This window comes from Ictidomys tridecemlineatus, chromosome 2 (assembly GCF_052094955.1).
Source record: "Ictidomys tridecemlineatus isolate mIctTri1 chromosome 2, mIctTri1.hap1, whole genome shotgun sequence".
Classification (NCBI taxonomy): Eukaryota; Metazoa; Chordata; class Mammalia; order Rodentia; family Sciuridae; genus Ictidomys; species Ictidomys tridecemlineatus.
In genome coordinates, this window is record NC_135478.1 from 122,849,305 (window position 1) to 122,993,483 (window position 144,179).

The window sequence follows — 144,179 nt, forward strand, 5'->3', positions numbered from 1 at the left end:
CAGAAAAATTAGAAATTATACCCCATCTATATATGGTATTTCAAAGTGCATAAGTGCATTCAACTGTCATGTATAACTAAAACAAATACAAAATAAAGAAATACCACTTTGATCTTGAGTGAGCTCCTTTTTTTAAAATTTTCTGCTTGACAGCATGCTATTCTCAAGGGTACATTTTAAAACATCAGCGAATATGCATCTAATCATGTATTTCACAAATTTTAGAAATACTTTGGCACGAGATGCTTGTGGCATAGCTCATACTGTGCCACATAGATATTTTTGTTGTTTCTCTCCTTTTCATGTAAATTAGTGTAAAAGATTCTTCTCATATCTTAAAGGTAATTTTTGTAATAGTAATTATTGAGTTGACATCATACAATGCTTTGTGTATTTCTGGATTCAGTTTCTTTGCAAAAATACTTTGCTTCTAAGACAGCAATGAATGAATTTCACAAGTGATAATATTTGTACAATCTTATTCCATGATCCATATTTAGTCTATTAGAAGCAGCTAATATTAATTTATACTTCTATCATTTTTCCACAAAATATTGCTTTTAGTTAGAATTAGTATAATTAGTATAATTTCTTTTTCTTTTTTAGTCATCTTTATGACTTAAACAACATGAATCCCAAATGTATTGTATGTTTTAAAATCCAGTAAATACCACAATTAAATACATGTTAAAACATTTGCACTGTCATTTACTTGCACAACAAAATTCTTGAAACACATTTGTTCCAATAGTTGGTATTTCATATTTTCAATCTTCCACATACATTTGCTGATGAAGACGAGCTTTTGGTTTATGGGATTATTGCCACTTACTGTTTAACTCTTTTTTGCTACAGCATTAACCCAGGCATATGTGACATTCTTCTTTCATTACTAATAAGTAACCTTAAGAAAGACCTTCTCAACATTTATCAGAGTTTAATACAATTTTTAATCTACTGGATTAAATTATTTTTGGATTAAATTTTGTTGAAAAATAAGATTTACCTTTATTCTGGATACTTAGTTTCAAATGTCCTTTAAAATTGATGGATACTGCCTTGAAAGCACTTCAGGTAAAATCACTAAGTGCGTATTACATTGCCAATAAGCTGGATGAAAATTTGTCCTAGGAATAGCAATCTTGTCTTTTAGAACCTATTTGTGTTCTTTATTACTTAAAAATATGAATAATTAATGAAGACAATATATTCTTAAAAATGCAAATTGGTACATAGGAAGAAGTTCCCTTTACGTTTCTGGGAGTAGCCATACTGTTAAAGATGACTCTAGCTATCCTAACTTGTAACTGTGAGGGATTACAGCCCCAGAACCACAGGAGAAAGATGGTATGTGCCTTGATCCATAATCACTGAGGATTAAGTGCCTCGATAAACCCTAGAACTGGCCTGTAAACAACCTTTCATATTGCTAGTAATACATACATTTACTTCCATCATGAAGTCTTTTGTCGTAAAAAGGGAATGTGCTAGGGAAAGCAGCTTCACTGCATCAAGCCACACTTGTCATGGAGAGGAAATAAGACAAAAAGCATTAATGGAGACAGGCAACAAAACTGTGTGGCACATGAATGTGCAAAAGTATCAACTAAACTAAATTAATATGTACATTAATACGTGCTAATAAAAAAAGATAAGAAAATCAGCACAAATATTTCCTCTTGTCATTATTTGCATTTTGAAATAAGCTTTTACATAGCTTCTTAAAGTGTCATTTTATTGATTGGTAATATGTTCTGTATCATTGGATACTTACATTTCTTCCAAATATTCATTATTATAAACAGTGCTATAAGAAAGATCTTGGGATGGAGATTTTGCCACATTCTTGCTATTAGGATTTAAATGTGAAGATTCCTCATCTAACCACTTTGGACTAAGGAAAAGTCCCTCTGTTCTCTACAGAACCTTACCAACCCTAAAATGCGTTTTCTGGCTTAATTTTCCTTTATCTTAATGAAGAAGGTGAAAAGCAATAATTTTTAACTTACTTATTTGAAAAGTTGTCCACCTTAAAAGAAGTTTGAGTCCTGTGGTATTGGTAAGTTCTAATAGAATTGTGAAAGAATTACATTATCATACTTTCAAGGAATATTCAAACACATATACACACACACACACACACAAATTCTAAACTTAAATTGCACAATAATATATTTATTAATAATATTGTTTCAGCTTACAAAGAATAGTCCTAATTGGTATGCAAACTATGATTACAACCATATAAAATATATATTTATGGAAAAATTGAAATACACAAATGACTATTTTCTTAGGGTAGCAATATCTTAAGACATTAAAATGGAATCTAACCATATGAATTATAATAAATATTTAAGTGCTATTGTTTTTTCCTTAAAAGGAAGCAATGTAATATTCTCTTTTTTCTGCTACAACTACCATTTGATGAATATCTCTGTTATCTATCTGGGAACAGCCTCTTAGTTTAAAGGAAACCACATATTAACTTTTAATGATACATGGCTTGTGTTAACAATGTGTCCAGCCTTGTCTGCATGCATTGGTTCCAGCAGCTGTGTGTACAGAATCAATTAGTCATTTGTCAGCAATAGGACAGTTAGGTCAACGCAGCTTCTAATTCAGTCCCTTTCCTGCTGTCAGAGCTTCTCTGTCCTCAAAATATTTGAAGTAGGTCTTGAAATATACCATAGTTTACTTAAATACTGAAACCTAATATGCCTGAAATTGTCAGTAAATAAAAAATAAATTTCCACTTGTGACTAGAAATAAGTCCTTGATCCATGTTTGATGATACAATTGAAGAATGCATTGCATTTTGACCTAAACATTAGAAAAAAATGAGCAGCACACTTATCAATATAACTGTCAGAGTTTATTATGGAAACTCCATCTGCCCTAATCACTGAGGGAAGCCAGGAGGTATAACAGATGGTCAAAGCCATCAATTAAGAATCAGTGAGAAGGTCTGATTCTTGGTCTGTGAAGAGGAAGCTGTGAGATCCTGGGGAAAGACCTTACTCTGTGGAAAATAATTCCACTTAGGAAACATGCTAGTTACATTAAACAGCCTCTTAGGAGCAGAGCTCTTTTAGGCTGGCTGCCTTATTAGAAAAAAAAAAAATGACACTACTGAAGCCAACATGTGGTCCCCAATAGAAGATCTCTCTCCATATCACCCATCACCTCAGTCATCTCTGTCAAAAATGATGAAGAGGGAATGACAGGTGCACAATGGTACTATTGAAAAACAGCCCAAAGTGCAAGACCTGACAACACTGGATTAATAGATGTGTCCTTATAGACAAAGAAAAATGATGTGTATTTGTTTCTTTGAAACATTACCTTAAAGAAATCTCTGAGTTCCTGTTTTATTAAAGATGAAAGAGACCAAGCACAGAGATCAACTCAGAAGAAAGTTACTTCCTAAAACACAGAAGGAAGAAGAGGGATTTGTTCTACTAGATATTGACATAGTATTAAAACTCTGAAGTATTGGCACAAGAACAAACAAGTGGACCAATGGAATTTAGTAGAGTCATAGGAGAGTGTCTACATGGGAACTTAATACACCATCAGTCAAATGAGGAAGAATGGACTGTTTCATAAATTCCATTGGGAAACTGGCTCAGTATATGGATAAAAACTAAATGAATTCATTCCCTGACTGCATATCAAAAGACAGATTCTAGATGAATAAAAGTTGTGAAGTAAAATTACAAAGTTAATTTTCAAAGAACAGTATATTTCCAACTAGAGAAAAGAAAAAAAATATTGAACAAAATTTTAAAAGAACAATCCAAAGACATTGCTACTTTTGTTACACAAATAAAAGATTTGTCTTCAATGAATGTTTCACAAATAAAAGGTTTATCTTCAATGAAAAGTAAATATGGGTAAATGAAATATAGAAGAAGAAAAAATTGTGATGTCATGTATCCAGTCCAATATATACAGATATTGTAAGTCTTTATTTACTTCTGTCCTCAGAACCAAGAAAAAAAAGCTGACCAAACTGAAAATCAACAACTTTTCTTAGTTCTATTAGTATTAAGTTCAAAGGGTAAACTCACTGTGAAAACTGGAGTGACAACCAGGCAGATCCAGAAAGTCACAGCTTCCTGGAAGTGGAAGTCACCACTGGAGTCCACAACTAGTGTTTTGAGTTTGAGTGTGGACTAGCTCTTCCAGTTTATCATGATGAACAGAAAAATTATCTACTTGTTCTAAAAGAAAAAGGAAAAGGTAACCACTTAGAAACATACCCAGAACTTTTTGTGCTCCTAAACAAAGACCTGCCTCCAAGAAAGATTATTTTGATCAAGCCTAAACAATTTGGTGTTATCCAGATCCTAGCCCAAGTGGGATAAGGTAAAATTAAATTCTAGCCCTGTCTTGTCTTCAAAATAGGAAAAGAAAAACACTCAACACTATTGTCCTCTAGTTTTTCCATATTACTTACGGGGTGTGGGAAGAACTGACAAAGCACTTGTGAAGGACACTGTGCAGGGCCATTGGATCACTAAAAGATGGGACCTAAATATCTGTCTTTCCAGCCACACCTTGCTATCATATCAGTAGATCTCCTATATAACATAACTGAATGGACTTCAAAACTCAGAATCTCCAGTGAAATGTAAAGGCAACAGGGGAGATCAAAATAAGAACACAAGAAGAAATTTGACTTCTAGCACCTATAGCTACATGAAAGAATAAACATAACCTAACTCCTAGCCAAGTAGATAAAAACTTTTTTTAAAACCTCATACTAAAGGCTTTTATGTACTTCAATTCCTTTTACCTAATAGATCATATTCAGCTTGTAATAACAAACAAAAATTAAAAAAGAAAAGAGAACACCATCTGGAAAGACAAAGCAAGTGTTAGATTCATAATCAGATATGACAGTGTCTTGGGAATTATAGACCAGTGATTTAAAATAACTACAATAAGCATGCTAAGGGCTCTAATAGAAGAAGTGTACAACATACTCAGATGATGGCTAATTTTAGAGGTAAGATGGAAATGCAAAGAAAAGATAAAAAAGATGTGATAGAAATAATAATAGGATAACAAAAATGATGGTAATCAATAGATTGGACACAGCTAATGAAAGAATCAATCAGCATGAAGATATGTCAAAAGAAACTTCTAAACTGAAAAACAAAGACAATAAAAACTTAAAAAGAAAACAGGAGAAAGGAACAGAATATTTAAGCATTGTGGGGCAATTAAAAGTGCATAAATGATATGAATATTGTTTCTATTCTAGAAAAGAAACAAACACCTGAAAATCAATAATAACAATAAAAATGCTACATCAATGTTTATCTTTAAGAAGTTGGCAAGTTATAGCATCTGGAAGTAAAGGATGAGGAAGACAACACAAATGGGTGCACAAACTGATGCTCAAACCCATTAATAATCACTAAAATTGACATTTAAAAATAAGATATCATTTAATGCTTACTGAATTGGCAAAAATTAGAAAGCTGCATGAAGCCAAGTGTTGACAGAGATGTGGACAAACAAGAAGATTCATGCAAGGAAAAATGGAAGGTAGATTGGTGCAGCCTTTCAGGGAAAAATCTGATAGTGCTAAGTCAGACAAAGAATATGTGTATTGTGTATACTATTTTTTACTTATACATTCTAAACAAATTTTTGAAAAGGGTATAGGGTAATTTTATATTCAATTCAGCATCATTATATTGACAGAAAGTGGGAAATAACCTGGATGTAATCACTGAAAATTACAGACTCTATATGTCATAGATACTCAAGAATGAAAATCATTGAAATATGTAGTGCCTCAACACTAGTAACCTAAATTAAAAAACACTAGCCCTCCACTCCCACCAAGTATGCACTTTTTGAAATACACAAATAAAAATGTACACATTCAACAAATAAGGATGACTGATAAGGGAAAAGTGAGAGTTGGCTTTGGAGAATTAAAACAAAAGACAAAAAGCAAATAAACAAAAAAATCTGAAGAGGGTTTTCAAGGAACTAAGATGATGATGTGGAGTAAGATTAACTAACCACTTTGAAGAATTGTTAAATTTAAATAAAGCTAACAAATGTTCATAAACGAGGCCAGCACATGTAGGCCTCATTGATTCTTACATGTTGAGCCCCATTCAGCCTAATTTTGTGTGTATCAATTCATATTTTCATCTGCAAAATCTTTAAATGTTCCAGACATAAAGTGACCATATAGGAAAAATAAAAGACTAAAAGTCCCCAAAATTTAATTGTTAAAGTGATTTAAAGATGGGAAAATGGATGAATAGAGGCACTAGCACTCATCTGTTCTGCCACAAAGAAGAACCCAAGCAACAGGTGTATAACTGCATATTGAGGTGAGAACACTAAAAATCAACAGGAGAAAAATGGAAACCTTGTAAAATCCAGAGTCTTTGAACAATAGCAAAAGAAGAAAACAAAATATGCTGGTGCCCATCCCACCTTCACAGCCAGGGCAGGTATATGCCCCCCAACACACATACAGGGGCAAAGGTTTAACAGAGTCTCAGGAAACTATCAGTTGGATAATGGCAATCCTAGATATTAGAATATTTTGCAACCCTTATAGGCATGTAGCCTAAATAGATCAGAAATTTGATATCTTCACTGTCACCTGATTTTGGAAAGGAATTCACATCTTCTCCCAGGGAACTCCCAAGGTGCTATAACCAGAAACCATCTTAGGAAGGGATTTTTTGTCTGAATTGGACTGCTGTTGGGATCAGAAACCCCTGCATGTTCCCATCTCTGGGGCCCTACAGCATTCCCCTGCATTAGCTCTGAAGTTAGCTGCCTCATGAACCAAATGTGGGTCAGTGCAATGACTGAAAGAAACCATTTGAGAGCGCTACACTTTAGGGGAAGGGAGTTGCAAACACAGAGGAATGGAGAGTACCACAACCAAGAATAGGGAGACCAGGGAACATGGTCCCCAGGGGCATGACAAGTAGTGTGTGGTTTCACATAGGTGACAAGGCTGAAGTTAATTACTCATGTAATTACCACCAACAACCAGCACTGCATATGTGTACCTGTCACAGGGCAGGGAAAGAACTCTGGTTCCACTTCTTTCCCATTCATGGGCCATGCTGTAGTTGTCTTGAGCAACTAAGCAGCTCTGCCTGTCACGCTACCCTCAGAGTGTACAGCATAATATGAGAGGAATTTTGCCTTGCACTTGCCATATTCTGTTTTTTCTCATTCCCATGAGCATCTCAACTAAAGGGAACTTGGTCTGGCACCAGACACAACCCATTTCTTTTTGGTTCTTGAAAGTCTCTGTAGTCAAAAGAATCAAGAGACAAAAAGGCCCTGGTTGTAACCTTGACCTCAGGTATGCACAGCTAGAATGGTTCTAATATCCCAATCCTGGGTAGAAATGCCCACAGCAGTAGCCCCAGAGTGGAATACTACAAAACTTCTACTGTAACCAAACCTATGTGGGTTCTACCAGTGATTGCCCCCATAACTTGTCTGATCATGCACTGTTGACAAGGCTGGGTGTAAGTGCCACAAAAGAGGAACCATGATTCCTGTCCTTCCCTTTCCCCATTAAACACTTGGGCTCACACAAGTTTCTAACCAGAGGACAAGTGTTTCATATCCCTCACTACTACTGATGCATTCAATAAGAGAAAACCTAATAAGAAATAGAGTTAATAGCAATATGCCTAAGGAATCTCCCACCACTCAACAGAGACCACCACTCCCATTGTAAGAATAACCATATAGAATGCACCCCACACAGTTTGCTGTCTTTGACACACCTGCCTAAACTGATTATTTCCCCATTCTTATATAACCTGTAGAAACAGTGAGTGTCTCCAATTCCTATTTAGTATGTAATGTGCCAAAACACACTAATTACAGTCAAAGAAGCTACAAAGAGATTACATGACAGTGATCATTTGGAAATAAACTCAACATTGCAAAACAAACCTATAGCTTAAGATACATCTTCAGGTGAAAGCTTTTTACTAAGAACACAATCCCATAAAAATGAAGATATTCATTTTAACAGATGTACAAATCTCAATTTAGGAACATAACAAATAAGAAAAACACAAGGAAATATGACACCTCCTAAAGATCATAATTATTTAGTAACAGATTCCACAGGTATCAAAATAGATGAAATGCCTCAAAAGAATTGGCTCAAAAGAAGAATTTTTTAAAAAGCTCAATGACATCCAGAAGATTACAGAAATAGGTAAGTGAAATTAGGAAGACTATGCAGGATATTATAGGAAATTGATAAGATAGATTTTGAAAAAGAATCAAGCAAAAATCATGGAAATGAAGAACTCAATAAGTCAAATAAAAACTCAGTGCAAAGCCTTAAAAACAACTATATCAAGCAGAATAAAGAATACAGAGGTTGAAGATAGGTCCAGGAAAAAAAGGAATAATAAAAGTGCATTCGAAATCTATTGAGTGCCAGAAAATGGTCAAATATCCATCAAATATCCATCATGAGGATACCTGAAGGGGAAGAAATAAAGGTCAAGTACACAGAAAACCTTCAATGAATATCTTCAATGAAATAACTTCCTTAATCTAAGAAAGACATGATTATCCATGTGCAGGAGCCCCCAAATAGATATGACCAGTAAAAATACTCAACATGACCACCATGACATATACTAGTCAAATTGTCCAAAGTACAGAAAAAAAGAAAGATTGTTTTTTAATTTTAATTTGTTATATATGACAATAGGATGCATTATAATTCATATTATACATATTGAGCAAACTTTTTCATATTTCTGGTTGTACACAAAGTGGAGTCACATCCTTCGTGTCTTCATACATGTAGTTAGGGTAATGATGACCATCACATTCTACCATCTTTCATACCCCTATGCCCCTCCCTAACTCTTCCTCCCCTTTGCCCTATCTAGAGTTCATTTAATCCTCCCATTCCATCCCCCCTCACAGCATATTATGAATCAGCATCCTTAAATCAGAGAAATCATTTGGCATTTGGATTTGGGGGATTAGCTAATTCACTTAGCATTATATTCTCCAGCTCCATCCATTTACCTGCAATGCCATCATTTTATTCTATTTTAATGCTGAATAATATTCCATTGTGTATATATGTGACATTTGCTTTATCTATTTATCTACTGAAAGGCATCTAGGTTGGTTTCACAGTTTACCTATTGTGAGTTGTGCTGCTATAAACAATGATGTGGCTGTGTCCTTGTAGTATGCTGTTTTTAAGTCCTTTGGGTATAGACCAAGGAAAGGGATAGGTGGGTCAAATGGTGGTTCCATTCCCAGTTTCTAAGGATTCTCCATACTGCTTTCCATATTGGCTGCACCAATTTACAGTCCCACCAGCAATGTTTGAGTGTGCCTTTTCCCCCCACATCCTCACCTACACTTCCTGTTGTTTGTTTTCTTAAAAGCTGCCATTCTGACTGGAGTGAGATAAAATCTTAAGAATAGTTTTGATTTGCATTTCTCTAATTGCTAGAGATATTGAACATTTTTTTAAGAGAGAGTGAGAGAGGAGAGAGAGAGAGAATTTTTAATATTTACTTTTTAGTTCTTGGCAGACACAACATCTTTGTTGGTATGTGGTGCTGAGGATCGAACCCGGGCCGCACGCATGCCAGGCGAGCGTGCTACCGCTTGAGCCACATCTTCAGCCCTGAACATTTTTTTCATAGAGTTTGGAAGTGCTGCCTCTTTTTCTATTTCCTGAAATAAATTGGAGAGTATTGGCAGTAGTTCTTCTTTAAAAGTCTTGTAGAGCTTGGCTATGTATCCATCTGGTCCTGGGCTTTTCTTGGTTGGTAGATTTTTTGATGGTGTCTGCTATCTTGTCACTTGAAATTGATCTGTTTAAATTGTGTATATCATCCTGATTCAATTTGGGCAAATTATATGACTCTAGAAATTTGTCAATGCCTTCAATATTTTCTATTTTATTGAAGTACAGGCTTTTAAAATAATTTCTAATTATCTTCTGTATTTCTGTAGTGTCTGTTGTGATATTTCCTTTTTTATCACATATGTTAGTGATTTGAGTTTTCTCTCTCCTCTTCATTAGCATGGCTAAGGGTCTGTCAATTTTATTTACTTTTTCAAAGAACCAACTTTTTGTTCTGTCAGTTTCAATTGTTTCTTTTGTTTCATTGATTTCAGCTCTGATTTTAATTATTTCCTGTCTTCTGATGCTTTTGGTGTTGATTTGTTCTTTTTCTAGTGCTTTGGGATGTAATGTCACGTCATTTACTTGTTGACTTTTTCTTCTTTTAAGGAATGAACTCCAATCAATGAACTTTCCTCTTAGAACTGCTTTCATACTGTCCCAGAGATTTCGATATGTTGTATCTGTGTTCTCATTCACCTCTAATTTTTTTAAATCTCCTTGATGTCTTCTGTAACCCATTGTTCATTTAGTAACATATTATTTAGTCTCCATGTGTTAGAGTATATTTTATTTCTTATTTTATCATTGATTTTAAATTTCATTCCATTATGACCTGATAGAATGCAGGGAAGTATCTCTACTTTTTTATATATGCTAAGAGTTGCTTTGTGGCATAGTATAGGATCTATTTTAGAGAAGGATCCATGTGCTGCTGAGAAGAAAATATTCTATATATGCCAGTTAAGTCTAAGTTATTGATTGTATTATTGAGTTCTATAGTTTCTTTGTTCAACTTTTGTTTGGAAGATCTATCTAGTGATGAAAGAGGTATGTTAAAGTCACCCAAAATTATTGTGATGTATTCCATTTGACTCTTGAACTTGAGAAGAGTTTGTTTGATGAATGTAGATTCTTCATTGTTTGGAGCATATATATTTATAATTGTTAAGTCTTGTTGTTGTATGGTTCCCTTGAGCAGTATGTAGTGTCCTTCTTTATCCTTTTTGATTGACTTTAGTTTGAAGTCTACTTTATTTGATGTAAGGATAGAAACTCCTGCTTGCTTCTGCAGTCCATGTGAGTGGTATAATTTTTCCCAACTCTTCATTTTCAGTCTGTGAATGTCTTTTTCTATGAGATGTGTCTCTTGGAGGCAGCATATTGTTGGATCTTTTTTTTTTTTTTTTTTGATCCAATCTGCTAGTCTATATCTTTTGATTGGTGAATTTAGGCCATTAACATTCAGGGTAATTATTGAGACATGATTTGTATTCCCAGCCATTTTTGTTTATTTTTGGTATTTAACATGACTTGGTTCTCCTCTGATTAGATTTTGCTTTAGTGTAATTCCCCCCTCTGCTGATTTTCATCATTGTTTTTCATTTTCTTTTTTTTTTTTTTTTGGAATATTTTGCTGAGGATGTTCTGTAGTGCAGGCTTTCTCTCTTTTTTTAATATTTATTTATTTATTTTTAGTTTTTGGCAGACACAACAACTGGTGCTGAGGATTGAACCTGGGCCGCACACATGCCAGGCGAGCACGATACCACTTGAGCCACATCCCCAGCCCCATGTAGTGCAGGCTTTCTCATTGTAAATTCTTTTAACTTTTGTTTATCATGGAAGGTTTTTATTTCATCATCAAATCTGAAGCTTTGTTTTGCTGGATATAAGATTCTTGATTGGCATCCATTTTCTTTCAGAGCTTAGTATAATTTGTTCCACTATCTCCTGGCTTTGAGGGTCTGTGTTGAAAACTGTGCTGAGATACAAATTGGTGTCCCCCTATATGTGATCTGATTCCTCTCTCTTGCAGCTTTTAAGATTCTATCCTTATAGTGTATGTTATTATCTCATTGAACAGATTGTGCATTCCTTTGGTTTGAAACTCTGCCTTCCTCTATCACAATAAATCTTAGATTTGGTCTTTTGATGCTGTCCCATAATTCTTGGATGTTCTGTTTATGGTTTCTTACTATCTTCACTATGTGATCAATTTTATTTTCCAGGTTGTAGACTTTGTCTTTATTATCTGACATTCTTTCTTCCAAGTGATCTAGTCTGTTAGTTATGCTTTCTGCTGAGTTTTTACTTCGATTTATTGTATCCTTCATTTCAAGGATTTTTGACTGTTTTTTTTTTCTGAGTCTCTCTCTCTCTCTCGAAGTAATCTTTTGCTACCTGTATTTGTTCTCTTATCTCATTATCGGAGGGATCAATTTTTGCCTGTATTTGCTCATTTAGGTCATTCTTTAATTCACAGATCATTTGAATTATGAACCTTCTGAACTCTTTCTCTAACATTTCATCAACTTCTCTGTCCATGGGCTCTGTTATTATAGTGTCCTGTTTTGTTTGGGTCACTTCCCTCCCTTGTTTTTTCATGCTGTCTATATGTCTTCCTTTCTTGCAGTGTGGATTTGTGATATTACAGTTTCTTCTCTATATTCGTGCAATACACATGAAGATTGTCTGTACCTCACCTTGATGTTGGGCTTCCATATCCTGCTGGCGTCCCTCAATGAATGCTACTGCATCCTGGATCTGGGTCCTGTGCAAGTTGATATGGGTGGATCTGGGCCACTGGGCTTGACCTCCTTTGGTGGTTTGCTGGTTGAAAGGGGCAGTCCTTCACCAGAGGTTAGGCTCTGGTGGATGTCTTCCCTACCGAAGGAGGGGTGGACCAAGCCTGCTATGCACCTGGGACCTGCACAGGCTGGTGTGGCTGGATCTGAACCACAGGACTTAACCTCCCACAGTAGTTAGCTGGTGGGAAGGGGCAGTCCTACACCAGAGGCTAGATCTGGGAAAGGGTTGACTGGGCCTGCTGTGTGCCTGGCACCTGCATAGGCTTGTGTGGATGGATCTGGATACTGGGCTTGACCTCCCACGGAGGTCTGTACCACACTTTCTTTATTCACTCATCTATTGATGGACCCCTAGGTTGGTTCCATAGTTTAGCTATTGTGAATTGAGTTGCTATAAACAATGGCTGTCTCACTGTAGTATACTGTTTTTAAGTCCTTTCAGTATAAATTGAGGAGTGGGATAGCTGGGTCAAATGATGGTTCCATTCCAAGTTTTCTGAGGTACCTTCATACTGCTTTCTATAGTGGTTGCACCAATTTGCAGTGCCACCAGCAATGTATGAGTGTATCTTTTCCCCCACATCCTCACCAACACTTATTATTGCTTGTAATTTTTTAAACGTGCATTTTTTTATTTGTAAGTGGACACAATACCTTTGTTTCATTCTTATGTGATGCTAAGGATGGAACCCAGTGCCTCATGTATGCCAGAGAAGTGCTCTACCACTGAGCCACAGCCCCAGCCCTGCTTTTTTTTTATAATTGCCATTCCAACTTGAATGAGATGAAATCACAGAGTAATTTTGCTTTGCATTTCTCTATTTGCTAGAGGTGATAAACATTTTTAATATGTTTCTTGATTGATTGTATTTCTTCTTCTGTGAAGTGTCTGTTCGGTTCCTTAGCCCTTTTATTTACTGGGTTATTTGTTTCTTTGGTGTTAAGTTTTTTGAGTTCTTTATATCCTGGAGATTAATGCTCTATCTGATGTTCATGTGGTAAAGATTTTTTTCCCATTCTCTAGGCTCTCTCACCACATTGTTGATTGCTTCCTTTGCTGAGAAGAAGCTTTTTAGTTTGATATACTCCCATTTATTGATTCTTGATTTTACTTCTTGCACTTTATGAGCTTTGTTAAAGAAGTCAGGTCTTAAGTCAACATGTTGAAGATTTGGGCCTACTTTTTCTTTTATTAAGCACAGGATCTCTGTTCTAGTGTCTAAGTCTTTGATCTGCTTTGAGTTGATTTTTGTGCAGAGTGATTTTTGTGCAGAGAGAGAGAGAGAGAAGTTTCCAGGTTTTTTTAGCACCATTTGTTGGAGGTTTTCTTTTCTCCAATGTATGTTTTTGGCATCTTTGTTTAGTATGGGATAACTGTATTTATGTGGGTTTGTTTCTGTGTCTTCTGTTTTGTACCATTGGTCTACATATCTATGTTGGTACCAATACCATGATGTTTTTGTTACTATTGGTTAAACTATAGTTTAAGGTCTGGTATTGTGATGCCTCCTGCTTCACTTTTCTTGCTGAGGATTGCTTTGCCTATTCTGGGACTCTTATTTTTTCCAAATGAATTTCATGATTGCTTTCTCTAATTCTATGAAGAATGTCATTGGGATTTTAATAGGAAGTGCATTCAATCTGTATAATAGTTTTGGAAGTATGACCATTTTGACAGTATTAATTCTGCCTAACCAAGAGCATGGGAGATCTTTTCATCTTCTAACATCTTCTTCAATTTCTTTCTTTAATATTCTATAGTTTTTATTGTAGAGGTCTTTCACCTCTTTTGTTATATTGATTCCCAATCTAATTGATCCCAATAGTATTTTATTTTATTTGAGGCTATTGTGAATGGGGTGGTTTTCCTAATTTCTCTTGCAGTGGATTCATCACTTATGTATAGAAATGCATTTGATTTATGGGTATTGATTTTATATCCTGCTACTTTGCTGAATTCATTTATTAGTTCTAGAAGTTTTCAGAATAATTCTTCATTCTTCCTTGCCACATGCAATCTATCTGCTAGAGGTCATGAAATCTATCCCTTTTATCTCTCACTGCCTTTCTGTTTCATCCTTCATAGCTGATTTGGACAGATATCCAAATAAGATGCTGTATCTGGACACAACATTTATATAGGCTTTCTAATTACCTTCATAAAGCAGATTTTCTCCTGTCCTCTTTCTACCTAAAACTCTCAGTGAAGCTTCATCACCTGTGAATTACTCACCACATCTTTTACACATCAAAAGAGATGATTTGCTACAGGAATCTATCTTACCCCCACAAACTTACTTCATCACTATCCCTCATACAGCCTATACTCTGACCATAGTGTGGGGAGGAGCAGGGGAGTTCCCTGAAAAAATCATGTGATTCCACATCTTTGTGCCTTCTGTCTACATGGAGTGAAGGTTTTTCATGGTAATAAATTTTCATGGGTTACCAAACAAAGGTTTATTGCTCACTCTTGTTACATTTCTCTAATGGTTCAGCTGTCAACCTGACTCATGTCACTTGTACCCTGGAACAAGGACTAATGGGCTTCTCTGGACCCTTTCTACGAAGAGAAAATAAAGAGCATGGCAAATCACAACCTAGCTACCAAAGCTCCCCCAGCAGTGCTGCATGCTGTTTCTCACATTCCATACGGTCAATTCTAACATTAGTGTGACAGGGAAGTTTAAGCCACTCCTCACCTTGGGAATGACAGCAAATATATGAGGTAAGCAGTTGTAGCCTTCTACACAAAGCTTATTTCTCTATGATAGGAATACCCTTCCATGTCAATCTATGCTGGTGAATACCTAGAGTGCATATCTAACCACTATTTTCTCTGCTTCTCTGTCTTCTACTTGATCAGGTAGAGCTATTTTATTTTTCTGTGTTCCTGAAGCATTTGGGACATACTCCTATGCTTTCAATTACACTTTCTGTGCTAATTCCATATCCTCCATCTATCTTCCCCATTTAGAGTCTGGCCTATGCAAATGGAAGGATACCATTTTAGTGTTGCAAGTGAAGATACATATGTGCTGAGCATGATGCTTGGTGCTCAGGTGCTCAATAGCTGATTGTTGTATTTATCATTATTAAAAACTGTAGTACCAGGAGAATGTGATTGACAACATCCATTTACAGACAGTATAACCCACGCAAGGACTTTTGAGTTCTATATTCAGCAATTCATCACTGAGGAACATTGAGGCATACTTCCCATGGACTTCCCAGTTAACAATCAAGTGCAGTCAGTATTCTAAAGCTGTCTCATTCTCTGGGGGTGCAAGACTCCTTTACTAATCACCTTTGGCTCTAGGACTTCACAGTAGGTTTATGGAAATTCCCAAGTGCTACACAGCATGGAAGGATGCTTAATACCCCACCTCCCTTCTCTTTTTCACTTGGGGAAATAAATGCATCAGGAACTGTCCACACCCAGCCTTCCCAACATTCTCCCTAGCTTGTTTCACAGATGTTTTATCCACTCTTGGAATTTGTATCTTAGACAACTCCACCTAATATAAGGAGCTGTAATGATTAAATCAAAATTTTCAGAATGTGATAAAATTTTATTAAAGTTTAGAAGAGACAAATTTAATTGTCAAAGAAAATCAGAAAATTTCTTCATGACAAAGTGGATTTGAATCAGGCTTTGTAACATGGATATGTTACTATGTTGGTGGAAGGATTTTGGAAGGACCAAAAGGGAACACTAGTAAGAAATGGGAAAAAGAATTCTTTTAGTTCTATGTCTCCTTTCATTCACATAGAACATGAATATGAGTCAGCTTTTTGCTGCTTCGACAAAATACCTAAGACAATCAAATTAAGGGAGGAAAATTTATTTTGATTCTTGGTTTCAGAGCTTACAGTCTTTGATTTTTCTATTTCCATTGCTTTGAGCTTTGTGGTGTAGCACAACATGGGGGGCAGAATGGGTATTGTGGAGCAGAGATGCTTGCTTGGCACTGGGAAGCAAATACAGGAAGAGAGAGAGAGAAAGAGGGAGAGAGAAAGAGAAATAGAGATAGAGAAAGGAAGGAAGGGAGAGGGGTGAGTGACATGCTCCTGATGACCTACTTTTTCCAACTAGGATCTACCTCTGAAGTTTCTACCAACTCCTTGTGATTCATTAAGCTATGACTCTTTTAGTGGATTGATCCATTGATGACGTTAGTGTCTTCATAATCCCATCATTTTTCCAAGGTCCATCCCCTGGACACTACTACATGGGGGACCAAATCTTTAACACATGAGCCTTTGGAGAACATTCCAGATTCAAATTGTAATATGGTAATATTAAATCTCCAGACTCAGATTTTTTTAATATTGGAGAAAGATTCATTTTTATATTTTAAAATTCATTTTTCCTGAATTATTTATTCAGTTTCTTTGCTTTGGGAAAACTAACTATTCACAGTTTGAGTTTGTATAAACTTTATTCTTTTTCTACTATCCTTCTCTACCCTCATTTCCATTCATTCACTCCCTGTTCTGAGATTACTTCTCCAGTTTCCTATACCAAAAATATGACAATTCTCTCTTTCCAATAAACATTTTAATTTGGTTCTTACCTCAGCTCAGTTTTTTTTTAATGACTTGGAAAAATGATATTTTTTCTGTTTCTTGCAACAAATGTATTTTATTTTTTATATCAGGGATTGAATTTAGGGGTGCTTAAACACTGAGCTACATCCCCACTTCTTTTTAGTTTTGATTTTCAGACAAGTTCTCAACTTGCTAAATTGTTGAGGCTTTGAACTTGTGATCCTCCTGACTCACCCTCCTGAGTCACTGAGATTACAGGCATTCCCCACTGCACTAGGCCACAAATCTATTTTAAAGAGTTTTTCCTCAAGTGCTTAGATATTACTTACATTTTAATGGGTTGAAATTTTTTGTTTGTTTATTTTTGTTTTTAGCCTGCTCTACATTATCCTGACCCTGTGTTACCTATAATTGGGATGTATAGGTTTTGACCTGGTTTGAGATTCAGACAGGAATCCATGAGGGGCCCCAGGATAAAGCCCCTCCAGTGCATAAAGTCAGAGGAAATCCTCTTTAGGAAAAAAAAAAACATGTGAGAGGTCAAATGATGAAACGGATCACACATGCCATGGGTAAGATAGATAAGTGGTTATGAGCCTATGGGACAAAAAACAGAGAAATCAGATGAAAGAGCACCAAGAGTGGGAGGCAGGGCCTGAGGAGTTCTCCTGAGCCAGAATTTGTCAACGGTAAATTTTAATAAAGGGCCTGCAGGCTTGGTCTGGGCAGGAAGGAAGCTATTAACAACACCAGTCTGGTCTGGATGTGCATGTTGATTATTTAGGCTTATTTATCCTAGAGTGAAGAGAAACTCTTCCAGGCCAACATTTTTATTATTTTCTTTTGAACAGTCATCACATAAACTGCTCCTTTACAGACCACTGAGTGTGGCTGAGGCCCTGGCAAGCATTCTTCAAGCCATGCAGACAGACGCCCTGAGTTCTAAGCTGGAGAGAGGGACAGCTCCTTGCATTTGAACTGAGATTGAGAAAGGAAGGCAAAAGAATGTACTATTCAGCCTATATCCAGGTTTTAGAACTTGTTAAAATAGGAATCCCACTTCCACCACACCAGCTCATCCTTAGTCCGTGCCTCCTTGGATGTGCAAAGGCAGGGGTGAGCTCTACAAGATTCTCCTGTGTCCTTTACATTACCCTCATCTTCCACCTCCTGTGTTGGTTCAGAGCTAATAATCAAACTTGGGTTTCTCTTTGCAATCACTGACTAGTACTCAGATTGCTTCAGCTTTTTCTGTTTTAAGGGAGCTTCAAAAATTTGGCCTTTCAAAAACTTTGCTGTTTAGATTGATGTCAAGATTTTCATGACACTGGTTTGCAAAGACAACAAAAGTCACGGAAGGCTGTGGAATAGACCCCTTTGCAAGTCCATGGTGCCTGCTTTCCAGGCTAGAGCTGAGGTCCAGGAGCAATGGGGGTTAGTCCAGACTCAGCTGACTTCCTGCTTTTACTGCTTTGGCTCAGGAAGCAAAGCACATGTTGTCCATTAATCGAGTTTTAAAATCTGGTCCAACAGATGATTTATTTAGTAAAATGTCCTCCGATTTTTGTTGTGTATTGACTATTATCTTTGTGTCCAATGCTGACTCATGGGAATTTTAACAAAAATTTTGTTTTCATGGGTATTGTGGTTAAAAACTCAGTGACACTTTTTATTTTTGTTTTCTGGAATTTTTAAAAAAGTGACAACTAAGGAAAGAATCCACTGCTTTGAATATATTTGTTTGTTTGTTTCCCCCAAAGCACATGTTTTTCAAAGAAGTCTTGGTGCTTCATGCAATTATACTACAATTCATTAGAAGGTGAGGCATGTGTTGGGTAAGAGGTCTGCTCACTAACCTAAGAACGCTAATTCTAATCTTTCTTCTAGGTCTGTTAGAATCATTGTGATAAAACTTAGTTTTCTCAGTTGAGGACTAAAAAGACAGGGATAAAGTGCCTACTCTCCATCTTTTCAGTTTTTCAATCAGATGGGTTGTCAAAGCAACAAAGTTGGAAAAGATAAATGAAAATCAGAGAGTTTTCTATTTTTATCATTCCTCAAGGAAAAAAAGACCAGAAAAAATACTTTGAGAACCACTAACCCAGCCTAGTGGTTCTCAAAGTATTTTCATAAAGTTGGGGTTGGGAGGGTTTTTAGAATTACTTCAGAGTCTATGAGGTAAAAATCTTTTTATAATAATACTGAAATATTGTTTGTGTTTTTCATTGTTATTCTCTAACGAGCTTTGGAAAGTGGTAAGATATGTGATATCACAACAGTCCAAATCCAAAAGCAGATTAAAGAATCCACCTTTCTTTTATTAAGCCAGACATTAAAGAAATTTATAAAACTGTGAAACAATGTTTCACTTCCCACTAATTTTTTTTTTTGGTTAGAAATCTAGGCCTTTTAAAATAAAGTTATTTATTTTAACATATAATAGGCTTACTATTGATATTTTTAAATCAATTAATATACACTTTTAATTTTGAATATGGAAAACATCTATAGGTACAATCCACATAAATAAAGACTTCCTGGGGATCCTTCATATTTTTAACCTGTATAAAAAACTGATTAAATTGAATGTCCTAACATCATGTTCAACTGTAAAAGTAAGCTGGGGTTTTGATTAAGGGATTGATATGCTATCACTTGCATTTTATAAGGATGTCTCTGGTTGCCATTTTGAGAATGATGTGGACAAAGGTGGAAATCCAGGAGTCAGTTTGGATTACTGCTGCCAAAATCCAAGCAAGACATGATGATGGCTTGCAGGAGGATTTAAATTCAGAGTCAGGTTTTTGTGTTCAGACGTGATAAGAAAGGAAGTGGTAAGAAAATGTTGAATACTGAATTTGTTTTCATAGTAGAAGCTCTGACACCAGGTTTCACTATGGGAAAACTCCCAGCATCACAGAGGTACTGTTGTTACTAAAGTCATCCTTGCATTATGTCATTACCCTAAAATTAAAGTGAAATGTCTTTTTTCTATTTGTGTTGTTCTGGTTTTAGCAGTACTCTTCTTAGAATAACTGAAAAGTAGCAAATCTGAAAATTATAGGAACTGGTTAATACCTGTCAATGAGTAATCACTCCATTATTTATAGATTAAAATGAGTATGTGGCTTAGGGCAATCAAGCTGCATGGTAAATGACTGAATAACTATAGAGAAGCGATTGCCAAATGATTTAGGAGACACTTCAATCTGATAAACACTTTTCCTAGGATTTTAAATTAAGTTATTAGCAATTCTTGCATCTACTGAAATCTAAGTACAGTTTTATTCCCATCTAGGGAAAGGTTGATTGCTCAATGTCAGAGGCATACTATACACAGTTTACTTGTTCATCTTTGCTTTGAGTATTTTTAAAAATATCAGGAACACCTGATATATATTTAGATTAATTTAATGAATACTGTTGCTTTATGAGAGGATCTATGCAGTTAAAGATTGTGACTAAAATCCCAGGGAGTTAAACCATCATGATTTGAATGCTTACAGCATTATCTGATCTTTAGCACATTACTTAACCTCTAAGTTTCTTCTAAGAAATGGAAATAATAACAGCATGTACTTATCCTTGTACCAAACATGCCATATACACAATAAAGTACTACTAATTATTATGCAGCCTAGATATTAATTAAAATTATTAATGTCAATAATTTTATGATAAAATCTTTACAAATTTAAATAATTTTTATAAATAGAAATAGAATATTTACTAATTTAATTAAAATTAATAATTAATAAGATAAAATTAATATTAATGCATAACATTATTATGTTAATGCAGTAATGGGTCATTTACTTCTTTCAATTACTATTAATACCATAAGCCAAAAAATCATGGCTTTATGATTTTTGTCTAAAGCAAGAAAAAGAACATTCTTATATTAAAATTTATTTATTAATATCTGAAAAATTTCCCGGAGACTATTTCATACTTATATTGGAGGAAAAGTATTATTTCAGACATGAATAAGTGAATGTAAAGGAAAGTATTCCTTCCATAGGAAGAAAAAATTATGAGAACTGGTTAGAAAAAATTTCAGGAAAAGTTTCCATATGCCTCATAATTTCCTAATTCATTCTTTTCTACTAGTTTCATATTTGCCGTCTCTTTGAAAACAATCTTCCCTCCAGCTCTTGACAGCTTAGAGTTAAGGGAAGTTGTAACTTTATAAAACAAAAACGAAGTCTTCTTCATATTGTGGTTGGTTGTAATTTTTTAAAAGTTTACTTTTCCAGTTGCATAAATATTGCTCACCTAAAACAACAGAGAAAACTCTTATGAGACCACATATTTACATCTGTTTGAAACTCTTAAATTCCTGGGAATTTTCTAAGTGTATATTTATGATTTGTGTTTGTGCTATAAATTACCTAGATATATCTTCTATATATTATATTCACATGTTTATATATGTAGCATGCTATTTATGGACATAACAATATTAATAAAATTATTTTAGAAAAAAAGAGCTCAAACATAGGAAAAAAATATTGATTATAAATAATAAACAAGCTCACATACGACCAAAGACAATTGTGGCATCATAAAATCATGATCAGAAAAGGAAACACACCCCCCATTGAGGAGACCCGCTAATGCAGAACATGATGGTAGGTATCTTATTTCAATTACCACTTGTGCCATGAGCCAAAAGATTCCAAGTTTGTTTGAACAAAGCCACAGAGGAACTGCTGTTGGGAATCAATTTCAGGCTCTGGAGAATACCCTCCAAAAGCCAAAGAATTTGGTCTCATGCAGGGTATGGGATTTTGAAGGCATATTTTGTACTGTGGGAATGACTTTATACTGACATGCAGGAAACGGCAAGTAAAGGAGAAAGTATTTTTCCTGTGAACTGACTAAAACTTCAGTAACCTGATGCTTTCACAAATCAATCAGATACAGCATCCTGTTTCTTCATATGACTGTTTTTCTTAGATGATTAGGCCCCTTACCAAATGGATTTGAGTTGCAAAACTCGGTAAAAGCTAAGTCAACTTGGTTGCAACAACCAGACTTTTGTGTCTGCCTGTGCTTTTAGTGAGCCTTGGTTTACTTTGTTGAGGTCAAGCTCTTCTCATTATGAAAGATTAACAATCTGGAGGAGAGAAGTTTAAACAGTATTTTCTTTCACCTAGGAGTTATCCTTTGAAAATGTAAGTCTTATTTCCAAGAATAATCATTCCCTCTGGGTAGAGGAAAGCCTATAATTTTTGAGACCCTCCTGGCTCTCTAAGTTTGGCAGATGTCCTGGCTGACTTTCAGTACATTTAAGAAATGAAGCAAGTAGAGAATAAAGCATTGCTGCTAAAGCCACAGCAAACTGAGGTCATTGACTTACTAGACTTGGCCCTGTAGCCCTCCAGGGGATGTGATAGGTACATTTCAGTATTATGATTGATTTGCAATGGTTATAATCTAAAATCACCTAAACGTGTTATACATTGCTCTTTATGTGCAAATGACAGGTATAAAAAACACTTTTAAACAGAATAAAAACGAATTAAGACATTCAAAGCCACAAAAGTTATGATACAAGTGACTTCAAGTGTTTTTTCTATGTAGAAGTTCTCAGATCTTGAATATAACCAGTAGAGGATTTGCGGTGTTTCCCTAAACTTATGGCCACAGAGACCTTCCTTTTGGGAACACCAGGAACTCATGTCCTGGAGATATTTTTCAGAAAACACCATTATCTGAATGCATGTAATTAAACACAATTGAGTAGCAATGCAAAAATATTTCTCTAAATTAATCCTTCAGCAAGTTAGAGAAAAATCTCTATGATCAATGGTCAAAGCAAAACATAAAGCATATAAAAAAACTTAGTGATTCTCTTGAGAAATTAACAACTCATGTATTTATTAATTTCATGTTAGATCCTTCCTCTAATATTATAAACTCTTTGTGTTTTTTCCTAAATTAAGATGAAAAGAAAATCACTGAATTAGGATGATTGAGTCTCTTCTCAGGGTGTGTCCGCTACTCTAAGTCCATTAAAAAAAACAAACTGAAATATCTAAAGGTACATCTTGAATGATAATACAAAAAAGCAAAATAGCAATGTCAATATAAAGGAACAAATCTAGAATTCAGTGAAAATCACAGTGTGTTTCTCTTCTTATTATCTTGCATCTACACAAACACTCTTGAATGTCCATTTAATTCTTATAATTTTTTTTCAGTTTCTAATCTACAAAGTATTGAATTTTTATTTTTTTCTAATTCATTACAATTATTTTCAATGATCATGCATTTTATATAATTATATGTAGATTGTATTTCTAAGCACCATTATATAACATCTATATTACAATTTTCTAGATCTCAATTAGGTACCATATCTTTGTAGTATAAAGATATAAAACAAAAAAATGATATTATGAATGGTAAATGATATTTCCCTGTGAATTTTTTAAAAAATTGTCACTTTTCTATTTCAATTTTTTTTTGTGTGTGTGTGTACCACAGATTGAACTCAGAGGCACTTGATCACTGAGCCACATCCCCAGCCCTATTTTGTATTTTATTTAGAGACAGGATCTCACTGAGTTGCTTAGCACCTCATCATTGCTGAGGCTGCCTTTGGATTTGCAATCCTCCTATATCAGCCTCTTGAACCACTGGGATTACAAGCATGTGCCATGGTGCCTGGCTAATTTCAAATTCTATACAATTGTTTATAGTATTTTAACAACAACAAAAACAAAAAAAAATCCTCATATCTTAGTTTTAAATATATAATGAGTATTATGTAGATTGACTGTGAAGCCCAGAAATGTTAGGGTGTGAATCTTAGCTTGTATACTTCTTATCTGTGTGATTTTGGCAAATTACCTTAACATTTCTGTATCTGTTTTAAACATCTGTAAACTGGGAGAAAATACTAGCATGTACTATTCATAGGCTTTTGTGTGAAATAAATGAATCATTATGTTGTAAGTACCTGAAACATGGTCAGTAGTCTGAAAATTTCAGCTATGATGGGGATTATTACCTCTAAAGTTGCTAAAGTATTTTGGTGGTAGATTTGGGTGTATACCATGCTTGGAGGACTTTTCCGGTGTGAACACAATTTTATCTTGGATGGGCCTATCTCCTCAAAAATACCACCAGAAGCTTGGATTACTATATCTGCTTAAACTTCACCCTTTTGTCTTTTTTATTTTTACCTTGTGAGGTCTCACGAAGCATTTTGTGACTCTTGTTTCCGCTCTGTGCACCCAACATTTTGTACACAATAATCATTTGCTAAATTCATGAGTACTATTAACATCACCTTTGGAAATTCCTATACTTCTTAATCAAATTCTGAGGACATAAGGGCTTAGTCTCTGTTAGGATCTAATATTTAACTAACTATTTAAGTATTTTAAATAGTTCTTAAATATTCACACGTCTCATCCATGTTTCGTTTAGTAGTGGGTCTGCAGCAATTTTTTTTTTCCTTCTGTGTGGAAAGAGCAGCCTCAGCTAAAAATTCTTGCTAGAAATGCAGATTCTGAGGCTACAACACAGAATGATCTAATCAGAAGCTCTGGGGGCAGGGCCTAGCAATTTACATTTCATAAGCTTCCTAGGTGATTCTGACTCATCAGTCAGCTGTGACCTAGCCCCACTGCTAGGGATCCACTGCTGTGCCCGCCAGAGGGAAGCAAAGGGCAACAGAGCAGAGGACGGTCCTGGCCAAGGGACTATCCCAAGCCAAGTGCAGATACAACTTATAGCTGGGAAGTAATCCCCAGGGTGGAGTCTGAATTACTCATGGAAGCTGGGTCAAGCTGGGGACACAGGGTGTGATTGGACCAGAGGAAGCAGAGGCCTAAATGAAGGATTAGGAGTTGAAGAGTAAACCAAATTTGATGTAGATGTTAGCTACTAATGCAAAACATGACGACAATGACTGAATGATGCCTGAGGATCCCAGTCAGATGTACCAGAGTTTTCTCTTAAGGGATCACCTTAAGAAGTTCACAAGCCCGGCTGTAGGACTTGTATTCCTAAATCTAAAATTTATAGGCCATAATACACATTTTGGCAGTACTTTTCTGTCTTCTGTTTTCTCTCACTGATTCTTTAGGCTTCCAGCTCTGGGAGGGTAGTGAAGAATAGAGGACTGGTAGGTAATAAAAAAATTCTTCATTCCATGTCTTAACAATTCACTTCGCTAAAGTCAAAGCCATCATGCTTTTTTTAAATTTTTGTGCTTTACAAAAGGTGTGATGGGTATGAAAGTCCTCTGTACACTATCGATATTATGTGAATGTTATCTATATGATATTTTCTCTAGGGCTTTCAGTGATTGAATTTGTGTCCCTTTGTCCCAAGATTGGATGACCAATTTTTCTGAGCAGATCATTTTATTTTGTGAAAGATGGTGGGATATGTAGCATGGAACATAAAAGATTTTATTTAACCCTAACTTGGTCAGTTAATACATAGATGACTCTGGGCTAATTATTCATCCTTGTTAGCCTCCAGAATAAAATTGAAATTGTATAATCCATTACCAGGATTAAGTGGGATGATGTTCATGTTAGACCTGTTACTTTTCTTTCAAAGACAACTGAGGCTGAGAAAGGGTTAAAAAAAAAGAAAACAAAGATAGAAATAAAATTAATGCCACTTCTCTGTTCAGAATCCTACGGTGATCTCCATGTCACTCACAGTGAGAGCAAAAGTCATTGAAATGATCTCTGAGGCCATACACTCAGATGACTTGGCCTCTGTTACACCTCTACCCTCATCTACTTCTTCCCCTTCCTTTACTTATTGCAGCCACATTGGCCTTCTCAACTTCACTCAAATGTCACCCTTGGGAGAGGACTTCTCTGTTGTTATCTAAAATTCCAACCTTCTCCACATTTTCCACTCCCTTCTTTCTTAATTTTTCCCTTTAAACTTCCTGTTAGCTAATGTACAATTTTTTTACTCATTCATTCTTGTTTATTTTCTTGATCTTTTACTGTAAGTTCCACCAGGTTGGCAAATTTGTCTTTGTTGCTCATTGCTTAATTCCCAGGATTCAGAGGGTTGCTTGGTATGTGGGGAGGCATTATAAATTAGTTGTTGATTCAAGATTAGCGTTCTACCAATTTCACTATAACAATAACTAACATTTAAATAACTCTTTGCATTCACAAGTGTTGTTGTAGTTTGGATCTATAATGTTGCCCAAAGGCTCATGTGTTGAATGTTTTTTCCCCGGCCTGTCATGCCATTGGGAGGTGGTGGAACCTTTAGGAGGTAGGGCCTCTTAGATGGAAGTTAGGTCATTGAGTGGGGTGGGCCTTGAAGGGGATATTGAGACTCTGGACCCTTCCATTCCTCTCTCTTTACAGATATCAAGAGATGAGCAGCTTCCTCTGTCCAGTGCTCCTGCAATGATGTACTGCTTCACTAGAGGCCCAGAAGCAATGAGGCCAATCAACCATGGAATTTTCATTCCTCCAAAAAATGTAATTCAAAAGAAACTTTTTCTTTTTTTAAAGTTGATTTTCTTGGGTATTTTGTTACAGTAATGTAACTTTATTCCGAATCTCTAACTCAGTATAACATCACAAATACAGTGAAGTGTGAGGTAACTCAGGGGCATCCTCACCTAAAATTCTTCTTGTAACTCATGGAACTCTACTTGATGCCAACCATTTAATTTGTTGTTGGAAACTTCAAGCTCACCTTGGCCCTGATGCATGAAAGTGGGGAGTAATACAGGGACATTCTGCTGAAAGCAGTTTTTAGGATACACAGCTCACACTCTCCACTGGTAAAAAGTATAATATATTGTTTTTGTTTTGAAACATAGAGGTTTGTTGAATTATCCCAAAATATCTGACTGACTTTAATATTTAGAATTATGAAAAGGCAAAGAAAACAATTCAAGCAAGCCAAGCCTCATAACTCTGAACCATTTGGCACATATGATGTTAGAAACTCAAAATTCATCATGAGCTGGGAAAAGTTGTGCAAGATTTCTAAATTAGGACTCCCTTGCCAGAGGTTGTTTCCTGAGAAATATTTTCAAAATTTCCATTGCTTGCTACCATTGTGAAGTCCCACACTGATACTCATCTGACAGGTTACCATGAATCCTTCCTCTGTTATCTCTAATGTAGCAGCTAGTGCCAAACTGTTCTTCCAGAGCAAGTTTGAGAAGCCAGCTGATTCAATCAGAGCATGTATGTGAGTAGTACTGTGTTCCAGCCCACTCTAGGAACAAGGAGTGTGTGAAGACACTAAATTTTGCTAAATGAGGCCATTTAGTCACTTTTCCTCAGTTTTAAGTGCAGGAAAGGGCATGCGTGCATGCATGTGAAAGACAAGAAAGAGAGAGACTTTGCATATTAAAGGAACAAAAATCTATTTCCAGTGTGAACAGGGAGACATAGCATAAGGCTTCCAAATACTTGTTTATCTTTTACTTATCTTTGCCCCCCAGAAGTCTTATCTATGAATAGACATGTTTCCTACAAAGAGGTCCCAAGTAGTTTGCTCTGCCTTCATGTTGGCCACCATTCCTGTCTCTTCACCACACTCTACCCATGAATTTCTCAGAAGAAATAGGGAATAAAGGAAGACTCCTCAATATACCCAAGAATAACCTACTTCTAATGTCACAAGCTAGGACATAATTTAAGAGTTCATATTTTTCTTTCTGTCCACCCTGTACTTAAGAATAGCAGTGTTTTGTATATACATGGCTTCCAATAGGGTATATAGATAGCTTCCTTTTTTTTTCTGAAAATAATAAGTTTCAAAACTAAGTAATCATCAGGCCTTCTGGAAGAGTGCACACCCTCACTTGTTCACATCCCAACCTGAACAAGATCTCAGCACAACTAGTGTTTTTTAATGTTCAAAATTGTGTCAGTGACTTGATTAGCATATAGTACTTATTGGATATTTTCATTTGTTATAATTTTTCTCCCTACCAGTATGAGATAGTTATCCAAGCCTTATATAAAATTCTTTAACTTAAAGAATTTTATGTAAGGTTTATCATGTGAGATATGGGTAAAATTTGGAAAACACAAGAGATAAAAGAAAGAAAAACATAGTCCAACTACCTAATCTCATCCATTATTGACTTTCTTCAGTCTTTTTCTATGTATTTTTGCAGAGCTGAAGCATTTAACATGTGCCATATTATAATTTCTCTTTATGTTCATACATAAAATGTTTGCAAAATAAAGAAAAACTCGTAAATACATGGAATCATCATATTCCATCACAAGGTAGTTGATGGCTATTTAATTATTCTCTTAACATAGGATATATATAGATGGCTTTCAACTTTTCTCCTGTGAATAATGTTTATATTTAACCTCTATTTTTTGATTACTTTCCCATAATACCTTGTTAGAAAAGGAGTTATTGGAAATAACTTCAAGTCCCCTCTTACACACTGTTAAATTATTTTATGAAAATTTTATTTTACAGAAATTTTATTTTACTTTCTACCCAATAATCAGGGTATGAGGTAGCTTTTCTCATCCAACTGTCCTTGCACTACTATAATTTAAAAACATTTCCTAGTCTGATTGGTGGGAACACGTTTCTCCTTGCAGTTCCTATATGCATTTCTTTAATTATCAGGAGAATAAAATGTGTTGCCTAAGTTGGTTGATTATGGCTATTTCTTCATATACAAATAACCTATTCATTTTTCATTTGCCTAGGAAGAGATCATCATTAAAAAATTTGTCTTGTTTGTGTCAGAGGGATGATCCATATTTAGGAGTCTGGAGGTAAGACAAAAAGTCAAAAAGCTGAGTCATCTGCTTAAAGATCTTAGATAAAAAGAATAAGAGAAAATATTTGGTCACATGCAATAAGTTGACAAAGCAAAGATTAAGCCAAAAAAGTCAGGAAGGTTAAGGACTAAGATAATGAATAAAGATGCTATTTCCTTGGGGAATTTTGTTACCCAGCCTAAAGGCAGAGGAAAGAGCCTCCAAGTACTAGTCATAAACTCTGGCCTGCAGGGAAGGGAGCAAGAGGTGAAAGTGTACTGCTTACACAGTTTTCTTTTCTTTTTGGTACTGGGGATTGAACCTTGGGAATCTCTACCACTGAACTACATCCCCAGCCTTTTTTGTTGTTGTTGCACTTTTTATTTTGAAATGGAATCTCACTAAGTTGTTCAGGGCCTTATTAAGTTGTTGAGGTTGACCTTGAACTTGTGAGTCTCCTTGCCTCAAACTCCTGATTTCCTAGGTTTACAGGCATATGGCACTGTGCCTGGCTCTACACAAGCCCTACATAGTTTACTCTCTTATGTTTTTAATATGTTATGAAGGTTAAAAAACACTAGATTGAAATCAGAGATGTCTCATTCCCAATAATCTAATTATTGACCAGAGGAAAGTAGCTCTTCTCGGGTGCCAACTCCAGCTGCTTTGTTCAGATCCATTTAGTAATTATTAACTGAGTGGTTGGTTAGCTTTCTGTCACTATAATAAATAACTTGAGATAATCAACTTATAAAGAGAAAAAGTTACTTGAGGTCATAGTTTCAAAGGTTTCAGTCCATGGGGTCCATTGCTTTTGGGCCTGTAGCAAGGAACAATATTATTGTGGGAGCAAATGGTGGCGAAAAGCTGCTCACCTCATGGACTGGATGTGAAAGTATGAGGAAGGGGCTAGGGTCCTACTGTCCACTTCAAAGGTATACCCTCAGTGACCTAAAGACCTCTCACTAGGCCCCGCTTCCTAAAGGTTCCAGCGTCTTCCAATAGCACCAAGCTGGGAACCAAGCCTTTAACACATGGACCTCTGGGAGACATTCCAGATCCAATCTATAACTGAGCATTGATTCTGTGGAAGCTGGTACTAAGGGTACTTGTGTTGCACCAGTGAACAAAACAGGCAAAGATTCTATTTTTAATATTTTATTTTATTTTGGTTGTAGTTGCACACAATACCTTTATTTTATTTATTTTTATGTGGTGCTGAGGATTGAAGCCAGGGTCTCACACATGCTAGGAAAGCACTCCACTGCTGAGCCACATCCCCAGCCCCAGGCAAAGATTCTTAGCCTGTGGACAGTATCTTGCAACTAGGCGGAAACTCTAAATGTGATTTAAAAAAATTATATCAGGAATCTTGGTACATTGTGCCAGATTTATTGAACACATACTTGTGCCAAAGGGTCAGATGCTGGGATGTAGGAGGCAAGCAAAGAGAGTCCGTTTATTCCCAGGGTGTTTATAGTCTAACACATGAGACAACCAAAAGAATCTGACAAACAAGTAAACTTCTGTGATAAATAGTATGAAGAATTGCTGCATGGTATTATAAGACTGTAAAATTGAAGAGTTGGCCTTAAATTGGTCAGAGGAAGTGAGAATGGAAATGGGATCTAAAGGAAGAGTAGGGATAGAAAGAGATAACTGTGAACAAAGGTGAGGGAAGAGGCAGAGTTGCAAACAGAAAGTCCCTTTGGCTGAAGACAGCATGGTGAACATGAAGACAAAAAGGAAGTCCACTCTGCTGTGCACACAGTGCAGCAGGGAACACAGGAGCAAAACACAGGGCCTGCGGAGAAAGTTCTGAATTTCTTTCTAATATGATGGTGGAAATGGGTGGGTGGAAATACATGGCCAGATTTGGATTTCTGAAATGACTAAGGGACACTGGTACAAGTAAATAAGACATGAGTCTCTGCTGCTATTAAACTATTTTTCTCTGCTCCGAAGTCAGTGTCTGTGCTCTGCACTTGTGATATTTAACTTCTCCTTTGATGGTTGGTCCCTCTCAGGTTTTGCCACTGGGTGTTAGAAGGCAGGAAGAGGACAGCAGGGATGGCTGGGACTCCTGGCTGTAAGACTCCTTTCCCTTCCCAACTCATGGTCCTAGCAACAGTAGCAATTGCTTCCAATCTTTTTCTTCCAGCATTACTAGAAGTGGCCTCTTGTGGTCCCTTGGAAGAAATGAGGAATGTTCGAGGAAACAGATATGTTTAACCCGATGTAAACACTGCAGAGTATATGTGTACTGAACACCACATGGTACCCCATTAACATGTACAAGTTTTGTTTTTATGTATCAGTTAAAAATCCTTTAAAAGAAAAAGGAAAGCCTGAGTCCCCAGCTCCCTGGTTGCTGAGAGAAACAGGGAGCTCAGTAGTATTTAAGCATAACTTCAGCACCAAAGGACCAAATTGGGGAGGATGAAAGGTCATGGTCAAACCAAGATCCTAACTTTTGTTCAGCTAGAATCCTGGAGAACTTTGAACAATTTCAAAGTCCTGGCTACCCACATCCCAGAAATCAGAATCTCTGGGGTAGGATTGAGGTTCTTGAAATCCTACAGCTCCTTGAGGCCATTCTGTCATACAGGCAGGCTGAGAATCCAGGTTACCCAGCTATTACAGCCACAATAAATGATAATAAAAATAAATTTTTGAACAAATTTCTAAGAAGTGCCCAGTTTCACCTTCTCTAGGTCTGTATGTCTAGAAATCTACATGGGTTCAAACCAGGAGTGGAGAAGAAATGAAGAGCCCATCAGTCTGAGCAGAAGGATTTTGGGGGCCAGTCAGCATCACCATATCTGGAGTTTTCAGAAAAAAAAAAAAAGAAAAGAAAAGAAAAAAAAAAAACAGATGCTTTTGGTGATGACTGATGACCTTAATCTTGACATAAAGCTACAAAAGACTGAAAAATAGTAGGTTTTAACAAATGAACATGTAATGAAAGCTTAGCAGTAGAGCTAGGTGTCCTGACCACCAAACCTACAAGGTTTCTGCTGTATTGTGCCAGCTCCACGCAAAATCGATATTGTTTTTAGGCAAGAAACGTGTCCTTTACTCACTCTGGCTGAGAAAAAAGCAACATAGTGATAACACTCTGCTGTCCTTTGGCTGCATAACCCTGGTTCTGTGCTTGAAACACACTCTGGCAGCGCCTGGCCACCACACACACCACGTGCCTTGCATTCCTCACAGGGCTTGACAAAGGTCTTCCTCCTGCTCTCCACACCAGCTGTCGGGGGCCATGGAAACTGCTCCGGATGAACGCATTGAGTCTGGCCTGCTGCTGACTCACTCCTGTACTGTGGGCAAGTCACTCAACGTTGCTGCATGCCTCAATGCCCCTATTTATAAACCTGTAGTAGCAACCCTGGCCTTCCTTACCCAGATGCAGTGGGCAGCGCTCCAGGATGCTCTCTGAATGCCTCCTAGCCCTGAGCTAATCCCCAAGCCCAGAGAGGTGGAGTCCTGACTCTCAAGAGGATAATTAGTTATGATCATCTTTCTCCACTGACTCCCCTGAAAGAAATGTGATTGGAAGAGGGAAGTATTACTACTTTAAAATAACATTCCAGCTTTTTTGATGATAAAAGTAATGTATTTTAAAAAATGGTATCATTTAGGTTCCAAAAGAAAAAAAAAGTAATGTATTATCATTGTCAAAAAAAACACTATTAGGGGCTGGGGATGTCGCTCAAGCGGTAGCGCGCTCGCCTGGCACGTGTGCGGCCGGGGTTCGAACCTCAGCACCACAAACAAAGATGTTGTGTCTGCCGAAAACTAAAAAATAAATATTAAAATTCTCTCTCTCTCAAAAGAAAAAAAAAACACTATTAAAGAATGTATAAAGATGAAAATAATCTCTGTAATCTCAATACTTACAGATAATTCTGATAATATTTTATTTTCAGTTTTGTATATGTATATATGTATAGATATGTGATATATGTGTATGTGAGTGTGTGTATATACACACACACATATGCAAATAGAGAAGAGAGAGGGGAGAGTTATATTTTTAAGACAATGATGGTTTCATCTTTTTTCATGATATTAAATTACATTACTTTATTGCAATTATGTTTAATTGCTTAATTTATTTTCATATGCTACAATCTTTTAAATCTTGACTTGCAAAATTCCTAAAATAACTACTAACATCTTTTTACCTCTATGCTTTTTTTAAAAAAACTGTTTTTTAATCTTTGAAAGTTTTGTGATTTATTTGGGTAGATATGAAGTTTTTTTTAAGATAGGTTATTCAATTTGTTCACAAATAATTTTCTTATGTTTCTTCTTGTATTGTTTGCAGATCAAGTGGTTTTCTTTTTTGTTCTCTTCAATACATTCCATCTTCTACATAAATAAATTAAATTGAGGCCACCAAGGCAATCTTTTTCTCAAGTTAGTGATCTGAGTGTTTTCTTTTTATTTCTTCTGCTTGTTGTTTCCCATCCTGAGAGCTAATTAAACTGTGTTTAATTTTCTGAATTATCTGTGACTTTTACTTCCCTCAATCAGAAGAATAAAGAGTAAAAGGAGTTAACAGGGTCAGGAGACACTCCAGTACTAAATAAGCTTATCACCCAGGTTCCCCTCTACTGCAACTTTTTTTCTTTTCTTTTTTTTAAATTAAAATTTATCTTAACCATTTCTGAGTGTCCAGTTGACTATTAATTACATTCACATTTCTGGACAACCATTATCAACATGTCTCCAGACTTTATTTTCCTAAACTAAAACTCTGTACCCATTAAATGATGACTTCCCAGGCCCCCAAGCTTCTAGCCCCTGACAATCACCACTTATTTTTTATCAAAGCATCTGAGTGCTCTGGTTACTTCATAAGTGGTATTATATAGTATTTGTCTCTTTGTGGTTGACATTTCATTTATCATATTTCTTCAAGGTTTGTTCATTTTTGTAGCAATATGTCAGAATTTCTTAAAATTTCCTTTTTAAGGCAGTAAACTACTCCAATGTATGTATATAACACTTTTATTCCCCCAGATGGCAGTAAACATTTTTGTTTTAATTAGTATTATTTTATTTTTAAAATTACAGATAAAATTATATATTTCTCATTTTCAACATGATTTTTGAAGCATCTATATATCACAGAATAACTAAATACAGATAATTAGCTTATATATTAACTCACATAGTTATAACTTTGTGAGGAAAATGCTTCATATCCACTATCTTAGCATTTTTTCAAGAATACAGCATATTGTTATTAAGTATAGCATGATTATTCTACCATGTTGTAAAATAGCTCTCTTGAACTTACTTATCCCTACTGAAATTTTAAATATTTTGGCAAGTAGCTTCCCAACCTCCCTCTCCCCCAACTGTTTCTTCCCTGGTATTCACCATTCTACTTTCAACTTCTGTGTGATCAACTATTTTAGCTTCTCTATGTAGAGTAGATCAGGTAATACTTGTCTTTCTGTGCCTGACTTATTTCACTTAATATGATTCATCCATATTGTTAAAAACAACAGGATGTCATGGTCTTTAATAACTGAATAGCATTTTATTCCATTTTCCTTATCTATTCATTCATTCATGGTCTCTTAGGTTGATTCTTTTACTTGGTTATTGTGAATAGTGCAGCAAAGATCACAGAAGTGCAGGTAGCTTCTTGACTTTTATGGATTTCATATATTTTGGATATACATCTGGTGAAATATTTCTTTATACATTAATTTAGTGATGGACACTTAGGTTGCTTCTACCCTTTTGACAACTATGAATAATGCTGATATGGATATGGGTATACAAATTACTGATTGAAACTCTGCTTTCACTTTTATGAGGAATATACTCAGAAGTTCAATTTTATAACTTAGGGTAATTTTAGTTTTAATTTTGGGGGGAACCTCCACCCTATTTTCCATGGCAGCAGCACTATTTTACATCCTCATTAACAGACCACAAGTGTTCCAATTTTCCATATTTTTGCCAAAACATTTGACACTTGTTATTTTCTTTCCCTTCCCTTATTTATTTATTTATTTATTTTTACAATTGCCATCTTCCTGGGTATAAGGTGGTTAGAAGGTGTTTTTGAACAGGATTGGCCTTATTTGTAGGTGGAGTGAGCAGAACATAGTAGCTATTTGAAGCTGTGTTTAAGGCTCCCAACTCCATCATGTCATCTTCCTGACACTTGTAGGTATCGACTTGGCTAAACTAAAGCTGTCTTTGTAGTTTTCCCTTCTCTGTGTGTTGCTCCAGGTTAGAATGGGCCAAAAGAGAAATTTATGTGAGATGTGGAGGCTGAAGAGATCATCAGCCACGATTGCAGGGTTTTATGCAGGGTTTTACCATCAGAGGTGTGAAAGACAGATTGTCCTTCCCTACCTCTCCTTCCCAGTCAGATTCCTGCTGAACCACAGTCCTGACCACCAACAGGCACACTTCTCTACCATCTTCCCTTTGCAGTCCCTCTCCACAGCTGGAGGAGCCTGGCTTCCCAGACTGTCAACTTCACCACTCACACAGAGCTTCAGAAGGGCTGGTGGGTAAATTTTCTCTTGATTCCCTAGCTTCCCTTCTCCCGTCTTTATTTTTCTAGTTCTTCTCACAATGTATAAAGTCTAATACCCTATAATAAATATTTTATTCCTTAAAAGTCATCGTGAACTTATTTCTCTTAGTAGAACCTGACTGATATAATATTCTCTTCTCAGTTTTGTGAGAAGATACCTTGATAGGAGACCAAGTTATCTCTAGAGATAGATTAGGCAGTTTTCAATCCTGAACAAAAAAAATCTCCCAAAATATCACACAAAATGTTATAAAAATTACCATTGCCAAGCTCCATCACTTAGGGTGTTAAGGAAAAACTTATTCATGACACTTGTTGAAGATGGTAAGGAAGACTTAAATCAAGGAATCTGCAACAGGTACAGGGAACCCCCTCCATGAGGTCTTCAAGTGGGAGAGAGTGGTAGACTCAACCCCAACTCCAACTCCAATAAGAACTAGTGGAGATCTGTAATCGAGGAAGGGTCAGGGTAATGGAGTGGATATTACTAAAAGGAAGCATCAAGAACAAGGGGATTCTGGCTAAACTGACCTGACAGGATTATGTTATTACCCTGAAGATAGGCCAGGGGGTTGAGGTATCTAGGGTAATCAGATACCTCATCACAAGGATGAGGAAGATTGCTAAACTGGTTTATCAGGATTCCTGCTCCTGCTGGTTTCCACAGATACAGAGAGGTAAGCCCCAGATGGACCTACTCAAGTAAGAACTGCTTCTTTTTTAGGACAGGATAAACATTGCAAGATATTGTAGACATTAAAAACAACAACAACAAAAAAAAAACCCACCTTCAATCATTTCATTACTTGACAATTTTATATTGGGTTAGATCTATTCCATGAATGAAGAATTATGTAAATGAAAATGGTAAATCAGAAGAAAAGAAATCTATTAGGTCAAATGAAAGGGGAGTCAAAGAATTTAGTGGATGCAATATTCAACATATATCAAATTGTTATATAGCTGTTCATCAAACAACTAACAGTTGACACTGGACCAAAGATTTAGTTCCAAAGACTGATCTCTCTCATGTGACAAAAAAAGATTTTCCTAAGGCTCTCAAGGTATGTATGTCACTTCATCAATACTTCTATCTTGGAAAACTGTAATCTGGAAACAAATCTGACTTTGGGGGAGAAAATTTACCATGAGAAAGATAAATTGTCTTGAGAAGTAAGCCCTGAGCATGGTTACTATTTGTCTACTCAGTCACTCTTCTCCTTCCCAGAGGTTTAGCATCTAAAATTAACCTGCTCTTCCCACAGTCAGCAGAGTCCAACTAAATTGGAAATATATTGCTGATAGATACAGGCAATTCAAACGTGTAATTAATAAACTATTCTCCCCAATGAGGTATTAAAAACTACTTTTCTAAATATTATTTACTAAAAGTAATAACTTCCCAATTTACCCAGAAGAATGCTATTTCTTTCTTAACAATCTTCTTTTATGTTTCTCTATATTGTACCTTAGTTTGGCTTCATGTCTACAATCACAAACACCTTCTGAATTTACTTCTGATTATCCTCTTGCTCTGTTATTTCTGGTTTTAGTCATTATTTAAGTCATTCAGTCAACATCCATAAACATTTATAGAGTGTCTATTATGTAACAAATCCAGGTAAGGTGCTGGGAACCTAATATAGAACATGTCATGCCAAGTTCCTAAGCTCCTTGCAGCCAGGAGAAATAATGAATATATAAACAAAGAACTGAATGAGACAATTTCCACCTCTTGTAATAGGAGGTTTAGGAACAAGATGATGTAATGAACAATTAGGTAAGGGATGGGAGAAGGTAATTTAGGTAGAATGATCTGGGAAGATCTCCACAGGGATGAAATTTGAACTAAAAGCTGAAGGATAAAAAATACTCAGATACAGAAGGTATTTGAAATACTATTTGAATGTAAAGGAAGCTAGATTGTCCACAGTGGGGTGTGAGTGTATGTGTACATGTGTATGTGGTGACTGTAGACACTGACAGAGGCAAAAGGGGCCTTTTATTCAAGGTAAAACACTATGTTTGAAGATTTTTAAGCTTAAGAATGACACAACACCACTATTAGATTTTACATAGTCCTGGATGTTTGTTATGTAAAGTTTCAGAGTTCACAATATATGTTTGCATTCATATTCTCATATGGTTCTCACTTCAGACTTGTGAAACAGTCCTTTTCATTATTTTTTAATTTTTTTTATTGTAGTGAGAACACCTAACATGAGATTGACCCTCTTAAAAGAGGTTTATGTGTATAATACAGTATTTTAAGTATAGGTAAAATGTTGTACAGCAGATGCCTTGATCTGATTTATCCTTCATAACTGAAACTTTATATGCATGGAATAGCAACCCTCTGTTCCCTTCTCCTCCAGCCCTCGGCAACCACCATTTACTCTCTGCTTCTGTGAATTTAACTGTTATAGATACTTCATATAAGTAGAATCATGCGATATTGACAGCATAATATTCTCAAGGTTAATTCGTATTATCACATATAACAGAATTTTCTTCCTTCTTAAGGTTGAATAGTATTCCATTGCATGTATATAACACATTTTTTTGTTTGTTTTTGTTTCAGTACCAGGGATTAATCCCAGGGGTGCTTAATCATTGAGCCATATCCCAAGCCCATTTTATTTTTAATTTTCAGACAGGGTCTCCCTAAATTGCTTAGTGCCTTGCTATATTCCTGAGGCTGGCTTTGAACTTGCAATCCTCCTACCTCAATCTCCTGCACCAGCTGTACCACGTTTTCTTTTTCTATTTACCTTGTAATGGAGAATGAATGTGGCTAATTTACCTCTATTTATCTCAAAATGGAGAATGAATGTGGCTAATTTACATGACAAAGGTCACATGCTAGAACAAAACCTAGGTGTTCCACTCAAAAGTGTCAGGGAATTTTTGGTTTCATCATCACTTTCTTAGAAACACGTAATATTTTTTTTTGTTTCTACAACAATTTTAATTATCTAAATGAATTAATAGAAACTATATCTCAAATGTCTACTACTATACTAAAACAATATTTGATATGTCAATGCAAAGTTATTTTTCTTGCTCATTGTAGCTGTAGCTATAGTCTTCTTGCAAAAAAAAACTAAATATGTTTATAAGCATTATTGATGATATGGGCTAAGACAAAAAAGCACTAAGAAAGTTTCCATAAAGTTTTAAAGTAATTTGTAAGGAGTTAGGACCTGGGTTGACTTTGGAAAATGAGTAGATATTAGGTAAGTAATGCCAAAGGAATGCATTTTGGGAGGCAAAAACAGACAAGCAAAACAACAACAAACAACCAGTAGTCACACCAAAGAATGCCTACAAGAAATTTTAACATCTCTATCCCTACACTCCCTAATCATAATACCCATGATTTCTCCACTAATCCTTGACAAATGGAGATGCAACATAAATAAAACCAATGTGCTAATTTTCAGATAAGTCTCCAACTTTTGCAACCCTCAATCAGTACAATCAAATGGCTGTCCCAGATTCCCCTTTTTTATAGAAGTTTTGGAACTGCTAATGAACAAGTAGGAATATGTGAAAACAAAGGCACTAAGTTTGGAATTTGAAAAATGCACTTGAGGATGGTGAGGCTGATGACATTGGTAAAGGAGATGAAGAGTCTTGAAATTTGAGAGGGACAAGCTGGGCTATGCTTTGGGAATTTTCAGTGTGTAGTTGGGAGAATTTGGAATGCAACAGAGACTGAAATCACTTAAAGATCCACTGGTTAGGATGCAATCAACGGTGTAAAAAGGACCAATCAGAAGCATGTTATGGTTATATAGAGATTTTGGGAAGGACAGCCAGCTAACTATGCTGCTATTGGACATTCAGTTTTTCTGCAAGAAAAAAAAAAAAGCTGTGCTTATTCATACTTTATGGTGGTGATGGTAGACAGAGCTTAGAACTTGTTCCTTCACAACAGGCTCATTTTTAGAAGGATTTTCTTTTAGACTTTAAAGGAACATTTTGCACCACAATAGATAGTCCTTTATAATGTTTCTTAACCCAACTGGTATAAAAATAATTCGTTTGCTTCAGGAGCACTGTGAATTCATTGCTTAGATTATAACCAAGTCTTATCAAGTTTTTCACTTCTTGCCAAAGTTTAAGAAGGAATTTTGCCTTTGAATTCAATGATGGACATTTGTTTTTCAAGACCCCTTGTCCAAACACTATTAGGGTTTTTAAAATAAACGTTTTGTCTGTTTATTCTTTTATTTTAAAACTGTGCCTCATCATGCCCATACTGACCTTCATTTTTTAACTTGCAAAAAAACATGGTTCATGGTGGTGTGAGGTGAAGCAAGTGGACACAGCTGTGGAAGCCATGTGAGAAGCAGCTATCTGTGCTAAAATCACCTGGGGAGCTTTAGAAAACAGATTTCCAGAACTGGACCTCAGAAACCCCATCTCAGGAGGAGGTCTTGTGTGAATTCTAGAAATCTGTATTTACAAGAGCTTTGTAGACAATTTGTTGTGCTGATAGTCTTACAAAGTGGGGATGGCCAGCTATGAATTCTCATGTTGATGGTGCCCTACAGAAGAAGCTGTTTCAAAGGTCTGGTTTTGGTTATGTGGAAAAGAAACTCCCCTTTCATGTTTTTCTATGATTTTGTTAAAACCATCCATCAGTCTAGAATCACACCAGGCTTTCTTTTTGGGAAAAATTGTACTCTTAATTTATGTATTTATTCATTTATAAATATTTATTTAGCAAGACTTTTAAAATAGATACAATGGTCACTTCTAAGACACCACTTTTTCCATAAAGTTTATATTCCAGTTGGAGAAAATGAAAAGAAAGATAAATAAGAAAAATAGAAGAGAGAAGCATAGAACAGGTCTTAAGAAAACATATAGTTCAATCCCCCAGTATTGGGGATTGAACCCAGCAGTGCTTTACCCCTGAGCTACCTCCCCAGCCCTTCAATTTTTTTTTCTTATTTTGAGACAGGCAACTAAGTTGCCTAGGTTGGGTTCAAACTTCAGGTCATCTTGCCTCAGTCTACCAAGTTATTTGATTATAAGTGTGTGCCACCAAACCCAATCATGAGGATCTACTTTTAAAGATTTTTGCAGAAGTCTAGGTGAAAGAGTTAGCGCCATGTTCCAGAGTTGGAGACAGTCCAGCTTCACCAGGGTGTATGCCTGCAGGGATGAAGGGAGAGGGTGATTACTTGAATCTGGAAAGAAACGAAATTCTGTGTGGTTGGCTATTTACAGACCTTACACACAGAAACACAGACACAGGCTGGGGGAAAAAAAACAACTCATAGCACAAATATCTGATAAAGATGGATCTAGAATATTCAAAGAACTCTATGCCTCAATAATACATAGATAGATACTGATAAAAATGGAAAAATATTTAGCCAATAAGTAAATAAGAAGGTGCATGACATCATTACTCATCAGGGAAATGCAAATTGAAATAATTATTTACCACTAGGATGGTGAATTTACAAAAAACAAAGAAAGAAAGAAAGAAAAACGACAATTGCACAAACATGAAGAAAATAGAACCCAGTAGATGACTTGTGATAATGTAAAGTGATACAACCATTTGGAAAACAATTTGGCAGTTTTTTAGTTTCTTTCTTATAAAGGTATACAAAAACTTCCCAAAGACCCAGCAATTCCTCACTGAAGCATTTACCACATGACCCAAAAAGAAAACTATGACCATATACTTAACTTGAATGTTCATATTAATTTTTCTTATAATAGCCCAAAACTGAACACTACTCAAATGTCCCCCAACAGGTGAATCAATAATCCAGCTGTAGTACACCCAGAAATATAAAAATGATAAAGAAAACTATTTATACATGAAATTCTATTCCATGGAGGAATTTAAAAAAAAAAATCCTGAGTGAAAAAGTCAGACATTAAAAAAGAAAAAAGCAAAAAGGTCAGATGAAATCTTAATCCATAGGAGAGGATGTACAAAAAAAAAAAAAAAAAAAAAAAGATTGTATAGATAGAGAAGAAAGTGAGTCCAGTATTGATTCTTGAGTGCTCTAGTATTTTCAGGCCAATCAAAAATGAAAGGAATTTGAGAAGGGGCAGGCAGAGGGTAGAGGAAAACCAGGAGAGAGTGATGTCATTCAAATCAAGAGGAGTGAGTTTTAAGTACCGCATAAAATAAATAAACAAACAAATAAAGGTATTGTGTCCATCTACAACTAAAAATAAATAAATAAACAAATAAATAAAGTGTTAAAAAAAAGAAATGCCACCCCAAATTATATGTCATTGGCAATAAATAAAATCTTTCCCCTTAGTTTTGCATATAATGATTATTAAAAATTTGTTCACTTTATATTGTATTTCTTTGATTACCACATTTTTTTGCATTTTACATCTATTTATATTTCCTTTTATGAATAACTTCACATTTTTGTCAATTAAAATTGATTCCTTTTTCTGGTTTACTTGTTATACCTTTCATAGTTTTATTATCCTGCCACATGGTGGCACATGCTTGTAATACCAGCAACTCAAGAGGCTGAGGCAGGAGGATCACAAGTTCAAGATCAGCCTCAACAATTTATGGGGGCCCTAAGAAAATCAGTGAGACTCTACTCAAATACTCTACTCAAAGTGTTGAGGATATAGCTGAATGGTAGAGCTCCCAGGGTTTAATCCTTAGTACCAAAATCATTTTTAAGAAACATTTATCATTTCTTTGTGCACTGTGTTTTCTCTTTTGTCATTTAATCTTTTCAATTAGCTTTTCCTCTTTTAAACATTTACTTATTTATTAATTTTCAGTTTCATTGCATTTTGGTCATTGTATAAATATTATACCAGTGATAATTGTTAATATCATTGTATACAAGAGCATGGCTGCCTCCTGTGTTTAATAGCTCTTATCTTTTTTATGGTTTTCTCCCTATTGCCTTGAGAAAAGCAGTCTTTGCTTAGTCCCTAAGAGCCCATGTTTTTAATTCATTGTCTGACTGTCTTACTTGCTCTCAAATAAACAGTTTGATAACAGTTTTATGTTTCTTGGCACAATATATTCAAAGTCTTTTTAGAAGAATTAAATATTATTCACCTAGGAATCAATTTCTTTAAAGTTGATAAATACTAGGGTTTGAGTATGGTTTGTCTCTTCCAAAACTCACATTGATATTTGCTATGACCTGAGGAGGTTATTAGGTCATTAAGAGGGATTAGTATGTTGCTCAAGAGAGTGGGCTATTATAAAGTGAGCCTGGCCATTCTTACTTTTCCTCCATATATTCCCATTTGTTCTTCCACTTCACTACCATTTTGTGATGCAGTAAAAGAAGGCCCTCTCCAAATGCTGAGTAGATTGGGATAATACCATTTAAAATTTTAATTTTATGAAGATAGATAGATAATTAGATAGCATTTTTTTCCTGTTCAATATATGTTAGATGGAACTGTGAATGTTTTTTCTCTAAAGTGACAATCATACTAAATACTACTTTAAAAACAAACCAATTTTTATTTTTTGCAGTACTAGTGATTTTAAGGGTTATCCCTCATATTCCAGGAAAACTGTAGTCTAAGGTTCTTTTGAAAACTGTGGTCTCAGGTCGTGTTGGAAAACTAATGTAATTTTACTTTCTGAAACATGTTTTCACATTCCAAATAAAGGGGTGAAAATAATCTTTTCAGTTAGAAGTGGGCCATGGTCACATATCTATAATCCTATCAACTCAGGAGGCTGAGTTGGAGACCAGTCTGAGCAATAATATGGTCTTATCTCAAAACTTTAAAAAAGGACTATGGATGTACCTCAGTGGAAAAGCACTCCTGGGTTCCAGCCTCAATACTAAAACCATACAAAGGGTGGTAACAACATGTTCTTAAGAGAGCAGGAATTAGGAATTAGTAAAATTGAATTAGGAAGATCTCAGACATAAAATACTTTGATAAAAATCTTCTTAGAAAATAACTGAAATAAAAAATCATAGCAAATCTAGTGAAGAAAAAATATATATAAGAATAAATTTAAATTTACAAAATTTAAATCTGTATATCATATAATCAAAATTTGTGTATGTTTCTGTATATATGCAAAACTTGAAAGGAAAAAGACACCAAAGTATTCACATTTCTTTTTTCAGTGTTGGTATTACAAGTGAGTCTATTATCTTATCTATATACTTTCAATTATCTTATAAGATTAAGCATTACAATTATGAAAATTATAACAACCTGATAAAATATTTCAAATACAAATTATAAGTAAGGACTATTTATAATTATAATAATAAATTTAAAGGCCTCAAAGAAATGGAAATCTACTGAAAATATAGATGATCAAAATGTTAAGCATTATAAATTGAGATTTATCAATAATAGATATTAATTTCTTAATGGTATTTTTGTCTGATGTGAACTTATGGATAATTAAAGTTCTTTTCTTTGACTTGAATTTTAATATTTTGTACAATGGATATATACCACTTTTTATTAAAAGGAAGTTAGTTTTTTTTGATCCAATAAGAAGAATGAGTATATAGTGTGATTTCATTAAAACAGCAAAAACACCATCAATATTCTGCCCATTTCCCCCACAACTTTATGTGTACAGTTAGCATTGATGTTGGAGTTTCTCAGTTTTTCAAGAAATAAAACTGTCCTACTCTCATAAACAGTCTCACAGAGGAGTAAAACGTATGATGACATACAATTCCATTTTAACAAGTGAAACCTTACTAATATAAATCTCAGTTCACAGCATAAATCACACCTAACTTTCTTTTGCTCTTCCTTTTTTGTTCAGGATAGCAATGTTTCATTTCCATCTTTCCCAGGTTTGAGACCAGTTTCTAGGAAATTTACTGTTTTCCACAGTGTCACAGTGACTATTTGAAGTTCACTGTTTGATTTATTCATTGACTCCTCCTCTGCTGCATGCCAGGTGGCCATAGACATGTCCATCACTCCTTTGAGCAATGAGGTTGTATGTATGGCCTTTCCTCTTCCCCATCTGTAAGATTTTTCTGCATTTTGTGGTTCTTTCTGCCACTCTCAAGCTGCTCCTATGTGCTTGGAAATGATTTCACTCTTCTGGAGTCTCACTGTCTCTCCAGGAGACCCTGATACCCTGAATGTCTTAGATTACAAATCAGTCTACAGTTTCTGTCTTCTGCCTGGGGCATGGTGCAGGGAATAGCATAATCAGTCACTCTTTCTGAAATCTACTGATATTTTACCTGATTATTCTCTTTCCAACTCTCAATTTTCTTTAAAGAGTCGTTTTCATAATCTAGGTGGAGAAGTCTTGCTACTAATAATAAACTTTCCTTCTCCTAAAAGAATGCAATTTCTCTCTTTCTCTCTTTTAGCTATATCTTGCCTTTTCTCAGGCAGAGAGCACAGATGGCCTGGATGCATGTATGTGGAAGATGGCTAAGGGAAATCATGAGAGAATAAATTTTTCCTATTTCAAAAATAGTTCTGATACAAAATTGTTAACTGAGGTAGCACACATAGAAAAATGTAACAGACACCACTTAGAATTGCTGCCTGACTCCAGTTTCTCCTTCTCAAAGCATCTTTGTCAATACACAGTGGTAGCTGTCAACAGTCATGACTGTGTTAAGCAACCCTGTTCCCTTCTACAGTCAGAAAGTACTTGACTCAAATGGGGCCAGTCAGATTTCATGCCAGGAATGTAAAAGAGAGACTTATCAACTTAGAAAGGGAAAATTATTGTCCCTGTGTTGTATCAATGGAAGTACCACAGGGGCAAGATCTTGAGGTTCTGCTGCGCCACCTTAGCGCTGCCCTGGTATCCCTTCGTCAAGCCTTAGTTTTTAAATTCTACCTTAAGTTCTGTGAGGTGCTCCAGAATACTACCAATTAATTTCCTTTTTTGCTTATGCAAGTATAGGTTTCTATTATTTGCCAGATTAACAACATTAACACACAATCATACTATCAACTCATATCTGAATACAGATTAGAAAATCTTAAAGGAAATATTATTGAATGTAACTCAGCCATAGACTAATTGAGGATTTGAAGTTAACTTATTGTCAGTTTAGTGATGCTTGATTTATTCTCTATTCAAGTGTCATAAAATGATGTAAGATCATAAACATACTACAAGGAAAAAAATCAGCAATGTTACTAGAAAATGGGGATCACCAAACACTAAAATCAGAACAATTTTAATGACCATATCAGCAATGAGGATAAATAGAAAATTTAATTTTTGGAGTTTCACACTGACTCTATGAACCAGTACAATATGAAGAGTGAACACCAAAGCTGGAAAGGAAACATGTTAGTATTTCATTGCAGCCTCAAATACCCAGCATTCACCAAATAGAAAGCTAAGCATGTACCCCCAACTGCTAGCACAGTCCTCAGAGCCGGCCATAACTGTGACTTCTTCCACTCTTGTTAGCCTCATCCACTTAGATCTTTCTAGGACAATATAACTGTCAGTATTCAATGAGGTGGCTTGGCAGAGAATGTGGCGGGTGTGTGTATTCCCATTCCACAATGCATGGTCAGTGCAGCAGTTAGAGACAGGGGCAGGCGAGAGTGTGGAGGAAACCACACTGGGGAATGAATGTAGGTTTTCCCTTCAAACGCCTCTCAAAGAACTGCAGGTGGCCTTGAAATCAGTAGCAGAGTTAGGAACCTAACAAAAAAAGGAACTGGCGAGGATCCCATTGCATTGTAGCATATTCCAACTGTGAAAATGAACAAAAGGATAAACACAACAGAACCAGGAAGATGCAAATTGACTTATTTCTGCAAATCTCCTCAAGAGGGAGAGAGACTATGAAGAACTTTATATTCACACTGTATGATGGCTGAAACTCATTATGACCATATAATTTATTTTCTAAACTGGATCAATTTGAAGTAAAAGGGAGTCACTCATTATGTCAGAAGAAGAGGTATGGTCTAGCGTACTAGGACATACAGTCACTCTATCAAGACCTTGCCTGATGGAGTATCCCCAGTAAAAATCTGTCAGAGAAATTAGACTGGACCTATTGAAAAGAAGTGGCAAAGTTAAAGGAGAAGTCACACATGATAATATTATCTAAGAAAACTCATAGTTGAGAAGTCTACAAAAAGACACAGGAAAACATAACTTCAGTGAAATGAATACAAAACAGGAGCACACAGGACAAGTTGGAGGCAGATAAGGAAAGTGAGTTGGATGTTTCAAGCTTCTTTGGCAAGAAGAATTGCTTCCTGCTTGGCATCAGGGCTGAAAATGGATACTCCATTGTTCAACACCATTTTACTTCCTCTAAACACAATTACGTATTCCCTGGCAGCGGAGTTTTAGGGTGTGAACTTTCCAGTTTGATATCCAATATTCTGTGGTTTGCACAGGCACATGGAATAGCTCAGATTTAGGGTAATGGTGTAACACAGAGACTAAAAGCAAAGCAAGGCTTTAAAGAAATCACAACCAACTCAGAGTTATACTCTTCAGCTGACTCTGAAAGCTGCCCAGCTCAGCAAGTTTTTCTGTCTTTGTAATTTCAGTCTGCTGCATAAAAATGGAAACATCATCTCATATAGGGGAAGGTCTCTGGTGAAAATGATCCACAAACAAAACAGAAAAAGTATGTTCTTAAGGTGATTCAAGTGAAAATAACATTTCAAAAAAGACTGAACTATAATAGTTTGAGAAAAGAATACTGGCTTTTTTCTGAAAATAATTAATTCTGATCCAAGGAGATGTTCTGTAGAATCTCACAAAAGATAATTATGGTGGCCTATAACTGAGGAAAACAATAATAGAAATAATTATAATATTAATAACAACAAAACACCATGCATTGAGTGCTTATCATGTGTCAAGTGCTGCACTCAAATTTCGGTGCTTCATTGCTCACTGCAATGGTGAGAAGCCATAATATCTGCAGTTTACAAATGAGGAGACATGCAACAACCTGCCCAAATTTGAACTGCCAGTGAATAGTACAGCTGGTTTGAAACACATGCAGCCAATCAGAAAGGCATATACTTGTCACGCCAAACTTCCTAAAGAGTGCCATCTCAGACTAGTATCTGAACAGAAACTTCTTAAAGCCCACAATGTGAGGAAGCCCCAAAGGTACACACTGACTACATGAGGCTGGGATCTCTATAGTAGGCATTACTGGACACTGTGTGGATAACTTCTAACTGGAAAATTGTTACTATTGGTATATAATTCCAAAAGCAATGTGCACTTTATGTCAGTAAATTGGAATACTATTTATAGCAAATATAATTAACCCACTGCATGTTCATTGCTAGATGGCTTTATGCAGAGAAAGATCATTTTATGAGATCTTATTTTTAAAAATATACATTCTTTGGAGTCTAATTCTAAATGCTAAAATATTTTTAAACAACTGTCAAATAGTAGGTTTAATATCTAACTCAGAGAGAGGGTAAAACTTTCTTTTTATTCAATGTAAAAAAATTAAATAGTTTTCAAATTCTGCATGGAAAAATGGCTTTTCTGATTTACATTTAACACTTAGATAATTGAACAAAACATATATAGACATTTTATGTATTAGAGAAAGTCAAGGTTTAAAATGACAATCCATGGAAAATGAATGTGCTCTTACTCTGTCAACTTAATATATTAAAGGTAAATCATTCTGACTATATTATACATCCCCAGAAATGTGTTTACATAGAGGAGTGTAAGGAATGATAAAGGTCACTTGGCAGTATGGCCTCTTCCTTAATTTGGTGATGGGAGGCTGCAAGAACTGAGGTTCTCACGAGCAGCAGAAATATGGCAATCCTCCCTGGAGTTGTGCAGACTAGAAGCAGATGTGGCACAAGCCTCCTCACTCAGCTTCTGCGAGCCTGCTTCACTGTTGACTTGCAGTACATCCATGATGGGGATTTCCTGAGCTAAGAAGATCATGAGGTAAAACAAACAGGGGTCTTTCTTTCAACATATTAAACAAAAATGTAATACTTGATAGAGTAGCTGAAAGTCAAGGTCATTCGCTTTTAAAAATGTGGCCTTTTGAAGTGAAGGTGGATTTGAACATCTGGAAATATTTTTGAAAATAAGTCACTCCTCAACTGAATCATTAAATGGCAATTCTTTGGCAAATGTTCTATCTTAGAATTATTTAGAAATGAACTTCTGGCAAACCATGAAGTTAATGCTCTCCTATGAGATCAGCACATAATTTGTTGTATTCTTAGGATTATTTTGCTTGAACTATTTCAAGAGTTTTGCTTAGCAGGAAATGAGTTTAGGGTGAAGTGGAGATGACAGGCACTGCAGTTTCTCATAGTAGATTTTTCAATCAATATTCAATTGAATAATTGTCTGAAGTTATGAAATTTTACAGGAAATTATCTTTACATTCTTGGTTAGGAATCTTATTCCCACAAAACCACAAAGTAAAAAATTTGTGAAAATCATGTCTGATGGAAGTAGTGAAACTCTACAAACAGAAATAGGAAAACAGTAGAGTGAAATTAAATACATATACTCATCTATTTGAAAGAAAAGTGTGTGTCAGGATCTCACAGGATGGTAACCACTTTGCAGGAAAAAAATTTAAAAAAATTAATAAGAAAAAAGAGTTTTATTTTGTGGTTTTTCATTATCTTTCTGTAAATCTTTGGGTATATAAATTCATCAACCACTATGTTTATGATAAAAGGCCAACTCTCTCTCTCTCTCTCTCTCTCTCTCTCTCTGTATGTTTTTGAGTATATGTTTTCTTTGTGAAATAAATGCTTTGACCAATACGAAAATTACTCATAAGATCAACTTTTTTTTTTTTTTTTTGGTGAGGGGGCGAGTAAAAGAAAATCATTACCAAATGATACTAACTGTAAGAATAATGATGCAACAACAAAAATATATCAGTGAAAAGGTATTTGTAAACAAATAAATCAAGGGACTTGTAAGAGGTACTGAAGAAAATTTTATTAACTTTATATTGTTTGTTTATTTTTTTATTCATAACCCTTTAGTGGGCCTTAGTAGTTCTCTTTAGATGAGAACTCTCCTAGTAAAAGATGGCAGGCAGTCTTCCTCTATCAACTCTGAAGAAATTCCTCACAGTCTAAAGTCTCCTTCCGGGTAGAACCTTCAACAGGAAGAACACTGATTGCTACCAGCCATATGTACAACAATCTAACTGTAGAGAATTGTTTGCTTTTATTTGTGTTCATAAGAATTTCTGTATTCTAAAATTCAAATATTATTGCAACTATTTGATTGGCTTTGCTCCTCACAATTGCTGGGATTTAATCAAGGTCATCTGGAAATTCAGAGAAAGAATGCCAAGTAGTGATTTTACCTCAGCAAGCTTCTACATCTTTCCCAGGTGTCTTAGTACAACCAAGGCAAAAATATATTTTCATACATTCAAATGTGTTTTTTTAAGCACTTTAAAAGGTATTGTCATTTGTTTTACTTGGGCTGATTTCCTTTGTCTTCTTATCTGCTATCTCCTTGATAATCTTGGCCAATAGAAATATTCACTAGCATTTTTGAATACGTAAGCAAAGGATAAGAAAACTACTATAATTTGAGAATTAAATTTAGCCAAGTCCAAAAAGATAATACAATCGATATATAGTTCTCATTTTAATATTTTTAAAAAATCTTTTTTTAAAGAGAGAGAGAGATGAGAAAGAATTTTTAATATTTATTTTTTAGCTTTTGTTGGACACAACATCTTTTTTTTTAAATTTTATTTTTATGTGGTGCTGAGGATCGAACCCAGAGCCCCATGCACACCAGACAAGTGCATTATTGCTTGAGCCACATCCCCAGCCCTTAAAAAATTCTTGAAGGATACAAAGCATTTTCCTGACTGTATTCTTTGGAAAATATTGCCATAAAATTTTGCATTCAATGACTATTTGTATTAAGTCTATTGTTGGCAAAGGTGGACATATCAGTGTACAACACAGGTAAAACTTCTGTTCTCCTGATTTTTTGTGAAAATAGAGATGAAAAGCAATAAACAAAATATACAGGAGGGTCAATGAAGCTATCGAGAAAAATTATGAAAATGGTGACATAGAGGAAAGGTGTTCATTTCCAGGATGGCCCTGCAAGTTCTGATAGGGAGGTGACATCTGAATAAAATTGTGAGGGATGTGAGGGAGTGAACCAATTAGAGAAAGAGCATTTAGGAAATGAAAACAGCAGTTACACATGCCTGAGGCAAGTGTAAGAATGTGTATTCAGAGAAATTTTTATCAATTCAAAGGAATGGATGTTTAAAAAGGAGGAAAAAAAACAGAAGCAAACTGAAAATGTAAAATGATATGAGAGAAATAAAGCTTTTTGTGGCAATATTATGATCCAGGGAATTCCAGGCAACTGGTGTGTAAGAAAAGGAAAGACAAGGAAGATCCTAGAAAATACAAGATATTTTCATTTGCTAAATTCTTACATTATCTATAAGACAATATATTTATGGATTATTTAGGATTAAATTAGATCTATGCTAATTAATATTTCCTCAGATTACCAAGAAGATAATTTATTTGAGAATGGTACCAAAGGAGGTAGAAATGAAGTGGCTGGAAAAGAAAGACAAAAAGGAAGAAAAATCAGTGTAGAACATGTTAATGAACAGGTTGCAGGGGTGCACAACTAAGGCTCAGTCGACTGGGAACACTCCTTTCACAGAGCATAGTCACAGACAAAGGGGACTGGGGCATTTGCTTGTTGAATTTTGTCCACCTTGGGTTGAGAGTTCCTTTGGGTATTTTACCTTCTGCCTCTTGGGTTCTGATGAACAGGCCTTCCCCAACTTCAGGGAAAGCTCTGGGGAAAGAAGGTAGAAAGACACCTGGCAAAAGGCTGAAGCAAGGCAGTAGACCAAGGAGAAGCTTTTTGTGGCAAAAAGCATCTCCTTGGTCTACTGGGATGATGGGAAGCCATCCCAGGCTGAGAACAGTTTCATAGGACTTTTTGCTCAGAGAAGATAGACAATTTTTAACACATAAACTAACAATGAAACAGACAATGTAATTGTATATTATAAAAATTCAGAAGAACAACTTCTCTTTCCTGGCGCAATAGCCAATATGCAATAAAGGGGCACCACAAGTAGCACCCCTTAATTTTAATTTTGTTCACAGGAATTTGGAATTTGTTTAAAATCAAGAATACACTGTGAAGATCAAACTTCTATGTCACAAAGATTAGAGAAAAAAAATTGGCTTTAAAGGCTTTCAAGGAATTTCAGTTAGATTCAAGTTAGCTTTGAATAGTGTCAGATTTCTCCACTGTCTCAATACAAGATCCTTAAAAAATCTACCTAATGCACCTGAATGTGTTATTGCCGTGGGTAAATTTAGTTACTGGTTAATGTTGGAAGATACTGGGTTCAGTTCTCACTCTTATCTCTGTCTACCATCACAGTTGGTGACATCTCCCTCCGCGACACTATAGATTCTATCACTGCCCGCTGCTGTCCACATCCTAGAGCCTGCCCCCTAGCATGTCTCCTGACCTGGAGAACTGCAGGAGGACTGTAGATACCTGTATAATTGCCTATTTGACAGCTCCATTTGGATATTTCATGATCAATATTCATAAAATTGAAATCCTGAACACCTTTCCCCCAATCTGTTGTATTCATTTCTGTCTATTGTGATGGTGATGACATCCATGGCAAGTCTGCAGACTCCTCTGTCCTTTACACCTTCAGCCAATCCACAGGACTGCTGGTTCTGCTTTCCATATAGTCCAGAATCTGTCCACTGCTCAGCACCTTCAGTGCCATGCCACACAGTGTTCAAATGGAGGCCTGTGTGCATATGTACATACATGCCTAAATATTTAAAAGTTATAAATCAAATAAAAAACTATTTAGAAACGTTCTTTCCTCTTTCTTGGACAAATATGCCTTTCTAACCATGTAAAGGGCCAGGTTCCATATTTCTGGAACTACTTGAATTTCCCTGAGAGAATGTGTCATTGAATGTAGAGGGTGATGAGGACAGCCCCCATTTACTTCTTACCCCTTCCTGTCCCTTGCTTACACATTCAAACTCCACACACCTTCCACAAGGTTGCTCCCGAGCTACTCAGGAATCTTGGTTTATATACCAATTGCATAATCTTCCGTGTATTATAATCATTGTTTCTTTCATCTTCTTTCACTTTATCAGTTTACTGTATTTCTGTTTCTTCTTTCATTCTTTTTAAAACATTCATTCCTATGGCTAGATCACAATTTCTCTGAAAGTTACATATTCTTGTCTTCTTCTTCTTATATTTACATCTGTTTTTTTTTCTTGCTTTCACATAAGCTTTTATTTTCCTATCATTGTTTCAAGATTATTATTATTTCACAATAACTAAAGAACATTAGCATGTTTCTGTGGTAGGTAAGTGTCCAGGGATTTTGGTTCTGGGTGATATATTTATATTCCTAATCTTTGGTATGCATGCAAAGAACCCCACATTATGGGGTGTGAGCAGCCCATAAGTTCCAAGCAAAACTTGTCAGTGCAGCGGTGGTGATACACTCTGCTCTGACTGGGCCCCAGCCCTCAATATCCAAAAATTATCTCCCGGGATAAGCCCACTGAAGGCAAGTGAGAGATTGCTGGGGCCACAGGTAGAATACTCTCATCTACTATCCCTGGTACTTTCAGCCCTCTTCTACTTATGGATCCATTCTCTTCTGTCCTCAACACCTAAATTGGTATCCAACCATCTCTTCTCCCCTATCTTATTTTATTTGATTATTTTAGGTACAGAGCATTGCTTTGAATTTATAAACTGCTGTATCTCTCCTGGAATCTCTGGAGGTGGGTTGTTGGGAAAGAGGTGGGTATCTCTATTTTATGTATCTCCCAAACAAATGTTTAATGTATTGAAGACATGTACTCTAAAATATATTAGGAATAAAACTTGAATAAGTAATACCTCCAAACGATTATTGCCAGTGGGGAAACTGAATATTATTACTCAGAAATTCTTCCTGGTAATACTGATAAATGCTACCCTTCAGTGGATCATTGAGAATGTGCATGTACAAAGAGTTACAAGTCTTTAAGTTTAGTCACTAAATCAAGAGTTAAAAAACACACCTACCAGGTTGTACAACTGTCTTGGTTGGCAGCATCCTCCCAATTATTGGAACCACAGTTTGGGAGATCCCAGCAGGCACTTTCAGATAAGTGGCACCTCCTAAAGAATGTTGTTCTTACTAAGTTGCTTAGCATGGGTGTGCCACACATTAAAACAGAGTACCAAAACAATAGTGGTTTAACTAAAGTGGCAAATACCATGCAGCATTGATAACAAGAGTGTTGAAATGAACAAAGTACCTCCTTATTGTGAGGCATGGACTTTTCTCTTTGTCAACTGTATAAATAAAAAAATAACACAGGAAACAGAATCTATTGCAAACATTAGAAAAAAAATTTGTGTTGTAATGTATTATGATAACTAAACAGAGAGAAATTTATTAGAAATGCTCACTATTGAGTCCGATTTATCTCCGGAGTGACCATGTGCATTGGTGGACCCTTAACTGAGCAAAAAGGAGAGAATAGGCACCTCAGGTCAGATACCACATCAAGGGTCATGCTGGAGACAGCTCCTGAGGGGTAGCAGCACCAATTATTAAATTGCAGAAATTTTAGTGATCTGGTTGTTAAACCCGCTTATATATTGAAATCAGCCATGGTAAAAATATTTACATCACAGAAATCAGCAAATGCTACAAATAAGGGTTGTTGTTATTTAAATTCAGTATACTTATTATACTGTTGTGCCACATTTGAGGAGGAGGAATGTAAAGGTAACAGAATCATTACAGAATGATCACACTTCTCAGGAAGTAAGAGAAATTATTCAGTATGTAACAAAATACCATGAAAAATTTAAAAAGTTGGCTGGTAACACGTTTTAATAGATGAATCTGGGGATTCATTTCATAAAGTTGAATTGAATTATGAAATGTTAGCTTGCATATTTTTATAATTATTATTTCAAATTATGGTTATAACAGTGGCATAAGGATTAACTAGTCAACATTTGGTTTCCTGTATTTCAGAAAAACTTTCCATGAATGCTTAATGTGCTCTCAGATGACATACAGTAGAGAAGCAGCAGAAAATAAGTAGGCCTTAAAATTGCTCCCGTGTATTAGAAGAAGTCTGTCAGCAGCCTTGTAGGAAGTACTAGTCATCATCTATGTTCAAACTTAGCAAATGGAGAGGAGAGCACTGACAGAATGTACCGGGAGGCCAGGTTAGGTAACCAAGGAAAGAACAAGCCCCACTAGTAGCTTCCCAATTGAGATGTGAATCAGTGAAAGGTGGGGATATGCTCCTATGACTCACCTGAGGTGTGGTAAGGTAGCAGCCCAAGCGGCTAAGAGCAAAGTCTGATTCAACATGGAGAGAAAACATAGACACAACAGCACATACAGGGGCTTTTCCCACTCATTTCACAAATGATGCTGGTCAAATAGATCCAGACATCAAAAAGCCAATACTCAGAGGAAAGTTGTCACCAATAACATAAGGGATTGAAAGAACTAGATTAATTGGCATCATAATATCAAGAAGGATCCTAGGCCTGCCAACCCAGATGGAGATGTAGAATAATTACCTGATCAAAAAAGACATCTGAGACTTAGTAAAAGTCAGAGTCACAATACAAGGGCAAATGTAAGAAAAATGAAGTTAATTATTCAAACAATTTTATTCCTGCCAGAAATCTCTACATATCTATGTATCAAGTAATGCCTGAAAGAATAGTCCCCTTATTGTGAAAACAAAACAAAATAGAAAACAAAACCAAAAACAAGATGTAGTAAGGGACTGGAGCAAAAATAGCAACTGCATATGTGAGAGAGATGTATGGAGAAGACTTTACACAACCCCTTACTCTGGTCAGTTATCACTCCTTGGGTTAGTGCTGCTCTCCTGGCTAATGAAGAGTCTTATTTTGACTACAAGTGTTTAATATCTGTTGTTTGCAACTTCTGTGCCAGAGCTGCTATGAGGTTTCTCTCTGCTTTTTAAAGATTTTATTGTAAAAGGAAAATTTAAAAGAACAAATATAATGCTGTTTCCTGCTCCAACATATTTCCAGGAAATTAACTATGAATTGTATAGGCTAAGAAATAATAAACCAATTCAAAAGGCAGAAAGGTATCACCCTGTGATGGAGGTGAAAGTATTACTATGTCATTAATTTAACAAATTATTATGAAGCATCTTGTACTATGCCAGGTACTAGAGTTACATGAATGAATGAAATATATTTACTATTCTCAAGGACTTGGAGACTTCTGAGGGAGACATTATATTATAAAAGCTCATTATATTACAGGTTAGTAAGTACAGAGATAAAGATGTGCATACTATGACAAAGTGCAATGCATATTTACCTAATACACGTTTGCATATAGGAAGCCAGGTTGACTCAACTGTAGAATATTCTGGTAATTAGGTATGGAGAAAAGAAACTATTTAATAACACATTTATATGGAAAACAAACTAAGGGATTTTTAAAAGTTTACAAATTCATCATGGGAATACAGACAGGATCTTCCTTCAGTAAGCAGAAGTGGGAAGTGTGTCCTAAGGGAACTGACATTTTTGTTGGGTCTTAAAGCAGGAGTTGGCTAGAGTAGTGTGTTGGGGTTAGGGTTATAGCCAGAAGAAAGGATTAAAATAGAAATGGCATGGAAAGTGTGAGGACCATGAGCAGTTCAGTTCCATACCTTCAAATTCAAGACATGAAACACAATGGAAAGCTGGAGATGGGGATGGGGACAGCAGGTAGTTCCCTGTACTCTCTGGTGATGTACTCAGACACAATATACTTATTTTGCTTATTTTTATGTGATGCTGAGGATCAAACCCAGGGTCTCACACGTGTGGAGCGGGTGCTCTACCGCTGAGCCACAAGCCCAGCCCTCACATTTTAGTTTTAAGGTGAGTACTCAAACACAGTGTGAAGGACAGATGGAAGGGGGCTAATGCTTGAGAACTAGAAATTATTTTGGAAACTTGTTTGGGTAGAATAATACCAGAGTAATAGGAGTAGATATGGAAATAAGACAACTGGAGAAATACTTGTAAATATTTGTAAAGTAAAATTGCAAGATTTGCAGTAAATCGATAAGTAGAAAAGATGATAGAAAAGACAAAACTTCCAGTTTTGAGTTTGATAACTGGTGGCAGCTCCTATCAGCTGGAGAAAAGTAAAGAAGAAGCATGAATTAAAGAGGTATATGGTGATTTTATCCAAGCCACCAAAGGATCATACAGTAATAATGCTCAGGATACAATTAGGCATGAATCTATGAAGATTGCGAAAAGGTGGAACTAGAGATAAAGATTTGAGAGTCATCAGAAATAGGTGCTTTGGAATCTAAGAAGAGATCATGATATTAATTAAGGAGAGTGTGCAGAACAGATGAGCAGGGATGCAAGAATGTTGTGTCTGAGCCAAAATGAAAGAGAGTGAGAGAGAAGCCCTTGAAGCCAAACAAAGGAGAGAAGATCCAGAAGTGACCTCAAATAACATATGAAAGAGGACTTGACTGTGGAAGAAGGTGCCATACAATATGTGAAGGAACTATCTAAGGACATGGGCTTTATTTAAGAACTTTGTTGTCTAATCTGCAAGAAAATAGGCACACAGTGGGTCAACGTAAGGTTAGGGAAAGACATTTGGAGGTAATATTGCCTTATGCTCTCAATTTCTTTGAAGAGATAGGATGCAAAGTAACCTGCTAAAACTTGTGAGGGGTGGTTGAGGAGGAATCTGGAGAAAAATAATAAAATTATTGAATACATAAAATTTTTACTTGTCAATTTAAACATATTATAAATTAACATTGTCAATTGAAAATTATAAATTATAATTTTATATGTATGTATAAAAGAAGTTTCAGACTAAAGATGATTAGAATTAAATAAAATTGTAAGGCCAGCTGCATTTTGGGAACATGCATTTTTAGTGGACAATTTTTTAGTGCTATGTGATTATTTTTCCCAAGCCAGTAACAAGTCACTCAGATTTGGAATCAAGAATGCAGACTTGAACATGGGTACAAGGCTTAATTCTACTGGGTTGGTGTTGAGGAAAGTTGAGAATGTTAAGGATATAGATGAAGAAGGAAGAAAGGCCAGGCCAGACCTAATAGACCATGTTAAGGATCATAATTAAAGGGCCCTTGCCTCTACTTTTTAACTGACTGTGTTTATTGGAAATATTTCCTTCCTGCACATTCATTTGTCTTCAACTTAACATAAATTCCCCATAGTTGAGTCATAACTAAGAACTCACTAATATTTATTTCATTATTTTTTATCTGTGATTATTTTTCTTTTATCTAGGGTCATCTCCCAAACACTAAGTTGCCTGACACTTAACTAAGTTGATTCTATCTTCTCCTCCAAAACAAGTTTCTTAAGAAGTGGCTAATGTAATCAACCAGACAGAACTGAATTAAGAACATAAAAGGTGTTTTATCCTATATTATAATAATTTAATTCAGGCTACTTCATGTTTTATGAGCTATGGTTACCTAACATGTAACAGTCTACTTGGCTTAACTCCTCCTATGAAAGAAATTTTTTTAAAAAAATTACTTTGAGGTCAGCAATTCCTCTTGCTTTTCAGTCCTTAAATCAAAGTCTGGGTAAAGTTCAAAGCGCCAGTCGCTAGGTAAGGGAGTGAAACAAGTTCAGTTAAACAGGTGACTAAGTAAATCTCTAGATGCTAAAGATTCCTGGACACAAATAAAAGACTTTTCAGATCTCAATCCTAAGGTGATGGCTTTTGCCCATGTATGTGAGAAAAAATATGGGCCTAGGAAGAGCTTTGCTACTGAAAATATTGCTCTAATTAATTCAGGAATTCACCGAAAAGGAGATATTTTAAAAATGTGAATATTTTCTAGTAATTTTAACCTTGGCATTAATACCACTCCTACATTAATAAGCTTTCTTTTTTCTAATGACTGTTTAGCCATCATGTCATAGGACATGAACAACTCAATGTGGGAGTTTGTTGTTTTCCTATTGCTAATTCACTCTTTAAAAAAAAAGTGATTTGGATCTATGAAAGAACAAAGCTGAATCATTAGAAGTTAAAATGGCATTGAACTTTTTACAATCCAATGGCCTCAGTGCCCTGCCTAGATTATGAAGTGGTCTCAAACTCTCTTTCTTTCCTATACCCCTTGCTTTGCATGAGACAAGAGCTACACAGCAGCCTTCATCCTGCTGGCAAAAATAGGACCATGGGTAAAAATTCCAAATATTAGAACACTGTATTTCTGTACCATTAGTATTTCTGTACTCCTAATACTTTGTTCCCTTGCCTGGCAATGAGGCAGCTTTTAGTCTACTAGCTTCTTGTGTCTTGAGCTACATTTTAGTTGTTAGTATCTACCTGATTGCTGAATCAGGTACCGAAGCATGTCCACTCAGGGTTAACCACTCCTTCTTTTAGCAATGTTTTGATCAGTTGGTCCCTGAAGTCTAGTGCTTGTTCTGGCCAACTTGGGTAGAGACATAGATATAAATTATTCAGGTCTTCTCCTGGTTAAAAATTCATTCATTCATTTTTGCAAACATTCATTTATTTTGCACCAGTTTTGTGCTAAACAATGTGCTAAGCCTGTATATAGAAAGATATATGGACACTGGTCTCTGCATTGGAAGGTCTTTTAAGGGGCAGATATGATAGTGACAATAATTCATATTTGCATTTGTGAGAGCAATCTGATGATCCCGGAGAAGGCAGCTGAATCTTTTCTGATGATCGAACACAGGATTTGTGTGGAGTTTTCAGGCAGATTTGAGTACATTGATCTAGGCAAGGAAGTAAGTGGGAAACAGAAATACAGCTCCCTGCATAGTTGTGAGCTCCACTTCCTTGGAGTTCAGGACATCAATTAGAAGTGGTAATGGCTTGACATATGTATCTATTGGAAGTAAAACTATAGCTTATTCTTTAAAAATAATGATCAGAATAGAAAAATGAAAAAACAAGTTTTGGAATGCTATTTTGACTGCATAATCATGGAAAAACAAAATATTTCAGAATAGTGTTCTGTCATGTTTCTTTAATGGCTCAGCCTTGTTTATAAAGAATACTCAAGGTATAGCCTAGTGCCTGCAGTGAAAAAAAAGAATAAATACGTGTCAACGGAAATAATTTTATATGATGCCATTGACCAAATACATATTCTAATATTATAATGTCACCTCTATAAGAAAACTAAATATTACTCTTATTAATTCAAATGAAAGACTTTTTACAGATGTGTAAGTGCAAGGTAACATATTCAGGCCTAACAAAGTTGTTGAGAAATAACTCTGTAACAAATGTGGCTTCCCTGGTTCTGCATTCTCTGGACAATGGGGGACACCTTGTCCTAATGCTGCTAACAGTGAAAAAGACTTAAAAATTGGTACTCATTCCAGCTCCAATTTAGGGCAAAATAATAATTTGTTATCCCTTGAGACAGATATTCCTTGTCTTTGTCCAGAGATTTTCTAGAGAAGAAGGCGTAAGGTTGCTTGGGAAAGAATGAAAGAATGAAAATGTTGGCAGTAGTTCTTGTCTTTCTCCAAATTAGAAGCCCTCTAGGGACTGTACCTACCTCCCCAGAAGACAGATCAGTGACTAGTTGTTACTTGAGTACATTCAGACTGATGGTCTATCAGTATTTTTTTCTAAGTATATCAGAACTGACGTGAAAGGCTTCAATAATCACACTTTACAAATATTTTGCCATTTTTCCATGATGATGTATTGTTGCCCACTAATGGTTTGTCATTCTAAAGAGATGGTACCACAAGATACTTAATCCAGTACTGATAAGAAAAGGAATTTTCTGTTTGGAGACGATGCTGAAAATAGTTTATCTCTTTTCTCAGTGCCTTGGTGAGTATCAAAGTTATACAATGAAATAACCTCTGCTCTCTATCAAAGAGCAACACAAAGATGGCTTACACTGTTTAATCATGTAACCATAAACACAGATTACCTAAAAACTGATTTAAATTGTGAATTTTCATAGAAAACATAATTTTAAAAATATTTTATTATTTCAAGAATATGATGCCTTGTGTATAACATGTAGATTTTCTATAATGATTTGTGGATTAAATAAATATTGATTAAACTGTTTACATGTTTAAAAGAAACATTAATAAATAGGCTTGTTACTACTTTAAAATTATATAAATAAATGTTTTTCTACCTATGGAAAATTAGAATAAAATAAATGTTCAAGAAAACATATCATATGTAAAGGGGTTGCACAAAGAAATGTACTTTGTAGGAATAAAAATCTCAAAAATACCAATGCAAGGTGGAGACTGAATGGTAAATGTTGTTAAAGAAGAAAAGGTCTGAAGGGCAGGTCAATCACATGCTGACCTGACTATGCACCATTGTTGGAGAAAATGAGTACATTCAGCATTAAGGAATGCTAACAAGATTGTTGTCCTTGTTGTTGTCGCTCCAGTTTTATCAACAAAACTCACATCACAGTCCATTGGTAAATGGACAAATAACTTTTGCAGGGAAGTTCTAGTCAGTATTTCTCAGTGTTTAGAGAGAATTGAGGAAGAATGCATGCTTTAAGTATAAGAAAATAAATATTTCACTCAATAAAATACTTTAAGAAAAATAGTGGAAAATGGCCTTTTATAGAATGTCTTTCAAGTGAAAATGCACATCCATCTGTGATGTTTGGAGAAATTTTTTAAAAATTCACCTGAGAGGAAGAGAGGCTAAACTCATTAATCTCATCAGGTTCTTCTGGTATTAAAATTAATTTAATCCTTTTTAAATTGGATTTTTATTAAAGAAGCTGTCTTTGGTAACAAACACCTTACAAAACTGTGAAGAATCACTCATAATAAACATCCTAATCGGGAAAGCACTGACCCTGGTTCTTTGAAAGTAGGAACATTACTTAATAGGTAATGCTCTGTGAATATAAACTTAGAGGTTTCCAATCCAGTCTCTTCAACACCCATGAAACCCAGTTATTCACAAAACATATGTCTGTGTACATGCACATGTTTAGGGGAGCAGATCAGTCTCAAAGAAGTCTTTAACTCTAAAGCCACTGGTATAGGGAATTTCCTCACCAACACTGTGTTCTATATCATGGTTCCCAAAACATCATCACTTCCTAAACCTATGTCTTTTATTATGTTTAGACAACCTCCTCTTCCGTGACTCATTAAATCAGAGTCCTACCATGGGACTTTTCCCATGAAATCTATTCCAGTCACACTAAAGGAATGGCTCTCTCTTTGCTCACACAGTACTTTGCTTATTCAGCTTCCATGTTGTGGTGGGATTCATGTGTGCTGAGCTTGGTCTGTTACTCATCTCTGGGTCTTGCTATTCAGCATAGTTTCTGGACTGGTGGCCAAATATTATGTATCAAATTGAGTCATTCCACTGGCTCTCCAGTTCCTCTACACAAGAAGTACCTCGGTTTCTGGCTCGACTTGTTAAAGTTAGAACAAATTCTGGAATTCCTTCTTGTTCTTCTAGTTCTTGAGACAATAGCTTTTCCTCCCTTAGTCTGCAACTTAGGGAAATTTCAAAAAAGCAAAGCAATATTTCAGGATTTAAGTTGTCATTAATTCCATATTAATATACAAAAGTCAGCTTTGTGTTTACTGTCTCCTTTTCTCAGTTATTCTGGCACAACTCACTGAACAAATACAGGATTTGGGAGTGCAAAATTTTAGTATTTAGTATTTTAACATGAAACTAGAAGGGTAACACTGTAATGCATTCATGTCAATAAGACATAATCAGAAGATGGTGACTCTGCCAATGTTTGATATTTTGTTAGTATGTAAAAACTAATTAAACTGATTGCATTATGAGCATGGCTAGCCATTTCTATGTACTTTACTTTACAGAAAAGTTGTCAAATATAAAGTTTGATCTTAAATGAAGGCCTGCAATGACATTTACTATTCCTGAACTGCATAGCCAAATTAAAGTTTATATAGTTCTCCCTTGAAGCCAAAAGAAATACAGGTTTGAGTCAAAATTGTGTTTATGACTCCCATATGAGAAGCCTAGGCTGAGTTCATAAAGGAGAGGCAGGTCCCTGGGGGCATTGCTCTTAAAAATGGAAAAATATTTCCTTCTCCAGAGCCAAAGTTCAGTCACAGTGAGATGATATTAGGCATCAGAAAATGAGGAATGGGTGCTAATATCTTCAGATAAGAGCACCCATCCCTATGACTACAGTATTTTAATTCCTGGTTATCTGTTTCTGTAGAAGTAACAGAAATGGGGGTGGTGGTGTGAGGGATGAATAAAGATGATTTTAAGATAAGCTGATCTCTGAAAATGAAAGGACTTTTAGGCATAAAATGAAGGCCTTAAGCAACTTAGTTTCGGAAAAGATCCAGGAATTTTTCTCAGGACGAGTTGTAACCACTGGGCTCTGGCTAGGAGTCAGCTTGGCACTAACAGTCAACTGAAGAAATGATTCACTTGCCCATGAGAGAACTTCTATATGAAACAGCAGGTACATGATGGTGCTTTTGGCTTCCAAAGGGGCAAAAGAATTACAAGGGTCCTCACATCACTTACTGAAAGGTACTAAAGAGGCCTCCCCAGGGCATTGTTTCAGAGGAAAACTGTGAGGAAGAATTTTGCACTGAAGTTGAAAGGACCTAGATAATATGTTGGAAAATAAAACTTGTGAGGATCACATAGAAGGAATGTCCATCTTCTCCCAGGCAATATAATAGACCATGTTAGAATCAATGTTCTCACTTAAGAGTTTAAAAATAATCACCTTCAAGAGTGTCTGGTTACATCAGAGATAAAGAATTGTGTTACTGGATCCAATTTCAATATTGTTTTAGAAAGTTTCCACTTGGACACTTTGTTAATGGACAAGTTTCAGAATGAAGTTTATATGAGATATATGTAGGGATTTATTAGGGCTACAATATTTTGAATATTTTTTGTTGTCAGATGATAACTTGATGTTGCTCTTTGATGACAGAAGTAGGGAAATGTTCTCAACAAAAATGGGTGGGAATCCTACAGAATGTATTCTTCCCCTTCCCTATGACTGTCTTTAACATTGTTGAAGATAGCTGTCAGGGTTTCTGAATTCTCTCTTCTTCATCCAAATGTTCATACTTCTTTCATTTCCTCAATGGAAGGGATTTTGAGTTCTTTAGTTGTTTGAGTTGCTTTTGTTTTTGTAAATATGCCAGTTTATGAGAAAATATTGGGCTCAGAATTTGCTCTGATATTTCTTGATAAATAACCATGAAAATCATCAGAGAGCTGGTCCGAACTCTGCAGAGATGAACAGGACTAGTAAGTACAGATATCTCTTGAAGTCTGTGACGGGCTAGCATTTTTATAGAACTAGATTAACAGAGTATTAACAGAGATTGATGCTCATGTGTTTCTTATTAAATAAAAACCAAATTCATAATTTTAAAAAATTGGAAGCAATCAGAAGATCTTCCAATAGGTGGATGGATAAACAAATTACAGTATATCCAGATACTGGAATATTATTCTGAACAAAATAAAAGTTATTAAGACATGAAAATAGATAGAGAGTCTTAAATGCATTTTACTAAGTGAAATAAGCCATTTGACAAGCCTCTATGTAGTTTTAATTGTATAGCAGTCTGGAAAAAATATATGTCCTATTTTGTTGTAGTACATGAGTACATGTCATCCAGATATTTGGTGGGCATGTCCTTTATTCATCCATATGTCATAAATAAAAGTGAATGAAATAATTCACTCAACAACTATTGGTCATGGAACTGATAAGAATAAGGCATTGGTCTGGGTATCAGTGCGCAGAAACTTTTGTCTTCCTGGAACTTAAATTCTAGTGCAGGGAGACAGACATTAAATAATGACAGCATAAATGAATTATAAGATAGGTTACAAAATAAGTATTATGGGGGAAAGTAGAGTAGGGGTGGGGAAATCATTAATTCCTCAAACACTCTGAGTCTGAGATTGGAAGGAATATGGCAGATTGGGGGTACTGTATGGTCATGAGCCAGCCACGCACCGTGTGTGTGTGAGCTATGAACATTTGAGCACATGAGGGGACTGGAATGATGTTGTTGCTCTGACTGGGCTGTGTGACGAAGTATGTGTCCTTTTTGCTTGCTGTGCCTTTGATCTCACACAACACCTGTGGCTTTCCAAGACGTCAATCTGCTGACCGCAAGATATCACCAAGCAACCCCCTGAAGCCCAATCCCTTGCCTTATTTGGGTTGAACTTTCTCATGTCTTTCCCTCAATAAATAGGATGGTCTCAGGTATGCTTTCTCTCTTTTGCCTGCCTCTCTGGCCTCCCTTGTGGGAGCTGAGGCTGAGGAGCCATCACTGAACCCCAAGAAAAAGGTATTTTCTGTGTCTGTAGGATTATTTAGTGCCAGCCCAATTCACCTGGAGTGGCCCTAACTGATTTAGTTGCATGTTGTGGCACTGTATGAAGACTAGTCTGTGATGGACACATGGACAGCCAGAGGACAGTAGTGAAAGAGGCAGCTACAGAGACTCTTAGGGACCCTATCAAGGTGGGCTATATAAGCCGAGAGAAGGATTTTAACTTTATGACCATTATTCCCCATATAATGCCATCCAATTGTCTTGAGCAAAAAAGATGACATAAACTTTTTGAAGGGAGAATTGGTAGGATGTAAGAGCGGATGTGGCAAGGCAAGGACTAATGGTATTATAAGGGTGAACATGGCAGCTTGGAGAAAAGAAACAGAAAGGTGGAAAGCAGAGGCACCATGAGGAAGAAATGGTATCAGAATGATTCCTGGTTTTTTACTTGAACAAAGAAATGAAGTGGTGAAACATTCATGGCAGTAGGAAACCTTGGACAAGGAGGAGCTTTCTGGAAAAGATTGGCTGAGTATGTGGTGCCTTTATGACAGCCACAGGCATTAGAAATGGCAGGTAGATAGTTAGATTTATAGATCTGGAAATTAGGCATGAAGAAATTTAGCATCATATGCTTATTCAGCAAAATATGAATTTCCATAGCCCCATTACTATTTTATTCATTTTTCCCCTGCTTGTTGGCAAGAACATCACAAAGACCTGTTGCAGCAGATACCTAATAGTTCATGTCACACCTATTGGAGTTGAAATCCTGCTTCTACTAGGTACTAGTTAAGTCCCTGTAAATGGTTTATTTGAATTTTCTAAGCATTAGCTCCCTCTTTTGCAAGTCAGGGTCATTACTTCTATCATGAGTTTTAAAAACTGGCAGATTGGGGTTTTTTGAAAAAATGATAGTCTGTCTCTGTCCCTCTCTTTCTCTGTGTACCTTTTTTCCTTCTATAGTTTCCTGTTTTTAAGTAATACTACCATCAAAAAAGGAAATTTGCTCAGCATAGTGGCACATGCTTGTAGTCCCAGCTGCTCGGGAGGCTGAGGCAGGAGGATCTCAACTTCAGAGCCAGCCTCCGCAATTTAGTGAGACCCTAAGCAATCTAGTGAAGCCCTATTTCAAAATATAACAAAAAGAGCTAGGGATGTGGCTCAATGGGTTCAATCCCTGGTCAAAAAAACAAAGAGAGAAAAGAAAAGAAATTTGCTATTATAACACCATGTTTCCAGTTTATCTATTTGGTCTCCTAGTTGGAGAATCATGTGTCTTGTATTGTCTGTTCTAGAGTTTTTTAATACTGACTTCAACAAAGTTATGGACTGAAGAAAGCATATTTCCATTCATCAAGACTTTGCTTACATTTGCTTACATTTGTTAACTCTAATTTTCTACCATCTTTATACAAATCCTAAATACTGAATAAGAGAAATATGTCATGATGCCAATTAGTATACTTCATTTCTATCTAGTTGAACTAGGCAGCTGAATAAGGTAATTTAGACAAATAGGTCTACTCTAGAGTTAGGAATTGGCAACTTAGTTTTAGTGGAAAGACAAAAGAGTTAGCAAAATTAAATTTTGTGGGCCTACCCAAAAATAATTGATTATTTTTCTCAGTCTTGCTGATGAGGTATGAAGTGAGGAACTAGGGTAATGAATCCAACTGGTGCAAAGGGCAGTGTTGCTTAGAAGAAAAGAGTATAGAAAACAAAGGGAAAGAAGGCTCAGCTTGTTGGAATTTGGATTTATTATTTCAAGTGGTATAATCATAGTGCAAGTTCATCTTAGGGTAATTAAATAGCATAAAAGTGAAAACTAGACTGTCATGTGGGTGTTTGTTAGAAAAGAATATTTTTTAAAAATATTTATTTTTTAGGTGTAGGTGGATACAACACAATGCCTTTATTTGTATGTTGCTTCAGTCTGGCTGGGCACAAAATCACACCTTGTAGATTCAAACAGCAATTCTTTATTCCCGAACTCACACCAGCACTCTACACACTCTACTCTCTGAATCCCGGGAACTCAATGAGCAGGCGCGCCTGAGGCAGCAGGATACGCCCTATTCCAGGCAACGTACACCTTAAACCTGGAACCGCCCTAAACCCAAGGAGCGCCCTAAACCCTGATTCGCCCTAAACCCGGATCCACCCTGGTCCTTGAGCAAGGTCACCTTACATTCAATGTCACTGCAAATGACCTGGGTCATGCCATGCGTCATACCTACTTGGCAATGGCTCTCAGCATCATGTGGTGCTGAGGATCGAACCTGAGTCTCACCCATGTGTGGCAAGCGCTCTACCGCTGAGCCACAATCCCAGCCCAGAAAATAATATTTTGAGAAAAGTTATCAAGGGATAATATCTCTATATGATATTGGAAAAATACTGCAAAGAATAACATTTGAAGAAAAGAAATAAGAAAGAAATTTTAAGAAAACATTGGTAAAACAGCATGAAGAGCTCATAAGTTGACCCATATTAATGTGGTACTAATGAAACATTAGTAAAACAACAAAAATTTAATAATCATACTGGGATAATTTTGCAGAGCTTTGAAAGAAAATACACAGCCATATTTTAAAATGTAAAATATATAAAAAAACATAATATTATGAAAATCATAGATGACCTAACAGAAAGGCAGAATTTATTGGAACTTCAAAGCATAATAATATTCTATATGTCAAAGCAATATAAAAAATGAGAGTAAAATAACAGGTCCAATTAATTAAAATGTAAACCTTTTCAAAGTAAAAGTTAAAATTAAGAAGCCAAAAACAAAAGTAAAATGGAAGATAAAATTGGGTAACACATTCAAAAAGAATGTGTACATGTAATAAAGCAAGTGGTCTAAACTGGTATATACCTAATAGAAAGTTAAATGTTCTGCAAATATTTTATGATTTGGAACAGTATTCTAACCTCTAGTGATTTGTCTGAAGGAAATTGAATAAACGGAAAAAAAGAAAAAAGAAAGGTAGGTCATGGAAATATTCATCTCTGTAAGGTGATCTATAACTATAAAACATAAATATAAGGAAAAAGTTAAAGAAATAGGACATAGTAGCTCAGTGACATCCTTAGCTATTAAAATGATAAGTTCAAATACTATTTAATAATGAGTATTTGAAATAATATTTTAAGACTATGGTTATAATTATTTATATAGTTAAAAATACTGAAATAATACATTAAAATGTTAAAGCAATTCTTTGAGTGAATGAAGATTATGGGTGTTATTTTCTACAATTTCACTTACAATTTGTGAATCTTTTTGACAATGAATCATCAAAAAGACGGCAAATGATAAGAGATAATAAAAGCATGGGAAAATGAAGCAGAAGTAATAAAGTGTGAAATAGTTTCCAGGTCTTACTGAAACCAGAATGGTAAGTCACCCAGGCTAAAGGCACAGAATAAAAAATTTCTAGGTTGGGTCTGAGGCCCAAAGATCATTTCCTTATCACCTTAATTCCCCAACTAACACTAAAGTTAATTTGTGTTACTCACAGAAAATAGGTTTGCTTAGACACTGACTTAATTATACCAGATGTGTCCCCTCCCTTGTGAATTTGTGTTCCCTCCCTTATGCATTGCCCCTCCTAGTAACTATATGCAACTGTCATTTTCTAGGCAATTATAACTGAGGACAGTCAGCCTTAAATGCATGAAAACTGACTTTTTCCAAGTTTTTTTTTAACTTTTTAAATCTTCCCAGAATAAAATAAGAATTGTAGAGTAGTACCCATAAGGATCAATTTTATGGGTACATCATTTTTCTCTGAATCCAGATAGGGCAAGATTCTCTCTCTCACTCTCCCTCATTTTAATCCACTTCTTCCAGTACACAATTTGTGGATCTTTTCTGACACTGAATCATCAAAAATAGGAGAAATGAGAAACTAGAACTAAGAGGAAGGTGAAATGGTGGAGAAGAATATAAGCAAAATAAGGCATTGGAATAACAAGAGGAAGAGGTGAGGTGGTACTTCAAGGGGGAATGATGGCATTTTCACCAGGAAAACAGCATTGGGCAATCAAGGAATTGGGGATTGAAAGAAGTGACCTCGGATAAGAGCTATCCTTGGTCTCCAATCTGATAGACAAGATTTTAAGTGTCCTCACCACACACACAAATGATAACTATGGGTGGTGATGGATGTGTTAATTAATTTGATTGTGGTAATTATTACACAATGTATATGTATATCAGATCATTACAACATGTACCCTGACTGGAATGCCTTTCAAACTAGTTTGGTGGCTGAACTCTGATTCTTTGGCATATAATCTATTAATTTCATAAAGGAAGCTATACAGGGTCACAGAATTTACTAGTGCTTCCCTCCTCTTCCAACAGATAAATACTTTTGCATTCTATCAATATGGAGAAGAAATACAGGCCACTTAAAGTGTTTCTCATCCTGAGAAGTTGAAAAATCAAAGGAGCAAAACCATGTTGAAAGGCTGAGGGAATCTGAGTTGAAAGTTCTCTCCACTGAGTGTTTCTGCCAAGCAAGAAAAGTGAAAGCAGAAACTTCTGTGCCAGAGTTACGTGATAAAAGATGCAACTTTTCATAGAGAGATTGTGCCTCATGGAAAATCCTCTCTGCAGTGACAGATTTTTTTTATCTAAAAATCTGTACTTTTGTTAGTTTTTCAGTATTAGTTCCCTTCAGGGGTGATATTTATAATATTTATCAACTGCTGTAGACAGACATTAACTCTTCAGTTTCTGGAAGGAAGAAAGGAAATGACAGGGAAAGAGGAATCAAGAAGGAAATGCTCTTGAAACAATGACCATTTACCAACTAGTTGGAAATATAGCAATACTTAACAAAAAGTGTGGCCATGCCAGAACTTATTAGGTGATTATCAACTTTAGTCCTTCCTTTTCTTTTACTTCCCTTATAAGATACTGCTCCTTTTGTTCTTTCTTTGCCATGCCTAGCTGGGCCTGATTGCCCCCTCCCTGTTCATTAATTACTTCATGCCCTTTATATGTTTCAGTGAATTTGTGCATAATAGTGACTATCATTCTATAGATGAGAATGAGAGCAAGTAGGTAGTGATGCAACAACCAAAGTAATATCTTATTGATCAATTTCAATGAAGCCAAGGTCTGTCCCTGTACTGGGTAGCAAGACAGACAGTGCCCATGGTGGCAGAACAGCATCATTAGAGACATTTCAAATGGGTATAAATATTTTCCAATTCTAGTATATGAGTGTGGTCATTAGTATGGGCACCCTTATAAACCACATCTAACCCGGATCACCAGCAGTGGATAATCATCATCAATTCTAATAATAGTGGCCAGGGAAGCCCAACTCTTTCTTCCCTCAACAAAGGAGAATTTAGGCAGGAAGCTTAAGTGCCAGAGAAAACTCCCTTCTGATTTCATATCTAGCCTGGCATGGCCAGTAATCATCAGGATGTCGACTCTGGAGTCAGACTGTTTAGGGAGGAGTATTGGTTCTCCACTTACTGCCATGTACCTTTTCGTTACTCCATCCCTCTGAATCAACAGCTCTAAAATGAAGACAGTAACCAGGAGTAAAATTGTTTATGACAAAATTATCATTTATTCAATTTGACTATGTCTTCACAATTCCCAAGCATTTGAATAATTTGTCTAATATTAGTTCTTCTAGAAAGAAAATATTAGGGAACAACTTAGTAAATGTGTAAAAAATTGAAGAGCTGAATCTGCATGAAGAAATTACATGTTTAAGGCTATGATGGACCCTAACTTCAGAGAACTAAACAAGGCTGAGAACCAAGGAGGAGGTCAAATTTAATACACCACAGAGACAATTTAATTTAATATACAACACAGACTGAACTGAAGTATATGCAAAGCCCAGAATTTCAGATCCAGATTTTTTACAGGAATAAAGTCTAGAAACTAGATCTAGAAGACAAAAATATAGATTAAACAACAGATCAAATATTAACAAAGAGTGAATACTTGGAGCAGTTGCTGTGCCTTGAGGCTATCTTTCATAATGATGACCATGGAGTGGTCTGTAGTTGGTACAACTGGCCTTGAAAATCAGAGGATCTAAAGGTAATAATGGTTTGAAAAGTGGCATATTTCAAGTCCAGCTTTAGATTATGGACCCAAAACAAAAATTACCACTTAACAAATATCACTGTGGTAACTGTTGAAGGCAAATTTATCAATAGGTGATAAAATCAGTATGCAGAAAGTATGATGAGAGGGGCATATTTTATTATTTTTAATATATATACTTAAAAGATACATAATAGTGAGAAAGAGAAAATAGGAAACTTTATAGTGGAAAAACTTGGCAGATAGTACCACAACCAAGAGATCAAAATTTAAATTACTATTATTGAGAAACAGATATCATGATATGATGCATTTAGAAAGTACAAAGGTGATTCTATTGAAGGAGAATGTGGAAACAATGACACAAGTGCAACTTGTAGTCCTGGACTGGATCCTGAACCAAGATCAAAGATATCAGCAGGGCAATTAAATTTTAATATGCTGTATAGATGTATCCCTAGTATTCTCTCAATTTAAGCTCCTAAATTTGACAATTTTACTGTGGTTATTTAGGATAGTGATATTTGGGAAAGATATGAGAAGGATATATAAGAACTTTGCAATGTTTTTGCAATTTATTGTAAGTACTGAAATTATTTAAAAATAAAAAGTCAAAAAATAAAGAACAATATTTAAAATAAGAATCATATGAGATTATTAGAAATAATAGTACTTGGCACATGATAGTTATTTGATGAAAATGGTAGTGGAAATTTCCATCAATAATTCCATAGAGTAAGGTTGAGAAACCCAATCAGTAGCATGCAGAAATTTTGTGTTCCAAAATCAAATAGCTTGACTGATCTGAAGAGAAACAGAAGGAAGCACTTTTCATATGGAAACTATTGCTAGATGTCCAGCCTAACTTTACACTAGAATTCATATGTGATGACTGTTGCTTAAATAGTCACAAGATATGAAGAATGATGCTTCTGAAACAAAGGTGTGACTTTCTTTCAGATGACATTGTGGAGATGCCATACCAGTCAGAACTTCCTGTATGTAGGCTGCTTCATATGTGAGGGAAAGAAACTTCTATCTTGCTTAAGCTATTATTATTTGAAATCTTCCTATTATCTGAGCTAATCCTACCTTTGTTGCTGCCTTGTTCTTGCTTAAAGACAGGCTCTAGGGAAAGAAACTTCTATCTTGCTTAAGCTATTATTATTTGAAATCTTCCTATTATCTGAGCTAATCCTACCTTTGTTGCTGCCTTGTTCTTGCTTAAAGACAGGCTCTAATTCAATCAGAAAACTACATTCCTTTCTCCACTCAAGAACTTCTTCCTGAGTGGCCAGGTGCACTCCCTGACCTCCCATGCATCTCTATACCCCCACACCCCAAATATCATGAAGCCAGGCTTACAGGGACAGGGCATGGTAGAAGTGCAATTATCACAAGCAAAATTCTAGGACAGAGAGGAATAGTCTTCATATGGCATTCAAGACCCTTCAGCTACTCCCACTCCATCCTCTCATACCTACTCCTCCACTTGTCCTGTGCATGTTTACTGTGCTGTGTACACACTGCTGAGACTGGCTCCTCTGTCACAGGTTTGCTGATATTTCTGAGCCTTTGATATGCAGTTCTTCCAGGAAGATCTTCTACATCTTCAGTTATATAATCTCTTTCATTATTCAGATCTCTGCCTAAATATCATCTCTTCTAAACAGACTTCACTGACATTAGAAACCACCCCAATATGTTCATTTCTTAACTTCATCTTAACAATCACAGGTTATCTCATACTGCATTACAATATGCTTTTCACTTGGCCTGTATACTCATCTAGATTAAAGGCCAACGACAGTAAATCCCCAGAATTTAATGGAATGCAGGGGCTATAGTATGGTTTCAATAAAGAATGGATGAATGACAGACTTTATGAGGACATATGTTGATCATGAATTATTCCCAGTGGTTTAAAACTGGATGGACTGTAACACCTCTAGCTTTCTCTGAGCTGTAGCAAGCTTTTGTAAGACCACCCAGACTCCCATTGAGCCCAGCTGCAGCAGTTTCATAGCAACGAATTTGTTGGACTATATCCCAAAGTAGGGGTGGGAATAGAAATGGGGAAGACTTTCCTGTGGGCCATTGAGTTTGCTAATCTCATCCTCACTACTTGAATCATCCAATAGAACAAGTAAATCAAGTTATATGTTCTACTGTCTTCTATTCAAACTGTTATAAAGAAAAGGAACAATTGCTACATATCATAAATAGAAATGAAAAATTATGATGCCTTAAGAGGCTGATGATTTTGACACCTCCAATCCACACTCATTTACTCACTAGAGCAAACCCTAGTTAGTAAAGTAAGACAAAGCACACCAAACATTTGCATTTGAATGACTAAAATTCCAAAACCTTAGTACTATAAAGCAGCAGCTGTGATGTAGAAGAAATAAAAGTTTTGGACTAGAATCTGAGATCTGGGCTCTAGGCCGGGCTCTGCCTTTCAGTAGCTCTTATGACTTTGTCCAACTCTGTCTGGGCTTGGGTTTCCTGTTTGGTAAATGAACTGGTGGACTAAATGACCTTTAAAATCCCAAACCAAGTTAAAATCTCAATTGCTGTCTGCAGTTGACACAAATGGCCTTTTCTAACCATCTTTACCCTTCTCCCCAGGCCATACCTAGATGAGAATGGAGGTGCAGGGATGGCCCCAGAGAAAGGGTTTGTTCATCTTTATTTTCCTTAATGCTTCTCTCAGAGAAAACAGTAACTAGAAATGTTTTCAAACCTAGAAGTCAATGAGAATAGGTGAGTCTTAGACTGATCTTATTTAAATACTATATAAATATATAGAAGTTTCTCATATTTGCTTCATTCAGCAAAATCACCTTTTCAGAAGCTGAACAATCAGACAACATTTTGCCTGTGGTCCTGCTGTATCTAGGTAAGGGTACATCTATACTATCTTTCTATTCCAGACAATCTGAGTTTCTTCAACAATGGCCATCAGTACTATTCTTTGTCAAAGAGGCTCTTATTTCTTCAGGGTGCTCCAATTATGATTTCCTTCAACTGTTATTTAAAACTACTATTTATATTTTATATTATTTATATGTTCATTGTCATGAATAATAATCTTGAGGCCCTAAGTAACAATAGCTATCATTTGATGATATGTGGTTACAAAAGTATGCAAGTTTCTGGGATGGAAGCTTTATATACAATATTATTTAACTTATCAAAATGACACTTTGAGTGAGGTATTAGTATCCTTTTACTGATAAGGAACTCAAAGATAAAATAATTGCCCAAAGAAAAGCAAATGGCAGAGCTGAAAACTGAACTAGGTCATTCCTATTCCTACTGGAAGTCAGGATTTATATCTTTCATTCATTCCCAAGGAATTTTTTCCAAAATACTTATATATTCTTTATATAGAAGAAATATTTGTGAGCATAGTTTTATTTCATCATTGCATAATCCCTATACTTTGAGTATAATGGATTTAGAGCCTTTTTAATGTCCAAGAGGTCCCATCTCATGCAATAGGCCTTGAGATAAGACCTTGAGTCAGGACTGCTCCCCCTGCCCCCCACCCCCAGTTGCTGTAAACACTAAGTGATGACTGAGCTTTAGAGACCAGATATGAGCTTACAGATATTGTAGTTAGAATGAAGTGCAGTGCAAAGAAAAGCTAAAGAAGATTTTAAGGATACACACACACACACACAACTAGAATATGAAAAGAGTGACAGGTTAGAGAATAAGAAAGTTTCATATGCTTATATACTGGGAAAGGAGATGATGCTCACCATGATACTAAAATCAAGAAAATATGAGAGGTCTGGTGGTGAGTAAGGAGGGATGTGGATGAGCTGAGTCTGAAGAACTTATAGGACAGTTAAGCAGAGATAGGTCTAGTTTTGCATGTGGTTATAAAAGTTATTAAAAAGTTTGACTTTAATCCTATACTTAAGTGAAATTGAAATGATGTGAATAGATGGATTTGAAAAAATGTGTAAAGTAAGAGAAAAGTAATGAATTGATGTCAAGAATTACTTATGTTTAGGAGGTGATCAAAGAATGGAAAAGAAATCATTACAAAGCCGAAGAAAGAACAGGAAGAGAGTTGAACAAAAATAGAGCAAGATGGAGAATTTTAAGGAAAGAGTAATCAAGAATATAAAATTTCAGAGTTTGTTGTAAACTAATCATTAGCTTAAGAAAACTGCTTTAAAATTATTGCAACAGAATACATGACTTGTACAAATAGTGAACTTATTTGTACAATTTCTCCATTATGTGTAATTTTGCAATTCCTAAGAGACTTGAAGCACATATATTTCATTGGTGGAGAAAAATGATTACAGTAATGAACCATGGTAGAGGCTGCTAACGATTTGTTTTTCTTATTTTATAGTTTTCATGAACATTCTATAAATAAACCCTATTAATTTTACAAGTCAATAATATCTATTCCAAGAATTCATGTTTGTGAAATAAGGATAACTAGAATGCTGACTTAAACCCCAGGGAACTTCCTTATAATTTCACATAAATTTGATCAAGTGTTTGACGAGTATTTTTCATTGTAGTATTAGTCATTCTCTTCAGGAATTAGCTCATCATATACTTTTCCTTAATTTAACAATTTTTTTTAACTTTTCTAATTTAAAAGTTACTCCAAAAATTGATCATGATGCAGTAAGTATTACCAACATTGACCTTATAATAGTAGGAATGACCTCATTATCACTCATTTTGCCAAAGTCAATCTAGGACAGATTGTGATCTTGATTTGAGATTAACAAGTCAGAATGAAAATATTTTCCTTGGTATTAAGGACAGATGGAATATTTCTCTCAACAGAATCTCAATATGTTTTTCTGATAAAAATGAACATGAAACTTTGGTTCAATATCAAAGATTGACCTAAAGACAGCACATGTCAACTTGATAGATGTAATTCCATAAATGAAGTTGTGGCAGCATAAAGTTAGCATAGGTAAGTAAGTGTTTAATACGAGTGGAAGAACCTTAATGGTTGGAATAACATCAATGATGGTCCTCCACCTTTACCTTTTGCTTTAACTTACAGTGCTGCAATAAATTCAGGTACCCATTTACCTGTTGGTTCCAGGTCTACTACCAAAATATAATTTCAGGTAAATATGATCTTTCTTTTAAATTTCAGTTCCTTTTCATTCATTTACTTCTTTATTACTTATTCTGTTATTATCTCAACAAATATTTTTTATTAACTTTCTATGTGTCTACTACCATTCTGGTGGTAAACAAAATAAAGTCTCTGCTTTAACTGTGAGGATATTAGTGAGGAGCTACAACAGTGGATAATCCTGGAGGCTCATTTCCTCCCTGGTTTTGGTAGTTCAGCGTGGTAAGATCTACTTTAGATTAGCAGAAGGACAGGCTAGTGGTTAGTAACTAGGTTCTGGAGGATCTTCCTTTCCAACTAAGTCACTTCCTTAGTCAGGAATTTGAGTAATCTCATGCATATTCCCTGACAATACCCCTTTCCCAAAATTTACACCATAAATATATAGAGCATCCTGGGGGCATTGTCCTTCTTTACTGGCATCTTGGCCAAGGGGCATGCAGACTATCTATATCCAGCCTAAGTTTTAGCAAATAACAAGAGTTAAGGAAACTACATGTAATTTTCTATTATTTAAATGGTTTTATCAAATAAACTCCATTTTATATTTGAATTTTCTGTGATACAAAAAATAAATGATAATTTCTAATAGTGTTAAGTACTATGAAGGAAATAAAACAGTTCAATAGTTGAGAATTAGCTGAGACTGGGTGAGGACTACTTCACTTAGGACAGTCAAGAAGAACTTCATTGAGGAGACAGCAATAAACCAAAGCTTATAAAAGTTCAGTACCAGAGTCCCAAGCTTAGCTAGAGGTTTACCAAAGCAGAAATTATTAAAAAAAAAAAAAGTCAGCCAACACAAAAAGGAAGGTTCAAGCACAATAATAGCAAGTGTAGAGATTTGAAAGGATGAGTTTGACATGTTGCAGGGAGAGAAAGAAAGCAGGACTACAGTGAATGAGAAGAGAATGTGGGGGTGAGCACAAAAGGATAATCAGGGCCTCTAGACGAAGATTAAGTTTTCATTTAGATATAAAAAAAGAAGTTACAGGAGAAGTTAAAGTATAAGATTAATATGATTTGATAAGCACATTCAAAAGGCTAGCTCTTGAATCCAAAGGAAAATGGCATACAGGGGTCATGCATAAACACAGAGAAACTAGTCAGGGGGCTATGACAGTGGTCCCACTAGGACAACGGAAGAGGATTAAGATTGTACTTGAAGATGAGTGTTGACTAGATGGGGGAGAGGTAAGAGAAACAAAGAATCACAATGACTTCTGGATAGGGAGTGTGTTAGTTTTCCTGCTACTATTACAAAATACTTCAGATAATCAACTAATGAAGAGAAAAGGTTCAGTTTGGCTCACAGTTATATAGGTTCCAGCCCATGATTGGTTGGCTTTGTATCTATGGTGAGGCAACATACTGTGGTGGGAATATGTGGTAGAGCAAAACTGTTCACTTCATGGCCAGGAAAATAGAGGGGAGAGAGAGGGTGGGAGGGAGGGAGGGAGGAATAGAAAGAAGCCAGGGTATCACAATCTGCTTCAAGGCATACCCCCACCAAATGACCTACCTAATGTCCTCCCACTAGGCCCCATTTCTCAAATGTTCTACCACCTTCCAACAGTGCTATCCTGGGCCAACCCTTAACATAGGCCTTTGGAGAACATTCAAGATACAATTATTGCAGAGAGATTATAGTCCTTTTAATAACTGGTGTACATAACAAAAATCTTGTAAAAGTAATCACTGAGAAAAAATTGGAAGCATTAGGATATGAAGATTAAAAAAAGCACTATCTTGTGTAAATGGGACATCGAAAGGGCAATGTTTGAGAAAGGCAAGTGATCCTGAAATATTCTTGGGAAGTTGATAACACTGTAGTTTTTAGGCTACTGCTATCTGAAGGCTCCCATTGGGGAGTTCTAGCAAATTAGAGCTCACTTAGAAAAATGAGGCAGAATATTCTTAAAATTTGGATTTATAAAGGACAGAGAAGATAACCAATACTTTTGAGAGCACTGGTTGTAAAAGTTGTTTATAAAAGTTCAGTACCAGAGTACCAAGCTTAGTTGGAGGCTTACCACTAGAATCTACTTCAGAAATTAAGAATTAGTTACAAGATTCCAGATAAACCACTAAAAAGTGGGGAGAAATAAACTAATCACATAATGAAGTCCTCTGTGCCAGGCACTTTACACACATCATCTGTGTTAACCCTCAAAATCTACCTTATGAGAAAGATGTTTCCTTTACTTTTTGGAAAAACAAACTAAAGCTCAGAGGAATTTAGTGACAAGCTCAAGGTATTATGGATAATAGTCAGGAGAAGAATAAGGTTGTGGCTGAGAGCTGTCTGATTCCCCATTCCATACTCATCTCCCCATAGCATAGAGAATCTTGGTCGTTGCAGGGAGAATTGGCCATTTTGGCACCTAATGTATGCTGCTTGAAGTGTGCTTTGTACAGTGTCTAGGGGTTGGTTAGAAATTTAGAGTTTATGCAGAGTCTAGGGTTCACTTTCTCTGGTTTTCTTTCTCTTGCCAGCTCCCCTGTTCTTTCCTGGTAAGTGGTGGTTCTGAACTCTGTCATTTGGTTCTTCAAGTCACTAAGATGAAGTTTGCCATTTGAGTATTCCTCATCCACACAATATAGACTGAGGTCTGCCCTGAGGATTGACTTGGTTTTTATGAAAACATGAAACACACCAATACCTTCTATTTTTCCTAGAATCAACTCCCTTTCAGAACCTACCTTTCCTCATTCTTGTCTCCATACTTTTGTTTTATATATTAAGCCCAGAGATTAGAATTATTTTCAGAAGAGTTAGTTTGATGATATCAACTTTGCCATTAATGAGAAAAAATGTTTAAATAAAAAATTCAGAACCAAATATATGGTTTCTAAAAATAGATTCATTTTCTTTTCATCCTTTCCTTTTGATACACTGAATACCTTTTGGTACTCACAAATAATCTGTTTGTAGATTCCTTTTGTAGAAGATTTAGTTGCTACAGTGTCCCAAGACTAACAACAAATTCCACTGGCATTTCCTGTATCACATTCATGTGTAATAGAATTTATGCTTCTGTACTGCCCTCTAATGGGTAACTGAAATAAAAACCAAACTATTCCAAAGCACTCTATAAAATAGAGATAAGGCAAATTTTCAAGCAGTTCAATTGGTGAGTAACAAATTGTAGTAGACTTGAGTCTCCCTAATAGCAAATATCTGATTGTAAACTCTACCTTTTTTACTTTTATTAGTGACAACAACAATTAAAAAGCTCTTAATAAACTCTTGAGATGTTTAAAGGATTCATGGTGTAGTTACTGGATGAAGGCAATAATTAAGTACTATATAAAATTTCCAGAAGCACCTAGAAAAGAAAGTATTGAGGAGATAGTATCAATGACTTATTGTAAAAGCCAGGCAAAAATGGAACTTAATTTAGGAAGAGACCATACAAATACTCATATGCTTTCTTGGAGTAATATCGCCATCTTGTGTATTTTCTGGCTATTTCTTATTAAAATATAAAAATATGTGAAAAATATAAAACACTTTTCAATATTATTTAATAAGGGAAATTTAAATTTTTGTTTCAAGATTCAAACAAAAGTATACAAATACAGTTATACATACTTATACACTTAAAAAAACAACTGCGCTGTGGTATAATTATCAGTCAACAAAATGTACCCTCCTCAAGTATGTCAGTCCAAGAAGTTGTAACACACCCAGGCAATCACTAATGCAATCAAAATTTAGAATGTTTTTATCCCTTCCAAATTATTGTTGTGCTTACTTACAGATACTCCCCTCGCCAGCTCCAGGCTACCATGTGCTTTCTATCACCATAGGTCAGTTTTGACATTTTAGAATTAAACATAAACAGAATTATATTGTATGTGCTCTTGTGTGTCTATATCAGTTTGTGTTTCTTTTTTCATTCAACATAACATTTTTGAGATCTATTCATGTTACACCCATCTGTACTTTACTTATTTTTATTATTGAATAATATTCTCTTTTGTGAATATATCCCATTTATTTACTCATTCTCCTTTATGAACCTTTCAATTTTTTCTAATTTTTGACTATTATGAATAAAATTGCTATGAGAGGGCTGGGGGTGTAGCTCCGTGGTAAACTGCTTGCTTAGCACATTGAAAGGCCCTGGATTCCATCCTCAGTGCTAGAGAAATTAAAGGATTGCTATGAAAAAAATATGTGTAACAAGTATGTTCAAATGTTCTCATTACTCTTGGTAAAAACCTAGAAGAAGATTTCTGGGTCTTAGAGGAAAAACAAACAAATAAAAACCCAAAAAACAAAGTATCTTCTAAAATTGTACCATTTTACATCCCCATAGCAAACAACAAGCATTCTAGTTGAAACGTGGCCTTGTCTATATTTGGCATCATCATTCTCTTTAGTTTTACCCATTCTAGTAGGTACACAGTAATTTATGATGACTTTTAATTTGCATTTCCCTGTTAATAATGCTGAGCTTTTCATGTCCTTATTGGCTATCTGTATATATATATATCTTTGATTATCTATTAATTCATTTGCTTGCTTTGCTTAAAAAAATTGGGTTGTCTTTTAATTATTGAGTTAAAATATTTTTCTATATATGTTCTATATAAGTCTTTGCCAGATATATTATTTCCTGGTTTGTGCTTCCTTTTTTATATTTTCAAGATACCTTGAAAGAACATTTTTAAAAAGTTTTTGATGCATCTACTTCATCAATTTTATATCTATTTTTATATCTAATTTTATATCTATTTTTCTGTTACCTTAAAAATCTTTTGTTTATAATAATATCACAAAAAATGTCTTCTGTTTTCCTGCATATTTTACATGTTGTTATATTTTAATCTCTGATTCTTTTTCATGTTTTTTATTTGTTTGTTTGTTTTTGTGCATCATATGGCAAAGTAGTTAACATTTATTCTTTTTCTATATGGGCATCTATGGCACCAGCACCATTTGTTACAATCATTTCATCATCCTTTTTCCCATGGAATTACCTTGACACATTTTTCCCCCCAGAACTAGGGAATAAACACAGAGCCTTGCCTGATACTTTTCTTGAAAATCAATTGACCATCTATGAGTGAGTTGATCAACCCAATTCTGGATTCCCCGTTTTTTGTTTTGTTTTGTTTTCTTTTCTTTAATTATTAAACTTTAAGTTAACATGATACTGTCTTGCTTCTCTTGTTCTGTAGTAAGTCTTGAAGTCCTCCAACTTTCCTCATAAATTTTAGAAACAGCCTGCCAACTTCTACAAAACAGCTAGCTGAGAGTTTGGTCGAGAATGATATTATACCTATCAGTTTGGGAAGAATTGACATATTAACCATGTTGAGTCTTCCAATTCATGAGTATATTTTTTCTTAATATATTTAATTACTCTCAGTAATTTGTTGGTGATTTCCAGTACATTGATTTTGGATATATTTTGTTTAAATTTATCCCTAAATATTTCATGATTTTGATGCTAATATGAAAATATAATGGTGTTTAAAATATTTCATTGTCTAATTTTTCATTAATAATATATAAAACAAACAATTTTGTATATTGGCAGTATGCTGTGACCTTCTAAATTTCAATCATTAGCTCTAATGTAGTTTTTGGAGATTCCTTAGGAATATCTAAACACACAATATGCCATCTGAAAATTCAAAAAATAACATTTTTGTCTCTACTTTTCTGTCTTGTTTATACTAGTTAGACTGGCTAGGGCTTCCAATATAATGCTGAATGGAAGTGATGGAAATGAAGCCTTGTTATCAATATTTGAGAAAATAATTAAATTGTCTTTTCTCATCTAATATGATATTTGCTATACATATTTAAAAAGTGATATCAGTTTGAGAGATTTTCATTTTATTCCCATTTTTATGAAATTTTGGTTATGAATGTGGGCTAAATTTTATCAAATGTACTTTTTATTCTTGCGCTGAGGAAACAAAACATTCTCTCTCCCTTTCCCATTTATCCTATTAATATGAATTGTATTGATTTTTCAAATATTAAGGCAATTTAGCATTTCTAATAAAAATCTCAGTTAATCATAATGAATTATGTTTATTGTAGCTAGCTGAATTCTATTTGTTGATAGTTCATTGAAAAATTTTATATCTACCTTCATGAGTAATATTGGGAATATTAGTGTTCGATTTTCTTTAAAGTTATATGTCTGGTTTTGAAAACAGAGTAATGTTAGTTGCAAAAACTGAGTTGGAAAGGATTCCCCCCTCCAGAGTCTGAATATTATTTATTTTTATTAAATGTTTGGTAAAATTCCCCAGTGAAGACATTTGGGCCTAAAGTTTTCCTTATATGTTTATAACTTAGGAATTCTATTTCTTTATACATAAAGTTTTTCAGACTTTTCTATCAATAATTTTTGTCTTATAAGGCATTTGTTCATTTTTTCAAAATTATCAAATAGACTAGATTTGTTTGTACTATTCTATTAGTACCTATTTGATGTCTATAGAATTTGGAGCATTGTTTTCTCTTCCATTCCTAATAATGGAGATTTATATTTTCTCTTTTATCTTATCAATTTAGCAACAGATTTACCAATACTTAATTTCTCAAAGAATCTTCCTTTTAGTTTCATTGATTTAACTATTGTCTGTTCCAAGGGACAGCACTTTTTCTCTGAAGGATTAAAGAATAAATATTTTAAGTTTGTGGGCCATTCAATTTGAATTGGCAGTACTAGACAATAAGTAAATGAGTGAGTGGAACTATGTTCAAACAAAACTATTTTATAAAACAGGTGTCAAGCCAGTTTTTTCCCTGTAAGCTGTTGATTTGCTCATCCCGACTATATTAATTTCAACACTTTTTACTTTTTTCTTCTTCCTCCTTTTAAGTTAGTATCTTATTTTCCATATTTCTAACATAGAAATTTCCCAATGAATATAGAATTCTAGGTTCATATTTCCACCACTTAACCTCTACCCTCACTAGCAGCTTAAAAGAGGTGATTCTGCCCTTTTTGTTTCATATGACATGTATGCTTTTGGTCATAACATTTTATCCGTATATGTATGTGTGTATGTTTATTTTTTAATTGAGTATTTTAAGATAATAATCATTTACTCAGTGGTATTCAGAAATTCAACTGTTAGCCTTGGCCTTGTTTTTTTCATTTTTTTTACTCTTTATTCTGTTTGAATATATTTTTTTAACTTATTGGATCTGTCAGTTTTCATCAAATTTGGAAAATTTTGTGTTTACTGATATCATCGTCCTATCTTGAAATCATCTTCAGTGGAAATATTTATATTGTGAAAAACAGGGCTACAAATCAAAGATCTTTCTCCCCACCAGAGTCAGTTTTAAAAATTTACCAGCATGCTTTGGTCTGCAGGTCATTATGTTTGGTTCATTCTCAATCTTTTCTTTCTATGCTTGAATTATGGTAATTTTTATTGTTGTGTTCAAATTTATTGATCTTTTCATCTGACATTTTACTTGGGTAGGATACCTCTAGTGAGGATTTTCCCTTTTAGATATTGTATTTTTCAGCTCTTAAAGTACTATTTGTTTTTTGCTAAGATATTTTCTATTGATCTGTTCATTATGTTTATTTTTCTTTAAAATCATAGGGCTTATTTTAAAATAATTTTTAAATAAATTTATTAAAATTGATTAATTAAAATTTTTAAATAAATTAATTAATTTTATAGTCATTTACTGACAATTCCCTCATCTCTGCTATTTCTACATCTGTTTCTAATGACTGATTTTTCTTGTTATATCGCATTTTTCTTTTTAAATAGTTACTAATCAATTTTGAATGTTTAGCCTAGATTTGTTCCTTCTTTCCTTCTTTTGTATAAGTATATATGGTAAATTTAGTTTTATTATTGAGATGCCAGCCTTCTAAGGTTTCTACTAAATGTTCCATAGAGTCAACAATGCCTCTCCATTTGGTTCGTCAGAACTTAAATATCTCCCAGACCTTGGGTTCTCTGGGAATCATAACTCCTGGTCATTGTTAGCTCAACCTTGTGGAGTGGCATCATACATAAATACATATTGGTTTTCATCAACAGACTCAAATGGAACTCTTTACAAATTTCCAGAGGTCTTTCTACATCCAGCTCCTTCCTCTATGCGAGTGTACCCTAGAAATTCCAGCCATCTCAGGCTTCTGGATATCTAATAATTCATGTTTTCTGCATCAGATTCACCTCCCTATCTTATGACTTTGGTTTGAAAAGGGTCTTTGGAAAGGGATAATTTTAAGATTCTATTTTTTTGCACTCTGACTATGGAAGTTTTGTACTTCTTGTTCCCTAGTGTCTCAAAATAGTTATTTCTTACATTTTATTCAGTTGTCATTTAATAAGTCTTGTTATGCTCTTCCATCATAGCCAGCAGCTAACATCACTGTACACTTGAACAAACCAATGATATTCCTTCATCTAGGATATACCAGTGTTTTTGACAGGGCTTCAAATCACACTATTAAACTTAGGTTGAATACATTATGAACAATAAGAAGTTAAAATCCATTGTTTAATACCAATTATAACTGAAGTAACTGGGTACTAAAGTAGTTCTTCCTTGGTACTAAATAATTAGAATGGAATAAACTAAACTGAGAGATAGGTGTTAAATTTCTCTAAAAACAGCTATAAACTAACCATACAGGGAGGGCAGTAGAAGTGGTAGAGAAACAGATAAAAATAGAAAAATACTCTGACCTGAGAGTTAGGAAGCTTGGTTCAAAAACCTCTGTATTTTCCTCATTTTCTTCTAATTGTCTGCAAAAAAGACAATTAAACTCTTTATTCTATAAACAATCTTTCTGGCTTGATAATTTTTGCTTCTTTTTTGTTCTTTCCACTGTTCTTAGCATTATCACATGTTAATTGGTGTAATATCCCTTGGCTAGAACACTGATCTTCTCAGGAATGGTAGGTGCTAACAGCAGATCAGGACACTGTGAGAAGATATAAACAGGACATATCAAATTCCTTCTTGTAATAAATTAGATGACTATATTTTCCATGGTAAAAGAATTTCTGGGCAAAAGGATTACAAAATATTAGAGCCTGATATTTTAATATCCCATCTTCTTGTTAAAATAAAATCATTGTGAAATAAAAGTGAAATCCAGAATTTACCTGCTCCAACATTTTGTAATAAACAATAATTAACAGCACCAAAAAGCCAAGGGGGAAACCAAATAAGAAAAAGCATACAACTTCATGCCATAAACTTCACCAAAAAGAAAGGGAAAACAACATAAAAGGAAAATTCTGGCATAGCTCCCCAAACTTAATCCTAATCACCAGAACGAGTGATAAAATATTGAAAATTTCCATAAATATTTCTTACTTTGGAAAAAAAGTAGACTGAGGAGCCAAGTAGAAAATAAATTTTCAAGAGTAAAAACTGCTACAGCATGACACTGATCCAAGAACAGAGGTAGGAGAGATATCAGCACATTTGGAACTGAAAGAATAGTTTGTGTTTTCTTCCACATTAACTGTGTGCACTCTGGACCAAATGAATCTCAGGACAAGACACTGGGTCATATTTCAGAGCAGAAAATACAATATGCATCCTTAAGTCAAAGAAACATTGTTAGAGATAGGCCTATGTCACTTTCCATTATTCTCAGATGACAGAGAAGGGGATAAAAAAGCAATACATAGATTCCAAAACAGGACTCTTAAAAAAACACAAAGGATACAAAAGTGAATTCACTTACACTATAGATAGCAAAGGAAAAGTCAAACAGAGCTGCCTGTGTTTGGCATATGCAAGATTTTTTAAAAATCACATATCTATTTTCTCTTCATTTTTTAATTTTAAGTTTTTATAATAAAATTTTAAAAGATATTTAAAATTATATAAGCATAGTACTGAAACATATATACATAGAGATTAAAATAGACAGATAACCTAGTACAGTAGAAAATTCAAATAGAAAGAAGCTCTCTATAAATAATATCTGGGACAAAAAAAGATAATAAGGACATTAACCACATAACATTATTTATAATCAATAAACTAATAAACTAATTTAAAACATAGAATGAAATAAAAAAGGTAAGTTATACACTAAAGAAAAACTTGAGAGCCAAAATACCAACATCAAAGAATGAATCAAAAACAGGACACGGAACAGTTAAAACCTGAATTAAAAAGTATAAATAATGGGGCTGGGATTGTGGCTTAGTGGTAGAACACTCGCCTAGCATGTGAGAGGCCCTAGATTCAATCCCCAGCACCACATATAAATAAATAAATAAATAAATAAATAAATAAATAAATAAATAATAAAGGTATTGTGCCCAACTACAATTTAAAAATGTTTTTTTAAAGTATAAATAAGCTTGGTTAACCATAGTACAGAAGGAATAAAGTAACACAGTCAAGAAAAATACTATCAAGAGTAAAGAAAAGTTAATAAAAGTTCAATCTCCTTTAAAAAGATATCCTAACAGGTCAAACAGAAAACATTACAACATGTAAGAATAAACATTTTCCATGAACCAAAGTAAAAATCAAATAGTATAGGGGAAAGAATTATACAGAATATCACTTTCCAATGAGGTAGAGCCTGTCACTGAATTTCAGGAGTAAAAAAGAATTCTTTAATCACATATAGAAAACAAAAGATGGAAAACTTTTTGAGTTAACAACAGATTTCCCCTTAGAAACAATTAGTGCTGGAAAGTAATTGAACAATTACATTTCAACAAAGTCAAAAGATACCCACTTTTAATGCACCTAAGTCACTAAAGTATAAAGCCAGTTGCACTCAAACATACATGTACTCAAGAAATATCATGCTCCCAAACCCCTTTGAAAAAGAAAAGAAAGCCAGGTGTGGTGGTACAAGCCTGTAATCCCAGCAACTGGAGAGGCTGAGGCAGGAGGATCAAGACTTCAAAGCTAGCCTCAGCAATTTAGTGAGGTACTAAGTAACTCAGTGAGAACCTGTCTCTAAATAAAATACAAAAAATGGATGGGGATGTGGCTTAGTAGTTAAGTGCCTCTGGGTTCAGTCCCTGGTATCAAAAAAAGAAAACAAAAAGAATAAAGAAAGTACTCAACAATAAAATCTAACTGACCAAAAACTATCTTTAAAATTAAGTTTAAAAACTATAATCCATTTTCCTAATGTGAGTTTTCACAGAGGTCTCCTCTATAAAGTTAATTCTACATGCAACAGTGGAAAACATTTCATGATTCATTTCCTTTGAAATTATTCTGTGTGAACAAAAATAATACTTGTTTGAATTTTTAATATTTATTTTAGGAAACTAACAAACTTTACTCTCTGTATGAACTTACATGGGATGCCATAACAGAGTACCAAAAAACAGGTAGCTTCAACAACAACAGTTAATTTTTACATAATTCTGTGGGCTAGGAATCTGAGATCAAGATGTCAGCAAGGTTCATTTCTTCTGAAGCCTCTCTCCTTGATAGTAGGTAGTCATCATCTCCCTGAATCCTATCATCCCATCTCTATACATATCTTTATTCAATTTTTCTTTTTAAAAATGACATAAACTGAGTATGGTGGCATTTGCCTTGTAATCCCAGGTACTTAGGAAGCTGAGGCAAGAGGATGGCACGTTTAGCCTGGGCAACACCAAAAATCAAATAATCCAATCAATAAACGGGCTAAGGAACTGAACAGATACTTTTCAGAAGAAGATGTTCAATCAACCAACAAATATATGGAAAAAAATTTAATATCTCAATTAGAGAAATGCCAATCTCAAAACTACACTAAGATTTCATCTCACTCCAGTCAGAATAGTAGTTTTCAAAAATACAAGCAACAATAAGTATTGACAAGGATGTGGGAGAATAGGTATACTTATATTGCTGGTGAGACTGCAAATTGGTGCAACCACTCTGGAAAAACAGTATGGGGATTCCTTAGAAAACTTGAAATCAAACCACCATTTGACCCAGCTATCCCAGTCCTTGATCTATACCCTAGAAATTTTAAATCAGCATACTATAGTGATACAGCCACATCAATGTTTATAGCAGCTCAATCGACAATAGTTAAACTGTGGAACCAACACAGATGTCCTTCAATAGATGAATGGATAAAGAAATTGTGGTGTATATATTCAATGGGATATTACTCAGCATTAAAAGAGAATAAAATTATGGCATTTGCTGGTAAATGGATGAAATTGGAGAATATCATGCTAAGTGAAGTAAGTCAATCCCCCAAAAAGCCAGAGGCCAAATGTTTTCTCTTATAAGTGGATGCTGATCCATAATGGGAGGGGGACATGGGAACAATGAAGAACTTGGCCAAAGGGGAGAGAAGGAAGAAGAGCAGACATGGGGATAGGAAAGATGGTGGAATGAGATGGACATCTTTACCCTAGGTACATGTATGACTGCACGAATGGTGTGACTTTACATTGTCTACAACCAGAGAAATGAAAAGCTGTGCTCCATTTGTGTACAATGAATTTAAATACATCTGCTGTCATGTATAACAAATTAGAACAAATTAAAAATAGTACTGGGGATGTAGCTCAGTGGTAGAGCACCCCTGCAATCAATCTCCAGTACCAAAATAAATTAATTAATTAAACAAAGCACCAGTCATACTGCATTAGGGCCTATCTTAATGACCTCATTTTAACTTAATTAGCACTTTACCGATACTATCTCTCAAAATAGTCACATTCTGAGATACCAGGGCTAGGATTTCAGCATAGAAATTCTGAGGGGACATAGTTGAGCTCATAATGTTCTTCTCCATAACTTTATGTGAGTGGATAGTATCATATTTCATTATTGAAGCCCTGAGGAATATAATAAATAGGTCAGAATCCCTTCACCTATTTAAATACATCAACTTATTAGGACTAAGTTCACGGTCAAAATCATATTTTTCAACTCCTTTGTCTTGGACAAGTATTGAACTTCTCAGAATCTTGATAAAAATTATTTGAACAAGTTGTATAGGTGAAAAGTACACATCTCAATGTTGCTTAATGTTGTTTTGGAGAGAGCATAAACAGTAAGTGACTAGTTTCTCTCCATCTCCTATGGATCTTAATTTTTATTTTAACTTTGTACTAGACTTGTTAGAGTAGTTTTGGGTCTATAAAAAGTGAATAGAAAGTATAAAGTGCTATTATAATTCTTTACATATCCCCTCTGCAGTTTCTGCTGTTATTACTATTTTGTATTGCTTTTATATTTGTTATAGTAAATACATTAATACTGATATATTTATTATTAATTATAGACCATAGTTTACATTTGGGTTCACTCTTTGTACAGTTCTGCAAATTAAAAAATATATATATAGTGTCATATATTAATTATAGTATAGTATCATATAGAATTGATTTCAACTGCACTAAAATCTACTGTACTTCTGCTCTTGCTCCTTCCCTCATTTCCACTCAGGTCCCTGAAAACCAATCACTGATCTTTTCACTCTAAAGTTTAGTCTTTTCTAGAAGGCCACCTAGTTGGAAATATACAGTATGTAGTTTTTCAGACTGGCTTATTTCACTTACCAATATGAATTTGATATTCTTCCATGTTTTTTCATGGCTTGATAGCTCATTTCTTTTTGGCATGGAATAATATTCTATTGTCTGGATGTATACAGTTTATTCATTCATTTATTTAAGGACATCTTGTTTGCCTTCACATCCTGGCAATTAGGAATAAAGCTACTACAAACATTTATAAATTTTTGTGTGAGCATAAATTTTCCTGTCATTTAAATAACTAAGGAGTACAATTGCTGGAGAGTATGATGGACTACATATAGCTTTGTTAAGAAAATGTTAAGCTGTCTTCCAAAATTGCTGCACTTTGCATTCTTATTAGTAATACATAGAAGTTTCTGTTGACCCACGACCTTCTCAGAAATTGTCTGTGTTTTGGATTTTCAGTTACTCTAATAGGTCTGTAGTGGCACCTTTTTTGTTTTAATTTGCAAATTCATCAATACCCTGTGATGTTGACTATCTGTTCAATATGTTTATTTCCCATCCATATACATTCTTTTGTGAGATGTTCAGAGATTTTGCATATTTTTAATTGTGTTTTGCTTTCTAATTGCTGAGTATAAAGAGTTCTTTGTGTATTATGGACGGCAGCCCATTGTAGATCTGATTTTTAAATATTTTATCCTAGTTTATCCTAGTCTATGGCTTATATTTTCATTTTCTATGCAGGTTTTTTGCACATTTTAAGATCAAACTGTTTTAGTCATATGGATACTAGTATGGAGGTTCCTCAGAAAATTAAAAATAGAACTAAGAGATGATTCAACAATCCCACTACTGGGCTTATACTCAAAGGAAATGAAATCAGTAGGCTGAAGAGAAGTCTTCATTCTTCATGTTTATAGAGTCCTATTCACAATAGCTAAGATAGGAGTCATTCTAAGTGTATATCAACAGATAAATGGATTAAGAAATGTGCATGTATATATAATGGAATAATATTCAGCCATACAAAATAATGGAACCTTGTTATTTTTGACAATACTGAAGAACCTGAAGGACATTATGGTAAGTGAAATAAGCCAGGCATAGAAGGATAAATACTGTATAATCCCTTCCATGTGTGGAATCCAAAAAGAGCTGGTCTCAATGAAGTTGAGAGTAAAATGGTGGCTTCTAGAAGCTTTCTGAGGCAGCAAGTTGGTGATAAGAAAACTGGACATTCACATGGAAAATAATTAAATTAGACCCTTATTTCTCACCATTTAGAAAAATCAACTCAAAACGAATTAAAGACTTAAGTGTAAGACACCCAAACACTAGAAAGCATAGGAGAACTATTTTATAACATTGATCTGACCATTGATTTTTTTTTGATAAGGCCTCAAAAGCAAAGGCAACAAAATAAATGAGATTATATCAAACTAAAAGGAAACAATCAACAAAGTGAAGAATTGACCTAAAGTATGGGAGAAAACACTTAAAACTACATATCTGATAAAGGGTTAATAGTTAAAACTCATAAGGAACTCAAACAACTCAACACAAAGAAAACAAATAATTCTATTTGAAATGGGCAAAAGACATAAATAGAACTTCTCAAAAGAAAAAATACAAATAACAGGTACATTAAAAAATGAACAAAACAATAACAAAAGTCTTAACTAACCACTAAATATCAAGGAAATGCAAATCAATTTCACAAAAAGATATCACCTAATACCTGTTAGAATATTTATTATCAAAAAGAAAAAAGATAACAAGTGTTGGTGAGGATGTAAAGAAAAGGAAACCATTAAACACTATTGGTGGGAATGTGAAGTAAAATGTTCAGTATGGAAAACAGTATAGAAGTTCCTCAAAGCATTAAAAATAGAAGTACTGTATAGCCCAGCAATCCCACTTCTGGAGATTATATATCCAAATAAAATGAAATTAATATATCAAAGAAATATCAGCATTTCCATGTATATTACAGCACCATTTACAATAACCAAGATAGAGAATCAACTTAAGTGTCTAGAACTGATGAATGGATCAAGAAAATGTGGTATGTATAAACAATGGAAGGAAAAACTGTTATTTGTGACACCTTGATGAAATCCTATAACATTAAGTAAAATAAGTAAAATAAGCCAGGTACAGAAGGACAAGTACCACCCACATGTTGAATCTAATAAATGTGATCTCAAAAAAGTAGAGAGTAGAAGAGTATGTACTAAGGAATGGATGCTTAGAGGGGAGGGGAAAAAAGGAAAACGTTTCATCAAAGGACACATAATTAGGAAGGAAGAAAATTAAAAAATGCACCTATATAGCTAAATATTTGTAAATGAGAAGTGATAGCTAGGGGCTGTGGAGTAGTGGTAGAGAGAACAGGTGGGTGGGTGGGGGGGAAATGGGAAATGATTACCCATAGTCATGGAGTTTCTTTTTTATGTTATACACATGCTTAAAGGTTTTTGCAATAATGGTTATACAACTTTGTTGCATAATACAAACTACTGATTGTACCTTTTAAGAGGGTAAATTGCATGATATATGGATTATATTTTTAATAAAGATTTTTAAAAGAAAAAAAATAGCAGCACTGCACAATGGAAGATGCCTCAAACACTGAATGATTGTGCCAAACATCACATTCCTATTTCAAATCCACTTTAGACCACGGTCATGGAAAGAAAGAAACACTACTAAACCAAGTTGTGTTGCAGCAGTCAGCTAACCTACAAAAAACATGCAGGTAAAGAAGTTCATTACAGAAACTAGGAAGTAGTCAGAAAAGATCTTTTCTTAAAGTTATGACAGGAGCAAAGAGTTTCAAGAGGAAGTAGTCGAATAAAACTGTTTACTAGGATTGCCAATATAGGGCTAAAGGTAACTAATTCTATGCTATCTGTATATATCAGATTATCCTCACTACCCTATTTTAATTTGTGTTTTTGGCAAAATAAAGAGAATAAATTTTTCACAGTACTTGAAATGTCATGTTTTCAAAACAGGTTTGTGGGGAAAGAAAACTATATTTAATCCAATCTTATTTAACTCTAAAATAGTCTGTTTGAAAGACTCTTTGTTCCTATGTACAGTCTTGATTTTTCCTGGGGAACTGTTAACACTTCTAAATTTTATATTCCTCTAACTGCAGGTCTATCATATATAATGTCTGCACATCACCTTCTCTTCTAAAAAAAGAGCTCTTTCCATTTTGTTTTGATACCAATGAAGTAATACACAACAAAAAGGCAGGAGCAATGGAGACATTGATTCCTCAAAAATTGTTTTAAACTTTTTCTTTCTTTAGGTAGAGGTCAAGAATCTAAGTGCAACATTAATTCAGTTTCTGATATTTTAACTGAGGAACAATTTTAATTTTTGTCATGTATACAATTAATTTACAATTCTCATTTATGTAAAAACAAAAATTTTAAAAATTCATTTAAAATCTGTGTGTGTACTTTTTTCCAACTCATTATAATTTTTTTCAAAGAAAAATTTAAAATATTCAGCAAATATCTATAAACTCACAACTAAGAATCTGAATTTAACATTTTGCCCTATTTGCTTTATCACACATAGGCCCACACATCTTCTACCCAATGAGGAATCTACTTTTTTGGTTTTAAAATAAAGTTAAGTTGTAGATACCTGGACACTTCACTCCTAAATATATCAGCAGTTGTATAATTGAATTAGAGTTCATTGTTTGCTTATAGTGTTTTATTTCTTGAGGTAGAATGCGTAGACCTTAGGAGTACTTTTGCTATGAACGGATATTTTTGTTCTCCCCCAGATTCATATGTTGAAGCCTTACTGTGATGGAATTTGCAGATGAGGTCTTTGAGAAGTCATTAGGTTAGGACAGTGGAGCCTCCATGAAAAGGCTTTGTGTTCTTATAATCTCCTGTCCAACATATGAGGATACAATGAGAAGATGGCCATCTATAAATCAGGAAAGGGGTCTCTTCCAAGAATCCAGCCATGTTGCTACCATGATTTCCAACTTCCAGTCTTCAAAACTGTGAGAAATGAATGTTTGTTTTATTAAGCCACCTCAATTTAATAACCTGTTTCCATTTCAGAGCATTACATTCACCTCCAGGCCTCTTATCCCCCTTCTTAATCCATATCCTCAGAGGCAAATGCTGTTACATTTTCTACCTACATTAATTTTGCCATGTCTAGAATTTCCTATAAATGGAATTGTATAGTATGTATGCTTTTGCATAGGCTTCTTTCATTTTCCATTTATTTGTTCTTTTTATATATACATGACATTAGAGTACATTTTGACATATTATTCATGCAAGGATTATAACTTTCTATTCTTGTGGTTGTACATGAGGTGGAGTTAAATGGGCCGTATATTCATATATAAACATAGGAAAGTTATGTATGATTCATTCATTTCCCATTTTAAAAAATATTTATCAATGTTCCTTCAAATAGCTTCCCCCCCATCTCAATTATGGAGTAGAATTCCAATGAGAGATTATAACTGTATATTTTATCTATTCCACCAGTGGTGAACCCCTGTTGCTTTTAGTTTTTAAGGGTGGGTTTTTTTTTCTCTTATGACTAAAGCAATAAATAAATATTCCTGTGCATGTCTTTTTGTGATTTTCATACATCTTTATTAACTATTATAGAATTGGAATTGTGGGGGTGCATACTTATTATTTATAACAAGCTGCTAGATCTTTTACAAAAGAATTATGCCATTTTATACTCCTACACTCATTTATGAGGGTTCTGATCTACCTAAATTTTTGTTCAGATTTGCTACTGTCAGCCTTTTTAAACACTCTTATGAGAGTGTAGTGAAATCTGGCTGTATGATATGCTATCATATCATGACTATTCCATCCAAATGATTTTCTAATTTCCTGTTATTTCTCTTGACCCATGGATTATTTTTAAATATTCTGTTTAATATATTCCCCAAAACTTGGCAATTTTCTTCTTATCTGGTTTTTATAGATTTTAATTTAACCTAACAATAGAGAAAATAATATGATTTGAACTTTTTAAGACCTATTTTAAAATAAGTTTTAGGATCATAGCAAAATTGAGAGGAAGGTACAGAGAATCCCAGATACTCCCTACTCTTGACACATATATATCCTATCCCATTTTCAACAGCTCCCACGAGTGATATATTTATGACAACTCATGACTCTATGATACATAATAATCACCCAACGTTCACAGTTTACATTAGGGCACACTCTTATTATTGTATGTCCTACAGATTTGGGAAAATATATGATGATAAGTGTCTAAAGGAGGACAAGATTCTGAATGGCCTTGGTGTATGCAGCTCTTCCTCCTATGGGTTACAATTCTCAGGCAGTATATAACATCCTGAGTTAAGAGGATTATATAAAGAGGTTATATAAATCTAACTTGGACTATTTTCATCTTGCCTAGTATAGGATGTCCTACACTTGAGCCCAGTGAGCTCAGAGTGCCTGATGCAGAAAACTCAAGAGTAATTTCTGGGTTCCTTTGCTGTGGTGCAAAGTGGGGCATGTGAAGATAACAATCCATCTGCTCTAGGCAGCCTTCCAAAGCTTTTGATGGCCTACTCATAGATTCTAAGCTTCTGAAAGTTCTCCCATCCTATACAAGTGATAGGTTTGTTTCACCTGACATGTTGTGTAAATGCTGGTTTTACCACTCATTCTGTCATCTGAGTATGTGCAAAACCTCTCAACAGACCTGAGAACCTGTGCAGTAGCCACCACTGTAGTATCAGCAGACTATATTCACTCTTAATTCCTGTGTTCTATTTATCCCTTCTGACCCAAGTTTGAAAACAGCTGATGTTTTTACTGATTTAGTTTGGCCTTTTCTAGAATGTCATATAATTGTAATCACATAGTACAGCATCTTTTCATATTGGTTTATTTCACTTTGTAATAAACCTTTTTCTATGTCTTTTTATGGTTTGATAACTAACATTTTAGTACTGAATAATATTCCACTGTCCAGGTATGTTAGTTTATTTACCCAATGACTACACTTTGACATGGTGGTTTTATTTAGTTTTCCCATTTCTGACTACTCTTTCTCATTTCCTGCCTTTATTCTGGTTGTGTATTTCTTTTCATACTAACATATTACTAGCTTTTCTGCTGTTTCTTTGCAGTATTTAATTTATTCTGATGGGGAAAGGATGGGTGGCATATCATAGCCTTAAAACTACACCACTTCATGAGAAATGAGAATGTTTCAATAATAGTTCCATTTACTACCTCTATAGCCAAAGGCTGTGTTTTGATTGGATTACATTTGCCACTTTCAAAATCAAAGGCTTTGGCTCTGAATTCAAGGAGAAACTATAAATCACACATTGTGGGTATATAAACACAAGTCATCCAAATATCAAGACTTATTAATTGTCCAATGTGATAATTTTAGTTACTCAGCAATCATGTCATATACGTGTATATGTATATACAGTGCATCAATTTTTTGTAGGCTTTTCAAATACGTGATAGTATGATTCTGTCTTTTTTTTTAAAGAGGTTTTTTGTTTTCCTCCCTTCCCTCCTCTACCCCTCCCTAACAAGATTAGGGAGACAGTTTTCTTTTCTTCCCCTAAAACACCCACTACAGGAAAGAGATGACTGCTAAGGATCTGAAAAGTGAATTAACAAGTGAATCCTAATACACCATCAGTGCACCCGGAACCCCTCCCTACCAAAGCACAATTGGAATGTGACCCTTGAAGAGTTCCTTTAAACACTCCCCTGCCCCCATCAAGAGAGTCACAGCCTTTTTTACGGGAGTCCCCAGTGTTTCTCCTTTGGTAGCAAAGCAATAAACCTTCTTTTTCTTTTTTCTTATACAATAAGGAGGCACACATCCAAGCAGGAAACAAGAACTTTGAAAAGACGTTCATTATCCTATCAAACGGGAATCTATCTTGGATTTACCTAGTTAGCGGCTACTAGAGAGGAGGCACCGCGCCACGCCACAGGGGGCTTTTGCTGTGAACTCAAATAGCTTAATCACGCTGATGGGGTGCAGGAGAATGTACCAGGCACTTAGCGGAGCAAGAACTCTCAGGAAGCCCACAAAGTGTGGAAGAAAGGCAAGGTCCACCAAGGACCACGTTCCCTCCCTCAGTTCTTCACAGAATCTCTTCCGGGAGGCGAGACTAAAACGCAAGTCGTGATGCGCCTGCGCACTGACGGCTCAGCGTAAAGAACCAATAGGACAGATGGGTGGGCGGGTTGTAGGCCGATACTTGATTTCCGGTTCCGGTGGACCTCTGTGAGTCGGCGCTGTGCTACGTGTCTTTAGCATCTGAAGTGGCAACCGAGCTGCTGGGCACGTGAGGATCTTCTTACCTGTAGGAAGGGGCTAACCCGAAGGGTAAGGGGGAACCGGGCATGTCGGGACACCAGACTTTTGTGGCTGGCGTAGGCGGGCTTCTGGTTCCTACGGAGGCACTGGTGGGCGATGAGAGGATCCACCGGTTGAGGTCTGAGTCTGGATCCGGTCCCAATTTACCTTCCGGCACCACTTCCAGTGTAAACCTAGACCCAGAGACGCGTCTACCCAGGGCTGAGTCCTGGTCCATGGCTCAGCTTTGTAGTTCCTCATTCTTTGCCGTCTCTCAGAGCGAACTCTTGAGAACTCTTAAAATCTGGGGGGCTTCCAGTGTGTTGTGGTCAGAGATGAAGGCCTGTCGCCTGCATGGTTGGCACTGTGTGTGTGTGTAATCCTGCCTTATAAAATTTCTGTATATAGGTCTAGCCCTGCCACCACTCCTCGTGGTGTATTGTAGTAGAGTTGATCTAGTTTTTAAATGAGGAGATAGTTGTGGGTTCTTGAATCTCCTCAGACCTCCTCAGACTTTTAAATGCTATGTTCTTTGAAGTGAGGTTTTTTTTTTTAAATTTGGCGGGGGGGGGGGAGTGTGCTAAGCATTTATCACGATGGCTTTGATTACATAAAGTTTAAAACCATAGGATTTCGGCAAAATTAAGTGAAATACTGAGAAAATAACCGTTATTGTGTTTTTTGTTCCAGAACATTTTCAGAATTTCTAATAACTCGTGTTTAACTACCCTAGGCGAGGAAACTGGGGCTTATAGAGGCCAAGGATTTGAATCACTATCTGACTACTGTTTTAAGCACTAGAAATAGAGTTAAATACCCTGCCCTTATTAGCTCTTTTACCAATGTCTTTGAATGACATTTCTATTAGCTTAATAAGCTCTCAAAAGAATCTTTATGATGAAGTACATAACCCTGTTTCCTTAAAAGCTGTGTGCATAGCTAAAGGTTTGGAGTTTATTAGTCTTACAGAATCTGGATCCTACTTTTGCTAATCTTTGTGGGTTTGAAAATTTTACCTGTCTGTCCATTCCACACAGTACACTCTGTATAGTGTGTAAGCATGGTTTATAACAATAAAGTTGAAATTTACGTTTTCTTTCATTTAAGGCTCTTAATTTCTGAGTAGTTTAAAATAAAATACAGAAAGTACTTGTTAGATAGTTTGCTTCTTAGCAGAAACATTGAATGAAAAGTGGGTAAGGAATAGGATGTGCTGTCAATTGTGTAACCTTTTAATAGAGAAAGCCCCTTTATATTAAGTATGATTCTTTGTCAATAAGGATAACATCATTTGCTCTGATGCTTTCCTGGAATTTACAAAAAACCCATAAATTTAGACCTTGGAGTCTGCTTTTTTTGTTTAGTTTTGTTTTATGAGATGGAATAGAATGTCAGGCATGAATTCATGGCTGGTCTCATTTACATCTTTATGTAACTTAGCAAGTCTTTGTTATGTGATAAATAATATTCCTGAGCAACTTTTGTTTGTTTGCTTAAACAGGCAATCATGGATCAGGTAATGCAATTTGTTGAGCCAAGTCGGCAGTTTGTGAAGGACTCAATTCGTCTTGTTAAAAGATGCACCAAACCTGATAGAAAAGGTAATACCTTTAACATGAGAGAAAAAGTTAAAAATCTTTGCATTTTTTTCTAAGCATTGAATATAACATATTCCAGATTAGCAACCATTGCATTCCTTTTGTCAATATATGATGTATTTTGTTTTATTGCTTCAAAACATTATCACTTCTTAAATTGTATACAGTCTTCTAATTTTTTTTTGTTCTGTGTTTTTCTTTTTGTTTGCTTTTTTTTTTGGTCTTCCTCCCTTCCCTGCCCACCCTCTTGGTGTACTGGGCATGGAACCCAGAAGCAGTCTACCACTGAACTACCTCCTCAGCCCTTTGTTTTTTAATTTGGAATAGGATGTTTCACTAAGTTGCCAAAGCTGCTCTGCTCTGCTCCTGCATCAGCTTCCCAAAATCTGGGATTACAGGCATGCAGCACTGCTTTATATATTTGTTTATGTATTTTAAATGATCTAAGTTTAGTTATTACAGCTTTACTTTGCATGTTACACTTAAGTTAGTCATTTTATAATTCTTAGAATTTTTATATCTTTTATATTACTTCTCTGGAAAAATCTCTAGAGCCTTCTCTGCTCTTTCCCCACCCAGTGAACAAAACTTTTAACATGAAACCAATAAGATAGGTTGTTGCCAACCTAGAAAGTATATTTTGTCTTGTGTCATGATTCATGTGTTAAAAGGTACAGCAAAAGTAATATACTTTTATTCATTGAGTTAGGAACTCGGGATATAATACAAAATATAATTTAATATTATGTGTAATACAATATATAAATAAATACGATAGGGAACAGTCCTTGTTCTCATGAAGCTAAGAATCTATCAGGGAAGACTGTCATAAACAAGTCACTCCAATTGTGTTTTTAAATTACTGCTAGGGTAGGAAATAGGGAAGATACTAGGAAGTCTGGTTCATATAATGTAAGGACTGACCAAGTCAGGAGGTCAGGTAAAAATTTCCTGAGGAAATAACATGAAACTCAGACATACCAGAATTGAAGTCTTTTTATAAAATTGTGCTCAATGTAATTTGATTTTTTTAGAGCTTTAATGTTGGATTCATTATGATATACCAGAAATATATCGTTGTTTCAAATATATCGAATATATACCGAAATTCTGATTTTATAATTAGAGTAAAAATTGTTGCATTGAAACATTAAGAAAAATACCATGTGTTCTGTCTTCCATCCTTTTTTTTTTTTTCTTACTTATTTAGGTCATTTGCTGAGAAAAGCAGATATTTTCAGTGCTTATTGATGAATTCACTATGAGAGACCTACACTTTCAATTCGTTTCCTTAAATATCAACAAAGTATGAAAATTTAAAACTTGTCCAAGTATTTACTATTAGTAGGTATATATTGGACAGGATAAGTTCCTAATAGGTATATAATTAGAATTAATAAAAGTTTATTTATATTACTGATAGTTTTACCCCCATACTTTCAATGACAGTGCAAAAAGTTAATGTGAATTTTATGTTTTGAAATGCAGAATTCCAGAAGATTGCCATGGCAACAGCAATAGGATTTGCTATAATGGGATTCATTGGTTTCTTTGTGAAATTGATCCATATCCCTATTAATAACATCATTGTGTAAGTAAATTTTGTAGAACAGACTATATTTAAGAATGAATGAAAATTGAAACTATTTGAGTTGAAAATTAAGTCTATTTTATTAATACTCAGAGCTATCTCTTGACTTCTTAATGTTGTAAGTATCTACTGATATTTATTATTTATATTATATACAGTTTTAATATCAATTTTGTGATCAAGGCTGAGTTTTCTTTGATAACTAAAATTTTTTAGGGTCATGGAAATTACTTAAAGGGCTTCAATATGTCATAAAGTATTCAGTGACAGAACCAATATTCAAGTACAATTTCTTGTTATACTGTGTCTTGTGGATTTTTAAGATGCAAAAAAAACCACTTTATTTGAAAATTATTATTTTGATACAGTTCTGACTCTGAACCAGATTGTCTACATTCTTATGGTTAGTTTTGTTACTAGGCGGTCATAACTTTGTGCAGTGTCTTAGCTTTTCTGTGTCCAATTCATTTAATGAGGATAGTAGTTCTTACTTGCTTTCTAGTAAAGATTAATGACTTAAGCCATTTAAGGCCTTGAGAAAATGATGTAGTTAAGGATTTAAATGGAAATTATTATTGTAATTAACTACTATTACTAACAGAAGGGTATTATAACCTTTAGGTATAAAGAGGAGGAGAGAACACTGAGAAATACTGAGATCTCTTTGTTCTTTTCCAAAGGCTTTTGCTTCTTAAATTCATTGCAAGAAAAATATTGTAATTGGGACACCTGATGAATCTAATTTTCAGTTTTAGTTAAGTTAGTGGAAGGTCTTGATAGGAGTTTCAGTACTTACTCTGTGATCTTGTGTTCATATTACTTTCTTAGTCTCATCTGCAGTTTGGGGGTTATAGTAACTCTCTTTATTTTATGATGTCTTAAAGTTTGCAACAATTATTTAGACAAGTTTTTTAAACTCTAAATCTCTTAAATACTAGGTATTTTGTCACTGATACTGGTTGAGGTTGTCTTATAAATATAGGTGGATTTCTTAAGTAAATTATAATGGTTATTAAGCAAAAGTTTCAGAAAGTGATATTTTAAGATCATGAAGAGTTGTAGCTGTAAGGAACCAAGTCACTCAAATCTCTGTCAGTTCAGAAATCCTTTTTATGTTACTAATGAGAAATGTTAACTCTGGAATTGTGGAACCTTGGAAGGAATACCAAATTAGAATTCCCAAACCCTAGACTGTTTCTGGGCTATAGTTGCCCAAGTAAAAAGGTGTAATAGAGTCTCCTGTCAAGTCCTTCTTTTTTTTTTTTTAATACTACGTTTTTCCCTACCCACACTTAGCAGTGTGTTTTTATCTCTTTTGCCAGACTTCACTGTCTGCCTTAGGTCATACTTAGATATGTCTGCCTGTTACATTAAGATTATGAGTTCTGAGTAAAACCTGTTTGGTTATTTAATGTTACGTAAATATGTGATATATTTACATAAAAATAAATATATTTATAAATACACACACACATATATGTATATAGTAGAATATAGTCTAATGTTATCTTGTATCCATAAAACCCTGAATAACTGTTAGTTTAATTAAGTGATCAACTTCAGGTTCTTTATCTTTTTCCAGTGGTGATGGTGTTAATAATATAGAGAACTTACACTGTGCCACAGACTGTTCTTGTGTAATCCTCAGGAAGGAACTGAGACATGGAGAGACTAACTTAAATTGTATGGCTCATAAGTGGTGGAATACCATATGAAACCTTTGAGATGCTTGTTGCTTAGAAAAACTTTCTTCTAGTTAAAAAATTATTTCAGTGTTAAGAGTTTAAGTCTATTTTTAGATACTTTTTAACCATAAAGTGAAGACCAAATAAAGTGTTTTGTGAGATAAGAAAAATATATTCTTTTCATGTTATGCCATGGAATCATAAATCACTGTTTAGTTCAGTGATGGCAAAGGAAATGTAACCAGAGGCTTCTCTTTGACTAGATTGAATTATTGTGACGTCTTTTTTTTCTTTACAATTTTTTCCTCCTTATTTTACAGTTATCGTCAAAATTAATGCCCACAGTACTATAATTTAAAGGAGTTGTGCATTTGCTGGGTCTGTTAGTTATATCAGTCTAATTCAATAACATAAGCTTTCATCTAGTAGTGGAATTATTTTTGTTTATTTAGTATCATAGTTTTAACTGTATATCCAACATTACAATTTTATTGTTTGTTTTTTGTGTTGTTGCTATTTTTCATGGAGCTAGGGATCCACATGCTAGGCAAGTGTGCAGCCACTGAGCAACATCCCTAGCCCTATGCTTTTAAAGCTTAGGAAGTCTTCTGCAGAAAAGATAACTTTGATTTTCATATGATTAAAAGAGGTTTTTGAATGATTGTGGCACGGTGTAGTGGGTGAGAACCATCTAGTGTAGTCTGCAGTCTTTATTTTGAACTGTCTTGCTGACTGTATCAACCATTCTGTATTATAATTAATATTTGTTGTTATGTTCAGGAAGACATGAGTATTGTGAGTTTTAAAATACACCTGTTCAAAAAAACATCATCACTAGGGACTTTGCAGTTCTAAGATTTTAAATCTCAGTGTGTCTTTTATGCTTACTTGGGGCAAAGTTAGTTATAGCTCTCAAATAACTGGTTTTTGATTCCATATTATTATAGTATGTTGCAGTTCAAATAATTTTACAATTAAAATCTTATATATACTAAAAAAATTCCATTTTTTCTTTCTTTTACAGGGGTGGCTGAATGCTTTTTGACAAAGCTTTTCATCTTATGGATTAGTGAACAAATGAGGGTTTAAATGCTCATGAAGTAAAAGTTTGCCTGTTTGCTTTTTTCTTCTGAGGTATTTTCTATTGCTAAATTAAAACCATTTCAAAAGAAACAAACTTCTCTTTTTTTTTTCATCACAGACATCAGATTTTAATGAAAGAAAATAATGGCTGATTATTTTTTTTGAGTATTTTCATTTATAAGGGAAATGAACAGGTCCTATGAAATAGCAATATTAGAGTGTTCATGTGGCTGTAAGAAAGTACCCAAGATTGGGTAATTTATAGATAATAGAATTTTTTTCCCCCTACAATTCTAGAGGCTCTGAAGTCCGAGATCCAAGTACCAACATGTAGTATCTTCAGGGAAATAAAAATACATCACTTATCTTAAGGAGACCATAAAGCCAGCTTTTATTGATAGTTATTTAGCTCCTTAATAGAATAAAAAGGTGTACGCATGTGTATATATTTTGTATTTTGGGAGGTACATGTACATGTGTACATCTGTATGTATACATGTATACAAATATACTTGTTTATATTGAGCATATATGATGGAAATTATTCTAAAATACAAACTTTGCTGCTAATCATATTTTTTGTAGGATAAAATGAATCTGAAAATTAATTTTTTTGACATAGGGAATTATAAATTCCTATTTATAGCATACATTTGAACTGCTCAGTTATTTTGGTTACTTCATGGGTAGATAAGGTATTACATAAATATTTTGTATTTATCCATGTATATAAAATGCAATTTGACCAAGAACTCTGCTGATAGAGCAGAATAATCTTCATAAACATGAGTTGAATTTCTTAAATAAGAAAAACTAGGGTTTTTTGTATTTTATTAACCATAGTCCTCGTGTATATGTATGTGTATGAGCTGGTACATTTGTGTTGTAAAACAGTACTTCAGCATGCATGTGACTCATCTGAGGGTGTTTTTTTAAGATGATAATAATGATGATGATGATGATTTTGGTACTGGGGATTGAACCCAGGGGTGTTTAGCCACTGAGCCACACCTTTTTATTTTTATTTAGAGACAGGGTCTCGCTGAGTTGTTAAGTGCATTGCTAAATTGCTGATGCTGGCTTTGAACTCATGATCCTCCTGCCTTAGCCTCCTGAGCCACTGGGATTACAGGCATGTGCCACTGCACCTGGCTTTAAGATTATTTTCTAAATAACAATAGCAGAACATAGTAATCCCCTTCTTGTGGCAGTTTCCATGGCCCCTGGTGTTCTACGAGCAAATCCTTGACCAATGTGTTAAAATCTACTTTAATAACAAAAAAAGACAGCACACATCAGAGAGGGAGAAGGTAATAGTACAGACAGTGGCAGAGCCTTGAACGGGGAGGGAAAGAAAGACTAGTTCCTATTTCAATAGCTTTGGAACTGGTGGCAGGCATTGCATTACTCTGAAATCTGTTCTTTTGGCTATGTGTTAGAAAGGTTATGCTTATAGGGAAGGTACTTAATTCAGCCTGAGCATAAGAGGCATCTTGTAGTTTTGTGCTTTAAACTGGCACCTGTATCAGAAAGCTACCTAAAATGAGCTGAGTTCTACCACTATTACACCAGGCATGACTTTCTGCTCTGTAAAAAGTCTCTGGGTAGATTTTCCCACTCTGGATATTTTTCAGTTTATTGTGCCTATGCCTATAACCTTTCCATAAACGCTAGTCTAGTAGTGTGTGTATTTTTCCCTTATAATTTTTAGTTTTATTTTTTGCCGTGTTGGTGGATTAAGCCCAGGGTCTTGCTTATGAAACACAAATGCTCCACAAGTTTCACATCAGCTGCCCTCCATAATTTTTGGAGATCCTACTAGACCTTGCTTAAAAATATTTATTTTTAAATCGATCTTGCTTTTAGCACTATTTTTTAGAATTTTTACAAAACACCTAAAGAAAGCTTCTGGAATATCTTGACTTCATGTTTTAGAGTTCATTAATTCTGAATTATAATACATTAATAATAATTTATTAAAATGCATTTGCATTCTCCTCCCCATCAAAAAACAAAAACAAACCCTTATATGATTGTTCTTTACAAGTCCCTCAGAAAATTTTTTAAATGAATAGTATTTACTATAACTGTTGTCTCACCAGCATAGCTTGGATCCTATGCTTTATAGGGTTGATGATAATTTTATAAGGTTTTCAAACAATTTCTTCATTAATCTTCATAATCACTTACTTAGTGATGTTGATATTATATTCTTCAAAATATATTCACAGTTCACAATTCATCCCCTCTACTGCCACTACCCCATCCCACCTGAATTTTACTGTATAGTTTCTTAAAGGCTGATTCTGGGGGGAAAATGTGTATATTAATGTTAAATTTGTAGACATAATAAGAAAGTTTTTCTAGAAAACATTTGAAAATTATTTACCCTGGGTTTTGATGATGTAGTTTTATGTTAATCTTGTTTGTTCAAGTACATTCTCAAATTCATATAGTTGGCATATTACCTATTATTAGCATAAATACATTGCCCTGTTCTGATTAGGGCATCATATGATTTGGTATTCAGTAAATTTGCTTATTATAAATAAGACGGGTATTGGAAAACTACATTGTATTGCTTACTTCCTGCCAATAAATTCCTTTTTTCTTCTAAGTATTTAATTTTAAAAACAAACAAAAGAGTAAGCCATAAAAATATGATTGACAGTTCTTTGGGGAAGTCATTTATCCATTCTTGATTTGTTCTTTGCTCTTTCCCTGCTCTCAACTATGTCCTAGGGACTGACCCCTGCAATCTGCCATTTCTAGACTCTTAGAAGGTAGTTTCAGGTATAGGGAGGTAATGGCAGAGGGGACAACTGAGAGTGTTTCTCCTACTCATGAGCATTTCCAACAGTAGTTTAGCTGGCTCTGCTCCTGCTGGATGGCCTTGACACCTAGCCTTATTGAACTCTACCTTCTCCCATCATTAACTCCAGAGCTGAGGGTGCTATGATTTCCTAAGTTTACTGATTTGAGGATTTCCTCATCATTCCTTCTCTGCCTTTTTAACTTTTCAACACATTTGAAACCAACTCCCAGTATTAACATTTTCTGTCTGATACAGCATGGATTATATTCTTTTTCTTGGTTGAACCCTTACTAACCCATCTTTGGAGTTTTGTAGAACCATAAAATTTACTTCAGATTGATTGGCAAGATGCTGGCCATTATGCTTGGGTTCTTCTAAATGATAGGATGGGACATATTTTTCTGGGGCCAGTCAATATTTTTGAACAAAATATTTCAATTTCATTTTGCCTAGGGAATAGATAATTTGACTGCCAGTGTTCTCTGCTTATAGTGAGGTATGGAAATAGAACCTTGTTTATTTCCAGCATAATTTTTAATCCAGGGTATAAGCTGGTTTTTGTTTTATATTAGCCTAGTATTTATTTCTGTTTATCGTACAGGATGTCCATATTAGGTTAATAAAGTTTGTTGCTGAAACTAGTTAGAGCTTTATTTTAGGAAAAATAACAATAGAAACAGTGCAGAGGATATGTTATTGAAGTAACATTGAAAGCAAGGAAAATAATTTGCAGTCTAAGGTCCTAAGAGATGAAATTATCCTGAATTAAGAATGCTAGTAGAAGAAAAGGAGAAATCATGGATATGGATCACAGAGACAGAGATTAGAATTAGAAGACAGCAGAGTATGAAGGAAGACAGTGATATAAATCAGCATCACCACATAGGAGCCATGTTTTCTTGGATAAATCATAGTTTCTATGCCTCAGTTCCCATATCTGTAAAAATACAGAATTGTAAAAATTATATGTAAAGTACTTAGACTTTCAGAAATAGAATGTTAATAACTAACATTAGTACAAAAAGCAGGATACTAGAGGACTTTGGAGTCAAATGGTTATGGCTCTGGCTATTGGCAGCCACATGTCATAGGTAAGTTTGTGGTTGCTAACTTATTGTAAAATGGGAAAATGCATGTCACATAAGGTTGTTGTAAATCTTCAATTGACAGTTCAAGAAATTCCTTTTACAATGGGTAGAAGAAAGTAATTGTATAATAAATGATTATTCTTATTTTTGAATTGATGTCAAACTTGTATTCAAATTATATACAACATGACTGAACAGTTTAAAATGAATAATAAAACAAATACTTAAGTATTCTCTACTGTAAAAAATCCTATTTTAAGAAACTCCACTGTGTTCCCCAATTCCATTTCCCTCTTTTTCTTATATATAACCATTTTAAGTTTTCTGTTTTTTCTTTAGGTGGTGGGTAATATGTATGTGTGCATGATCAACAGACTGTTCTCATTCAATATTTTGATATTCATACACACACACAACCATAGTCTTATTAGCACATTTATTCTTAACTGCTGTTCAATGTTTCCATTGTAAAATTATTCTAGAACTCTAGAGTAAAAATAGCAGGATCAAGTGTGTATATATTCAAACTTGGTAGTGCTGGTCATTTTCTGAGGTATATGCTAACTTCTACTTTTCTTGCAAAAGACTCTTTTGTTCTTCATTCTGCTGGTATTGTGTTGCACCTATGTTCTTTTGTTTGTGGCAGGTATTTATTGTATGGAATCTTTGAAGGAATTCTTAATTTAGTAATTTTACTATATCAATATTTTTACTTAAAATTTATAACATTTGTGTCTAATTGTTATATTTAATAATGTCAGATTCAGGATGACAAAGTCTCATCTTCACAGATAGAGAGTTCTAAGACCCTCTCTTTACTCTTGGTAGTGGTGCTACAGAGCAGGATTTTCAAACTTGAGTATGCAGATGAATCATTTGAGGATCTGGCTGCAGATTCTAATGCAGGAAGTGTAAAATTGGGGCTAGATGTTTTGCATTTCTATAGACTTTGCAGAAGCTCAAGTAGTATTGGTGCTACTTTGAGGAACAAGGGTAGTGGATGGAAAATAAGTTATCAAGATTCTATTGACTCCTACAGTGGATACATTGTGTGTGTGTGTGTGTGTGTGTGTGTGTGTGTGTGTATGTATATATATATATAAAATCTTTATGGACATTTGTTTTTATCTGGTGAGAATGAGAAAGGTTTTGCTGAAAAACTTGTATTGAAGGAAAACTTTAAAGATGCATTAGGTTTCAAAAAGCAGATGTTGGAGGTAACCTGGATTTCCTCTCAAAGGATTCATAAAATATTGTGTTCCAAAAGGCTTCCTGGATCTGGCATATTGCTTCAAGGGAAAGTATCTTAACATATCTAGAAATACTAATTTTGTGTTTATATACCTGATCACTTGAAAATTAATTTTCATCTAATCAGTCAGAGGCAACAACTTGCCTGAAGAAGAAGGGCTGTCTCCAGAGAATGGTGGAAAAGTTCCCAGGGGGACAGGGAATTCAACTTGGGAGTAGCTGTTTCTTGGCACACTTCACAAAAGAATTTCATCAAAGCCAGATAACGGCATACATATACAGGTTTATTTAGGAAGTATATACACATTCAAGGGAGAATGTAGGCTGTCTTTAGAATGAGAAGCCCTTTTGGGTTGGAGGCCAATATTTATAGAAGGGCTATACTTAGGGGCTGTGCTGGAGATGGAGCCAGGGTGGAGTCACAAAGTTTCATGCTAGTTTCCCCTGTCCTTGCTTATTTACCACATTTTACAAGGGCATGGCCCAATGGAATGTTCCTCAAGATTTACAACTATCCTCTGTGCATATCAGTGGCTCATGGGCATTTCCTTTAAGACTTGGTATCTCTCTCTTAATTCTAAATTTCTGTTACAGTGTGGAGTGAATAAAAAGAACTATATGCATAGTCAAAGTTTAAAGCAAAGGTAGTATTTTTGGGGGGTGTTGCTACTGGGGAATTCCAAGGACAGTGTACCACTCAGTTGCATGCCCCTTACTTCCCCCTTTTGTAAATTTTGAGAAAATATCACACTAGGTTGCTTTATGTGGACAATTTTCACACTTTTGCAAAGAACTACAACACCCATAAGCATTCTCAGAATGATAGCCTTGGAGCTGGAGGGGTGGCAGAGATGTGGATTATGGTAACAGGTATTTGATTGGGACTGGACAACTGTTACACAACTGATTCCTGCCATAGCAGAGATCTTGTTTTCACCATTATTGCCCAAGAACACTAATGCCTGATCCACAGCAAGTGCTCAAATATTGATTGGTGAATGGGTACTATATTCTCTTAAACCCCTTCATTTTGCTCTTCAAAAAAATACTTCAACATACCTTATATATTATCAGAGATATGATAAATTACGATATATGGTGTATTAAGAATTGTAATGCAAAAATAAATATTACAAAAAAATTTCTAGCCAGTCTATATTATATTTGAGGACCACCCCAAAAGATAGGATAAGGAGTGAGATCTTGAGGATAAGGAGATCTTGCGTTACTCTTACTACTCAAATCATAGGCATGATGCAGGTCAGAATAATGTAAGTAACTACAAATATATGGCAAAAAAAAAAAAAAAGATTCCTTATAATGAAATAAACATTTTAGCCAAAAATTTCCTTTTGGCCTCATAACTAATATTACACCGACAATCACAAAGATTACAATGGTCTAGGAGCTAAGTGGAGAGAATTATACAAGTGGAGATAATTTGAAAATTGAAGACCTTAGTACTTTGTGATACTTAAAAATTTTAAGAAAAACCGAATATCCAAGAAGGATCTCAAGGGACTAGCTGGCTTCAAATTAAAAACAGTCTAGTAACCATTTGCTGAATGGGTCACAAGAACTTTCTTACTGGAAAATCACAAAACAATTTAGTGGCTCCTGGCTGGGCATGTTCCTGTTTCAAATGCCAAGATAAACAGCTTTTGGAGAGTCCAATTCTGCCTCCAAGATCTGACCAATGAGGTGTGATCTGGTATCAACCAGTCAAGACTGAGCACTTCCTCATTTGCATAGCAGATCCAGTGAGTACCTGGGCAGCCTCTCTCTTTGTTCCTTCAGAGTCCTTTCCCTTTTGTATCTGACAGGAATGTCTCCCCAGTTTGCAAGAGTTTTTTTTTTTTTTTTTTTTTTAACTAAAGCCTCTTTGTTTATATTAATTTCTTTGTGAATTTTTTTTATAACATGTTTAAAGAGGCACTAACTACTTAAAATGGGAAATATTTTATATTTTTTCTCACAGAAAATGGACCTAGGTTGACAGCCCACAGTTTTGTAGAGAGGGTTTTGAACCTCATTAGGGACTGGATTTTCTCTGATTCTTGAATGTAAGTGAATCTCAATTGTTAGGCATCAGGCAATCTGCAAAGACTTTAGTTTTCTTCTACTTTAGTCTCTACAGTGTGGTACAATATCCCTTTCCTCTTCTCTACCTTTCTCTGGACTGTTTTTCTAGTCTCAGTTGAAAGGTCACTTCTCTCCGGTGAACTTTTTTGACCAAAAAAACAAATTGTGGACTTTACTGTGTGCTGCCCTAGAGCTCTGTGTCTATTTTCTCATAACATACAGTACAATTTATTAAGAACATGAGTTCAGTTATGTTTGTGTGATTTTCATGCTGGTAGGGGGCAAGTCCTTTGTCATTCTTTCTTTTCATTCCTGTTGAATTCACTGGGCCTTGTGTGGGAATATGCAGAGACACAAAACACAGGAGCCTTTGAGAGATTGGTTTGCCTTCAGTTCCTACTTCCTATGGAGCTCATTTTTTTGTTTGTTTTTGGAAGTTTCTCTGTGAGTTTGTGGTCTATGTTTACAAGACAGGTTTCACTTGAGCTTGGCGTGTGTGGATCTCTCTTCTTTGTAACTGAGGAGCCCACAAGAAGTTAATTCATGAATAGATAATATCATGGATATTTCTATATCTTTCTATTTTATCAGTATTTTGAAATGCCATTGTCAAAGTAAAATGCTATTTCATTTCAGAACACTTGATTAGACACATTCTTACAATAGATAGAGTATACAATAAACACACAACCATGTATACTGTCTCCCCCTCCCCACAGCCCCTTCCAAGACTTAGAAGATGGAAGGTAGGGTAGGGGTTTTCCTTGATTCTATTGCCATGACTTGACTCCTCTCCCAGCTTTACTCTAATCCTTCCAAACTATTACCTACTCTCTTCTGATAATAGATTTTGTGTCTATTTTATGCAAAATAAATTTTGAGCTTTTAAAAATTCTTTTATATCAAGTTCAAATACATTTTTAGTTTCTAGTAAGTAAACATTCTTAAATCAAGGCCTAATGATTGTTGGAAAAAATGTTTCCCTACCATACAGTAAGGGCATTTATATTAGGTTCTTGATTTATATCATATATGTTTTGGAAAGCCAGACTACTACTCTGAGCAGGAGGAGAGCCTGTTTTAGTTCAACTATCTGAAGGCCCTGGTTCTTTGGCGACATGTATCCATGAAAAGTAAGGGTCTTGGCAGAAGTCAGAATCTTAAGCTTTATGGTGTTTCACACTATTTTGTAATTGAGACATATACAATTACATGACAGAAACCATGCATCTGTGATCTTACTAGAAAACACAAATATCCCCATATTTTCAGTTCTTAGGTCAAGTCGAGGGGTATTAAGACCAGATTGTCATTTGAGGAAATTGTGATTTTAGCACTCGGCATTCCTTGACTCCCTTTGGAATCATTCAAAATCAGTTTCCTACCATTAGTGCTGCAAAATTGACATTTTGTGTAGAAGTACTTCTTCTACCATTGGTACTATAAGCTGATTTTTTTTGTCTCTTTCAAAATTCTCTTCTGTGGCAATTATCAAGAATACAAGTAAAAATAAATGTTGGCCAGAGTGTGGGGGGAAAAGATACACTCATACATTGCTGGTGGGAGTGCAGATTGGTGCAATTATTCTAGTAAGCAATATGGGGATTCCTCAGAAAACTTGGAATGGAACCACCATTTGATCCAGTTATCATACTCCTTGGAAGACTAGAAATACGTTGGATTCGACAAATGGGAATGAAGGGAAGGTAGGGGGAATGGGAATAGGAAAGAAAGTAGAATTAACTGGACATTACTTTCCTCTATGCATATATGAGTACACAACCAATGTAATTCCATATCATGTACAACCAGAGGAATGTTATACTCCACATATGTATAATATATGTCAAAATACACTCTACTGTTATATATAACTAATAATAACAAATTTAAAAAAATTTTTTTAAGATACTCATTCTGCCAAAAGAGTATTTCTAATCTGTTTGTCATGGACGCATCTTGTCAATACAATCGCTTTCCCCACCATTATTTCCTGTTAGTCCTATCTCATAGCATTCCCAGTATCTTTTTATTGCATGAAATACCTGCTGTGATTCTAAAATTCACATGTAGATGTGAAATAATAATGAATGAATAATTAGTGGATGTACTATTGTTTTCATGTTACTGTGCTTATGTCAGGGAACTGGAATAAATTTGGTTCACAAATTTTCTTGTTTAAAATTTAGATTTGCTTCTTTTAGTGAAAGAAATTTATAAGGGAAAAAATTTGTATAATCCTTTGTTATTCTGTTTTTTCACTATTGTACAGATATAATATTCAAACCAGCATAAAAGTATTGATGTTCTATTGAACCAACAGTAAGATTTTCTGTATTAAAAGTTTCTGTTGCTTAAAAGCCATCTGAATTTCATTTATGCAATGTTTTGTCAAGATGCTACAATACTTTTACATTTATCTTCAACTCATTTAAAATCTAGATTTGAAGTTTCATTTTTTATCTCTGTATACAGATGAAGATGTTTATTATAAAACTGAATTTATTTGTTATCTAGCCAATTTCACTTAATGTGAACTTTACTTGGTAAAAAGGAAATAGAGCATCAATAGATACTTTTATCATCAATAGGATACAATTATCTAGGTGATGATTTAATGGAAGAATAATATCAGAAGTACTGTGCCAGAAGAGCTATTTTAAGACCAAATGACAGTTTTATGTAAAAAGCACATAGAGAAGGCAGAGATTCATTAACCTGTGCTTAGTATTAAGTAGTTCACCTCTTTTATTTCATGCTTAAGCAATCATAAACATAAGTGATATGGATGATAAATATACTTTATTTCTACAAAATCAAATAAAGAATGTTATGTTTAGAGAAAAATTCTGTGTTTTAGAAACTTTGCTGAAACACAGCACTTATCAATAATAAAGCTAAAGAAAAGACATACTTTATGGCCAGCTCCTCCCAACTTGTTCTCTTTTATAAAATCTGACACATCTTTTGGAAAATTCTGTTAAAATGCATGGAAATGACTTTATTGCTTTGATCTGGACATTCATAAAATAAAAGTTATTGTGCTATAATATGAAATGTGCTATTTTATGTTTGTAATAAAATAGGTTAACAATTTAGAAATTGTTCCATTTACTCTACAACTTACTATCAGAATTTATGAAATGTCAAAAGCACAGAAAGTTACAGTCTTCATGGTGATTATTGCTGAAGCTTTTATTTGGCATCAGTTCTGGAGTGGTATCATTTGTTCTATTTTAAAATGCCAGATTTAAAGACCCATGGGTAAGGATCTGAATTCATTTGAATGTGAAAAGAAAGCCCTTGGTGAATTTCCTCAGCCAGAAAGCTATAGGTTATTTTCTCCTACTAAGAAATTCCACTGTATAAAACCAAGATGTGGAACACATTAAAAAAAAAAAGTCACCTCAAATTCAGCACCTCTTTCCTAGAGTAGTTGACAAAGTTAAAAAAGATTAGCTGTATACCTTTTAAACTACGAAGAAACCAGTCTCCAAATATCAATGTGTGTGTTTGAGATCACATTTTTAAAACATCAAAAAATGCTTAATTTTTGTAAATTATAGTCAACTAGAAGCAATCATTCGTTCAGTTCAGATATTTCTCTTAAAATTTCTGTAATTTTAATTGTGGGGTTTTCAGTGGCACATCTACTTACTTACAGGTTATTAGCTAAGTGTTATTTATTGCAAACCATTGCAGAGTTTGGTGGCCTGACCATAAAGATTTATTATTTCTTACAGTTTCATGGGTTAGCTGAGGCTGAGTGGTTATCTTGATGACCTTGTTTGTAGTCTTTTATGTAGAAGAATTCAGCTGGAGTTAGACTGGAACTAGGATATTCTAGGGGACTTTTCATTCTTCAAAACTTCTCTCTTTACTGTAATATAAATAATTTAATGTTCTAGTTTGAACTTTCTTATATCTAAGTGGATGAGCTCAAAAAGAAGAAAATTGGAATTATAATTCTCTTTGGGCATAGGTTTGGAAGTCTCAGAACATGACATTCACTATTTTCTGTTGTAAAAATCAAGTTGCAGGTCCAGCCCAGATTCAAGGCAGGGGAAATAAATTTCATTGATAGGATGAGAGACATGCTTGTACAGGAAGAGAAAAAAATCAACAACAACTTCTTTCTTTAGACCCTAGATTAGTAATATTTATTTGTCAGTTACAAAATATCTATTGAACCCTGCAATGGAAAAGTGGAGATAAGAGTCAAGAAATGACATAGCTCCTATCTTTGTGATAGTTACAATGTTGTAGAGAAGACAGTTAAGCAAGTGTATAGCATTTGAATTTCTAGCAAAAGGTAGATTAAATAACAGACAAATATAAAATACAGAATAAATTTTGATAAAAGTTTTGAATTTCTAGCCAGAAAAATTTCAAGTGACATAAATAAAAAGGATATTCATTTATGTGTATTAAATATGCTCAATGATACTTTGGTGGCTTGTGAAGAAATCAGTCAGGATATACATTTAAACTGCTGATTCTTGAATATGCACATGGACGGACAAGGTAGAAAGTAGAAACTGTGATTACTGTATCTTTCATGTAATGGGTCTAAAATTTCTAGGTGAGCCTTAAGGAAGTTTACCTGTATAAAAATTTCAGTTTAGCATTGAAACTCTATTACTGATCAACTGATAGGCATAGAGACAATAAATCATGAAATAGGTGGATGAACATTGAAAATTAACAAAATAAAACCTGTTTATATCTGTAAAACTGATTATATTTGCAAGGGAGATGCATAATTATAAGTCACTACATCCAGGAAAACCCAAATATATGGTTTCCTTAGTATTTCTAATTCTCCTTGTCAAGATGTAATTTTACAGTTGAGGAATTAATTTTTACCATGATTAATGTTGTCTAGGGATAGTTGATATTATGCTTTTATCATATTTTCAAGGAATCAGATCTAGAAATATTACTGTCAAATTCTCATGTATAAAGGGGAAGAATTTGTTGCATTTTATGCATACCACCTCAAATTATTCATGATGCTAGTCCAGCCATTCACTGTCCCTCAGCCACAAGAGTGCAATGTTGATTTCAAAAGAGATTATAGGTGGAAAACTCAAATTCAGTGAAACTGAGGTTAATATTAACAGTGAAACTTAATCAGTGGTAATGGTGGTTATGGGGATGATCTCATATTCTTCATTATATTCTGTTTTGAAACATATAAATGTTTGTTAGTTATAGTGTCCCAATCCATCTCAGTTATTGAATCTTTTCCCCATACTATTCCTATCCCTTTTTTTTTACAAACAGAAATGTAAAATATATGCAGCAAAGTATACACTTCCTGAATATGCAGCTCAATTAATTTTCACATGGGTATTCATCCATACAAACACTACTCAAATCAAGACAGAACTTTTCCAGCCTGCTATTCACTCTTCTTATGCATTCTCAGTATACTATGCCTGTGTTTGGAGTTGAACATTATCCCCATATGAGTGTTTTGTGTTTGTATGTATGGGTTTGTGTGGATGTGGGAGATTTCTTTGTGATCATCCTTAAACATAAAGTAAGTGATAAAATTTGGGAAGTGACCATATAGTCAACCCTACATCTGGAGCTACTTAGGGGTCCTCCTTATAGTAATTAAGGAACAGATTTGGGGGATTATGGCCATGCAAACCACACATCAGACTATAAACATCATTGTCTGCAAGAAAACCACAGGGGAGAGAGGATGCGTGGAAATCTATCCAGGACTACTGGATAATGTATGTTTTCCTGTTATAACCCCAAATCCCTACCTGTAATAAAACTCAGCATTTGGATGAGGCCCAAATTATATGGTATACTTCCGGCAATAGTGCTAGAACAATGCCAGTGGTAGAAATGAAATGATTAGATTATGATTTTGTAAACAGTATACTGTGTAACCAGCCTAACATTGGAAAGATAGTTCTAAAATGTTTATCAAGTATATCCCTAATGTAAGTTTCAATATCTTAGATTTTATATATATATATATATTAAACTCCATATTTGTAGCTATTTTTAGAGTCTCTCATATTTCTTTCTCACTTTGAATGCAGCTGCATACATTTTTAGACAAGATTGCTCATATTTATATACTTTTCCATCTTAATGTGAATTACTCTTGCATTATTGTAGGAAAAAGATTGATTTTTAGGTTTTTAGTTGTAGATGGATACAATGACTTTATTTTATTCATTTGTTTTTATTTGGTGCTTTGGATCAAACTCAGTGCTTCACGCATGCTAGGCAAGCACTCTACTACTGAGACACAACCTCAGACCTAGTAAGAGTATTCTTAAAGATTTGTTTCTTTTTTCCCCCCAACCAAACTTTTATTTGGAGTGATTTACTTCTTGCTCTATGTGCACCAGCAATATTTAATTAGTATTTTACACATTGAGGAACTTTCTTCCCTAGAACTCAGGAGTCTAACTTGATAACGGGTCTATTAGCCAATGAAGTTCCACCTACTATATATAGATAGATAGATAGATAGATAGATAGATAGATAGATAGATAGATAGATAGATATTTTAAAACAAATATCAAAGAAAAAATACTACTCATGAATTGATATTTGTTTTAAAATTACAATAGAATATATAGACATTTAAATTGTAAATACTTTAATTCAACATATTTTTATTGACTATATCTTAGGAAAATACCAAAATTTATTTAACCATCAGCAACTGTTTCATATAAATGCATAGAGATTCATACATTTAATGATTTTGTATGTTTTTTCAAATTGTCTTCTCCAAGTTTACTATCATAATTGTCACAGGAGCAGTGTATCGGAAATACTACTATTGTGTATTATAATCTCTTAAGGAATGTATGGCTTTTTGGTAGATAAAATGATATTTCTTGATTGCAATTATTTGCTTTTAATTGATTAATGGTACTGTTGAACTTGTTTTTATTTGTTTATTTGCACTTTTGGTTGTGGCTTCTGCTTATGTTTCTATTCTGAAAAAAAAAAAACAACAAATTGTCTTTTCCCCATTAGTTTGTTAGAATTCTTTGCATATCAAAAGTATGTTGACTTTCCTGTCTGTTGTATGTTTCAGATCTTTTAAACCAAAAGACTTCTTATTGTTGAGCACATAATTATTGATTGCTTCTCTGAAAAAGGCAGAGAAGTTCAACAGGTTGATATTAGACAGAAGAGTATTTTTTTAAGGTTCTTTACTTTCTGCACAAGTAGCATTGATGATTGTTTTTTTCACTTTTTTATTGGTTCATTATAATTGTACATAATGATGGAATTTGTTGTTACGTCATACATGCATACAGTATAAGAGTATAATTTGGCCAATAGCATTGATGGTTGAGTACAATCTGCATTGAATTTAGACTTTGATGCATTTCTTTTATGTTTCCTTTATCCAAATAGAATTGGAGAATACTTCTGTCTTCAGAAGTTTGAACAAAAATGAAGCCAATTCATTGTGAAATTTTGTAGACACAATTCCATCATTGTTTTTCCTATAGGTGAAGTGACCTGCCTTCCTCTTTTTAAAAATGTTTTTGTTAATGATTATGTATATACATAATATTGAGGTTCATTTAAATTAATTAATTAACTAAATAATTAAATAAAAAGGAGGTTCATTTTGACACAATCATACTAAATGGAATAAAATGGCTCCATTTTATTCCCCAGTACTTCCTCTTTCCCTTCCCTTGTTTTCCTTTCTCCACTCTACTGGTCTCTCTATTAGTGTTTTAAATTGGTGCTTTATATATACAGGTGAAATTAACTAGTATATTCATATGTACATTTCATAATTTGATCAATTTCCCTTCTCCCATTCCTCCTACCTTCTTCTCTATCCCTTTTCTCTACTAATTTCTGTTCTACTTTCCTAGGGGCCCCTCCTTTTCCCCCCCTTATTTTGCTTTAGGTTCCACATATGAAAGAAAACATTTGTCTCTTGACTTTCTGAATCTGACCTATTTCAATTAGCATGATTTTCTCCAGTTCCAGCCATTTACCAGCAAATGACATAATTTAATTGTTCTTATAGTTGAGTAAAATTCCATTTTGTATCACATTTCTTACCCATTCATCTGTTTGTGGACATTTGGTTCCATAACTAGCTATTGTGAATTGTGCAACCATAAATATTGACGTGCCTATATCACTATAGCATGCTGATTTTAGTTTTTTGGATATATACTAAGGAGTGGCATAGATGGGTTATATGGAGGTTCCCTTCTTAGTCTTTTCAGGAATCGCCATACTGTTTTCCAAAGTAGTTGTACTTATTTTCAGTCCCATCAACAATGTATGAATGTACCTTTTCCCCCACATTCTTGTCAGCATTTATTATTATTAGTGTTCTTAATGGTTGCCATTCTATCTGGAGTGAGATGAAACCTCAATCTAGTTTTTGTTTTGTTTTGTTTATCAATACCAAGCAATAAGAGCAATACTGTGCAGAATCTTTTAAATTTAATTTCAGTCCACTTATTTCTTGAGTTTTAGCTGTCTTGTTAAGGAAGTTGGTGTGTACACCAAAGTTTCTCCTAGTAGTTGCAGTTTCTGGTCTAATTCCTAGATCTTTAAGTCACTTTGAATTGAGTGAAGGATAGGGATCTAGTTTAATTCTTCTACATATGTATATTCAGTTTTCCTAGCATCATTTGTTTAAAAAAGGTTATTTTTCCTCAAAATGGTTTTTGTCAAGACAAGCACATTTGTCAAGAATTGGATGACCCTATCTATGTGGATTTGTCTCTGTGTTCCATGTCCTTTTTTTTAAATGCCAGTATCATTCTGGTTTTGGTGCTGTAGGTCTGTAGTATAATTCAAGGTCCTGTATTGTGATTCATCCAGCATTGTTGCTTTTATTGCTTGGCATTGATATGGTTCTTCCAGGTCTGTTATTATTTCATATGAAAATTAGATGTTTTTTTCCTAGTTCTGTGATGAATATCATTAGTATTTTGATGAGAATTGTATTAATTCTTTAGTTCACTTTTGATAATAAGGCCATTTTGACAACACCAATTCTGCCTATTCAAGAACATGAGAGGTCTTTCCATCTTCTGAGGTCTTCAATAATTTCTTTCTTCAGTGCTCTTTAATTTCTTTGTAGAAAATTTTCACCTCCTTGGTTATATTTATTCCCAAATATTTTCTTTTCCCTTGAGGTTACTGTGAATGGAATCATTTTTCTGATTTCTTTCTCAGCAGTTTCATTATTGTATTGTAGAAAAGCAATTGATTTATGTATGTTGATCTTGTATACTGATACTTTAATAAATTGTTTATCATTTCTAGAAGTCTTCTGGTGGAGTTTTGGGGTCTTATAACACAGGATCATGTCATTATGTCATCAGCAAACAGAGATAATTTGACTTCTTTTCCCATTTATATCCCTTTAATTTCCTTTTCTTGCCTGATTGCTTTGCTAGAGTTTCAAGAACTATGTTGAATGGGAGTGCTTGGAGTGGACATTTTTAGTTTTTCTCCATTCAGTATGATGTTGGCCTTGAGTTTGTTTTGTATAGCTTTTACAATATTGAGTTAAGCTCCTTCTACCCCTAGTTTCTCAAGCATTTTTTAACATGAATGGGTGCTGGATTTTATCAAATTCTTTCTCTGCATCTATTGAAGTGATCACATGATTCTTGTCCTTAATTCTATTTATGTGGTGTAGCACATTTATTGATTTGCCTATGTTGAACCAACTTTATGTCCTTGAGATTTAAACCCACTTGATTATGGTATACTATTTTCTTAATGTGTTCTTGAATCCAGTTTGCCAGTATTTTATTAAGTATTTTGCTCCTATATTCACCAAAGATATTAATCTGAAGTTTTCATGTCTTGATGCTTTTGTCTGGTTTGGGTATCAGGGTGAGATTGGCTTCATAGAATGAATTTGGGATTGTTCCCTCCCTTTCATGGAATAATTTGAGGATGATTGGCATTATTTCTTCTTTAAAGGTCCGGTGGAATTCAAAAGAGAATCCTGCTAGTCCTGGTCTTTTCTTTGTTGGAAGGCTTTTAAAATTATTATTATTCAATTGAAATTTTCTCTTATTTATTTATTTATTTTTTACATACATAGCCATAGTGGAATGCCTTACTTTCATTATTACCCATTTACAGCAAAATTTTTCATACTCTGTATATAAAGTATGTCCACGTGTTGGAAAGCTTTTAATTGCTACTTCAGTCTCATTACTTTATATTCATCTGTTTATATTTTCTATATCCTCATGATACAATTGGGGTTGGTCATATTTGCCTAAATATTTCTTAATATCTTCTATATTTTTAAGCTTATTGGACTATAAATTCTCAAAGTGGTTTTGAAAGATCCTCTGTATTTCAGAAGTGTCTATAGTGATACCTGTTTCTTCTTGTATAATTTTTTTCATTTAGGTCTTTTCTTTCTTTTGATTAGTTTGGCTAAGGGTTTATCAATCTTTTCAAAAAACCAACTCTGTTGAATTGATCCTTTATGATATTTTTTATTCTTAATTTCATTAATTTTACAATGTAATTATTCCTGTCTTTTACTGATTTTGGAATTTGTTTCTTCTTTTTCTAGGGTTTGAGGTGTAACATTAGATTATTTATTTAGTATCTTTGTATTTTTTTAATGTGGGAATTCAATGCTCACATTATAGGCAAAGACATCCACAGGCTGAAGGTGAAAGGATGGAGAAAAATATAGAATACACATGTAGACCAAAAGCAAGCAGGTTTAGATACTCTCATGGCAGACAAAGTAAAAATTAATTAGAGGAGATAAAGAAGGTTACTTCATACTGCTTAAGTGAATCACCCAACAAGATATAATGATTATAAATATTTATGCTCAAAATATTAGTGTACCTACTAAACTTTCATATTTTACCAGAGAAGTTTATGTGTCTCTGTTCTTGTTTTTTCTAAGAATTTTTTTTGTTTTTTTGATTTCTTTCCTGATTTTTTTCTGCTATTCTTTTCTCACTCAAAAGTGTCTCATTTAATTTGCAGGTGTTAAATGGTTTCTGTTTTTTATCTGGTTGATTTCTAATTTCATTCCAAAGTGATCTGATAGGAAACAAGAAATATCTGTGTGTTATTTTTTTTAATTTTGTAAGACTTGCTTTGTGTCCTAAAATATGATTTATTATAGAAAACGTTCCATATGCCTTTGAGAAAACAGTAAATTTGGTTGTCAAGAAATTAAATATTCTATAGATGTTTGTTAGGTCAATCTGATTAATAGTATTTTTTAGTTCTGAAGACTCTTGTCTTAGTTTATGTCTGCGTGATCTATCTAACAGTGAGAGAGGTGTGTTGAAATCAACCTGTATTATTGTACTGTGGTCTATTTGATCCTTTACATTGAGAAGGTTTTTCTTTTTTGTATGTAGGTGCACTAATATTTTGAGCATAAATATTTATAATCATTATACCTTGTTGGATGATTCACTTAAGCAGTATGAAGTGACTTTCTTTGTCTCCTCTAATTAATTTTTACTTTGTCTACCGTGAGAGTATCTAAACCTGCTGGATGTCTTTACCTATAATGTCAGTCTCTTTTAAACACCATATAATTGAGTCTTATTTTTCTAATCTACTCTGTCAATCTATTTCTTTGGATTGGAGAGTTTAGACCATTTACGCTCAGTGTTATGATAAAGAGATGATTTTTATTTTCTGCCATTTTGATTTATTTCTAATGCTTAATTTTGTTTTGATTCTGCTTTAATTGTCTATTCATCTGGTATGACTGATCCATACACAGGTTCTGATATTTATTTTTCATTTTTTTACATGAAATATTTCATTGAGTATGTTTTATAGTGCAGGCTTAGTAGTTATGAATTCTTTCATTTTTCTTATCATGGAAGGATTTTCATTTCATCTTTAATTTTTAAGGATATTTTTGCTGGATATAGTAATATAGATGGCTCTCATTGTCTTTTAGGGCTCAGTGTATATTAGTCCAGGCCCACTTGTTTAGTGTCTGGCCTAAAAAATTAGTTAAAATTATAATTGCTTACCTCTCAATGTGATCTGCCATTCTTCTCTTACAGATTTTAAAATTCTATCTTTCATCTGTATATTATGCATTTTAATTATAATGTGTCTTAGAGAGGATCTTTTTTGATCATGCTTCTTTGAAGTTCTAAATGCCTCTTGTATTTAGATTTTTATGTCATTGCTAAGGTTTGGAAAGTTTTTTGACATTATTTTATTGGAAAAATTCTGCATTCCTTTAGTTTGTGTTTGTGCCTTTGTCTATGCCAGTGTTTTTTAGATTTGATCTCTTAATGTTATTCTAGATTTCTTGACTATTCTGATCATGTTCTCTTAACATTCTTTCTTTATTGATTTTATTTTCAAGATAATATACTTTCCTTCAAGGTCTGAGAATCTATTTTCAATGTGGTCTAATCTATTGATGATGTATTCAATTGAATTTTTAATTTGATTTATTGAGTCTTTCATTTCTAGAATTTCTGTTTGATTATTTTTTAGAATCTCTTTTTATTGAAATAAACTTTCATTTTCTATATTTTCTAAGTTAATTCCTTACATTTTCTAAATTGTTTTTCCAACATTTCCTTCACTGTGGTGTCAATGGGATCATTTGTTGAAGAATTGTGGGCTGGCTGGTGTGGTTTGTGCCCTTGTTTTTTTTGCACTGTTTGTATGGCTACCCATCTGCTGGAATAATTATCTCTTCTATTTTTATGCAAGGGACTATTTAGTGAGCTTCTTTCTCTTAATTGCCCTGGGTTGGGTGAATATGTATGTGCTCCCACTCTACATGTATTTTCTGCTGTTCCCAGAAGCAGTAAAAATTTGAAAGAAGACCTTAAACCCTATTAATTGCAATCACTTCAGAGCAAAGCCATGTACTAATAAACAATAGGGAAAAAAACTAGTTGAAAATATTCTCCACAGTTCCTGTAATCTAGATGTAAAATTTCAGTAATGTTATGGAAGAGGTTGAGAAATTAGTTACTAAATATAAAAGACATCTATTACAGTACAAAGGGGCTGAAAGGCAGAGGAGAGAAAATTTGTGCAAAGAAAGAAAATGGAAAAGATAGAGAAGAACATTACAAACTAAGATAAAAAGACAAAGATAGATGGGATGGATTTGAGGCAAGAGTAGCAATACAAAAGGGAAAAGAGAGACTAAGAATAGAGAATGTAAATGTGAGCTACGAAAACAAAGTTAGAATTATTTCTGTCAATATTTTATACATTAGAAGAAATATAATCAAATTGGTTGAAGTTGTAGTATTGAATAATAAGGAAACATCTATCAATTCATTATGAAAATGTATATATGTAAGATCAAACTTAACATTAGAGCTGTTTATGATAATCCATGCTGAGGTGGAGAAATTTTTTATTGAGTCTTTCTGATTTGGATTTTGTCAGGATTTGGGATCGTTACAAGATGCCTACTGCTCTTCAGCTTTACCTTCTGCATTTTCCTGCATATGGAGATAGTGATAACAAAAGCTCACCTCCGATGCAATTCTAGGAGGGCCCCTCCAATCCTTGGTGTGTCTCTGCTGGATCTGAGGAGATGGTCTGTAATTGTCTTTCAGTATTTGGGGTTAAGTATTATTTTCTATTCCAATAACTAAACCCCAAACCACTCTAGGTCCCAAGCTGTTCAATTTTGAGGGTTTTTTGTTGTTGTTGTTTGTTTGTTTTTACAGTATTTACTTTGTCACTCACCTCTCTGGTCAGTTATTCTTTTACTTCTTCCCTTCTTGGCTGTGAAAGGGTTGTGGTTTGCTGCCAGATTCTCTCTGCCATCTTCTGGCATCTCTTTGTCCATCTGCCTTCTCTTTAATACGAGGAATGACTGGCAATGATGTCATCCAATTCTTTTTCTCTTCTTCAGGGAACAGAGGTTTGGACTTCCTTTATACTCTAATAGAAATATTATAATGAAACATGCATGAGAACATTTTCATGATACAGAACAAACTATAATTATCTTTATCACATACTTTAGCCTGTGTGCTCTCATTCTTTGTTATAATTCATATAAAAGCCTTTTATGATCCTCTGGTGTCAATTTTCCATTTTTTTCTAGATGAAGGAAAGATACATGTTTATATGGCAAATGGCCAAACCTTTTCATGCTAAGGCAAATTTCACTATTTCCCCTGGCACAGTCTGTTACAATGAAATTTTCAGTGTATAGTTTGCCTATTAATTTTGTTTTCAGTGTATTTTTCCTTAGTCACATGAATATTTTCTAGAAGCATTAAGTTAACACAACAAATACTGATATACTCTCTACCTGTCTTCAGAAATTATTAATAATTTTCTATATTTGTTTGGTGTGTTCTCTATGTAATTTGCTAAAGGACCAGGAAATAATTATAGAAATAACAACATATCACCCCTAAATGCTTCAATTTATATCTCTAAGAATATTGAATTTTCTGTATAAACACATACTATTGCTATGCATGATGAAATTGACAATAATTTTATATCACTTAATATCTAGTCCAAATGTAGTATATTTTTGACATATAAACATTCACATTTTAAATTATCAAGATTATCAATCTTTTCTGTTTGCCTTCTTTGATAATATGCTTAAGAAAATTTCTGTATTTCAAGAATTAAAGGATATTTTCTTACCTATATATATTCTTATCTTTATGTGATCTTATTTTCTTGCTTATATCTATCATCTATCTAGAATTTATTTGGATGAATATCCTAAAGTAAAATCAAATTTGATTTTTTCTATACTGTTAGATGATTATCTCAGCACAATTGATTGATCCATCATTTCTCAACTGACTAAAAATGCCATTTTTATAATGTACAGGAATTCATTTTGTACGTGGTTCTTATTCACTATCTTGTCTATTCCTATGCCAGTGATAGACTATTACAATTTTTATAGTTTTGTCCTGAGTTTCAATGTTAGCTATTCATTATGGTTATTCTAAAAATTCCTAGCTATTTATCTCTGTTCTCTGTCTCCAATTTAGTTTTGTAATATTTTTACTTGGTTACAATGCATCCTTCAATACAAAACGTCGGTTACATCTACTATGCATAATGTGTCAGAAGCACCTTCATTTCCTTTGACAACTGAAGTTGTATGCACATAGTTTCAAAATGCCATCTAGGAGATACCTTTTGAGATCACTTACTTTAAGTATTATTTCATTAAAAAATGTCATCATGTATCATTTCATTAAGACATTTCATTGAACATATGAGGTACGGCCTTCTGTTATGAATGCAAAAGCACATTTGTTCTCTCTTTTAAAAATATTTAGCATACCAAGTTTGTCTTGCTTATCAGTGCCAATTATATACAGTGCCTGACACTTGATATGTGTTAAATAAATATTCATTAAGTGGCTAATGAATAGTATAACTGTATATAATGTATTGGAAAAACAATTAACAATGGCAATAAAAGCCTATACTATCTAAGAAATGTGTGAGAGCAATATGAGAAAAAAATTATTACCAAAAACATAAAATAGACTGGAATATATTGAGAAAAACTAATAGTTTATGACTTTAAAAATCAACTACTAAAAAGTAACTACTTCCATGGATCTAAATAATTTATTTATTCAGCATAATTTGATATTTTAAATTCTGTAATACTCTAATAAAAGTATAATTCAATAATTCTCCAGGTCTTTGGAGAAAAAGATGAGACCAGCCAAAGAAATATTAAAAAAAATTTAATGGTATTAGAAAATTGATGAAATACTTTAAAGAAGCAGACTCCACTAAAAGGAAATAAATTGTCAGGATTTAATGGGGAAAAAAATGTTTTCACTAAGCATTTTATCTCAAATAACTTTTTCTAAATTTTTTTGCATAACATAATTATTGCCGTCTCTGATTTTTTTGTTCATGTTCTCATGTAATATTCTTTTCATCCTTTCATTGTTACTAAAAGGCTCAGAACTAAATGAAGTCTCATGTAGATAGCATGTAGGAATTTTTAGGTTTAATCCCATTAGTCATGTTTTATATTCTGATTGGTGTTTAATAGTAATACATTTATACTTAAATAAATTACTGAAAATAACTTATTATTGTCAACAAAAAAAAAGCAGACTCAAAATACACCTAGTATGTCTAAATACTGTTAATAAAGCAAAAGAGAAAGAGAAAGACTGCTCAGTCTATGGTTTTGGAAAAACTGACCAAGTATCTGGATTAAGAAAAGATTCTCAATTTATACCATGCAGTCAAATAATTTTAATACAGATTAGTGAGCTTAGTATAAAAGTAATACACATTTTATTTACAATCTACCTCTTGCCTTCTAATGAAGTAGATGCAAGAAGATGAGAAATGGGTGATCAGTGAACTTACAAATTACTGGGCAGAGTGATAAGAGAAATCAAAGGATTCAACTAGAACTAAAATTGCCTTATATAAGAAGAGAAGCAGTGAAAGTGAAAAGTGTGTGTCTGAGAGAAAATGAAGGAAAAAAATAGAGGAGAAGAAAAGGTGATCACAGGGCAAATAGAGATACTGGAGCTGAGAATGAAATATATAAGTGAAATACTTAAAGTGAATTTTTAGGAAGTGTTTTGTCTTTCATTAAATTTGTAAACTGAGATTTTTCTCTCTAGATGATAACACACACACATAGGCTTATACCTACACACACACACACACACACACACACACACACACACACACACACACACACCACTATTCCAATCCAGTGTCTATCATCAGGAACCTGTTCACAATGATCTCCCACATCACCTACTCAAGCTTCAGTGATCCAGAGTGAAATATTAGACATCCTCATGTCTCCATTTAATGCTGCTACTGAAGAAGCCTTATCAACTTTCCATTACTTGTGGGATAAATTCCTTAAATGGCTTCCAAAGTCCTGTATGAGCTGGTCACTGTCAAGCTATATAAAGACTTCATGTGCCAATCCCTACCTTATTCTATATTCTTTAACCACAACAAATATTATTCTGTACTTTCCCCCATTTAAATGCCTTCATCATATAGTGTTATTTTCATTTGGAATCTTTTCCTTTATTCTTCTCCCAGCCAATTGGTGATCTTTATATCTCAGATTTAACTTTGAAAATATCACTGGACTGTCAGACAGGTTGGGTCCCTATATTTCATGCTCCATGGACCTCTCCATTACGGTACACATGGAATCTATAATTTTTTTGTTCAGTACTTGGCCCCAACACTAAATGGTGAAGGAGAGGGGATGTATTTGTCTTATTTATGAGTGTATCTCCATGCCTAGTAATGTGCTTAGTAGCAATTATCTCTCAGTGATTATCTTTTATAATGGCTTTTTCTTTTCTTTTTTCTTTCCTTCTATTCTTTTTCATTTTTCCCCCTTCCCTTCTCTTTTCTGCAGTGCAGAGGATTGAACCTGGACCTTGCACATACTAGGCAAGCACTCTACCACTGAGCCACATCCCCAGCCCTCAATGACTATTTTTAAGTGAGCAAATGGCAAAAAATAAAAAATCATCTGAAATAAATATACTACAATGCTTCCAGTGCTTAACTCTCAGTTTTGACAGATTGAATGATTTTTATTTTTTTACTTTCCTGAATTTCACAAATTTGAGGAGAGTCTGTATATCATTTTTGATGACAAGAATTTAAAAAAAACCTAGTTTTATAATTCGGAGCTGTTTTAGTCATCTTTTCCACTACTGTAACTAAAAGATGTGAGCAGAACAATTCTAAAAGATGAAATTTTAATCTGAGGGCTCAGGGTTTCAGAGGTCTTAGTTCACATAAGGCCATATCCATTTCTCAGGGCTCCAGGTAAGGCCGATTGATCATCATGGCGGAAGGATATGGCAGAGGGAAACAGCTCACATGTTGATGAGAAAGGAGAGAGAGACTCTCCTTGCCAGATACAACTATGTACCCCAAAGCCATGCCCCAGTTTCCACCTCCTCTAGCCACACCCTATCACTTCAGTTACCAGTTAACCCCATAGGGATTAATTTACTAATTAGGTTAATGCTATAACCTAATCATTTCTCCTCCAAATTTCTTGTATTGTCTCATACATGAGCTTTGGGGAGACACCTCATATCCAAGCCATAACAGGGACAAAACTCATAAACAATATTACTGTGTAAACTCTTTAGTGACTTCTCATAGTCTTCCAAACCTAAAAAATTTTTAAAAAACTAAACTTCTCAGAAAAATCTACATGAAATTCTAACAATGTAGCTAGTCCCATATTTCACTATTTTTTATCAGTGTCAAAAGGCAATACAGATCAAGTTTTGGCTTCAAATAGTCCAGATTTAAGTCCTTGTTCTGCTGTTTAGAATCCTCAAGATTTTAGAAGAGTTGCTTAACTTCTCTAAGTTTCATTTTCCTTGTCTATGAAATAGCCCCTCCATCACAGAAGTGTGGGAGCATTAAGTGATATTAATGCATGGCATTTAAAATTATGCTCAGTATTAAGTTAGCTCTCGGTAAATGTTAGTCACCTTGCTGTAATTCAATGTGCCTCATTTTATCCTGTCTCTACATGAGCTGCTCTTCTCAGCTCTCTTGTGTTTCAGAGTTCAGATCATGTGTCCCCTTTTCCCACAACCTTTTCTGTCAATTGGACACAATTATGCTTCATCAGAGCCCCTTACTTTTCTCTATCTTAGTATAATTTTACTAATTATAATAACAAATTTGTTTATACATATTCTTATGTAAGCTGGAAAATCATAAATATGTTGACTTATTTAAATCTTATTTGTTCTTTAAATATCTTAAAATAACTTGTGATATTTAATAAGTGCACAAAGTAAATTAAGAAATGATTATGAAATGAATAAGTGAATAAATGAGTTGGCAAATCAGGCAAAGACAGATTGATACTGTTTTATCTTGTAGATATGTTTTATAACCCACCTGTACTTTCTGTCCATTTGGGGTGTAGGTACTGAGTAGTATGGAGCAAAGGATGGGTAATAGGTTGTGAGCTGGGTTAGGTGGTGAGTGGGTGTGGGGTAAGGAGTATTGGTGAGTATGCATGTGTAAGGCAGTGGGTAAGTAATGTGTGGGTGTTGAGAGGGATATAAGTACAGAATTGATGTGTGTTGAGGATTGGGTATCCAGTAGATAAGAAGCAGAGGACCAAGATTGGGCACGGGATAGGAGATAATGAATTGGTTTAGGGTCAGGAGCAGTAGTAAGGTGATGTGGAAGTGAGGTCTTGATTCTGGTGCTAGTTGTGGGGCAAGGTATATACAGTGAATTGATATGGTTAAGCAGTAATTAGATAATTGTTAGGGGGTAGAGGTAGATAATGAGTGTAAAGTGGGATATAGTTAGAAAGTGGGTATGGCAGCTGGGTGCAGTGGCACACTTGTAATCCTATCAGATCAGGAGGCTGACAGGAGGATCGCGAGTTCAAAGCCAACCTCAGAAATGGTGACATGCTAAAAACTCAGTTAGACCCTGTCTCTAAATAAAAAATACAAAAACTAGAGCTGGGGTTTTTGTGGCTCAGTGGTTGAGTGCCCCTGAGTTCAATCCCTGGTATCAAAAAAAAGAAAGTAGGCGTGGGAAAGATGTTAAATAGGGGTTCAGAATAGTAGGTGGGTTTGGGACAGGTTGTAGGTAGTAATGGTGTGTGAGGTGGGTTTGGATAGTGACTGAAGCATCAGATATGGGCATAGAGATTGAAAATGAACTGAGACTCACATCTGGAGCTTGCTCACAGATCTTGGACTTAGACCTAGACTCAATTCTGTACGCTAAAGCTAGACTTTGGCCACAGATTGAACCTGCTGCTTGGACTTATGTCTTGGAACTACAAACTCTAATGTAGGTCTAATTTAGATCTAATGTAATCTGCACCTTGAACTACCCACACTAATGTTGATCTGGACTTCACCTTGTACATACATTGGACCAGAACCACATGCTTGGATACTAGACATTGATGTGGTCTTTAAGCCTGGACCTGAACATTTGAGTTGGACCTTGTTCCTAAATATTTGACATAGATTTTGAACTAGGACATTGTACTAATCTCAGATCATAAACTGATCTTTATTCTTGAACCTTGACATGAACTTTGAATTTGGCCTTAGACCTTGGAACTGCAAGTATGAGGAAGTTCATACTTCATACCTCAGTTTGCCTAGAACCTTGGAATAGACTTTGATCTTGAAAAGAGACCTCTTAATTCAGACTTGTACCTTAGACCTGGAACCTGGAACTGGACTTTAGAACTAGACTTTACATCCGCATCTGGACATGGTATTGGACCCAAACCTTGGTTTTGTAACTAAGTTGTCATCTGACCAAGAATCTACACCTCTCTTCTGAATCTTGACCCAGTCCTAGATATTGAAAGTTCAACATAAATTTTATATGAACCTAGAAACTCACCCAGAATCTAGTCCTGAACCTAGACATTTGTTCAGGATCTCAGACTTAATCTTAGACTTGCAAATTGGGCTTTAACCGGGGTTTTCTATCTGGACCTTGTATCTCAGTGCTGATCTTGGGTTTGGAGGTTGAATTCAGGCTAGGATTTTGGATGTTGAATTGGACTTGTATTTTATTGTGATCTTGAACTTGACATCATGCTTTGATACTAGACATGAATCTGACTTGAAACTTATAATTGATTCTGGACCTGGACCTTGGTCTTGGGAATCAGAAGGTAGATCAAGACTGGACTTTAAACCAGGATATTGGATCTAATTACTGGACTTGGATTTTATACCCTGAGATTGTACCTTGACTTTGCACCTTGATTTTTCCTGTACAACTAACTTAATATTAGATCTAAAATTTGAACATGTACCTTGACAGGTTTTGATCTTGAAGCTGGCCATTAATCTTTGTGCTGAATATAAATCCTAGGTTTGGCCTGAACTTTGATTTTAGACCTTAGTTTTCTTGGGTCTTGAACATGGATTTCAAATCTGAACCTTGTCCTTAAAAGTGAACAATAATATTTCAACCTTGTGTCTGGATGCTGAGGAATATTGAAGTGACTTTAAATCTTGGACCTTAACCTGTAACCTTGATCTCAGCTCTAAATCCCAGTTTAGAACTTGATCTTGGTCTCAGTAACCTGGATCTTGATCTTCATCTAAGACTCTGGGTGTCAAAGTTGGACATGGACTTTAGATCTGGTTTTAGATTTTGAACCTGATCCTCTGACATGGATTTTACCTGGGCCTTGGACCCTAATATATCTTCAAATGCATTATGAATAGTTCCTCACTATAAATTACTCAATACCATGGTCTTGCCTATTGAGATCTTCATAACCACTATTATTGAAATCATTGACATAACTAATCAGCAACTGAAAAAATTCTTTGAAGTCATAGATTTGTTTATGTTTTTTCGTACACCTAATTCAACAATATCTCAGCCAATATTTGTCTTCACTTCTAGAGAGACAATGCATCTTGACCTGGCTATCCATGAGGTACCTCAACAGCTCTACCATCACAAAGTCTTTGCAAGAATTATCTCAATTCATTCACAATTCTACAGAACCATAGGTATGACATTATATTAGTGAAATCTTTCTCTGATATTCATTTGACATACTCATTATGGGCATTCAAAAGGAACTCATCGTAAGGGATGGCCCATTATCCCACACGTAGTTCATGGCCTGGCACTGCCACCTTAGTAAAACTTCTAGGCATCATCTGATAGGATGAGGGACACTTTATATTGTGGTATTAAGAAACAACTATTGAACATGTCAGTCCCCACAATGCTAGAGCACTGGCATCTTTAAGTATTGGGGAGGGGGCTTTGGAGGCAACATATGCCTCATTTACAATTTTAGTTAAGAACCTTTATTTTGTTACTTGCAAATTGGTCAACTTTGAATGGGTGACCTACAAAAAAAGGTTGTAGAATCTGTCCAAATTGAAAAATAACAGGAACTCCCATTAGTGGTCCTAAGCAACCCCTTGTAGAGCCTTTAGTGACTTCCTTTTCTGTACCCCCAACCCCAGAGTCCATAGACCACCCAAGATGTTTATAAGTTGCTCATGGGCTTCTGCCTTTCTTAAGCCTCTGCCATATACCATTAGAGTGAAAATTTCTGGGGGCATATTGGGTCTTTCTGGATATGTACTCTCTGACAGACTGAGCCTGTGACTTTCTGTACCCAGCTTCTCATTATTCTGTATCTCATGAAAAGAGTACCCTGAAGGCTTTTCATTGCCACTTAAACCTTTCTCAAGCAAAAATATCCTTCCTTAAGATATAGTGAGACCATTTGTCATATCCCTTCCACAGAAGAAAGTGGCTTTATCCTTGTCCTTAGTCCTTTGCCATAAGGTACTGGATGAAATCATCCCTCTCCTGGTTACCTCAGGTCCCCTGAGTTAATAAGATGGAGAGATGGAATATTTTGTTGCTGGAATTACCAATATTACATATACCATAGTCTTCTGGAGAGATGTTGCTGGTCACCCCTTAGTTGAAACTTTAAAATAAAATCTGGGATTAAATGTTCAGCACAATGGGCTGAACTACAGGCAGGCATCTCTGCACTGTATGTTCCATTGAACAGTCAGCCATAACTGCATAGTTTTATGGACCAATTTAATCAGTGGCAACAGAAGTTCCTTTTCTACCATCTTTGGGGTAACAAACTCTGGTTTTCTTGTCTTACAGCTATTTAAATACATACCAAAGTCATTTATAGATCAACACATAATTCAGGTACTTCTCATCCCCTTCAAAGTTTAGGGAATAGTGGCCAAGGAACTCATTTTGCTTCTGAAAATATACTATGTTGGTTCTTGAACTTGGCATTCAATGGAAATTTTATTTCCCTTACTGGATTCAGGCTATAGACCTCATAAAGCATTGTAATGGCTTACTTAAACAAGTTTAAATTCAATTATTAGAACTATGGCATATTTCAGCCATTAGTCATTCATCAGAGGTGAATTGAAACAAAGAGTCTTACTGCATTTTTAATGTTTAACTACCGACAGCTTTTAAGTCTCAGTTTCCTCCCTTTTCCTCTTGCTTATAGCTTAGCAAGCCTATAAGCAAACCTATGTGCTTCCTCTCATGGAACTGGTAGAAAGTTCAAATCATGCAAGACCTGGCCCATGACCTCCCTCTATTTTCATCACTTACTGACAATGAAACCTCAAGCCACTTAACTCCTTCTTACTCTCTCAACCACTTTTAGACTATCTTGAATCCACTTCCTGCTTACCATGTACATAGCTTCATTCTACTAGTAGTAAACATTTTATGTCCTATTGGTGAACATCTGGCATCATTAATTGACATCTGAACCAGTTTTGTGGGGAGCTTATCCTGTGCTCACATGGAAAAAAAAAAAGATAAGTTGCAAATTCTATATCAGAGTTAAAGTGTGAGGTTCCAAATTCTGGACTAATTTTATGTCCTAAATCCTAGACAAATCCAGGTCCATGGTCTAAGATTAAGTTCAGGGTGCAAGACATTGGTCCAGGTTTGAAATTTGATGTTCAGATTCAAAGTTCAGATACAAATACCAAACCCCAATTTTAAGGTCCAGGTCCAAATCCAAGTTCCCTGGCCTAAGGTCAGAGTTGATGTTCAGATCAGAGTATGTTCCAATATCTAGGCTTAAGATCAAGTTTAGTCCAATTTCTGGGATCAAAAATCAGGTCCTTGTTTAGATGAAAAGTATAAGTTAATACAAGGTCTACGTCAAAAGTCCAGGTTTGAGTTTTACATCTATGTTTTTGGCTCAGGGTCCAACTTCCACTTCTGAGGTCTGGGTTCAGCACTTGGTTGAAGATCAAGGTCTGAGATTCTGGTCCAAAATGCATGAGTAATGTTGATTTAGGTCCAACTCTAATTTGTCAAGGGGGAAGTCCTTGTCTGAGGTAAGAGGGCCTATTTCACTATCCAGCATCAAGGTCTACTGTAGAACTTTGAACTCTATCGAAAGTCTTGCTTTAAGATTCATATCAAAATACGGTTTTTAGACCGAATCCCAGGTCCAGTGAACTGAAAGAAATGTGATTGCAAGAACCAGGTCCAAATCTACAATCACTCATGACTTAAAAATCACACCCTGTCTCATACTCTCTACCTAGCCACTATCTACTCTACTACTACTCAACATCTACTCTTCTACCATGTACTTAATTCCTTTCAACTGCTCACTTGAGAGAATGTTAGAGGTTTGTTAACCTCTCAACACTCTCATCTACTTTCTATGCAAAACACATGCATTATCTACCTCTCTCCCCAACACCATTACTGCCTATACAACTCACTCCTCCCACACATTTGCCACTTACACCAACCCCGAACCCACCCACTGCCCAATCATTCATCTTCTGACCCTTACCCCATACCTACTCTTTAACAATCCATTTGCTATCTAATTTCCATTCCATATCCACTAACTATCCTCCCCACCAGCTCTGCCTCCATCTTATACATTTCATACCTTTTCCCCACCATAAAGGCACTATTGAAGCCAAGTTCCTATCCTGGGCCTGTAAAGCCAGGGCCTGGGCCAGCTGCAGCAGGTGTGGATCACAGGCAGCGGCTTCATGGAACCTGCTATACCAGCACTGGCCTAAAGGGAGTGAGCCAGGGCCAAGGCAAGTCAGGGTGTGCTGACTTGTGGCTTGGGCACGGTATGAATGCTGGCTCCATAAGGTGCCACAGCTGGAACTGAGCACCCACAATTCCATGCTTTCAACTTCCTGCTTCCTGACAGGCTGGTGAGAAAACAAAAGTAGGGCAAAACTGAATGGGATGGAAGGGTTAGCCAATAGCATTAGTACTTTTCTAAACCCTAATTAGCATAAATTTGGACCAACAGCTGTTGACCCAAGTTCTACTATGTAAACCTCTAGACTTAAAACACTCAGCAGCAACCCCTATTACAGTCTCTCCAAGATGCCCCTGCAAGAGTCCTGTTTCTATTTTACACACTTGACTCAATCCTATTCCTTTTGTTTTTGCTGTTGGTTGCCCCGTGAATTTTAATCTTCTAGAACATGGAAAGAAGTTGGCAGTAAATTGCTGAAGTCTGTTGCAACCCTGGAGGGCATGGTTTGCCTTAGAGCTGCAACACTGAGAGCAGCAACAAGCCACTCAAAGGTAGGGAAGAAGAATGAGACTTTGTCATCTAGGATCCTCACAGCTGAAGCAGATAAGCATCCACTGCAGGGATTAGCTGCTAACATTACAATGGGCTTTCTGGGCTACAAAGGAGGCTGGGCATCTGGGTTTCACTACTTCCTTCACCTCCATCCCCACTCCCACTCCCACTATCAATTCCTGTCCCAAGCATACTCATTACCTATTTCCTTTCCCATATCCACTTATAATTTATCCTAAGTTTCATATGGATAATTATTTGCTTATTGGATCATTCTATGTACCTATGCATGTATATATGCATGATGTATGTATCTACCAACCATCTATCCATCTTATGTAGCTCTTTATCAAGGAGTCAGGAAAGGGAAATTCAATGTGCTTGGTTATTCATCTTCATAAACTTCTTGTAATTACTCATTTAAAACTAATTGTGAATGAACCATGGAAACTTGTATACTGGAGGGTTTCACGTCTCACTCTGAAGAACATTTGTTTCTTCTCTATTCTCTTATGTGAGTCTTGGGCATGCACCCAGGATAGGGGTAGGGCTGTGCTCTTACAATTTGCTGGAGATTCATGTTTACTGTATTGTGGCCATATGTTATCAATAATAAGACCTGATAATACTTCCATGTATAAATTACTTATTATTAGAAAATGTCCTTGTGTTATATGATGATCTATCTTAAAAACAAATAAATGAAAAAACTTATGTAAAGGATTGTTTTTTAAAATTCAGTCCTAATACATGTTGTTGAAGCATATGAGGCATGTCATAACATGAGAGAGTGAAGAATCCAAGCAGTCTTTCTCCTTTCTTTAGGTATTTAAGTTATTTTAAAGTAAAATAGCTTGACTCAGATGTTAAAATAGAGTTTCCTTTATTTCCTTTTACTGGCTAACTATATAATAAATTTACCTATATCTCATTTATATCTTTCCTAAAGCCTCTTTTGGACAATAGGAAATAAAATTTAGGCAACTTTTGGTTGAGAAGATCCAAGCTTTTGGTTGAGAAGATCCAAGCTTTTAGACTATAATTTATCAGGACAATTGTCTCCTGTAAAAATCCTCTTTATCATTTCTCTCTTCCTCATATTATACACTGTTGAGTTGGTGGAAGGAATTTTTTTTGAACATTATTCATATAAAAATGTTAGTTTTTGAGAAGACCTCAAGTCATTGTATTCCTGTCTTCCATGCAGCTGTTTCTCTTCAAGGAATAATACAATCTTTTATATTCAGGTATCTTTTGATTTGATTTATGACACCTAGAACCTAAAGCTCATAATTATAGAATCATACTTTAGGTGAATGTGTCTCAAATCTCTTAGTCATATTAACAGATATTATAAACTTAGATTTATTTATAAGATATAATTTTTATAAAAATTAATCAGAGAAAATTTGAATATTAGCACTTCATATCAAAAGTATAAAACAAAAGCTGAAATATTCTTTTCAAGTAAAGAAGAATCGGACATAAGTGCTCAAATTTGACAAAATAGATCAGAGTTGATTGCTTTTTCCTGCACCTGTTTGGAATCTCTTTAGTGACCAATACTTTTGTGATTCTGTGATTCATTCTTTTACTTTGTAATTCATGCACAACACATCTGCTCCACAGTTTTGTCCTTGAGTTTCAGTAAGCATTGTCACTCCAGATGTCCTGTAGCTCTTCAACACATATCCACTCAGTACATATTGAATATAAGATAAAATATAAACTTTTTATTTTTGAACAGTAGTATTGTAAAACACACAATTTCACATTGCCTTATAATTACTTTTGTTTCACAATTCATAAAGAATACACAATTGTGCAGATTTCTGGACATACATACTTCCAAAACACATGAATCAATTGAATAATTGAAAATTGATTATCATTATCAAAGTAATGGTGTTTTTAATTCACAAGGTTTTAAGATAAAAAGAGTAAATTAAAATTTATTTCTACCTTAGAAAATCAAAAGCTATTTACTTGAGTATAGGGTTCCCAACTGCCCCAGTTCTCCTGCAACTGTGGGTGTCATTAAGATCTTGAATTTTCAAAGGTAAAATCCCATAGTTGGTTTCCTGTACCTCTTTCCCTATTGTCTTTTCTCACCATCCTGTCTCCCCACCTGCTAGACACTGTCATGATTGAACTAGTTTTACAATCAGTGCTGAACAAAGCAGAAACTAAGTCAAGGTTCTCAATTACCCATTAGTGGGATGAAGGAAACCTAATGTGTTGGCTATACACCTGTTGGGTGCATGCCACTCTGGATATCTGTACAGCACTTCTAGCAGTGCTCCTACCCTATTCATCTAATGATTATATTAGAATCAAATTTGATTCTAACTTTATAAACAGACTTAAATTTAGGTTGACTTACTTAGCAATCCAGTTCCCTGCTGAGAACAGACTAAATTTAACACCATCTAGCTTGTATGGCTCCTGAAATCCTGCCTAATCCCTTCTAGTAATTCTCACAAAGATCTGTATCTCTTCCCTGAGTTCTCCTCTTCTCGTGGTCTATGGTTTTGCTATGGCTGCACCTCTCCTAGAAGGCATAGTGACTATTTTCTTGTGTCGTCCTAATTAGTTCTCACTCCTCATCTTTCAATTTGTTTTTCTACCCAGCTTGCTTAACTGAACTTTTTCTTCTATCACAGTGGTTTGCAAACCTTAGTGTGCCTAAGAATCTCCTGGATAGTTTTTATTTATTTATTTTTGAATTGATTGATTTTATTTTGTATCTTTATGCTGAAAATCTGTTACCTAATGTCTTTAACAAATTACTTTCTCTTTAAAATATATTTTTAGTTGTAGATAAACACAATGCTTTTATTTTATTTATTTTTATGTAGTGCTGAGGATCGAACCCAGTGCTAGTCAAGTGCTCTACCACACAGCTATAATACCAGCCCAAATTACTTACTTCTTTCCTTTATCTTCTCTAAGTTTTTTTAATAACAATATTGATATTATTAGTATAATAATATCAGCTAAAACCCCAGCTTTACTGAGGTATATTTAACAGATAAGAATCATATATATTTAAGGTATTCAATGAATGTGATAATTTAATACACACATGCCAACCTTTAAGCTAATTAACATATCTATCACATTGCATAGTTACCATTTGTGGTGTGTGGAAGTGGTTGATAATAAGATCTTAAGATCTACACTCAGCAAATTTCAAGTATACAATATAGTATTATTAAATATAGTCACCATCCTGCATGTTTGGTTCCCAGAATGTATTAATTTTATAATTGCAAATTTGTACCTTTGGCCAATTATCTCTCCATTTTCCCCACCCAGTTTTTTAGCCTCTGTCCCCAGAATCTGATTCAATATGTCATGAAACGGTTCCTTGAATGTATTTTTATTGAACTCCCAGGTAAAATTGATGCTCTCATTTCAGAGAAACACTTTGAGAATTAGTGATTTGAATCCAACATGGTCAGGGGAAGAGCTTCCTGTTAGATTTTCTTCTAGGTCTCTGCATAGCCTGGTTCTCTCTTTCTTTTTCATCAGCTCAACTTGGCTGTAGGGGTGTCAGAACATCAAACAACTCACATAAAACTGCTGGCAGTTAGGATCAATGAGTGACATTGATATGGGCATTGGCCTTTTATAACATCCCTTTACTTCACATATCATAGAGCTTGTTTCAAATTTTAACTTTTCCATTCATTCTCCAAAAAGGGAAAGACATTTACCAGATTAAGTCAGAAGCTGAGGTAGATTCAGATTCATTCAATGTTCCTTCCTGTTTCCTCATTGCATTTTTTACTGAATCTAACAATGTGAAGTAGGACAAAATGTAGAAATTTACCCCAAGGAACTTCTGGCTCTGAGGTACACTCTCAGTGGCCTTAATAGATTAGTTTGAACCTAATAAAATCTATATAAATAAGTCTCCTGAAAAGCTTTTTTCTTTCAATTCACATAGTCAGAGTATGAATAAGATAGAAATATGATATAAAATGATATTATGAAATACAGGCATGCATTTCTAAAAATCTATTTGTTTTATTGGTAATATTGTCAGCTATGGGGAATTTTAGCCAGTATCTTATTGACACTGAAAGTTAGGAAGCTGCTTTGGGGTTTGCTGAGGTAGGGTTTCTTGTGTTTCTTCCTGAAGACAGATAAACAGAACTTTGATGACTTGAGACTTTTCTTTCATGGCTCATATGGCGGGAAACATATATATATAGAGAGAGAACAGATTAAAAAAAGGCGGGTAAAATTAGAAAAATTGATGAATAAAACTGATTCATATTTTGGATGCAAAAGAACAAAAATTTCTAAATAATTCTTAGGCCAAAGAGGAAATAAAAAATAATTATAGCTTGTTGAGAAAATGAAATTAATGAGAAAGTTGTTTAAAATTTGATAGTATTTAGTAAAAATCTGATGTCTAAATGCATTTCATTTTAAAGTGGAGGTGGGGGGGACTTCTTCCTTATTCTATTATATCCAACCCCCTGAGTCCCTGATCTGCTTTGAATGTCCAGTATTAATTCCCAGTAAAGCCCCCTGCCCCAACCTTTTTTCACCCACCTTAATGAGAAGTTACCTATCTGTTTTCTTGGTTTCATGCCATGGAACAGCCTGGAAAATGACCTCCTCTGCTCTGCTATCTTCTCAACTTACTCTGCGTTATGAATAAAAGAACTGAGTAGTCAATTCAGTATGTTAGAGTAGGAAAACAGATTCTAGTGAAGGTGGAATATTAAGTTCATGGTTTGGTGGATCCCATGTCCTTATTCTGAAACAGTAGTAGCTAAAATTTAAGAAAGAGAAAACAACAATGCTGTTGATGGTCAAGGTTGCAGAACTCTGGATTATGGGACCAGCAAGGCTGGAGGATCAGCAGCTACAGGTAAAGAGGAATAATAGTGCAGACCTGAGACAGGTTTGCAGCTTTAAGCAGACAAGAAGTAACTGTCTTACTTATGAAAGAAAACATAAAAACTAAGATAAAGTCTAATAATGATATTTATAGAAAGATTTTGGCTTTGAACAACAACTGGACACAGATATAATTTTATGTTCACACCTGAACCAACCTGTTTCCTTGGTTCAGGGACCAGATCCCAGTATCTTCAATGTGAGTTTGAACTAGAAGCCCTAAGTATTTCTATTACTAAACTCATGTCTGAACAACCAAAGTGCATATAAAATTACCTGGACTAGTTGACAAATACTGCAGTAATTACATTTAAGATGCTAAAATGTTATGGAAAGAAATAAATTTATAAAATGTGAATAATAATATATTAAGACAATGAAAAACACTAAAAATGGAAGATATATAGAAGAATTAATCATAGCCTTAAATAGAGCAATTTTAAAGAAATCTAGATGAGAGGAATTTTAGGTTAGACACAACTAAATAGTGAAATAGTTAGCCAGAAGCTGGTAAATAAGAAAAGTGTCGGAACCAAAATTAAAAAAAAAATAGTTTAGAGATATTGAAAATGGATTGAGAATATCTCACATATATTTGTTGAGAATTCTAGAAGAGATTTGAAGGAATGATAAAGAGGCAATATTTTTAGGAGGTAATTTTCAGCATTTATGTTAGCTTTCTCAGGTAAAAAATACCTGAGATAAGTCAAATTGTAAATAGAAAAGCTTTATTTTGCTCATAGTTTTAGAAGTCCAGTCCCTGATTGATTGACTCCATTGATTTGAGCCTGTGTTAAAGAAGCACATCATGGTGGAAATGAATGGCTGTGCAAAAACCTTCTCTTTTCATTACTGAAAAGAAAAGAGAAAGAGGAAGAGATGACTGTACCACATCCCTCTCAAGGGCACATTCCCAGTGACCCAAAGCCTTCCAATAGGCCTCACCTCTTAAAGGTTCCACAACCTTCCAGTATTGCTACTCTAGGGAATAGGCCTTTAACACATGGACCTTTAGGGAACTTTCAAGTTCTGAACTCTAGCAGCATTGAAACAAACAAAAATAAATCAAAGATTTTGAAACTTCAGATCAAGAATGCAGCCTAGCCTAAGCTCTCCAAGCTAGATAAATAAAAACAAATCCACACTTGACACATAATAAAATAGAGAACATCAAAGATATAAAGTCTAATATGCACCTTGAGAGAAAAGACCAATAATCCAGGAAGGGATGAGCATTACACTGACAGCAATAATAGGCATTGGTAAATGGGGATAATATTTTCACACTGCTGATATGGGTAATTGAACCTGTATGCTAGATGGGACTAACTAAAAGGATGACAAAATTACAAATTTAGTTGGTCCCTCATTCCCATTTTTAAATATTTTTAGAAAAGGAAATCTTTTTCTCCCTCAAAATGGGTAGGCCTTTGATGTTTCTGAGCACACTTAGGTTAATAAAAAGCTTTAAAAGCACTTTAAGATACAAAACACATTTTCATACCAGTACCTATTCTAGCCCTATTTCATAGTTAAAGCTCCTGATTGCATTTAAAATTATGCATTTCTCCCACCTCTCAATTGAGGCTCCTGGCAAGGTGGTAAAGGAAGACAAATGACATCTATCAGGGTTTGTTAAGGCTGACTCTGCACTTTCTGGGCCTAATTAATAGCAATATTTGAAACTGGTTGATTGATATGGATCTGACCCATGTAATTTCAGATGTTGTTTGGACATTTTCCTTCATAGGTGCTCCCTTTCTTGCAGTTGCCTCTACCCATGTGTCCTCTGCCCTGTAAGAATCCAATGGTTATCTTCAGCTTCTAGTGCTGAGACACACTACCTATCTATGAAGCACCTTGGGACAGAACCAGAGAGGATCTCATGCTATCTCTCTCTCAGGGGACAGTATGCACTTTTAAATATTAAAAGACTTAAGAGTGAACAACTGCTGACACCTACTGAGATATATTTCAGAAGAAGAAAATGAACCTTGAGGGAAGATATGGATAATGTGAACAGAAATCAACTATGAGAGCAAATTTAATGAACTATCATCTTTATATTTAGTTTTTGTTTTATCAAAGATATGAAGACATACAATTTAGGAATCAAATAATTATCAGATGTCTTATTTTTTTTTAAAAATTGAAGTTTCCAACTCCTCCATATCCTTGGTCCATCTCTTATAAATTATTATTATTTTTTATTAACATATATTAATTATGCATGTGAATAGAGCTCAGTGTGATATTTCCACATATGCACACATGCACTGATCACCCCGTCTTTATCCACAGTCTTCCAATGCCCTTCCCAACCTCCATTAATCACTGTCCTACATTCAAGATGACTTTTTTCTAGCTTCAGTATTATAAGAAAGAACATGTTGTATTTGTCTTTCTGTATTTGGCTTATTTTACTTAATGTAATGTCCTCCAGTTCCATTTATTTTGCTGTGCATGACAGGATTTCATTCTTAATTATGACTGAATAACACTCCATTGCGCATGCATATGTGTGTGTGTATATGTGTGTGTGTGTGTGTGTGTGTGTGTGTGTGTATCACATTGTCTTCATCTATTTATTTGTTGATGGCGTAGGCTGATTTCATATCTTAGTTACTGTAAATAGTGCCTCAAGGGGTGTGCAGATATCTCTTTGGTATGCTGATTTTGTTTCCTTTGTATATATACACAGAAACGGGATAGCTGAATCATAAAACTAATGATATTGAGCATGTTTTTTTTTATATATTTGTTGAAGATTTATATTTTTTCCTTTGAGAAGTGACTATTTCTGGTACTACAGATTCTTAAGTTTCCTTTTCAAGCCTGCAACTATACCCAAGTCCCTCGCATTTATAAAGTACAACTTTAGGCTACCAGATGATCAGACTCCAAATAAAAATCTGCTTTCCTTTTAAAAATCCCACATCAAGTCCATCAGCAAATTCTATGGGCTCTGTTTTTGCAATATTCCTGGAATCTCACCATTTCCATCCTTGCTCCATCCTTTCACTCTGGTTTTTTCACTGTGGTCCGGTCTCACCGACCTCTGCTCTGCCTTGAGCACACCCTGTACTCACCTCAGTGCTTAATGTTATGTCAATCTGAAATATTCTTCAAATCAACATAGCACCATAGTGGGTGCATATTTTCTTCAGATCTCTGCTTAAATGCTGTCTTATCAATGTCTTCTCTGAATACTATATGGATCTGACCCACATAACTTCCAAAAGTCAGCACACCTGGCACCAATAATTTTCCCTCCTGTTACCTGCTTAAATTTTATTCATTATCTTTCACTATACAACTATCTTCCTTATTCTTTGTCTTTCTCTCTCTCTCTAGACACAACACACATACACACCCTCATGCACACTTTATTCACTTGTTTTTACTTATTTATCAAATGTCCTGTCTTCATATCATAAATTCTGTGAGAGCAAAGTCTTTGGTTTGATTCTACTGCTGTGCCTGGAATAATGCCTGTCAGGTAGTGGGGCTACAATATTTTCATTTAAAAATTTTCAAAGTTTTTAGTTTCTATTTTTTACTGGGGTTTAAAATACATTAAAAAAGTGCACAAATCTTAAGTGCAGGGCTAAATGAATTTTATACATGCACACACACATACAACCACTACCCAGAGCAAGGCAGAGAGAGTATCCATCATACTAGAAGTTTCCCTGGTGACCCTTCCCAGACCAAGCATCTGTCACTCCTATCAGATTGATCTGTTCTTGAGCTGCATGCCCCTGGAGTCACACACTGTGCAATTCTCTATGAGTATCTTTTTCTCACAGCATTGAAATCCAATGGCTGGTGCCCTTATAGGAAGGGGAAGTTTGGAAATAGAGACACAATGACACAGAGAGAATGCCATGTTTGAATGCTCATTTTTGGTTCATTTTGACTAAATTATGGGCGTAATCAGATATTTGGACAATCCTTATTCTGAGTGTTTCTGTGGTTTTGAATAAGATTAACATTTCAGTTGGTATAATGAGTAAACTCAATTTCCTTTCCTGATTGCAGATGGGCCTTGTATAATCAGTTGAAGGCCAGAATAGAACAAAAGATTGACTATCTCTTGAGGAAGGGAGAATTTCTCCTTCCTGGCTGCTTTTAA

At 34.8% G+C, this 144,179-nt stretch overlaps 1 protein-coding gene and 1 long non-coding RNA gene across 3 annotated transcripts; one reads left to right on the forward strand and one right to left on the reverse strand.

Moving 5' to 3' along the window:
- Positions 1-40,064: 40,064 nt before the first annotated feature.
- LOC120891998 (uncharacterized) lies at positions 40,065-96,634 on the reverse strand. Of its 2 annotated transcripts, XR_005736618.2 has the most exons (4): positions 96,399-96,634; positions 93,106-93,476; positions 84,697-84,756; positions 40,065-40,545 (listed from the first exon to the last, which is right to left on the reverse strand). It is a non-coding gene; the product is annotated as an uncharacterized LOC120891998 (long non-coding RNA). The 2 variants fall into 2 exon arrangements; XR_013435018.1 differs by lacking the exon at positions 84,697-84,756.
- Positions 96,635-96,687: 53 nt separating this feature from the next.
- Positions 96,688-102,861, forward strand: Sec61g (SEC61 translocon subunit gamma). The gene is made up of 4 exons (XM_005337410.5): positions 96,688-96,840; positions 98,312-98,411; positions 99,897-99,999; positions 102,709-102,861. Exons 2-4 carry the CDS (start codon positions 98,318-98,320, stop codon positions 102,716-102,718), a joined length of 207 nt encoding a protein of 68 aa, XP_005337467.1. The 5' UTR covers positions 96,688-96,840; positions 98,312-98,317; the 3' UTR covers positions 102,719-102,861.
- The last annotated feature ends 41,318 nt before the right edge of the window (positions 102,862-144,179 follow it).

Bases quoted from the DNA above. Each gene is read 5' to 3' on its own strand.
- Sec61g (XM_005337410.5), top strand. From the start codon at position 98,318: ATGGATCAGGTAATGCAATTTGTTGAGCCAAGTCGGCAGTTTGTGAAG. The intron at 98,412-99,896 runs GTAATACCTTTA...TTTGAAATGCAG, and splicing joins CACCAAACCTGATAGAAAAG to AATTCCAGAAGATTGCCATG.